We start from the raw sequence: 144,179 nt of genomic DNA on the forward strand, positions 1-144,179 counted from the left end.
AATCTTTTATTATATTATTTTCAAATTTCCATACGTAAAAGTTTGTTTTTTTAAATATTTTATTATGTTATTTTATTAATTTAAAAAATTGTTTATTTTAAATGTAAAATTTTATTAGATTAATTTAAAATATTTAATTATATTATTTATAAATGTTTAAATAGATAATTTTTATGAATATTTAAAATTTATGAAAAATATAAATTTTATTTAAAATTCATATAAAAAAATTATAAAAATTATTATGTAGTTTTAAGTATTATTATTTTTTTTGGTGTTTTTATTTTTAAGTTTATTAGATTATTTTTTTAATTTTATAATTTAATTATAAATGTTTAATTTATTCTATTAATTTTTAAGTTTGTTATATAATAAATTGTATAACTTTTTTTGATTTATTTAAAGAAATATGTGTGCCACAAATTTGTATTTGTACATTGAAAAAGTTGTTTTCAAAGGAATTTTTGACCATTTCTTTTTTTATTTTTTTAAATATTAAATAATTTTAAATGGGGTGATTTAGGAATTGTTTCAAATTTGGAGGTAGGATGAAGGGATTGGAGGTGGAGGGTGAAACTCCCTTCAAATGGGCTTATCGTGGCCAATTTTTTGGCCTATTGGAAAGCTTGAGTTTGTTCTTTCTACAAGTCAATACATTAGGCTAATTCTTGTCATCAGTATACTAGATGTTGTGATGATACCCTTTGATAATACAATTAGAATCATGCTTATTTTTTTATACAGGTAAATAGTTTAGACAAAATCTATAGAGTGGTGGTGCAATTTAAGCATACTGTTTTGATTTTTTTAAAATGTCTAATATTATATTTATGTAAATTGTTTTACAAATGTGTAATTTAAGCAACCCTATTTTTATTTTTTGCTTATATAAACTAGTTCTTTTCAAATAAAAAATACCAATTTAATTAGATTTAGAAAACGAGTCCAATCGAGTTTCGTGCCTCTAATCCTTGCACGTGAATTCCTTAACTATGCTACCTTGAACATATAAAAATACTGTATGTTTACAAATAAATTTTTAAAAAAAGGAGTGAACTACGTGAGATCTTTACTTTTGGAATACACAAATAAAATCCACTGTGAACCAAAATATTCCACTGTGAACCAAAATATTCACAAATGTTATATAAAGGAATGGATGATGATTGTAACATCCCAAAAATACAGCAAGAAGCTATATATTAGAATAATCACAATAATAATAATCCAGAATCAGTCTTACACTAGAGTCGAGCGTACGGTCATGACCGAACGACCTTACAAAAAAAGAGTTATAATATAATTACAAGAACAACCCAAGTCTGACCGAACGGTTTACAAAAGAAAATACCGAACGGTTAGATAAAAACCAAAAGAGGGGTGACCGAACGATCACCTCACGATAACACTAATCCTCTACTAGCCGAACGTTCCTACTGCTCGTTCTTCACTTCCACTTCTACCAAATTTTCTTCTTCCAGCGCCTCTTCCAGCCGCTCGTCTCCTTCTGCTCACATCCACACGGATGATCATTGCAATGACAAGGACGGACGTACAAAACCAGACACGACAGGAAACACAGGGTAAGCTTATATAATTTAATTCAGGCATAAACATACATTTCAATTAATCCAACACCAAATAAATTTCAACGTACGTATCATACAAAGCCTATCATTAGACTGACTGTCCGGACTGTATGAAATCTGCGTAGCTACAGGCGTTCGTGCACCCGGGTGATGTAGTAACTGGAATACTCTCATCAGCTACCACCCGAGGTTAGTCCTATTCATCCAAAGTACCCCTAAGGATGGGACCTCCTGCCGTTTCCACACATGACCTACCCTCCTCTACATGAGGACGAGTACCCACGAAACATCATGATGAACTGCCAGCACTAGCATAACCACAGTCATACTTTACAAATCTCAAATTCTCAAACCTGAGTCGTTCCTCCCTGGAACGCTCGTTCAAATCCACAACATTCCATTGATCTCATATTTTCTTTATCAATCATTATCAATCATCTCAAGTTTTCTTTCATTACCAATCATTTCAATTTCCTCTTTGTTCAAAGATTATTAAGGACATCAGGTACCGAACGTTAAATCCTCCTTCAGAACGAGGACGAACACTTGGAACGAGACAAAGAGGTCTCAAGTTCCAGAATAGAATAAGACCGAGAGTACTAAATATAGCAATGAACGGATGAACCGAACGTTCATTACAAAGTGATTCAATTATATAAACTGACTCTTGATAACTCTGGCCGAACGCTGAAAAGACCTCGCCAAAGGCTACGACTCTATGCTGGAACCAATCGATACAGACACTTCAAGATATTCCAATAAAAATACCTAGAAGAATTTTCATGAAGAAACCGAACGTTTATGAATATTTAACTTATTTGATCTTACATCAAGAAGTCTGAATGCCAGTAAATGACCGAGCACGGTAGATAAGAAAATTCTATTGAAGTTAGACGAACGCTATTTTTCATTAAGATAGATTATATAATGAAACGAGTACGAGCGCTTGGTGTAAGACCGAGCACTACTCAGTACGAGCGCTTGGTGTAAGACCGAGCACTACTAAACTTATAATAAAAAGGCTTGATAATTATACTTATATATATATATATATATATATATATATATATATATATTACTAGGATCGTGTTTTCGAATAACTACATATATAGATATTTAAATTTATAACAGGACAACAAATACACAGCTATACTTGGCCGAACGCTCAAGCATAGTGGTTTGAGATACAAACGCTCGTTCTCAAATAGGATTCTTTCCAAATGAAAGAATCCACCCCCGACCAACTTCACTAGAAAACCGAACGGTCGATGACCGTTCAGTACGAACGTACAATATCTTAGGGGAACTCATATCAGGATTATTTATATTTCCACTCATTTATTAACATATAGTTTCACCACTTATTACATTCATATCATGATCAACTTTCATACTTCATACATCCCATATCATATAAGTTTCATGTATTTCAAGCATCAGAACATGGCAACCATCATATATCATATAGTCAAATATCACAATAATCATACTTCATTTTAATTTAGTAACTCGACGAACGTTCATGCAATCCAATCACTTTAGTCATCATGCATCAAAATCATTCAATCAACTAAACGAACGTTCAAACATTTCAACAGCATACAAATTAAATTAAATAAGCTTCCCTTACCTCTGAGCGTGAACGTACGTTCCTCAGACTGGGACTCAGTTCTCTGAACTACGATCCTTTCTACCCTCAATGCTCAACGACTCTTCGATCCAAAATAAAACAACAGACCAAACTCGATCAGAATGAAACTAAGGGCTAATGCAACCAGAACTTGGTTTGCATGTTTACAAGAACGAACGGTTAAGACAAGAAAAACTTACCCGTTCAGAATTTGAAACCAATCGGATCAAACTAAAACTTGGGACGCCGGTAGTGATCCTACGGTGCCGGAATAGTGATCGAAGGAGAGAAAGTGAGTATTTTCTCAGAGAGAAGATGAAGAAGACGTAGAGAGAAGGAGGAGAGAATGGGATTTCTCAGAAATCTGGAAATGGGTGCATGCAGAGAGTGGGGTAGATCTTTCTGAAAATTCAAGTTTTGCTCCGCGCGTCAGAACGAACGTCCCCTCTTCAGTCGACACCTGTTTTCCACTAACTGACTTTCTGATCCTCTTCGCTTGACACCTGGCGTTCGTCATCTGAGTGTCGCGCCTCCCTCTTGACACGTGAATTCCACTAAGCGAGACGTGCTTGGATTTTACTGGTTCTGACAATGATCAATACAAAATGCATAAATTTAACAAATTTATAACTAGTGGTATCTTATCAAGGCTACTATTTATATTTTTATAAATATATTAAATTTTTAAACTTATAAAAAATTTATTTATAGTATGACTTTACTTAAAGGTTTAATATCCTATTTTGTCTTCAGTTTCGCTCGAAAATGTCAAATTAGTCCATCCTTTTAAAAGTGCGTCAATTAAGTTTTCACTTAATAAAATTTACGTCAATGAAATCCCTTCCGTTAAATCCATACAAACGACGTTAAATATTTTTCTCTCTCTTTTACTTTTTCTGTGCAACGCAGGTTTTAGCAGGTTTTTGTCAGATTTTTTCTATCTCTCTGTATATATTATAAATAAAGATTTATTTCACACTTCTACCCCACCTCCAGTTCCAAAGAAGCCTTACCCACAGTTTACCACTCTCCATTGCCAAAGAAGCCTTACCCACAGTTTACCAATCTCCATTGCCAAAGAAGCCTTACCCACAGTTTACCAGTCTTCATCGATGGTGTTGAAGTAGAGTTCTACTGGGACGTGTTGAGTTGGGTGGTTGATAGTGAAAACGACAATGGCTATGGTGTTTTTGTGTTTCAAGTAGGTGATGGTGGCGTAGTGTGGCCTGAAATGGTGGGGCCAGAGAAGAAGTTGATGAAGAAGAGGTTGGTGGGACCCACTATGGGGTCGTCAATAGCGACTCTATCGCCGTCAAACTCTGGCGTGTTGTAGTGGATGGAGGATAGCAGTGATGGAGGAAGGAGCTCGTCGTCTTCATCAACTGGGTCGTGTGGGAGCAGTAACGGTGGTTTCTCTTTGTTACTCTACCCTTGGAGGAGAGACTGAACTCTGAAATTTTGTAACAGGATTGCTTCATTGTTCTTTGGCAAATTCATGACTTCACTTATGAAAATCGATTTTTAACTTGTTTCAATTAATGAAACTACTGTTCTCATGAGATTTCAACTTTGAATATTTTCCTGGATTGTAGCACAGTCCTGTATCTCAGCTTTCTGTATATCTTGTACAGTTATTTTATGTCTTAGGAATTATTTATCTTAAGTTGTCTTCAAGTAGTATGAACAAAATAGCTCAATGGTTATCCGTTTCTAGTCCTTGTGTATCTATCCATATATATATATATATATATATATATATATATATATATATATATATATAAAGATTAAGGCAGAGCACAGTAGCACCTTGGATTCTCTGATTCAATAATACCATCTCATCATTAGACATCATATGGTAGGCAAAGTACATATAAAAAGGTAACTATATCTTTCTTTAAAATATCGGAGATTCTCTGCAACAGGACTTCTTTATTTACTACCACTTTCTAACATTAAATCTACCACTGGGCTTCAGAACTAGTGTGTAATGAATTTTGCATGCTAGAGAGGCCCAGAAGATTGACACACATTGAGCAGGCTGGCCACTGAAATAGTAAAGCCACATTGTTTGAGATTGCAACTCCAAATTCGTATGCTTCATCCTTTAAAAAGTGGGAGGAAAGAGTATTTAAAGTAGAAGAAAAGTAGAAGAGAAAAAAACTGACAAAAACCTGCAATGCACAGAAAACGAAAACGCTTCTTTAACACCAAAATTTTGACACAGTTTTGAAAACGCCACATGGCGGTTGTCTATTGGCTCAATTTGAAAAAAAAAATTAAATATTCAATTGATCAGGGGAGGGTATTATGGGAAGGGAAAAATACGAAATTTCTTTTCACGCTTTCCCTATTCTTCTTTCATTCGCGGTTTGACTCTCTCATCTCTCTCGTTCTCTCATCTCTTTCGTCTTTCTGTGGAACCCTAAAGCCTTGACCCACCTTTGTCTCCACCGTTCCTCTTGGCCGGTCTCTCACCTTTGTTATACTCTTTGTTTTTGGCGCGACCCAGCACCTTGTTATGCAGCATTGAAGCCGTCTTGGACGTCCCTATCCACCATTGGTATTGTGCCTTCTTAGTGTCATGTTGTTTTGTGGTTTTTGTGTGTTGCGTGAACCCTAACCATCTTCTCGAGCATTGGCGTTTTCGTGTTGGACGAACCCTAACCTTCGTGTCCACCATTTTTCCATTGTGCCTTTTTGCTGCAAGCCACCTAGGATTGAAGTTTTATCCAAGGTTGGTAGCATTATTGAGAGTGGATCCTGGACAACGAGAACATTAGAAGAATGGAAGCACTAGCGGAATATGGATTGTTATAGGATTAGTTTCATTTGTAGAGACTTTGTTTGTATTTAGACGAAGATAGATTTTTTGCTTTGTAACAAACAATGATATTTATGTACAAATTGTTATTGCAATAAAATTATAGCTTTCATGATTACTTAATGTGTAATGTCATTTCATTTACGTTGTGTGTGTTTTGATGACAAAGTAACGCCCAATATTAATAAGTTTTTTACATTAATGCAATGGTTTACAATTGATTTTGGTGTTTAGGTGTGAGTAGAGTTTGAGAAGTCATGTTTTGGAACTCCATCACGGAGGAAGGAAACAATGTTTGTTAGATTACCAACTTAGGTGAAGTTCTGAAACTTATGGAAGCCAAAAACACACTGGTAATCGATTACCACTGGCTCGTAAACGATTACACGTGGAAAATCTTGGTTTTGTACATAAACTTGTACAACAGGAGCCAACTGTGGTAATATGGGTGACCATGGTCAATATATATAAGTTTTTGACATAAATTCAATTTTTTTAACGTGATCTTGATGTTTAAGTGTGAGTAGAGGCTGAGAAGTGATATTTGGGCACTCCATCATGGAGGAAAGAAATAATGTCTGTGATATTACCAACTTAGGTGAAGACCTAAAAGTTGTGCAGCAAAAAACACACAGGTAATCAATTACAACGGGCTCGTAAACGATTACACGAGTAAATTATGGGTTGATAGTAATTTGAAAGCTCTTTGAGTCTATATTCGAACAAAACAAGAATCAACTCATTTGGAGTTCGGTGAAGAAAGTTATGAGCAAAACAACTAGCAAATGTCAGAGGTGGCAGGAATGTGTAAAACGTTAAATTTAAGGAATTAACTGCACCTACTCAGATGTCCAAAAATCACAAATTAGTAGTCCTTGGAAAGAGTTTTGAGTGTACTTTATAATAAAAAAAGAATCACATCATTTGGAGGTCTGTGGAAAAAATTTATGATTAAAATAGTGAGCAAAGGTCAAAGTTGACACCATGTTATCTCACTCAAATTGCTTGAGTCTTTCCTCCACCATGCGTTGCCCAAACCTCATCGTTCAAGCTCCTCTCACACTCAAACACTAAAAAGAAGTCTCATCCATTAAAAAAGCATGAAAAAATTACGTAAAATGTCTTTAGCTACTTATGTGCCCACAGCCGGCTCCTGCAGCACAACTTTTAGTACAAAACCAGATTTTTTTTTTCTTGTAATCGTTTACAGGGTCCTTGTCGATTACAATGGACAAAATGGACTACACTGGATTACCAAGGCATAACTTGGGCAAAAATGGTCATAGACTTCACCTACCTTGGTTCAAAAACATATACCGGGTTTGACGTTTGCTGACTATTTTAATCATAACTTTTCTCACAGACCTCCAAATGATGTGATTCTTTTTTTATTAGAAAATAGACTAAAAAATATTTCCAATGACTACTAATTTGTAATATTTGGACACTTGAGTAGGTACAGTTAATTCCTTAAAGTTAACGTTTTATATATTCCTACCACCTCTGACCTTTACTGGTTGTTTTGCTTTTAACTTTCTCCATGGAACTTCAAATGAGTTGATTCCTTTTTTATTAGAGAATAGACTCAAAAATCTTTCCAATGAATACTAATTTGTAATTTTCCCATCTAAAATAAGAAACATGAAACAATAACTTGAAAGTAGACTCGTTTAGGAAGCTTAGAAAAACGTTGTTTTTGGGAAATTAACTGCATCTACTACAGTGGTCTAAAATTTATGGGTTGGTAGTCATTTTAAAGATATTTGAGTCTAGATTCCAACAAAACACGAATCAACTCATTTGGAGTTCGATGAAGAAAGTTATGAGCAAAACAACTACAAAAGGTTAGGGGTGGCAGGAATGTGTAAAATGTTAACTTTAAGGAATTAACTGCACCTACTCAGATGTCCAAAAATCACAAATTAGTAGTCCTTAGAAAGAGTTTTGAGTCTATTTTCTAATAAAATAAGAATCACACCATTTGAAGGTTTGTAGGAAAAGTTATGATTAAAATAGTCAGCAAAGGTCAAAGTTGACAACATGTTATCTCACTCAAATTGCCTTTGGCTACTTATGTGCCCACAGTTGGCTCCTGCAGTACAAGCTTTTGTACAAAACCCACTTTTTACTCGCATAATCATTTACGAGCAAGTTGTAATCGATTACCAGTGTGTTTTTTGCCTGCACAACTTTTAGGACTTCACTTAAGTTGGTAATCTCACAAACATTGTTTCTTTCCTCCATGATGGAGTTCCCAAACATGATTTCCCAGCCTCTACTCACACGTTAACACTAAAATCAAGTGAAAAATATTGGAATTCTTTCAAAAAGTTATAAATATTGACTATGGTCACCCAGGTTACCACATTTGCCTCCTGAAGTACAAGTTTATGTACAAAATCAAGATTTTGTTCGTGTAATCGTTTACCAAGCAGTTGTAAGCGATTACAAGTGTGTTTTTTGGTTGACAAGTTTCAGGACTTCACCTAACTTGCTCATCTCATAAACATTGTTCCTTTACTTCATCATGAGGTGCCCAAACATGACTTCTCACACTCTACTCACACTTAAACAACAAAATCAAGTCAAAACCATTGGATTTATGCCAAAAAATGAGAAATTTTGACAATGGTCACCTAGGTTACCACAGTTGGCTCCTGCAGTACAAGTTTCTGTACAAAAACCATATTTTGTTCGTGTAATCGTTTACCAAGCAGTTGTAAACGATTACAAGTGTGTTTTTTGGTTGACAAGTTTCAGGACTTCACCTAACTTGCTCATCTCATAAACATTGTTCCTTTCCTTCATCATGGGGTGGTCAAACATGACTTTCCACACTCTACTCATAGTTAAACAACAAAATCAAGTCAAAACCATTGGATTTATGCCAAAAAATGAGAAATTTTGACAATGGTCACCTAGGTTACCACAGTTGGCTCCTACAGTACAAGTTTCTGTACAAAACCCAGATTTTGTTCGTGTAATCGTTTACCAAGCAGTTGTAAACGATTACAAGTGTGTTTTTTGGTTGACAAGTTTTAGGACTTCACCTAACTTGCTCATCTCATAAACATTGTTCCTTTCCTTCATCATGGGGTGCCCAAACATGACTTCCCACACTCTACTCACACTTAAACAACAAAATCAAGTCAAAACCATTGGATTTATGCCAAAAAATGAGAAATTTTGACAATGGTCACCTAGGTTACCATAGTTGGCTCCTACAGTACAAGTTTCTGTACAAAAACCATATTTTGTTCGTGTAATCGTTTACCAAGCAGTTGTAAACGATTACAAGTGTGTTTTTTGGTGCAGAAGTTTCAGGACTTCAACTATGTTGCTCAACTCGTAGAAGTTGTTCCTTTCCTCCATCATGGGGTGCCCAAACATGACTTCTCACACTCTACTCACACTTAAACAACAAAATCAAGTCAAAACCATTGGATTTATGCCAAAATATGAGAAATTTTGACTATGGTCACCTAGGTTACCACAGTTGGCTCCAGCAGTACATGTTTCTGTACAAAACCAAGATTTTGTTTGTGTAATCGTTTACCAAGCAGTTGCAAACGATTACCACTGTCTTTTTTGCAGCAGAACGTTCACCACTTATGCTAAGTTCATAATGTCACAAGCATTGTTTCATTCATCCATCACAAACATTACTACTCAATCAAAGTGGCCACTTTATTCATTAATATTCCAAACAAAACCTCATTTCACAATGACAATAACGAAGAGAATTCAATTAACATTAACAATATGTATCGCAAGCAAAGATGCATCTTTTATAACGTTGAACAAAAGAGGCTATATTACACACATTTGTTCATCTATGTACAATGTTGTATTACTTTCTTTTAACAAATCAATTCAAATATCACTTATATTTTATTCTAAGCAATCCATTGTACGGAGTCCTAAGCGCTCTGCTCTTGTAACGCCTTCGTGATTCGACCCTCATATACGTCTTCATAGGAGGTGGATTGGTGAACAAGCCTCCCGGGGAAACAAAGCCACTGTCCATGGAGGGTTCTACACGAGGCACACTTTGTCCACCATCATCTTTATTACTTCTTCTAGCTTTCTCTTCAGCCAACTCTGCCTCTAGGACAACAACCCTCCTTTTAACATTACCACTCAAATCTAAAAACCACCTAAATGGAGTCTCCACAATGAGTGACTAGTGCTCGTTTGTCAAACGTTCGTTCAAAGTACAAATATACTTTGTTGAAAAAGAGTTACGAATGATCAACTGCATCAACGAAAACAAAATAAGCAAAAGGGCAAATCCCAAAAACGAAAACAACAAAAATTTTAACACAACATGGAAAACCCAAAAGGCAAATCGAAAACGTAATGACGAAAATGGAGCAAGAACACATTTACCTTGCTCGAAGGACCATGACCACTGAAGCTTGCCATTTCGCACAATACCCTCAACGACAACGAAGAGGGAGAACGAGAACAAAGATGGAGAACGAGAATAAAGAGAGAGAACGTTGATTTCTAATGAAACAAGGCAAAGGAGTATATTTGGAATCCCAAATTTCTGAAACCCTCCTCCATTTTGACGTCACATTTTAACAATAAAAGCAAATTAAAAACGGACCAATGGGATGGTGACACCTAGCGGTGTCAGAACTGTGTTAAAATTTTGGTGTCAAAATATCGGGAACCCACAGAAAAATAGAAGAAAAGTAGAAGAGAGAGAAAAATAGTTAACGTCAGATTTAACAGAAGGGATTTCATTGACATAAATTTTATTAGGTGAGGACTTAATTGACGCACTTTTTAAAGGATGGATTAATTTGACATTTTCGAACGAAACTGGAGACAAAATAAGGTATTAAACCTTACTTTAACGATTGCATTTCACATATTTAACTGTTTGATTAAGTAAAACTAACTAAATAAGACCATATTAATTAAGTGAACTAATATATTACTAAGCTAAACCTAACTTATTGGATTTGTGAGTAAGAGGAATAATTCTCAAATCCTAACTTATTATATTTAAATAACATTTCACTACTAAAAAAAATGTGTTTTTTCTTCCAATGTTTTGTATTAGTATTATAGAAACGACAAAAGTATTCATTTAAATATTTATAGATAAAATATGATACAGATAACAAAGGATTAATTTAATACATTTATAAATAGGTAGATGTAGATATCACACTACTTGTACTCCCAAGATATTTATTAACTGTAAAAAAAATAAAAATAAAATTAATTTTATATTTTATTAGATTAAATTTAATTAAAATCAAAATATAATTTATGTTTTATTATAGCTTATTTAATTAAAATCAAAATTTAATTTACATTTAATTTATAATATATTTATATTTTTTATAATTTTATATATATATTATTTTAAAATTTTATATTTTTTAAATATTCGAGGGTATCATAAATATCCTATATTCTGAAAAATCACAAACAATTTTTAAAGAAGTATCTAATAAGAAATGGATAAATTTATTTAATTAATTATCATGTTTGTGTAATAAAATAATATTTCTTTATATAATAGAAAATATTTCGGTATTAAATGTCAAATGGTTGCTTGAGGTTTGCATGTGCATGTCATGGTTTGTATATCCAAGTCTATCTAACACTCATACAATCAAACAAATTCTACTTCTTTGATAATTATATATGAATAAATTGGTACGTAATTTCTTACTTATAAATTCATGTTCATATATAATTACATATAAATATATTAGTATATAATTATTTATAAATTTATTTTTATGTACATTGTATACTATCATTTTACATATAAATTTTTATGTATATATAATATATAGGTAATACTGCTTTATTTACGAATTTTTGACCTTGGATACGAATTTTATCAGTAAATAACAATAATTTTTCTTATAATAAAAGTAACAAATCAGATTTTATATTGTAAGTCTAATGATGAATACACCATGTCCGTGTCAATTCCACTCGTTACTATTCCTATATATGTATATACAATTTTAAATTCTTCCAACTAAAATCCTTTTATGTTGAATAACATCATACTCACGACAATGATAGCAATTATAATCTTCACACATTACACTTTATCTGTCTATTATATATTGTTATGTAGTAAGATATTTATTAGGTAAAATATCTTAGATATTTTAAGCGGTTAAGATATTTCTGAGTAACTAACCACATTTTTAGGTACACTTATTTTTATTTGGCTTATAAATACAATGACAAGAAAGGAGTTGAGGTACATTCTTTTTATGTTCAAGAGACCCTAAATAATATTTCAGAGCAGTATCATAATCACTCTTTTGAGAGCTGATGCTCCATAACTCACATCTGACTTGAGCGTCAGAGTATCTTTGCAGGTACCTCCCCTCCTTTGGCGAGTATGAACAACAACAATTGGAGAAGAGCAAGCGTTCTAGACAGCCAGGAGCAACAAAGACACACTGAAAAACATCTACACCGAAACATATATATATATATATATATATATATATATATATATATATATATATATATATATATATATATATATATATATATATAAAGTCAATACATCAATAAAATATGAATTAAAAAAATATCTAAGAAAGTATTTTAATCAGAAATATAGTTTTGTGGGTTGCATATGATAAGATCAATATATAATAAAATAAGACAATTTTAATTCTACATAATGGTTATCCCAAACTAAATTTAAAAAACGTGGTCTGTACATAATAAATAATAAAATGAGTCAAACATTTTAATATATTAAAAATAACATATGCACTTCGAAGTCAGATAAATTATGTTAAAAAATTTTAACCTAAAATAAAATACAATGATTTTAATTTATTCAAACAAAACTTAAGGCTTGAAATCTCCATTGTCTTTTTTTTTCTTCTCTTTTTTACTCTATTTTTGCAAGAAAACGTGAAGGAAGTTGGTGACTGGCAAGTTGGCTATACAGTCCTTGGTAAATGCAAGACATTCACAATTTAGATATTAAATTTTAGGGTTTCCTTCGTCCATTTTGGACTCAGCGATTGTAGTTCCGTTGCATATTAAAAAGCAAGTCTCCTATGGCTGCAAAATAATGCTTATTAAACAAAACAAAAATCCAATAATATAATATAGACACAGTCAAGTCAACCTTTTGGAAGTACTTATATATATATATATATATATATATATATATATATATATATATATATATATATATATATATATATATATATATATATATATATATATATATATATATATATATATATATATATATATATATATATATATATATATATATATACTAACTTATGTATTTATATTAGTTGACAAAAATATCTTTATATATTATAGATTAATTAAGAATATTTGAATAATTTTTTATTTTATTTATTTATTTATTTTAAATTAAAAATAAAAATTATTAAAATATTTTTGTATTTAAAGTATGTTTTTTTTTATGAATAAAATATTTTTTGTCAACTAAAATTTGATACACTTTAATAAGTTACATAAGTTAGTAAATCATATATATATATATATATATATATTAAATTGCTATTATTTTAAATTAATAAAAGATTTACAATATGTATAATATAAATATTATGAGTTCATGCTAAAAATATCAGGCCCGAGATAATTAGTTATATTTGACTCTTACTAAACTAATATAATGAAGTGATTTTTTAAAATTATATATTATATATTAATCTTTATATAATACAGTTATATTCATGTTAATTAACTATACAATAAAATTTTACAACAACTTAAGCATTTGTTTTGTCTTAAATAAATTTTTAAGTAATGTGTTTTGATTTTGGCCTTTATTATTAGCCAATCATCAGCCTTAATGTCAAATGTTTATATATAAAACTAACGCTCATTAGTATATACTATATAAATATAACAAAAAATAATAAAATTATTATTATTTTATGTATTCTGTAGGTATTTTTATTATAAATAGCTTTTATGTATTATGTAGGTAAGTTATTATACATAGTTATTTTAGTTTTAAAATGATTAAATTTAAAAAAAAAGTCACTTAAAATAGTAGAATTGGTAAGATGATTATTTTAATTTTAAAAAATGGCTTAAAAGTAAAGAGAAAATATGTACACAAAAATATAACACTAGTGCAGATATTGCATTTTAACTTGGCACAATAGGTTTCAGTTTAGAAAAAACTGAAACATATCAAAACATGGTGACATTTTTGTAGTTTCGACGAACTTATACGACTCAGTTCAAGGGGAACCGAGGCATAAACCTATATTACCTCAGTTAAATTAGGAATCGAGGCTTAAAACCCTGCAAATTTCCACGTGTCCCTTTGCTAAAGAGACTTTTCACTTGACATCTCTTTGAAAAGGTCATACTGTCTCGGTTATCTGACTAACATCGGTTCTATATGGAACCGAGGTAGTATGTCATGTCCAGCAGCTGACAGTTCTAATTTTTTAATGTTCCAATTCGTTTTGTCAACCCTTATGACTTCGGTTCTATTAGAGCCAATGTTAAAAGGGTTTTATGCCTCGGTTTAACCGCGAACTAAGGCGTATAGGTTGAAAATAATTTCAAAATTGCCATTTCATATTTTATTTTGATTTTTTTCTGACTAGTTTAGGCATCAATTACATTAATAACCGAGGCGGTAAGTGGTCTATTGCCTCGATTCTTTACTTAACCGAGGTAGTATCTCTTTCGATAGTTAACATTTCACAAATGCAAAAAATTATAACCTACTTTTCCTTCTTCTTCCTCGCGCTCCCTGTTTCATTCTTCTTCCTCGCACAACCATTCTCTCAAGCGAAGTTGTTGGTCTCCATCTTTTTTTTCATTGCCTCCATTGCTCTCTCGTGTGAAGTGCCTGGTGTGGTCTCCATCTTCGTTGCCTTCATTTCAGTCGTGCCAACATTGTTGCCTCCATTTCTCTCGTGCAAACTGAGCTATTCGTTGTTGCCACCGGTCGTTCGTCGGACCACCGACCATTTGTCGCCACCACCGGTCGTTTGGGCCACTAGTGGCCATTGCTCCTTACTACCTCAATTTCTTCCGTTTTTTTATCTTAAGGAAGGTGAACTAAATACAAGGCTTTACATTAGTTATTGGTTGTAGAGGATCAAAGAAAGAGGATTGAAATAGAAGGAAAAATGGATTTATTGTTTGATTTAATATAAAGTATGAAAACTGCATAATGGTACACAACAGATCATATTCATACATACCTTGTGTATTACAAAACATTCAAACATCACATTAGCATTTTGATTTCATTACATTTTATTATGTTAATGTGATGAATTTTATTTGATCTGCTATTATTAATCCAAGCATAGCCTTATCCAAAATTACTAATAGTTAAAAAGAGTTGTGGTGAAGTAGTGGCGTGGAAGTGGGAAACAATGCTTTCGAATATGCTAAACTTATTTGTCTGATTATAGATAAATAAAGAAAAAAGTTGATTTTGAATATACAATGATGATAGAAGGGTGGCGATTAAATTAAATGGAGGGTTCAGAAAGAGAAGATAAAATAAGAGCAATAAAATGGAGAATGATTAGAGGGTGAGATCACATGAAATGAGATGAAATGAAAGGAGAGACAGTTACACACATTGATGGATGCCATACAAGTGTACAAGGTTACAATAGTTGGAGTGTGTTCCATTCCATTCACACTTCAATAACAAACACTTGATTCCTGGTGTGCCTGCTTGCCACATGTTCTATTTCAATATAATAAGTTTGATATGAAATTTTATAATATTTAGAACTCTAAAATTTTCTGATACAAAATATGTAGTATAAGAGTTATTATATATATAGTTATATAAATTGTTTTGAATTAGAGATATAAAAATTAGGGGAATGGAAATTTGAATTGTTTGTATTAAACTGTTGATTTGCTGATGAAATAAACTTTAAGGTTAGGAATCATGAGACTAATTAATGTGTTGTTCGTTTTTGTCCAGATATTGTATTTTTGTGGTAAGGTTTTATAGCTTCTAAAATGCAGACATTCTCTATTGTTGACCGACTTTCACACTCCAAGTTTCTATTCTTAAAAAGTTTCTTTTAATATGAACATATAATTATTTGTTTGCTTGAATATATTTTATGTTGCATATGTAATTATTTGTTTGCTTGAATATATTGTTATTTTGAATTAGTCTCAGTTTCTCGTTTGAGATTTAATACAAAAATTATTTACTATCTCCAAATTTTTTTGAACAAATGTACTTTTTACAAATCAATACAGAGGAGATGGTAATAATAATTTACAAGTATTGAATCTTGAATTGTCCGGTTGGACAATTTAAGAAGAGTAATAACTTTTTCATAGTTTATTATTATATATAAATTTTAATATACATGTCTTAAATTTCGTGAAATCTGCAGTTGTGTTTTGTATTGATCTTCGATTTGATTGTTATTTATAATCACTTTCATTTCGTGTAACCTGAAGACCAATGCGAAATGCTGGTAAAATTTTGTGAAATTTTAGATATGTTGTTTAAAATTTATGTTTAATAAATTAAAAAAAAAAGTGAATCTTCTTGAATGGGATAGGGTCACACCTTGATTACAAAAGCGATCAAAGTGATCATTCAAGATTATTGAAATTGTGTAAACAATTTCAGTAAATATGCGTACAAATCGACATTGGATTATATCAGTGCTGAGTATGAGAGAGGCGTAGAAAAATTTATACAATTTGCGCAACATAATGAGGGTAGATTTGTAGTTTGCCAAAAAATGTTAGGTACATCATAACTCGATTGTGTTCATTTTTCTTATAAATTTGTAGTAAAGTCATTGATCCTGCAAAGTTAGATGAACTTCTAGGCGTGATTATAATCATCTTGTGTCAGCTAGAAATTGTTTTCCCTCCATCCTTTTTTGACATCATGTTACATTTACTTGTTCATTTGGTCAAAGAAATCAAGTTGTGTGGACCAGTATACTTAAGATGGATATATCCTATTGAGCGTTATGTGAAGATTTTGAAAGGGTACGTCAAAAATCAACATCGTCTAGAAGGTTCAATGATTGAAAAATATATTGCTAAAAAAAGTATCAAGTTTTTTCAGATTATATGATGAATGCAAATCCAATAGGAGTTCCTCGCACATCATGGTTGAATAGATATTCTACAAATAAAAGCATCCGAGGTGTGAATGTGGTGACGAAAGATCGTGAAGAATTATTGCAAGCACATTTGTACATATTAAACAACACATATGAGGTGATCCCGTTTTTATAAGCACATAAAGCCGTTGTGAATGATAAGAATCCAAGAAAATCAGAGAAATAACAGTTGATAGAGAATAACAGAAAATTCTTGTCCTGGTTCAAATATGAAGTTTTGAAAGAGTCACGATCTTTTGAGACTTTGTTGTGGCTAGCAAATGATTTAATGTTTGATGTTGTATGTCGTACAAGCTATGAAATTAATAATTGCACATTCTATACGAATACTTTGGATGATAAAAGCATAATACTAAATAGTAGCATTAGTTTAGAAGTTGAGTCACTACAATTTTCCACATCCAAAGATCAAAATCTTGTACTTGGATCAATGAGATATTATGGTAGAATAGAAGAGACATGAGAGGTTGATTATACTATGTTTAATGTTCCATTGTTCAAATATAAGTGGGTTGATAATAAGAGTAGTGTCAAAATAGATGAATCTGGTATGACACTAGTTGATTTTCGAAGGTTGGTTATTGAGACAAACGTTTATCAAGGCATATCAAGCAAGTTAGGTTTTTAATGTCAAAGATCTTACGTCTAACCATTGGTATGTCGTTCTTCAAGGAAAAAAAGAAATTGAAGTTAATGAAGAAAATCTAACTAATCTTCATATTACTAACAACCATCCATTTAAAACGACAATAAATTTGGATGACGACCCTCTAATTGACGATGTACATGCATTTAGGGAAGATCACAATGAGGGAATATACATATGACCAATCCATATCATTATGTGTGAATTTCATATTTGTGTAAAACTTTATGGCTTTTGTTAAATAATATAGGTTATTTTATAAGTTTTATATTAATGTGTCATGTTATTTATTGTGACAGGTATATGGCTAAGGCACCACATTTATCAGGGGATGAAGTTCCCACTTCTAGACCCACTAGAGGAGTGACCAGGTTAAGAAAACTTTTAGTTAGATAAAATGCAAGTGAGAGGACACTTGTCATTGTTGACGTGGTCACCAGTATAGCATTTTGTCCAAATGCAGATGTTTTTAGGTCTTACCTTATAGTATTGGCACATGATCGTATATTTATCCTTACTCCATCATTTGATTATGTATCTGAAGTTGATCGGAACCTAATATGACAAGATCTATTGCTAAGTTAATGAATATTGCTCAAAATTCTGGTTTGATTGTATTGATAATTTTTTATTGATATAAGGTTATTTTCTTTCTTGTAGATGACATTTGATATTCCAAATGTCGCGACCTTAACGAATAAGTGTTTATCTTCATTCGCCGAAAGATTTTGGGATTTTAAGACGAAATGGACGTCAATATATATCTTCGAAGCAAAAGGAAATGAAACTCCATCTTCAAAATATACGACAATTGACGAAGAGACTTGATGTCAATTTGTACAGATTCGTACATCATAATCATGACAGGTAAGTGTAGCTAGAATCATTCAATTTATCATTCACAATTTTATATCATAACAATTGATTCATTATGTCACATGAAACAAGGTCTAAAGCATAAAGTATATATGCTCAAAATAAAAATCCACACTTATTATCTCGTGGAGGGTACAAAAAGCTTGAAGAGAAAATAATCAAGCAAAAGTCAGACAATAGGCCCCCCACTTTCTGAGGGTCGTAGTCCCCATCCTCCTTCACCACCATCTCGGCATCAGAAGTGAAAGTTAACTCGTGTACGATCATCGAACTCCTACACTTCTAGTAGTGTTAGAGAAATATCAGAAAGAATTGTAAGATATCATCTCTTATTTTGACAAGATTTTCGTTATACATATTACATATATCTTTGAAAATAGTTTGAAGTTTTGTTATGATACATGACTCCTTGTTGAGTTGAGCTCCTAAGGTCAATTCACTCAGGAAGGTAATCAAGATATTTTTACTACTGCTATTGGACGACCTGAGCACCCAGGATGAGTGCGTGCTAATGGAACTAGCACAGGCATTAAAAAATTTTTTGGGAGTTCCTCACGTCACACTTCATACACACCAGTTAAGAGTATGAAGAAAGACTGACACTTGAGATCACAAAGAAGGTCAGGGCAGAGTTGTATAATGAAGTCGCTTCAGAAGTGACTAAAAGGGTTATTCGCTAGTTTCAGCAACAGTTTGAGAGTTATGGCATGCGTCCGCAACCATCTCTTATAGTGAAACATGTTGTGCTTCTCATAGATAAAATTAATAATAATTTTTGTTTAATAATTTACTTATTATATAAGCTAACATTTCATTTGACAAGTAGAAGCGGTAAAGGAAGTTGTTCAGCTCCAAGTGTCCCAAGGGACGACATGAATGACACTCGTCCATGTCAGCGATATGTTGTACATGGTACCGGGACCATACTAGTGGCTCGTGACACACTCTTTAAGGCAGCACTGTAGTTCATGGTATGAAGCTAGCAGAAAATGAAGTGAAGGTCATAGTCGATAAAATTGTCGTACCAGATGCGATAGTTCCTGTGGCAACAGATGAGATTGTTACTTTGCACAAACATTTCAGTATTTCCTTGCCTGACCTAGATATTTGGTTGGTTCTATTTCTGATTCCTCGGCATGGACACTTACTATATACTTCTCAACTTTAAACTTTACTTCTTATTGACGTCAAAACATAACTATTTTTTTATGTAACAGCAGACAGGTCGAGAGGAAAGTCCTACACCGAAGAAAATTCATTTATTTGAATATGACCCTCTTGGTGCATTACACGAGCTTTCTAACATCATTGTAGATGTGTCAATGATTGTTCCATGGGATTTTACTATATTTATAAGAGACTCTAAGATCTCATTGTACTTGCATGAGCAAGATATTCAGGAGCTTGCATCGGGGAAAGAAGAGTTTAATATTACCCTCGTTTAGTTGTGGATATGTAAGTCTGTAAGCACTTATTTATATAAATTTTATTTATCAAGTTACTTATATTAAATTATTTCTTGATTTCAGGTATATGTTTGGTGTAACTAAAAAGATGAAGTTCAATGATGTATATGGGTTCATTGACCTCCAAATGACTCACGAAGGAAATAAATTTGATGACATCCAAACATACATCACCAGTTGTTTTGCAATAGGGAAGAAACTATATTTTCTCCCTTATATAGTTGGGTAAGTGAAGTTTGTTAACTTTAAAGTTTCATTTGTGATTTTAATATATAACACTTAAGTTATTACATATTTCAGGTACCATTTACAGCTACTTGTGGTTTCCATACTAGAGAACACTGTTTTGTGGTTTTGCTCATTGCACAAGTCTCCTGCCAAACATCTCAAACAAGTAGTAGATTGATAAGAACCTCAATGTTTGACTTTCTTTGTTATATAAATGTACGCTAAAGCCATTTTTTTAATAGTTCTCTTGCAACACATATGATGTTGTCCAGAAGATCAACTGCTAAGACTAAAAAGCTTGCATGGTTGATCCTTAAGGTTTGGTGTTTTAGTCCAATACTTTCTTATAATAGTTTTATTCCAATGATGTTTTCTTAACATTTTATAATTGTGATGATATATTGTAGTGTCATAGACAAAACAGATCATATGAGTGTGGTTATTACATAATGTATTGGATGATGACCATTATTCGTGCATATGTTACAAGTGGATAGGAAACGATAATATTTAGTTTTATTGAATTTTTTTTCTATAACTTAGAATTCATATAAATTAATTCAAATAATTGTGTCTTGTGTAGAGATTCAATTCTATTGTTTCAATTCTAGAGAAGTCACTTAAATACATAAGGAAAACACTTGTAAAATATGTAATTCAACTCTCTAATAGTCTATAGATATTAGGATATATGTACATTGGATTGATTTATGATTCAAAGTTGATTTATGATTCAAAGTTGATTTATGGTTAGAATTTTATATACATTGAATTGATTTATAATTTATTATAATTTGCATTGAAAATAAGCTTCTGGATTGTATTTGGACAATTTCTGTATATGCAGGTTTGTTTCTGTATAAGGGTTGTTACAGAAACAAACCTGTCTTTTAAAAAAAATTCATAGAATAGACATCAGTTGTGACCACAACTGAGGCAATATGTCCTATATGGTATCGGTTCTAGCAACAACCGAGGTAACAAGTTTGACGAAAAAACAAAAAATACCATCTACTGTCTCGGTTCAACCTCCAACCTAGGTACAAGACCCCTATACTACTTCGGTTCCATTGAACTAAGGCAATAGACCTTGCAGTAAAAAACATTATATGGAATACTCTTTACCACTCGGTTGCATTTGAATCGAGACAAAAACCTACCTCTTTTTGCTTCGGTTCTAAACCAAGACAAAAAGTCAACTCTCTCACCTGTATATACCGTGGTTGGTAAACCGCTGCGTATAAATGAAAATAGCCGCTCATTTTCCTTTACTGCACTAGTATAATCTCCTTTATTTTATATATGATAATTATATATAGTATATATATATATATATATATATATATATATATATATATATTATTATCTGTTTTTTTTAATTTAAATCAAGTACGTTACATTTAGTTACCGTAAAATGAATTTTTGGAATCAATGGTTTGAAGTGATTATTTCTTTAAAAGAAAAATACAGAAAAAATCGTTTGCTTTTATATATATTGAAATCATTAATTTTAAGTTAATGAGAGACAAAATACCAACTTTTTTTTATAGAGATCAAAATAAAAAAAAAAACACGCTCATATTTTATTTTATATTGATTATTATTTTATCTCTAGGAACATACAAACGTATTGTTATATAAATAACATTATTCAGTTGTTTTGTGTATTTTACTTTGTAACTTTTGGTCGTTACCTAACACACTTATCTTTTGTTTCATGAGAACACCATGTTTGAACCTATAATAATAACTTCTTCTTTTTGTAGCCAACGGTTTCTGTTGATGTTGGTGGTTTGTCGTATTTGGGATAGACAGGAGGGGAAAATGGTTATCAAGAAGATAGTCAACATAAGTGTCGTGAAATTTATTGACTAAACAGTGTGTTTGAAAGATAAATTTATTTTCCTCTCTATAACAAAAGGCAAAGATTTTGTGCAAAATATTATATATTTTTTAAATGTTTTTATATTTAAAAGTCGAATATATAAGAGACCCTCGTTAAGATTATCACTCGATAAGACTATAAATTATTAAAAGATTTCGTAGACTTTTCTTTTTTAGTTAAAAGAGTGAGGAAAATAAAATAATTGTGTTTTTTCAATCCAGTTCGGCAAATTACCGCATTAAGAAATTTTTAGAAATCAGCTGCACTGCTAACACGTGGCGTATATCTTGTTTCTTTCTTCTATCTGTTTTTATGTCACAATTTTGTTTTTTAACATTTTTTTCATTCCGTTTTATATTTAATGACAGTCATAAGTCAAACTTTAGATAATATAAAATACTCACAAGTCATTCACCACATTCTTGAACTTGGGCACTTTTAAATTATAGGCTTTGTCGTGGTCAACATGAGAAAAAAACACAATTGATAAATATTTAATGGTAAGATGCTTAATTTAAAAAGGTTTAATACTTATTTTAGTCCCTCGGTTTATAGAGTGTGTTCAAAGTTGTCCTCCTTTTTTTTAAAAGTTCACTAATATCCTATATTTTGCAAAAACGGTTCACGTTAGTCCTTTTTACTTACGGCGTTGAAAATGTTAACGACATACTTGCTTCGCTGGCAAAAACTTGATGACGTGTACAATTATTATTGATATGGCACTATGAGATCATTTGATGCCAATGAAAAGATGTCACATGGCAGATCCCTTTTCACCCAAAATTAAGGTTTCACAATTGCAGCATCCATTTTCTTCCTCTCCAGCATTGACACCAATTTTTTCTGATTTTTTTTCCACCATCAACAACATTGTTGCTAAAGTTGTCTTGAGGTTTGTCATTTCATTCTGACAATCTTAGCATCCATTTTTTAATGCGACATTCATCTACCCCTTTCCTAAAATTCTGATCCCTTTCCTCCAAACTTCCCCTCTCAACAAATCCAGTAGATGAGAAAAGTTTGATGCAATCAAGAAGCGTTATAGGTAATAACACATAAATCATTAAATGAAATAAAGAAAATGGTGGGTATTGTTTCTGTAAAGAACAAAATTATAGTGGAGAAACCCTTCTACAACAACCAACCGCCAAGCTCCTACAAAGAACTATTGTCCCCACCTAAAATAAACATGTTTAATTTTCACCCAGAGGACTTTATACTCTGATTGCATTATCTAATAACACAAGACCCTCTTTCCTTGCTCTGTTAAAAAGTGTGAGCGAAATTAAACACAAAAATCCTGAAACAGAAACCCTAAATTGCATATTCTTCCTCGTGAGTTCATCGTTCTCGCGCAAAATAGAACTAGAAACTCGTTTACATTGCGAGGACCAAATCGTAGTGCCATGGCGTTCTCCTTCGCGCAACAATCGCGCCGCCATTGTGAATACCTGAATCGTGCTTCCACGACAATTCGTGGTATAACCTCCAGTTGCAGAGAAAGCCCTTGCCCATTCTACAATTGTGAAACCCTATATTTTGGTGGAAAGGGATCTGCCACGTACCATCTTCTCATTGGCCTCAAATGACCTCATAGTGCCACGTCAATAATAATTGTACATGTCATCAAGTTTTTGCCAGTAGAGCAAGTCTGCCGTTAGCCTTTTTAACGCTGTAAGCAAAAAGGATTAACGTGAACCGTTTTTGCAAAATATAGGATGTTAGTGAACTTTTGAAAAAAAGGAGGACAACTTTAAACACATCCTATAAACCGAGAGACCAAAATAGGTATTAAACCATTTAAAAATTTAAAACAATAAATGCATGCAACTAAAATTACACAATTTTATAGAAGACGACAAAAATTAACTAAATCATGTATCTCCATTAAATTTTTTCCACCTAGTGGGCTATTGAGCCCAACATGTAATGCATTCTAAAAGATAATTACCATAATATTTTTGTTAGGACATTTCTATTCCACCCGTTGTAGGACCATTATCGGACCACCCAATTTCTACTATCACGCTCGAGATGTTTATACCTCGGCGTGAAGGAGGTGTGTTGGAAGTCCTACATCAACTAGAGATAAGGCCAAATTATAATATATAAGTGAAGTGCAAACCTCACCTTACAAGCCCATTTTGTGGGATTGAGTTAGGCTTAAAACTTACTTTCTAATATTTTATTATTTTATGTTGCTCTTTTAACATTATAAAGATTTTATTTCATATCTATGTTTTTATTAAATTGGTTCTTTTTTGCCGTTTAAATTATACACTCTTTAAACTTGTTATTGATTTAATATTTAGTGTATTATAATTTCAGTTTTTTTAATTTAAGTTTTAATATATTTTATTTATTTATATTATTGGTATACTGTTTATTTTATATGCTTACTTTATATTTGTCGCTTACTGTCAGACCTCGTAATTATGCACCCTAAACCCACCTGTCTAATCTCATTAAAACGCACCCAAAACCCCTCTGAACGGACGCCAGGTGTCAACCAGCGAAGTTTCAAAAATCAGATAGTGGAAGGCAGGTGTCAGCGAGTAAGCGGACGTTCGTTTGAACGAGAGAAACAAAATCTAATTTTCTGAAATTCCCATTTCACTCACTCTGCATGCACCCTTCTTCCCCGAAACTCTGATATTTTCATCTTCTCCTACTTCTCTCTAGAAACTTCCCCTTCTCTCTACCAAAACTCACTCTTCTTCTTCTCCGATCATCATTCAGGCACCAGTTCTACACTCCCGGCGTAGAGGACGATCGTTGGAACCGATCAGTTTAAGATTATGGACTGGTAAGTTCATCCTTTCTCCATTCGTGCCTTTTTCCGTAACATGCAAACCCAGATTCTTGGTTGCATGAGTTGAATCTATCATTCTGAGTAATTTTCTAGTCTATGTTGGTTGTAGTTTGTAGAAAGCGTTGTAGAACGTTGAGACCTTGTTAGTAGGAGAACCCTAGCACATATCTGAGAACGTTCGACCACCTTTAAGAGGTAAGGGAAGCTTATCTAATTTAATTATATGTGGTTGTACGCTTGTTGAAAATGAATGCATGTTGCTGAATGGGTGAATGTATATATCAAGTATGAATACTGATGACATGATGGTTGATATGAATGGATTTCATGAACGTTCGTTTATTTAATGAGTGAAAATGAAATATGGTTGAGTTATGTATGATGTATGAGTTATATGAGATTTAGGTGATATGAATTGTTTGAAGTATGAAAGTTGAATCTGATAGGAATGTATAAAGTTATGAAAGTATATATATTAAGAAATGATTGTTGGAAAGAAATAATTCTGGTATGAAAGTCTCATATGAAAAAGTACGTTCCTCACTGAACGGTCATTGACCGTTCGGTTTTCCTGGTAAACATAGTAAAAATGGGATTCTTTCATTTGGAGAGAACCCTAGTTGAGGACGAGCGTCCTCATGTGGTAATACTACGTTTGAGCGTTCGGCCAAGCATAGTTGTATCCGAATATCCCTTGATAAAGTAATATATATATATATATATATATATATATATATATAATGGTATAATTTCGTCGTTCGTAAGTGCTCGGTCTTATACCAAGCGCTCGTATTAAGTAGTGCTCGGTCTTACATCAAGCGCTCGTATTCGTTTCTTATATAATCTATATTGATGAAAATTAGCGTTCGTCCAAATTCAGTAAATCCTTTTACCGTGTTCGGTCATTGACGGGCATTAGGTTTCTGTAATTGAATTATTCTAAATATGATTCTTTAATGTCTTGATGTGTCTACATTCATTTGGATCCAGCCTAGAGCCTACTTACTTACTCTATTCTTCGAGTGTGGGTCTGAACTCACGAGAGTCAGTTCATTCAACTGATTCGCGTGGTAAATAACGTTCGTCATATAGGTTATATTATTGTAATCGGTCTTATTCTATTCTGGAACGGGAGATTTATCGGTCTCGTTCCTACGTTCGTCCTCATCATGAAGAGGGCTGAACGTTCGGTATTTTATGTCCTTGGAATGGATGATGGAAATGATATTAAAGTAAAAGATTATAAAAGATGAATTTGAGAAAAGTGATAATGAAAGATGGAATTGAGAATGATTATGTATGAAATAAGAAGAGAATGTGATATGAATGAATTGATGTGAAGTTGAACGAGCGTTCCAGGGAGGAACGACTCTTGGATGAATATTGATATCGTAAAGTATGAATGTGGACAAAGCTTAGCTAGCGATTCATCCTGATGTTCCGTGAATACTCATCCTCAAGTAGAGGGGAGTAGATCATGTGTGGGAACGGCAGGAGGTCCTAGTCCTTAGGGGTACTTTGGACGGAACGGACTAACCTCGGGTGGCAACTGATGAGAATTCCAGTTACCACATCACCTGGGTGCACGAACGTCGTAGCTACACATAATTCATACAGTTCGGACAGTCGGTCTAGTATCAGGGTTTTGATTGAATTGTTTATTTGAAATGTATTTGAATGTGCTTGCATATGAAAATGTATGTTATTACTTGAATTAAATTATATAAGCTTACCCTGCGTTTTCCTTGTGTTGTCTTGTTGTACGTCCGTCTTGTCTTGCAATGATCATCCGTGTGGATGTGAGCAGATGGAAGCGCGCTACTTGAAGAGGCGCTGAAAGATGAGATTTTGGAAGATGCGAATCTTGTGGAGGTGGAAGTGAAGGCCGAACAGTAGGACGTTCGGTTGTAGTTAGTAGTATAGTATGAAGTGACCGTTCGGTGACTTCCTTCCCTTTTGTTATTTGACCGATCGGTAAATTTGACTTTTGTAAGCCGTTCAGTCATGTTTTCGCTTTTTGTTGTACAATTTACTTTTGGAATAGATATGTAAGGCCGTTCGGCCAGAACCGTGCTCTTGTTTAGTATAAGACTGAATTGGTTTATCATTAAATGTAATTAATTCTATTATATGGTGTTTACTGTATTTTTGGGATGTTACACTTACTTACATTTTTTTTGTGAGTTATCCAGTAATTTCTCCGTATATTTTTTTTTATTACATTTCCACTAAATTTCTAATGAAGTCATGTTGAATTAGAAAATAAAATTAAATAAATTTATCGTGACCAATTTTTATAAAATGATTGTTTTGATGTTGGTCTTCAACTTTTTTTTGACACTTTATTTTCTTGTCGGAATTTTAAGATGAAAAACATGTACAACTTAAAATATTTTATGATAAAATATGCGGAAAAGATACTTAGTAATAAAATTTATTTAGTTGTGAATAACATATATTATCAAAGGTATATTTTGTTGTCGATTAACAATTAATAATTAATTAAGTAAACTTTATGTATTAGTCACATCATGACGTATTATTTATTTTATGCGTGTTTATTCATGTCTCTCTCTTTAATAACCTTGTAATAAAGAATTTTACGAGATTATGTTTTTAAAATTCTTTTATTCATATTTGAATGTAAATACCATCTTTTAAGATAAAAACACTTTTTTTTATTGTCAAGGCTACGGCTTTGTTCTTTTGAGTGGATTTGAGGAGATTTGAGAAGATTTGATGATAAATTTTTTTGTCGTTTATTTGAGTGTGAATTTAGAGGTAAATGAGAGTGAATTTGGAAATAATTTTTTTTTAATTTTTCACGTCAATACAATTCTATACTAATTCTCACAAATTTTATTTCCAAATTCACTCTCATTTACCTCCAAATTCACTCAAATAAACGACAAAAAAATTTATCTTTAAATCCCCTCAAATCCACTCAAAAGAACAAAGCCTAAATTTTTAAATTTAGAGGTTATTTCTTATTATATCAACGTTCGTCATAAAGATATGTTATAAAATTCATCTTAAATTTAAACCCTTAATTATAAAATATGTACTAAAGATGGCTTATTTATATTTTTTATATGATGAACTTGATTGTTTAAAATAATATATTATGCTTTTTGATAGCTACTAGATTTAGAATATTGGTTAAAATTAAAAAATAATTGTATAAAATATATTTAAAAATCTTATATATATTTATTTGACTCAATAGATGTGCTAAGAAACACAGTCTAAATAAGTCACATATTCGCATATTAGCGATAATAGTAACTAATATTGTGAGTTTGATATTACTATTATTAGTTATGGTAAGATATCACATTGTTATTATTATATTTATTTTAGCAAAATGTTATTTTATTAGTATTATTTGATATTACATTAACGATTTCTATTATAGGCTCAAGGTCTATAAATACATATACTCACTCTTATACTCATTCTCTCTAACTTATAAAATTTCAACTTTTGAGTGTTTCTTCTTACACCTCACCTCTTTCTCCCTGCACCTCTCATTTTACATATTTTTCCTTCATTTATTAAAAGTCAAACGAAAATTAATGATTAGTTAATGATTTCTTAACCACCAGTAACCCTCCTAACCCCTAACAACCTAAATGCTTTAAACCCTAAATATCATTTCTTGCCCTACATGCATCCCCTTCATTGTTCTTTTTTTTCACTTCTTCACTGTTACATTGTTTTCTAAATTCAAAATTGTAGTGGTTGTGCCCGATGGTGTTGAAGAAAGCTGGTGGTGCTGAGGAAGAAGGCAACGAGACTTCTCAAGTTAGTGTATTGTTTGAAGTAAACACGTAAATCGCAGATGGAGATGCAGTTAATAATGGCACAGTTGGTACCCCAACTACACTTCGAATTGCGATTTAGGGGTGTCGTACTTCCAAGTGCGGTTTCAGTGTGCGGGACACTTTCTTTTAGCTGATCTGCACACGCTTATCATTTCATGTTTTTTAGTACATTTCCACGCTTATCATTTCACGCTTATCAAAAACTTCAAAGCCACTCTGATCATGCCACGTGTCCAAAGGTCCACCATGATCCGCTAAGAACATTTAGAACTAATCATAAGGCATGATAAAACTTTTCCTTAGCCTCACTCTTCCATTGTTACCAACCATCCAAAGTCAAGCCCAACTTTCTCACAAAATGGAATCTAACTCAGAAACGACTTAAGTATAAAATGCAAATGCTAATGCAGCAAAACGAAGAATAACACAAGTGCTATGATGCCGAGCTTGAAGCCCTACATGTACCTCCAAGAGCTTCCATAGAAGTTGAATGGCTTGGAGAATGGGAAATCACCTCCCGACATCGGTCTAACTCTCGGGGAGAAGGCTCGCGTAACTAACGAGCAGATCGCATATCGCCAACACAACAAGATTCGCGTGAAAGACGATACCCACCATGGAGGATTCCTTTGAAGCGTTGAGCATGTTCAGAGCTTGATTTACTGATCGCAAGACGGTACCTACCATGTCAGCATTTCATGAGAGGTTCATTACTGCAACGACCACGATCTCATACCTCACTTCATATGTCATTATACACTCATTCATTTGCGGTCTATAATCCATACCCTTATCAAACCCCCTATTTACCGAAAGACTGAACAACATGGATGATCTTAGGGAACAAGAGGCCAAATTCATGACCATTGACAACAAGTTAAAAAGGACAAAGAAGCCCAACGTCCTATCAAGAGGGAAAAGCAGGAAAAATAATGCCACTGATCGAACTACGACCTGATACAGCCAGTACACTCCCTTGAATGCTAGCAAGGACACCATACATGCAACTTAGAGCTAATCCATCTCTTCGAGCTTGGACAACCTTCCCCGAGGTCGATCCCACGAAAAAGTGATCCTACCACCAGAGTATAAGACACACCACCGAGGAATGCCATCTAAGGGATCTTATCAAAGAACTTATCTAATCCGGTGCTTTAGCCATTTCATTTAGCAGGGAAACGACAGTCGAGGCAGAGGACACGACAAATTCCTTGGTCGAGGATGGGGCAGAGGATGAGGCCATTTTGTAGGACGAGATTGAGGGCAACCAGGCCAAGCCAACATGGTCCTCTAAATCCCAGGGCTCGAGCCCATCCAAGGTTTACAATCCACTCTTGCATGACCAATCATTTGGAGCTAGATCATTTAACCCAACCCCGTGAGGCTGTTAGAATCGCTGCAGCGGAATTGTTAGCGTGGAATAACAAACCAAGAGGATTTTTAATACGGACGTGTGCCTTTTAATTTCTACTCAATTAAACTTACCAAACAAATAATAATGACAAATAAAGAGAGTAAGGTTGAGAGAAATTTGCACAGATGATTTTATCCTGGTTCGGATCTTACCAATCCTACGTCCAGTCGCTTATCTCAAACAAGATAAACCTTTTTCACTAACACAAAACAATTACAAATATTAATCACAAAGAAAAACAATTTGTAAGAGTTTAGAATTACCACCTCTCTTGAAACCACAAGATATGAACTTACACTTCCTTTGAATCTTCACAAAGGATGACCACCTCCTTCGAATGATTCACGAAGGATGATTCTCTTCCAGTCACTTCCTCGGACACACCAAGGATGAACAAGCTATTCCTCTGTCACCGCAGTAGCACTTCAGGACTTTGCAGACAAGAGTTTCCTTAGCTTCAATAGAGTTCTCAAAGAGTTCAGAGATCTTTAGCACAAGGGAAGAGTTATATTTGAGATAAAGAGTGAGCCATTTTATAGACTCAGCCAAATACCCTTCCATTCTTCGAAAACGGGCCATCTAACGCATTTAATCGATTAACATAAATATTAATCGATTAATAATGAGTACAACGGCTAGTTTTTCAAATCTGAAACCCCCAACGGCTAGTTTTTCAAATCTGAAACCCCTAACGACTAGCGTTAATTGATTATTCTCAGGAATAATCGATTAACTAATCGATTATTATTATCTTTAATCGATTATTACAGGGGCAATTGGGTTTTCAGTGTCAGCCTCGTTTTAATCGATTAAAACTGGGTTTAATCGATTAAAACAGCTTGTGGATGATTCTCAACAATAAATAAATCAAATATAAATTACAAGAATCAACCCTAATACATATAAGAGCACTATTACATCAACTTTGATTATTATAAAAGCTTTATAAACTACAGAGATCTTCAATCTGCCTTTATGGATCTTGACTTGTGCAAATCTGTTCATCATCAAAACTTCATATTTGATTTTTGCTAACATTCTCCCCCTTTTTGATGATGATCAAAAACTCCTTTGATTTAAAGCTTTTAGTAATAATCTGGATAAAACACAACTTATGGAAGAAAAAGTGCATTAGTGAATAAACACAAATAAGCAAATAAGCTTTAAACATTTTCTCCCCCTTTTTGATCATAATTAAAAAGTTGTGTTTGATGTTCTCCCCCTAAGATAATACTCCCCCTTAATAAAGGCATGTATGCATATGAGCTAAAAATATTTCAAATTTAAAGATTCATTCAAACATACACAATAGGATATTTAAAGCAAATAATTTTAGGATAAAGAACTTATAAAACATTGTTTAGATCTTCATCTTGAGGATTGTCATCATTCTTCGCTTCATTTGTTGTCTTCTACAAATCTTCATCATTGCCTGCATGTAATTCAACTGACTCAAGAGGTTTTGCCTCAAGGTCTACAATTTCATCAAAGACAACATGCACACATTCTTCTATTTCAAATGTTTTCCGATTGAAAACTATATATGCTTTGTATATTAGAAGATATCCAAAAAAAATAGTTTCATCGGCCTTGGAATAAAATTTTCTTAAATTTTGTTTTAAAGAAATTTTAAATATTAAACAATAGCTCCTTTGGGTTAGATTTAGAAAAAAGAAATCATTTTACAACCCAAACATATCTACCACTTGGAACACCATAATGCTTAATTTTACATTTATTTGAAGTATGACCATTTTTCATAAAATAAAAGCATGATACAAAGTTTGTGTTCGTATAAGTTGTTCCTTTTTCTACCCATGTTCTACGGGTTCTATTTTTATTTTTAATTTTAGGAACATACTTATTTTTAACAACCTTATTTTCATTATTTTTACTGCATTCTCCTAAGGTTGTGTGTTCTAGTAGTTTCTTAAAATTTTCACAAGAAGCACATTCATCACTACTAGTAAATTTACCCTTTTCAAAAAATAACACTTTATTTTTCAAATCTTTATTTTCTTCAAAAATATTTTCAAAATTTAATTTTAAATTTTTATTTTCTTCAAGAATATTTTCAAAGTCTGATTTCAAATTTTTATTTTCTTCAGAAATATTTTCAAAATTTAATTTTAAATTTTTGAAATCCTTTTTCAATTTCTTATGAGCTTTATCTAATTTTTCAGATTCTACTATTAAAGCAGCATAAGTTTCATGCAATTCATCTTCACTAATTTGACTATAATTATCAGAATCGCTAGATGTACTTACTTGGCTTCCAGCGTCGTCGTTCACCACTAAACAGATATTTGCTTCTTCATCAGATTCGCTCAAATCGGAAATTGTTTCGTTGTCATCGTCCCATGCGATGTAGGCTTTCTTTTTCTTGAAGTTTTTCTTTTCCTTTAATTCTTCATTCTTTTTTTGATTTGGGCAGTCCGCTTTTAGGTGCCCCCTTTCTCCGCAACCATAACATTTATAGTGTGAGGAAGATCCTTGATTTTCTTTCTTTTCGAATTTTAATCTTCCTTTGTCTTTTGATTTCATGAACCTGTTGAGCCTTTTTATCATGAGTCTCAAATTTTCTTCATCTTCTGAATCTTCATCTTCCATTTTGCTCTTGCTCTTTTCTACCTCAGATTTCAAGGCTAGACTCTTTTTCTTAGTTTTTGCTTTTGCTTCTTCTTCATCTAGTCTTCCGAGGTCAAGTTCATGCTCTCTCAACTTTCCAAATAATGCCGCCATAGTCATTGTGTTGAGATTTTGTGACTCTGAGATTGCAGTCACCTTTGGTTGCCACGACCTGTCTAAAGACTTCAAGATTTTAATGTTAAGTTCATCGGTATCAAATGACTTACCCAGTCCAATGAGATGATTGACAATGTTGGTGAAGCGTTTTTGAACGTCTGAAATTGTTTCTCCTTGCTTCATCCGGAACATTTCATACTCTTGGATTAAGGAGTTCTTTCTTGCCCTCTTTACATCATTTGTTCCTTCATGCGTCACTCTGAGTACGTCCCACATTTCTTGAGCAGTTTTGCAGACAGAGACCCTGTAGAACTCATCAACAGTCAATGCTGATGCAATGATATTCCGAGCTTTTACATCATTCTGAAATCTTTTCTTTTCTTCAATGGTCCATTGACCACGGGGCTTTGGTTCCTGTGTATTGTTAGTAGGAACAGAAGAGCCAAACGCAATAACATCCCAAATTTCACAATCAATAGATTCAATAAATATTTGCATTCTTACCTTCCAGAATGCATAGTTCTCACCTGTAAATAGTGGGGGTCTATTGATTGATGCACCCTCTGCAAAGGTTTGATGTGATCCTGCCATTTGAATGACTATCAAAGCAAGCTCTGATACCAATTGTTAGAATCGCTGCAGCGGAATTGTTAGCGTGGAATAACAAACCAAGAGGATTTTTAATACGGACGTGTGCCTTTTAATTTCTACTCAATTAAACTTACCAAACAAATAATAATGACAAATAAAGAGAGTAAGGTTGAGAGAAATTTGCACAGATGATTTTATCCTGGTTCGGATCTTACCAATCCTACGTCCAGTCGCTTATCTCAAACAAGATAAACCTTTTTCACTAACACAAAACAATTACAAATATTAATCACAAAGAAAAACAATTTGTAAGAGTTTAGAATTACCACCTCTCTTGAAACCACAAGAGATGAACTTACACTTCCTTTGAATCTTCACAAAGGATGACCACCTCCTTCGAATGATTCACGAAGGATGATTCTCTTCCAGTCACTTCCTCGGACACACCAAGGATGAACAAGCTATTCCTCTGTCACCGCAGTAGCACTTCAGGACTTTGCAGACAAGAGTTTCCTTAGCTTCAATAGAGTTCTCAAAGAGTTCAGAGATCTTTAGCACAAGGGAAGAGTTATATTTGAGATAAAGAGTGAGTCATTTTATAGACTCAGCCTAATACCCTTCTATTCTTCGAAAACGGGCCATCTAACGCATTTAATCGATTAACATAAATATTAATCGATTAATAATGAGTACAACGGCTAGTTTTTCAAATCTGAAACCCCCAACGGCTAGTTTTTCAAATCTGAAACCCCTAACGACTAGCGTTAATTGATTATTCTCAGGAATAATCGATTAACTAATCGATTATTATTAGCTTTAATCGATTATTACAGGGGAAATTGGGTTTTCAGTGTCAGCCTCGTTTTAATCGATTAAAACTGAGTTTAATCGATTAAAACAGCTTGTGGATGATTCTCAACAATAAATAAATCAAATATAAATTACAAGAATCAACCCTAATACATATAAGAGCACTATTACATCAACTTTGATTATTATAAAAGCTTTATAAACTACAGAGATCTTCAATCTGCCTTTATGGATCTTGACTTGTGCAGATCTGTTCATCATCAAAACTTCATCTTTGATTTTTGCTAACAGAGGCAAGGGGTAGCTTTTACACCATCATTGGAGGTTTCGTCGAGGGAAGAAGATCCTAGGCAACATATAAAAGATACCAAAGGAACATCAACTTGGTAAGTCAGTTCCCGCCACGACACTTACCTTTTATAACATTTCTCGACGAGGACTTCTGCCTGACCTGAATCAAGACGACCTAGTGGTTGTCATAAGAACCATCACCAATTGACGAGTCCATAAGATAGACAAAGGGAGCTCGACCGATGTCCTGTTCTGATACGTCTTCAAGAAGTTAAATATCCTCACTAGCCTCATTCAACTCTATCTAGAATCTCTGTTCGATTTTGCCAAAAAAATGGATCCAAAGGATACATCAATTTACTGATGACCTTCGAAATGCCTGAAGCCCATTGCACTGTGATGATATAATCCCTTATAATGGATAGAGGCACATCCTTTAATATCTAGGTTTGACCAAAAATGTTTTACAAGCTCGTGTCCACCCCGAACATGAAAGTTATAATGCATAAATATTATAATTTGCTCTTTATATATTGTTAAATATATGGATTGTATATTTATGCGTATATAAAGCAAGTTAAACATATTATATATTTTTTTCTTACTCTCATTATTTGGATTGTTTAAATTATTATCATTCAAAAATTATTGTTTAGAGTACATTTTCTCAATCTTTTAAGTTATAATCAAGTTCAGATGAAACAATTTTATTTGTGAATAGTCTATCTTTTAAAACTAAATTAATATAAGTCATTTTTTAAATAATTCAATGCTTGGTATACTTTAAATAAATTTAGTATTAATTCAATTCAATTCAAATACTATTTAATCTATTCGGTAAAATGAATTAAAAAGCATAAAGATAGTATTTTTAGCGTTAAATTTTCAATAAAGATTTTAAACATAAAATATATTATCTAGAAGGTATTGTCCCATAGGAAAAGATAAGACCTTCAATACAGAATGTAGAAACTGAAATGATTTCCAAAAAATTAAAAGGGTCATTGTAAAACTTACAAAAAAAGTTACTTAAAATTTTAAGGTCAGATTTATAATTAGAGTAAAAGTTAAATGAAATTTTAAAAGATGTTCTATCATGTGATATAGGACCTACAAAAAGAAGTATAATAACGCACGATCTCATTCATTAAAAATCTCAAATTCTCAACAAAAAAATTCAATATTAATTTTTACAGCGTAGATAAATTATTAATGCTTATTTAAAGTAGTTTCATTTTAAACAAATTAAAGCTGTTCAAAATTTCAGAGAATACATTAAACTTTTGAACAAATAATTTAATATTTATTAAGGACAAGATCAATTAATACATTTTTAAAAAAAAATTCCTTAGCGGATTGAACGCTAACCTATGAATCTGGACATACATAAAACATGGTGAAGGTTTGGTGTGTGGGTGAACTTATTTATACCAGTTCATTTAACCATCCCATTGAAAAACACTTTCTACTTGAACATTTTTTAACTATGGTATGGAAGAGTAAAAAATTATAACCCGAAAAGTAATTTTTGTGAAAATATATGTAGCAACAATAATTAATATGATGAATTGAAAGCGATATGGAAGTTTAATTATTAAAAAAAATGTTTGATTAAATTTGTTGGCGAAAGTGTGTGAGGATGAGAAATCTACTTTTCTTTAGTTTCTCCCTTTCTCTGGTGGTGTGCGCGTGTCCATCTATCAAAAGGCAACTACCTCCTTCCTACTTATCTACCCCCACACCCTTTCAATGCTAGCAGCCCTTCTTCTATTTATATACCCAACTCTTCTCTTCTTTTCTTTTCATTCTCAAACGCTATTCAATTCTCACTCACTGCCATGGCTCCTTCTTTCGACACAAACACTCAAACAGTTTGCGTCATGGACGCTTCCGGCCACCTAGGTTTCACCCTCGTCCAGCGACTCCTCCAACGAGGCTACACCGTCCATGCCTCTCTCCAAAAATATGGTAATCGATCATCTCTTTAACTCTTCATGCTACGCTTCCTTCCCTTCAATTTCGATCTCAATTTCAATTTCCGATCGTGTCTCAGGGGATGAAGACCTACTCAATGGGATTTCCGCAGACTCTAATAAGCTCAAGGTTTTTCGATCTGACCCATTCGATTACCATAGCATAATCGAGGCACTCCGAGGCTGCTCTGGTTTGTTCTACACGTTCGAACCTCCACATGACCAACCAAATTATGACGTAAGCACTTCTTTTTTTCTTCTTTCTTTATGAGATTTGTTATATTCCTCATCCTATCGCAATTAAAACAAAATAATGAAAATAGTTAAACCATGAGAGCCTTTTGTGGGCATTAATTTATTGGTGTATGCAGAATTTGCCTGAGATGCTTCATGGTGTGCTGGAATGACCCTACTCATGTGTGGGTTACTCGCCTCCATTATAGTCAAGTAAATGGTGAATTCGCCTTTATGCTAAATTAATTGTAATTAATAGAAACCAATCGTGGTAGTTTTGATTTGGTTATCCATCTCAATCACTTAATAATTCACTCATGTGTCGTAATCGTTTGTGCTGGTTAGTTTTCAGCCATGTGCTTATTTGCTTATCTCATCAAGTGTCTGATCTTATCGACATCTTATTCCTAAATTATTGCCAATCATGATGAAATATTGATACCGAAAGGTTTGCACTTCATGCGTGACGCTGATACAGAGGTTCACAACTTGATAATATAAATTTAAACTTTGCCATGTCTTAATTAGTTTAATTACTGAATTGCAATAATGAATGCACTTAGCACTGTCTATATATGTCATTTTGCTATCTTCTAAAACATATTTTATTACATATATTTGCTTTACCATATCAGAACCTTCCTGTCAGTAAATTATAAAACAAATCTGACTTTAAAAAAAAAACTTCAATTCCTAATTAATTGTCCGGTGCATTTAATTTATTGGCAAGCATTTTTCGGAAGGTCTGTTTGACTAAAGAAGTAGTTTGGCAGAAAACTTATTACGGTTCAACTGTTACCAGAGTTCATAAAACGCGTTGAAAGTTTATTTTTTTAGGAAAAATTAGGTGTTTCTTCATTTCTATCATTTGTTTATCATGAATAAAAAATTATACGAACGTTTTAAAACTGAACTCTGTCAAGTCAACGGTTTTAAATATACGTGGTCATCAAAAGAGCATTTAATTCAGTTTCTGAAAAGTAGTAAATTTAGTTTGAGATTTGTGCTGAGAGCAGAAGTGATATGTGTGGTATTTGAAAACGTACAGGAATACATGGCAGACGTGGAAGTAAGAGCTGCACACAACGTGTTGGAAGCCTGTGCCCAGACAGAGACAATGGATAAAGTGGTTTTTACTTCCTCAGCAACCGCAGTAGTTTGGAGAGAGGATCGCAAGACCATGGAACTGGATCTGGATGAGAGACATTGGAGTGATGTTAATTTCTGTCGCAAATTCAAGGTATATATAACGTCTCTTGGATGCAACACTAATATTCTTTTATTATTATTTTATAGTAAAAATAGAGTTAATTAGCCTAGTTTCATGTTTGGGTATGTTGCATAATTGATTGATAGATGATGATAATAAGCAACGTGCATGAATAAAATGTGGGAAACAAAATGAGTTGTAAGGGAAGATGGGATGCGAGGAAAATGACAAAACTGAATAATTGAATGTTTTGTACAGTTATGGCACGGTGTGTCGAAGACAATGGCTGAGAAAAGTGCTTGGGCCTTGGCAATGGATAGAGGAGTGAATATGGTGTCCATCAACGCTGGCTTATTGATGACTCATGATCTCACCATCCAACACCCTTACCTCAGAGGAGCTGCTGAGATGTACGAGGATGGTGTTTTCGTCACCGTTGATTTACCTTTCTTGGTGGATGCCCATATCTGCGTCTACGAAGAAGTCTCATCTTACGGTCGTTATTTGTGTTTTAATCACATCATCAACACCCAAGACGACGCCGTTCAGTTAGCTCAAAAGTTGACTTCCGCTGCTGGTTCTTCCTCGTCGTCTTCATCCTCTCCATCGCCGCAAAGGTCAGAGGACTTTTTTTGTTTATTTTGACTTTTTTTTCCTTTTAAATGTTAACTTCTGACATATTCAACTTTTTTATTTGTCTGCAGTGGTGACCTCGGTAAGGGTTTTATCGAACAGAAAATTAGCAACAAGAAGTTGAACAAATTGATGGTGAACTTTGAAGCTTGATTGAAGCAGTCACCTTGTATGTTGTTCTGCGGGAGAGTATTCGTGTGCAAAATGTAACAGAAATTTGTATCATTATACACATTAATGTATTTTCAATCAAATAATCATTTCTTTATTTGTTTTAATATTATATAATGTAAAATAGTTTTCCTGTTTTTAAATTCTCTTTGTCTAATGCACCATCCAATTTTTCACCGCGAGTCACAATAGTGTTTATGTCTATAAAACAATTTTATTGGACGAAGATCGAAAACATCATTCCGAAAATAAAAACAATTGAATAAAGAGAAACTAAATCGATTTGTTTTTTTTAAAAAAAAAGTTGCATTCTTTTTATTCTATTGAATTATATTTTAGTTTTAAAAACCAATATGTGATCCAAACCAAGTTTGTATACATTTCTAGTCATAGTTTTATAAAGAATGAACAATGTTTATTGTCGCAACCGGATCGCGATGGAACGGCGAGCCGAAAACAAACGGGTTTGAGAAAAAGATTCGTGGAGTCGCCACCATAATTTATTATGGAAAAACTATGGAAAACTAAAAAATAAGACATGGTCTGCGAAAAGTAGATTTTCAGGTTCGGGAATCGGTTACAAGGAAGGTATTAGCACCCTATCGCGCTTGTACAAAGGCAGTACCTTTAATTAAATGTAAAAGCTGACGTGGTTTTTTAAAATGTTTAAATCTCCCTAAAACAATAAATAAAATAAAAAAAGCTATTAAGAAACAAAAAAAATATTTTTTGTTTTATGAACCCGACAAGAATTGACCTTGGTCCTACGTACATCCATTTATAATGGACAATCAGGGATCACATAGTTCTTTATCTAGAAAAAGGTTTATGAGTTTGTGTAAAATTATTATAGATTGATTTAAATTCTTGAAAAGTGAACACGAAAAAAGATTTACTTTAACAAGATTGATATTTTTTATTTTAAAGATTTTATATTTTTTATTTTTAAGAACGGTGGGAAAGAGGAAAGAAACCGACCATAGCTTCACGCGTACTTATACTTCAAAAATCATGATTTTTAAAAGAACGTCATTTGTGTATATAAAAAAAATAAAACCCTTAGAAAAAAAACCTTCAAATTGCAACAACAAGATAAAAAAAAGGGTGTGAAGATGACGTACCTTTTCAACTTTCAATACTTCCTAATTCTTCCTTGGTAGTTTCTGTTGGCAGAGTTCCTCTAGCGTGATAATTTACTTTTCTCTATACTCTCTCATACATTTTCTATTTCCATTATTTCATAGTGTCTCCCCTCTTCTTTTTTTCGTCCGAGTGTGTATTTATACACACATTGTAATATTATGGGAATCTTGCCTTAATTGTGAATTAATTGACAATAAAACAAAATAGGGAAAGAATTGCTTTAATTGTGAATTAAATAAAACAAAATAGGGAAAAAAATGGTCATGATTGCCAGAAAACAAATAATATTCAAAAACATTGATTATCATTATGGTCAGAAAATCATATTTTCCTCTTTAAAAGCAGCTGATGCAACAAATCATATTAATATATCATTTTAATTATTGTTTTATAATTATTAGCATAATATTAATTCAAATTATTATCATATTAAACTAACATTTCAAAAATATTGTGTTTGATATTATTTTATCCCTTTTTACCCACCATTAATTATTGTTCTCTCATTATATTTTTTATTTTTTATTGATTTACTTACCCGGACGAAATTGGGTGTTGACATTTATATTTTCATTTTTTATATAATTACAAAATTATCATATAACTTATACTTATTTATGAAAAATATATTTATTCAAGATATTTCTCTACCAAGTATTCGAGTGAAGGTGTTTAAATATCAAGTGTAAATTTTTATGTGATATATCATATATTAAAAATGTACAAAAAGTTATATTATTATGTCTTGCATAAAACAATGTATGAAAAATATATTTATTAAAGGTGATTGCAATTTGCTTGCATAAAAAATGCCAAAATATTTCAAAATTTATATTATCGAGTTTCATCGCACCACATCATTTTTCAGATTATTTTTATTTTTGCAACTTTTAATATACATTTTACAAAATTTACACTATAACTAATACTTTATTTAATTATTGATAGAAATACTCATTTCTAAGATAGAAATATATTGTTTTTTTATGGTCCAAACTGTTATTAAGATCCAAAAAATTTAAATTTTACGCCATATTATTATATTTGAATGGAACTAAGTCTTAAATTTATGATTATGAATATGACTTTATATCATTTTTAATCAAAAGTGTCATTGAATCAATCTAATTTATAAAAATTGATTTATCACAAATTGAGTTAAAAATAAGTTTAACTCGATTATTATTTTTTAAAAATTAAAAATTTTATAACATTACAAGTTGTGAGACCCTAAATAATTATCTCTGTAATACTGTCAAATCTGTCATTATTGCACTGCTGAGTCACCTGGCTGCTTCCATAAATGCACCGCGCCACACGTTCAGTGCATTAAAAACGCACTAAACGCTGCATGCACGAGCGCCACTTGTCACGTTGGAAGCTTCTGAAGTCAGAGTGGGTGTGCAGGTGTCGGCTTGGGAGACGTTCGTCTGAACGAACGTGGAATTGAACAAAATGACTTTTTCGAAAAATTCTTCCACTCACCTGCACCACTCATCTTCTTCCTCAGAGCCTAACCCTTCATTTTTCTCCACCTTCTCTCTAGAACTCCCAACTTCTCTCTACTATAACTCACCAAGCTTTTCTCCGATCACGTTTCAGCACCGTAGGAACGTTCGCTGAACCGAGAGCTACACATTGGACCGAACAGTTTCAAGAACGGAAATTGGTAAGTTCTCCTTCAGTAGCTCGTCCTTAGGTTTTCTGGAAACCAGGTTATTGGCTGCATGCGTATGTGTAGTCTAAAGGATTCATTTTCTGTGGTTAGATTTGTTGTAAGAAGAGTCAAGAGACGTTGAGGGTAGGATACCGTTAGCTGGACGAACCAAAAGTCTTGTATTAGGACGTTTCCTTCATTGATCCGGGTAAGGGAAGCTTATATGTTTAATTTATACTTGCATGTTGTATGATTTGATTTGGATGTATGAAAAGTATGCTGTTTGAGTTGTTATGAACGATCGCTGATATTGTATATGTTTTCTGTTGGTTGAAATGTATGTTGATTTGGATACGTATGAAAGGAGTATGACTATTGTATGGTTGGATTTATTAAAATGATGAGATCTGTATAGTATGAGAATTAATCATGGATATGAAGTTACGAAATAAGAATCACATGAGAAAGGTTGAGTTAACTTAGTAAAAATCTGGATATGATAATTTCCTTATGATACATTACGCTCGTCATCGTACGGTCTTATACCGTTCGGTTTCCCTAAAAATTACTTAGAGTAGAATTCTTTCATTTGGGAAGAATTCGATTTGAGAACGAGCGGCCTTAGTTCGAATTACTATGTTTGAGCGTTCGGCTCTGCATAGAGTTGTCGTACTCCTTAAATTAAATGGTACTGAATTAAGTAACGTTCGGTCTTACACTGAGCGTTCGTCCTAAATAGCGCTCGGTCTTATACCAAGCGTTCGTCCTAAAGAGCGCTCGGTCTTGTACCAAGCGTTCGTCCTAAATAGCGCTCGGTCTTATACCAAGCGTTCGTCCTAAATAGCGCTCGGTCTTATACCAAGCGTTCGTCCTAAAGAGCGCTCGGTCTTGTACCAAGCGTTCGTCCTAAATAGCGCTCGGTCTTATACCAAGCGTTCGTCCTAAATAGCGCTCGGTCTTGTACCAAGCGTTCGTCATGATTGGTTTTCGGTCATCTACCTAGCGTTCGTTTTAATGTAGTGTTCGGTCTTAAACCGAACGCTCGTCCTTATCTTTGATTTCTTAACGCAAGTCAATAGCGTTCGTCCAAAATACTTAGTAAATGAATATTGGCGCGTTCGGTCATTGACTGGCAGTCGACCCATTTTTTTTAAACAAAAGATTCCCAATGTAGTTAAGTATTCTTATTGATGTATCTTCGTCCAAGTTGAGTCAACCTGACCTCTTGGTACTTAAATTATTATGAAAATGGTCTTATTACTCTGGAGTCTTCCTAATTGTTAATGAGTTCTTCTAAATCTGGCTTTTTACGTTCGTCCTCTTCCTTCAGAAAGTTGAACGTTCGTCCTTTTAAGAAAGTGGAACATAGAATGAAAATGTTATGAATATGAAATATTAAGACGTGTGAACACTATATTACATGATTATACGATTATGGAATTTGAACGAGCGTTCCAGGGAGAAACGTCTCATATATGTTGGATATTAATTTGGTAAAGTATGACTGTGGCTATTGCTAATGCTGGCTTGGTCCATCCTGATATTCCGTGATACTCATCTTCATGTAGAGGAGAGTAGTTCATGTGTGGGAATGGCAGGAGGTCCTTAGTCCATAAGTTAACATGGGCGACGTAAGAACGGACTAACCTCGAGTGGCAGCTGTTGAGTGTATCCCAGTTACTACACCACTCGGGTGCAAGGACGCCTGTAGCTACACGGTTCATACAGTCCGGACGGTCGTCATATATATATATATATATATATATATATATATATATATATATATATATATATATATATATATATATATATATAGATGCTACATGATGTTATATGTTAAACTATGTGTTTGTATGGAATGAAATATTGTATGTGTGGATGTATAACTTAAACTATATAAGCTTACCCTTTTGTTTTCCCTTGTGTTGTCGTCTTGTATATGTACGTTTGTCCTGTCATTGCAATGATCATGTGTGTGGATGTGAGCAGATGGAGGGGCGTCACTTGAAGAGGTGCTAGAAGAAGAAAATTTGGAGGACGTTAACCTGGTGGAAGTGGAAGTTAAAGCCGAGCCTTAGAGCGCTCGCATGTTTATTTTACTAGTTTTGTTAAGTTTAATTGTGAACGTTCGGTCATAGTTTTGTAAGACCGTTCGTCTCTGAACTTCTATCTTTATCGCGTTCGTTATTTTCTGTATGTTATACCGTTCGGCTTTTAACGCTCGTTCGGTTTTGTAAGACTGCACTGTTTTATTAGCTTAATGTAATTAATTCTGAGTATGGTAATTACTATATTTTGGGATGTTACACAAGTTAAAATGGTAGATAAAAATACCTTTTTTCTCTTTTGGGTACCATAAAATGGCTTTGTGAGCACACTATAGTTAGATAAGAAAATAGGTTGCCTCTAAACTATGTTCTCCCTTTATATTCAATTATGTTGGCCTCGACCCTTCTAACATGTCCTTTAAAATTGGAGATTATTGTTTGTTTACTTAAGTTTATTAGTAATTATAAACTTTTGTGTTGTAATATAATATATGTATTATTATATATATAATTATGTATGTACAACATAAAATTAATTACTAGCTAAAAAGTGTATTTGCTAATACAACTCTTATATAAATTTCTCTATAACATTCTGATCTTTTTAGTAAAATAAAGGTTTAATAGGTTCGGAGGTCTCTATATTTGTGGGTTCGTTTCAATTGGGTCCTCCAATTTTGAAAGTGATCAATTTGGTCCCTAATTTAACAAAATTGAGTCAATAATACCCTTTCCGTTAAATGCAATGGACCTCATTAACTTTTTAAACATGTGGTATGTTGAAGCATCCTTCAAATAAAACTGTGCCAAGGATGCTTCAACATACCACATGTTTAAAAAGTTAATGAGGTCCATTGCATTTAACGGAAAGGGTATTATTGACTCAATTTTGTTAAATTAAGGACCAAATTGATCACTTTCAAAATTGGAGGACCCAATTGAAACGAACCCATAAATATAAGGACCTCCGAATCTATTAAACCTAAAATAAATAAACAAAAGAATACATGAATTTAATATACTAAAACATATTTACTTAAATAAGTCGGGTTGTTAAATTTTAAAATACTTTTAATTATCCAACATATATATTTTTTAACTAAATATTTTTAGTAATGTTTAATCGGACTTATTTCCTAAAAGTGTAGAAAACTATTTGCTTTTTTAGTTTACTGTGATTGTTTAATGTTTAATAGAAAAATGCGTTTTAACAATTTTTTTTTACATCATACGTGTAACTTATGATTGGTTCAATTCAAATATTTTTTAAAAAATAAATTTAACAGGACCAATAAAATAATTACAGGTGATTATTATAAAAAATTTGTTATAAAAAAGTAGTTAACATATTAAGTTGCTGTTCAATAATATGTTTTCTCTTTCATCATCCCAAATTTACGTATGATGATTGGGTGGTAGAAACAAATCAACGGCAGTGATAGGTCTTCATGATATTTTGCTTTCAATAATTTAATTAATTCGTAAAACAAATCCAAATTTTATATTTTCATAAAGAAAGGCCATGTTTGGAATGATTCTCTTGCCTATTGTTTTTCCTCGGTTCTTCTCCCCCTAAACATAACCTGTCTGTACGTGGCTCGAATGATTTGAACGATTGGCTCATTTCCAATTTGGTTTCATGCAATTATATTAAGATTAGATTCATATAAGAAAATGACTAGACGAGGAAAACATATAAAGAATGATAATAAGAATAAGAAACTTTAAAAACTTGTATGAGCAATTTCTTTGGCTACCAAGAGTTTCCAGCCATAGGGTATCATAATTCAATATTTCAAGTCAAGAGTTGCAATGGCACAATTATGACTTCTACAATGAGTTGTTAATGCTTTATTACCACAATTCACAATTCAATAAATAGAATGAGTATAATATAAAATAAATGCTTCATGACTCTAATTAAGTGATATTACCATGATCATTAAATGAATGTTGATGTTACTTATACATAAGAAACAGGAGTTTTAGAACTTGTTAGCAAGTAATTGATGTAGAATGTTAATCATTTTCTATATTTGTTTGCGAGTAAAACTAATATAAAATGTTTTTTTAATATTATTTTGTGAAGGTGTTTTTTTGTCTTAAAAAAAATATGTTTTGGCACTTTCCCATTTATTAAAATTAAGATAAAGAAAAACATGCACAATTTATATCATAAAAAATAATAAGAACATATGCAATTATAATAAAACAAATTAAACTTTGGTTTTTAATTATTCACGACAAGAATCTCAATTTCTTTATTTCTTTTAATGTATAATCTCGATATGTGGATTCTCTCTCCATTAGTTACTACTATAATTGATATAATATGTTGTAACATCCCAAAAATACAATAAAACCATATAATAGAATTAATTACACTTAATGATAAACCAATTCAGTTTTATAATAAATAAGAGCAAGGTTTTTTTTTTTTGGCCGAACGGCCTTACATGGCTTAACAAAACTAAGCTGTACAAGATAAAAGGTAAAACATGACCGAACGGCTTACAAAAGCTGAATTACCGAACGGTCAAATAACAAAAAGGAAAAGGAAGTGACCGAACGGTCACTTCATACAAAATTCTAACTACAACCAAATGTACTATTGTTCGGCCTTCACTTCCACATCTACTAAGTTCGCGTCCTCCAAAACTTCTTCTTCCAGCGCCTCTTCAAGTAGCGCGCTCCCATCTACTCACATTCACATGGATGATCATTGCAAAACAAGACGGACGTACAAACGGACAACACAAGGAAACACAGGGTAAGCTTATGTAATTTAATTCAAGAAAATAACATACGATTCATACATCAATACGCATGTAAGGATAACAATATAATTAAAACAAAGCCTACTACTAGACCGACCGTCCGGACTGTATGAATCTGTGTAGCTACGACGTTCGTGCACCCGGGTGGTGTAGTAATTAGAATTCTCATCAGCTGCCACCCGAGGTTAGTCCTATCTGTCCAAAGTACCCCTGAGGACTAGGACCTCCTGTCGTTCCCACACATGACATACCCCCTCTACGTGAAGACGGGCATTCATGGAACATCAGGATGAATCGACAGCTTAGCATTGCCACAGTCATACTTTACCAAATTTCAATATTCATCCAAGAGTCGTTCCTCCCCGGAACGCTCGTTCAAATCAAAATCTCATATTCACCTTAAAAATTCTTCTTCAATTTTAACCTTTTACTTAGGTGCCATTTTCATCATTCTCTCAAAATATATAAAATAACGAACGTTCTGTTTTCTTGAGAACGAACGAGGGAAACGAGACCGATAAAACCCCTCGTTCCAGAATGGAATACGACTAGGAGAATTACTTTTAGATTTGAGAATATCTCAAGTACAGAATATACCAATTATAACGAACGTGATTTATGAAGGGAATCAGTTAAATGAACTGACTCTCGTGAATTCAATTCCATACTCACACAACAAGTTCAGTACAGGGTTTAAGGCCGAATCAAATAAAGGTAGACTCGTCAGAATACTAAATAACCATAGGCCGGATACGAATAAATATAGACACATCAAGACGTTAAAGAATCATATTTATAATAATTCAATTTCAGAAACCGAATGCCGGTTAATGACCGAACGCGGTAAAGAAAATGTTATTGTACTTGGACGAACGTTATTTCATCAATATAGATTATGTAAGAATCGAATACGAGCGCTTGGTGTAAGACCGAGCACTACTGGTACGAGCGCTAGGTGTAAGACCGAGCACTACTGGTACGAGCGCTAGGTGTAAGACCGAGCACTACGAACGACTAAGTTATACCAATATATATATATATATATATATATATATATATTACTTTATCAAGGGATATTCGGATACAACTATGTTTGGCCGAACGCTCAAACATGGTATTACCCCACAAGGGCGTTCGTCCTATACTAGGATTCTCTCTAAATGAAAGAATCCCGTTTAACTAGGTTTACTAGGAAAACCGAACGGTAAATGACCATTCGATGACGAACGTACTTTATCATAGAAAAATCTCATATGCGGAATCTTTTACATTCATACTCATTTTTCTTAACTTATAACTTCATAACTTCATAACTTTATAAAATTCCTATCATAATAAATTTTCATATCTCATACATCACATATCATATAAGTTTCATATAGTTCATACATTAAAACCTAATCCATTCATATTTCATTTCATCTCATCCAATAAACGAACGTTTATTCCATACAGTCATATCAACTATCATGCATTAAACTCATTCAATCAACTAAACGCACATTCATACAGTTCAACAACAACCAAATCAAATTAAATTAAATAAGCTTCCCTTACCTCTAGTGTAGACGGACGTCCTACTGACTGAAGTTGGTTTGCCAAAGAACTAAGGTTTCCTTCTACCCTTAACAGCTCAACTACTCTACGAACCAAAACAAATAACAAATCAACAATGATTCAGAATTAAACTAAGGACTCATGAAACCAGAACTTGGCTTGCATGCTGGCCAGAACAAACGGTTAAAAAAATAGAAGACTTACCAGTTTCAGATCACGGAAATGATCGGTTCAAACTGAAGCTTATATCGCCGGGAACACTTCTACGATTTCTGAAACGTGATCGGAGTCAGAGAAAGATGAGTGATGGTAGAGAGAAGGGACAGTTTGCTAGAGAGAAGAAGGAGAAACTAAAAGATCAGATTTTTGGAAAACTCAGGGTGCATGCAGAGAGAGGGGGAAGAAGGTTTCAGAAAAATCATTTTTCCTTCCCACGTAAGACGAGCGTCCGCTCTACTGCTGACACCTGCATTCCACTAACTGATTTTCGAAACTTCCATTCTCGACACCTGGCGTTAGTGCAGAGGGGTTTGGGTGCGTTTTAATTACTCTGATAGAGGGTTTTGGGTTTCAAAATATCGAGGTCTGACATTCCCCCTAACTACAAAAATTTTCGTCCGCGAAAATTAAAACTTACCCGCGAACAGATGGGGATACAAGTCCCTCATGGCATCCTCCACTTCCCACGTAGAGTCGCCCGTCTTCTTATCTCACACCACTTTCACCAAACGGATGGCCTTCCTCTTGTAGTATTTGGTGCGGCTGTCTTCAATGCGTACCGGCTGCATCTCCAGCGTTCGGTCTTGGCGAAGACGAACGTCTTCTAACTCCAGTATATGAGAGGGGTCGGCTATGTACTTCCGGAGTTGGGAAACGTGGAAGACTGGATGAAGGTTGGACAATTGAGGAGGTAGTGATAGTTCGTACGCCACTGGTCCGATCTTCCTTAAGATTTGGTAGGGTCCGACGAACTTGGGGGATAGTTTCTTTGGTCGCATGGCTCTGCCTACTCCCGTGGTCGGATTCAGCCTAAGGAAAACGTGGTCTCCTGCAGCGAACTCTAAAGGCCTTCTTCTCCTGTCAGGGTAGGATTTCTGCCTGCTTCGAGACGTCTTCAACCTTTCTTGTATTAACTTCACCTTATCGGTCGTCTGTTGGATAAGCTCAGGTCTGGTCAGCACTTTCTCTCCTTCTTGAAACCAACACAACGGCGTGCGACACTTCCTTCCGTAGAGGGCTTCAAAAGGAGTCATTCCAATGGTGGACTGGAAACTATTGTTGTAGGTGAACTCCACTAACGGCAAGACTTCATCCCAGACGCCCATGTGGTCTAGGACGCACGTCCTCAGTAAGTCTTCAAGCGTCTGGATAGTTCTCTCGGATTGACCGTCCGTCTGAGGGTGATACGCCGAACTCATTTGAAGTTTGCTGCCCAGCTCGCTTTGTAAAGATTGCCAAAACCGAGACGTGAATCTCGTGTCTCGGTCAGAGATGATACTGGACGACACTCCATGCAGACGAACGATCTCATTGATGTAGAGTTTGGCCAAATTTGTCATGGACATCTTCAAATTAACGGCTAAGAAGTGGGCGCTCTTCGTAAGCCGATCCACAATCACCCAAATAGAATCGTGGTTCTTTACCGTGCGAGGTAAGTGGGTCACGAAATCCAGGGAAATGTTGTCCCACTTCCATTCTGGAATCTCCAACTGTTGTAGTAGACCGCCCGGCCTCTAGTGTTCCGCCTTCGCTCATTGACAAGTTAAGCATGATGCCACAAATCGTGCGACATCATTCTTCATTCCCGACCACTAGAAGGATTTCCTGAGATCTTGATACATCTTAGTCATGCCAGGGTGCATGCTAAGACGACTCTGGTGCCCTTCCTCCAGGATAATCCTCTTCAGCTCTCCATCGTTTGGAACGCACGCCCGGTCCATGTAGCGTAAGAGGCCGTCCGTTCCCGTGTTGAAATGCTTGGCCTGATCCGTTCCAAGCGCGCTCAAAATCTTTACCAGCTCTTCATCCTCAGATTGCTTTTCCCTGATTCGGTCGAACACATAACTAGAGATTCTAAGGTTACAACATTTAATAACGTTCAGTCCTAAGTCAAGCTGCAACCTTAGGTCCCTAAAGCTTTCCACCAAACTCAGCTCTTTGACCATCATTGCCGAGACCCGAACTGCTTTTCTGCTTAAAGCGTCCGCAACCACATTAGCCTTCCCGGGATGATACAGTAGTTCAAACTCATAATCTTTCAAGAACTCAAGCCACCTCCTTTGCCTCATGTTCAACTCCTTTTGATCAAAGAGGTACTTGAGAATCTTGTGATCACTGAAGACTTGGAATGTAGATCCATACAGGTAATGCCTCCAAATCTTCAGTGCAAATACGACTGCTGCCAACTCCAAGTCGTGCGTTGGGTAATTCTTCTCGTGGACTTTCAGCTGCCTAGAAGCGTACGCCACCGCCTTCTTCTCTTGCATAAGTACGCAGCCCAAACCTTGATGAGATGCATCACAATACACTTCGAAAGGTTTGGTCGTGTCAGGAATGACCAACACTGGGGCGCTCGTTAACTTTCTCTTACATTCCTGGAAGCTCTCCTCACACCGATCGGTCCAGGCGAACGGGTGATCTTTTCTGGTCAGCTGAGTTAACGACGCTACTATCTTAGAAAATCCCTCGATGAAACGTCTATAGTATCCCGCGAGCCCCACAAAACTTCTAACCTCCGTGACTGAACGCGGACTCTCCCAATCCAGTACCGCTTGCACCTTGGCCGGATCTACTGAAATACCTCCAGCAGAGACGACGTGCCCCAAAAACTAGACTTCCTTCATCCAAAATTCACACTTTGACAGCTTGGCATACAATTCCTTTTCCCTCAACACGCTTAGTACTGCCCTCAAGTGTTCTTCATGCTCTGCATAGCTCTTGGAGTAGATGAGGATGTCGTCAATAAACACCACCACGAACTTGTCCAGATATGGCCGGAAAATGCGATTCATATAATCCATGAAGATCGCTGGTGCATTGGTGACACCGAACGACATCACTACATACTCGTAGTGTCCGTAACGAGACCGGAAAGCTATCTTCTGCACGTCCTCTTCCTTCACCCGTATTTGGTGGTATCCCGATCGCAAATCAATTTTCGAGAATACGGTAGCCCCATGCAGTTGGTCCAGTAAATCATCAATCCTCGGCAAGGGGTACTTAATCTTGATGGTCAGCTTGTTCAATTGTCTATAGTCAATGCAAAGACGAGAGCTGCCATCTTTCTTCTTCACCAAGAGAACAGGCGCTCCCCATGGTGATGCACTCGGTCGGATGAACTGTTTATCCATTAAATCTTCAATCTGCTTCTTGAGTTCAGTCAATTCTACCGGTGCCATTCTATACGGTGCAACCGAAATGGGCCCTGCGGTCGTCACTAGATCGATGGTGAACTCGACTTCGCGAGGAGGGGGAAGTCCAGGTATCTCATCCGGAAAAACGTCCGGGAATTCGTCCACAACCGATCGTCCTCCACTGAGCTCGCTACGGGACGATCGTTCACGTCTTAGTTCCCCAAACTCCTTGTCTTCGTGCGTCATTATCAGAAAAACGCTGACGCCTTCCATGATGTCTTCCTTCAGTTGACCGAGCGTCACCGTTAACTCTTCTTCTTCATCAGGAAAAACTAACTTCTTCTCACCACAGTCTATCAAAATGCGATTGGTGGCTAGCCAATCCATTCCTAAAATCACCTCCAAATCTTTCAGAGGCAGACATATGAGATTCACCTTATACCTACGCCCTTCAACCTCTATAGGACATCTGACGCACACTGTAGACGTCCTAACCTCACCAGCCGCTGGGGTTGACACCACCAGGTCAAACTGCATTTCACTCTCCGCTAACCCAGTTTATCAATGCACGCCTTCGATATGAAGGAGTGTGTTGCCCACGAATCAAACAACACACAACATTGCATTCTCTATAGTAGGCAGGTGCTGGTGATAAGTGTACCTGAACTGGCAGCTTCAGCGCCCGTTATTGCATATACTCGCCCTACTGCCTGTGCTCGGCCTCCCCTTCCTTGTTGAGTTCTTCCTGCATTGGGTGGTCTCATGGCCGCTCGTCCACCCATGTTACACTCGCTGTCTAAGTGTCCATGCCTTCTGCAGCGAGTGCAATATTTTACTCCCGCCATCTGAGGACATGACGAGCGGTAATGGGGTCCCCCACACTGGAAGCATTTCACTGGCCCCTGCTGTCCAGACTGTCCGACAACTAATGCAGATTGAGAACCCCCAGAATTTGACGTCTGAGCTGGTCAAGTGTACGGCGTTCTTCTCAGATTAATATTGTTCCTAGCCGACACTGGTCCCCTTACCACCTGTTGTTGCCTCTTCTGTTGTTCTACTTCAGCCACATTCTTCTCTAACACCTTGGCCCTCTCCACCATGGCAGGAAACGTTCTAATGCATAGGCTGGATATCAGCAACTTCAATTCACTCCTCAGCCCGTTCTCAAATTTCCTACACTGCCACTCTTCACTGGTCGCCATAGTATTGAAGCGAACCAAATGCTTGAACTTGTTGGTGTATTCCGAGACGGACATACTACCTTGCACCAACTGCAGAAATTCCACCTCCTTTGCGAAACGAACGCTGTCGGGGAAATATTCTTCATAGAACTTGTTTCGGAATACTTCCCATGAGATGGGACGTTGAGCGTCCGTTAGTATAGCCTTCATGCTCGTCCACTAGTGGCTGGCCTCACCAGTCAGCAAATACTCAGTGAATGCCAAGCGATTTTCGTCCGGGCACCTCTTGGCATCATAAATTCTCTCCATGTCTCTCAACCACTGGTCAGCCTCGTCCGGTAAACCTTTCCCATTAAACTTAGCTGGGTGGTACTGAAGGAAGCTCTCCAGGCTCCACTCGGCCTGGTGAGTAGCGTTTGAAGAGGACGCTCCCTACGTGTTCCTAGTGGTCGCTAGTATCTCCATTAGTTGTCTCTGGGTCGTTTCAGAGTTTGCGCGAGCGGCTTCCAAACTCTGTAAAGCGATCGAGTTCTGTTGCATCAGGGCAGCGTTCTGCTGCTGTAGTCTCTCTATTACTGACTCCAACAACCTAGTGTTGTCGGACCCATCACGTTCGGTGGGTTGAGGTGGAGGAGGAGGTCTGGGTGCCATTTGTTCTCTGGGAAAAACAGAGAAAAAACGGTCGTTAGTTAAGTTCAAAGAGTTTAGAATAACTCATCAAACGCAAATTTAGTACACAGCAAAAACATAGTGCACTCATAACCTACAATGTCCTTTAAAAGAACAAAAACTGCTCTGATACCACTAATGTAACATCCCAAAAATACAGTAAAATCATATAATAGAATTAATTACACTTAATGATAAACCAATTCAGTTTTATAATAAATAAGAGCAAGGTTTTTTTTTTTGGCCGAACGGCCTTACATGGCTTAACAAAAGTAAGATGTACAAGATAAAAGGTAAAACATGACCGAACGGCTTACAAAAGCTGAATTACCGAACGGTCAAATCACAAAAAGGAAAAGGAAGTGACCGAACGGTCACTTCATACAAAATTCTAACTACAACCGAACGTACTACTGTTCGACCTTCACTTCCACATCTACTAAGTTCGCGTCCTCCAAAACTTCTTCTTCCAGCGCCTCTTCAAGTAGCGCGCTCCCATCTGCTCACATCCACATGGATGATCATTGCAAAACAAGACGGACGTACAAACGGACAACACAAGGAAACACAGGGTAAGCTTATGTAATTTAATTCAAGAAAATAACATACGATTCATACATCAATATGCATGTAAGGATAACAATATAATTAAAACAAATCCTACTACTAGACCGACCGTCCGGACTGTATGAATTTGTGTAGCTATGACGTTCGTGCACCCGGGTGGTGTAGTAACTGGAATTCTCATCAGCTGCCACCCGAGGTTAGTCCTATCTGTCCAAAGTACCCCTGAGGACTAAGACCTCCTGTCGTTCCCACACATGACATACCCCCTCTACGTGAAGACGGGCATTCACGGAACATTAGGATGAATCAGCAGCTTAGCATTGCCACAGTCATACTTTACCAAATTTCAATATTCATCCAAGAGTCGTTCCTCCCCGGAACGCTCGTTCAAATCAAAATCTCATATTCACCTTAAAAATTCTTCTTCAATTTTAACCTTTTACTTAGGTGCCATTTTCATCATTCTCTCAAAATATATAAAATAACGAACGTTCTGTTTTCTTGAGAACGAACGAGGGAAACGAGACCGATAAAACCCCTCGTTCCAGAATGGAATACGACCAGGAGAATTACTTTTAGATTTGAGAATATCTCGAGTACAGAATATACCAATTATAACGAACGTGATTTATGAAGGGAATCAGTTAAATGAACTGACTCTCGTGAATTCAATTCCATACTCACACAACAAGTTCAGTACAGGGTTTAAGGCCGAATCAAATAAAGGTAGACTCGTCAGAATATTAAATAACCATAGGCTGGATACGAATGAATATAGACACATCAAGACGTTAAAGAATCATATTTATAATAATTCAATTTCAGAAACCGAATGCTGGTTAATGACCGAACGCGGTAAAGAAAATGTTATTGAACTTGGACGAACGCTATTTCATCAATATAGATTATGTAAGAATCGAATACGAGCGCTTGGTGTAACACCGAACACTATTGGTACGAGCGTTAGGTGTAAGACCGAGCACTACGAACGACTAAGTTATACCAATATATATATATATATATATATATATATATATATATATATATATATATATATATATATATATATATATATATATATATATATATATATATATTACTTTATCAAGGGATATTCAGATACAACTATGTTTGGCCGAACGCTCAAACATGGTATTACCCCACGAGGGCGTTCGTCCTATACTAGGATTCTCTCCAAATGAAAGAATCCCGTTTAACTAGGTTTACTAGGAAAACCGAACGGTAAATGACCATTCGATGACGAACGTACTTTATCATAGAAAAATCTCATATGCGGAATCTTTTACATTCATACTCATTTTTCTTAACTTATAACTTCATAACTTCATAACTTTATAAAATTCCTATCATAATAAATTTTCATATCTCATACATCACATATCATATAAGTTTCATATAGTTCATACATTAAAACCTAATCCATTCATATTTCATTTCATCTCATCCTATAAACGAACGTTCATTCCATACAGTCATATCAACCATCATGCATTAAACTCATTCAATCAACTAAACGCACATTCATACAGTTCAACAGCAACCAAATCAAATTAAATTAAATAAGCTTCCCTTACCTCTAGTGTAGACGGACGTCCTACTGACTGAAGTTGGTTTGCCAAAGAACTAAGGTTTCCTTCTACCCTTAACAGCTCAACTACTCTACGAAGCAAAACAAATAACAGATCAACAATGATTCAGAATTAAACTAAGGACTCATGAAACCAGAACTTGGCTTGCATGCTGACCAGAACGAACGGTTAAAAAAAGAGAAGACTTACCAGTTTCAGATCACGGAAATGATCGGTTCAAACTGAAGCTTATACCGCCGGGAACACTTCTACGGTTTCTGAAACGTGATCGGAGTTAGAGAAAGATGAGTCATGGTAGAGAGAAGGGACAGTTTGCTAGAGAGAAGAAGGAGAAACTGAAAGATCAGATTTTTTGAAAACTCAGGGTGCATGCAGAGAGAGGGGGAAGAAGGTTTCAGAAAAATCATTTTTCCTTCCCACGTAAGACGAGCGTCCGCTCTACTGCTGACACCTGCATTCCACTAACTGATTTTCGAAACTTCCATTCTCGACACCTGGCGTTAGTGCAGAGGGGTTTGGGTGCGTTTTAATTACTCTGACAGAGGGTTTTGGGTTTCAAAATATCGAGGTCCGACATATGTTCCCTTATATTTATTGAAATGTTAGTGTCTCTCTTTGGACAATGACTTTTTTTAAACTATATAATGTCGGCAATGTAATAAAATGTTTTTTCATTAGTGGATATTGGATGATAACACTTGCTCCTTCAGCATCCTTCCTAAAACTTGAGATTAAATTAAGATCTAATTACTAATGGAAAGTATAAAAATTTGGTAATAAATTTCACTAATTCACATAAATTTTCGTAAGAAGGAGTTTTTACATTGTTTATTTTCGACATTTTGCTTTGGTTGTAGGATCAATTTAGAAAGTAAAGAAGTTTTAATATGAATTGATATCTTATGTAAAAAGTGGATTTTAAGATTTGTGGTAGAATGTAATTAATGTAAAATATATTATTTTTTCATGTGTTACTTGAGAATGTAATTGATGTAAAATATGTAATTTTACTTTATATATTATTTAGAATTATAATTGATGTAATATATATATATATATATATATATATATATATATATATATATATAGGGTTTGTTAACTTACGTATGCATTTTTTCAGTTGGTACATTTTAGTAATGATTGGATTTTAGTAAACAAATATACCATCATATATTATGAATTCTAAGTTTTAAGGTCAATGGTATTTGAATAATTTTCATTCTCAAAACTAAAAAAAAAAAACAAGAAACTCCCAAACCCTTACTCACCTCCCTTATTCTTCTCAACCCTTTCTCTTTCATCTCTCTCACTCCAATCTTTTCTCTGTCATCCCTACTGTAGCTTCAATTGAAGAAAATCAGAAACACTTGTCTAACCCTAATTCACATTCCTCACTTATCAAATTTTCTCTATTCATAACTCTTTTCAATAATTTTTTCCTGTTAAATCATTTAGTACAATGTGCGCTCAGTCTTCATGAAACCACAAACTGGACGTGCGTTCGGTCTCGACATTGGTACTTCAGATCAATACCAGGTTTTGGAATAAAAGAAAAAAATACCATGTCTTTTATTTTGAGAACTTTAAGGTAACCATTAGAGGTTTACGAGGCAAAAAATTAAATGCCTCCACAAAAAAGAAATTATAAAATATTGAAGCGTTTACTTTATTTTGTTTAACACATACTTTTCTGAGTAAAAATATCCAGCACAAAAAAGTTCAATCCCTTACCTATTGATCAGTTGGACCACCATTCAACCTTATCAGGTTCTAATGGCCTCTCATTATAAAAATAAAATATTGAATATTTTATTTAACGCATATTTTTGTGACTAAAAATATCGGAAGGTTCAATCCCTTACCGCTTGGTCAGTTGGACCACCAATGTTCAACTTTGTCAGGTTCTAATTACTTCTTATTATAAAAATAAAATATTGAATATTTTATTTAACACATATCTTTGTGAGTAAAAATATCCTGCACAAGAAGCTTCAATCCCTTACTGCTTGGTTAGTTGGACCACCAAAGTTCAACCTTGTCAGGTTCTAATGGCTTCTCAATATCGAAATATAATATTGAATATGTTATTTAACACATATTTTTGTGAATAAAAATATCTTGCACATGAAGGTTCAGTCCCTTACCACTTGGTCAGTTGGACCACCAACGTTCAACTTTATCAGGTTCTATTGACTTCTTATTATAAAAATAAAATATTGTATATTTTATTTAACGCATATTTTTGTGAGTAAAAATATCCTGCACAGGAAGGTTCAGTCCCTTACCGCTTGGTCAGTTGGACCACCAACATTCAACCTTATCAGATTCTAACGGCTTCTCATTATAAAAATAAAATATTGAATATTTTATTTAACGCATATTTTTGTGAGTAAAAATATTCTGTATAGGAAGGTTCAATCCCTTACCGCTTGGTCAGTTAGACCATCAAAGTTCAACCTTGTCAGGTTCTAATGACTTCACATTATAAAAATAAATTATAAAATATTGAAGCGTTTACTTTATTTTGTTTAAGACATATTTTTGTGAATGAAAATATCTTGCACAGGAAAAATTTCCAAAAAGAACTCCTAGCGCCCACTGCTCAACCTAGGAAAAAGTTCTAAAGAGAACTCCGAGTGTTTCTAAAGAGAACGCCTCGAAAAAAGATCATGAAGCAATTTGATACCAACAAACGCTCCTCTCTGCCACACTGTGAGCACCTTGTTGCAGGGAAACAGTCTTCTTTCTATATCAAGCATATTGTGAGCTGTGGTATGTTGCACGAAAGAGAGCTCAACTCGTGTTTGCCTAGACTGAGAATGGGAAGAAGCACAAGTCTGCTATTCCTTAAAGGCTTAGTTGACTATTGTGTTTTTTTTTTAATTTTTTTGTTTTTGTTAACGTTTAACATAAAAATTAAAACAAAAGAAGATAAAAAAAAAACTAAACAACAAAAAGAAACTAACGTAAAAAAAAAAGAAGAAAATGAAATAACTCTAAATAATAAAAAGTAAAATAAAATAAAAATATAATAATAAAAAAAACTACTAAAATAAGATAAAATAAAATAAAGTAAAAAGATAAAATATATATTATTTAGTCATCCGAACGAAATTGAGTGTTAACAGGTAAGTTAGTATAAATAGGATAAAAATAGATTTTTGTAGAAATAGTGTTAATTTTCTCTTTTTAGTTAAATAAAATAGGTTTTTAAATAAATAGATATCTTTTTTTTTTCTTTTAGTAAAAATATTCAGAAAATTTAAATAAAATTTCATTTTTTTATCATAAGCTTTTATTTCCTCTCTTTGTTGTTTAACTCCTCATTTTTTTTTCTCTTTTTGCAGAACAACCCCTGGTTATTTGGGCTGGTATGAATTGGGCCAACCACATATGGGTCAACGGGTGTTGCTCCCTCCATCATCCCAAGTGCTTATGCACCTCTTCACTATTTTCTTTTAAGCTTAATACCTCTTTTTGTCCCTCTTTATAAGGGAAATGTTCAAGTTCGTCCTACCTTTTTTAAAAAGTTCAATGTGGTCCCAAGTTGTGAAAAAAGTGTCCAATTTAATCCTTTTTGGTCACGGCGTTAAATATTTAACGATGAAACTGCTCCTCTGGACTAAACTTGATGAGCTGTTCATTTTTTCTCTTACGTGGCATGGTGACGTGTCAATTTTGAATTTAAAAAAAAATTGCTTGACACATCATCTTCTTCTTCCACCTCTGCCACTCCCAATAATTGCAGTGGGTAGTGTTTTCAAATTCCCCAAACAGCCGTTCGAGAACATCTCATCCCAAAGCTTCCTCGCAGGACGCAGTAGATCCTCCTTACAACACGCTTCCATTATGTAATTATAAGACGAGACATTGGGTTGAAACCCTTTCTTCTTCATCTCCTGCAGAACAGTATAGCCTTCTCTCACTTTCCCAGCCCTGCACAAAAATGAAATCATTACATTGAAACCCTCCACATCTTTAAAGTAGTTTTGAGAATTCAAAACATGGAACGTCTCCAATAACTCATCAACCTTGCCATGCCTACACAGATTCCTACACAAATCATTAACAGTCAAAATAGTTGGGAACCTCTCTTTCTCAACCATGAAATTGAAAAACATTGTAGCCATATTCCTCATTGATCGGAACCCTGCGGCAACAACCCAATAAGCCATGAAATCGGGTTTCCAACCCCATCCACAAAGCCTCCGATACCTTAGAAGCTCGACACAACCCATGAACAGTCAAATTGCGATTTCGAAGCCCAATACCTTAGAAGCCCCAAATTGCGATTTCGAAACCCTAACTCAGAAATTTTAATCACTGCCCTAACTCAGAAATTTTAATCACTGCCACGTTCTCAGTTAATGAAAAATACTGTCACTGCCACGTTACGAAGGTAAACCGCCACGTTGCACACATCAGTCCACGCTGTCAGCTGGATCGTTAAATATTTAACGCCGTGACCAAAAAGGATTAAATTGGACACTTTTTTCACAACTTGGGACCACATTGAACTTTTTAAAAAAGGTAGGATGAAATTGAACATTTCCCTTATAAAGAGGGACAAAAAGAGGTATTAAGCCTTTCTTTTATTCCAAAAATACTCTACACCTCTTTACTATTTTCTTTTATTCCAAAAATACCCTACACCTCTCTACTATCCTCAATAATCTTTTTTTTTTCTCTCTCTGCATTAATGGAGCATTCATATGGCTTAGATTTAAACTTGTGATATATTGGAAAATATAAAATTCAGAGAAAACTTCAATATTAGTGCTTCTACCACTTCCATTTTATAAACTTAAAAGTTATATGCAAATACAAAATAATAAACATAATAATATTAATAGTAAATAATATATTATTATTATTATTATATACTAACTTTATAATGACGAAAGAACTAAATAAATTCCAAATATTTAACAAATAACTTTTCTTTTATATTTTAAGTATTTAATAATATTTTTATATTATTTATCTAATAAATTAAATATTTTATTTAAGTTATTTGAGTCAAACATGTCGATAAGTTAAAATATAATATAATGTTAAAAATTATAAATATTAAATGTAAAAAAAACACACATATATATATATATATATATATATATATATATATATATATATATATATATATATATATATAAACATTTTTCTAGAAATTTAGGACAAAATTTTATTATTTATTAAATAATTTAAAGAAATGTAATATATCACAAGTTTAAATCTGAGTCATGTGAATACTCCATTAATATAGAGAAAAAAAAAATGGTTAGATATAATAAAAAGATGTAAGATATTTTTGAAATAAAAAAAATAATAAAAAAATGTAAAATATTTTTAAAATAAAAAAAAATAGCGGAGAGGTGCATGAGCACTTGAACGGGAGAGGGAGCAACACCCTTGGTCAACATTGAATGAAAGAGCTGCAGCTTGGCTGATTGAGATGAAGTAGTCATTTGGGTTGCTGCTGTGGGGATGGGCTGCTCCGCTGGAAAGGGTTGAAGCCCTTTTGAAGAGATTAATGAAACGCAGCGTTGAAGGCAAAGCTAGAAGGGGTTCAAAATCGCGTATAATTCTAAGCAGAGAGGCTAAAAACAGAATTGGGGATTTTCTCCCAGATTTTCTCAACCCTCGACTTAGGGTTCATGAGCCAGCAAAAAGACGAAGCAGAGAAGCGTTCCAAGGTTCGATTGGGAGGATGATCAAAAGCGCTGCGACCCAAAAGGAAGACGGCCCAGAAGCTAATCGGACCAGAAGGATGATCGGAAGGATGACAGAGCTGATCCAAGTGCTGAGCTGGAAGCAAAGTAATTCAGAGTTAGTTGGAGAAGAAGAACCGAAAAGCTTCCGAGTTAGTTGGTGATTCCTCCCCTTTCCCCCATTTTCTTTCTTTTTCGGTTTTTGACTTTCCCTATATAAAGGAAAGTCTTGTAAAGTATAAACACGGGTAGTGGGTGACAGACCCTACCTATAGGTTCTCAGTTTCATGCTTTAGTTTAGACTCGTAAAAGTATATACGTTCTTGGCTTCACTGGATTTTTCTGGGGAGCTCATGAGGGTGATAGGCCGTGGGTTTCTTGGTGATTCCGATATCTTGTACTTTTGTTCTTGAATTTTAATTGAAATCTGATGTTTAATCTAATTTTTACAATTATGCTTTTTAATTGTTTCTTGCATTTGAGTTTACTTCCCTAACTTATCATTAAGCAATTTTACATTTCAGTTTTATATTCTGAGTTGTTTAGGATTTTTCAATTCTCTTTTATGATTCTAGCATTTGATTTGGGTATTGCATGATTAGAAATAACATTTTAGGGATCTGTTTCATTCTTTTTAGGTTTCTAGCATTGTTGATTAGCGAATCTGCATCTAGTATTGTTTTGAATTTGTTTCTTTACTTTTATGTCTTAGAGTTAGGTTCCCATTAAGTAGATATTGCTCATATTGTGCTACGGTGTTTAGATGTTTTAGTTTTAGTCAACTTCAGATTAATTACTTAATCCATTTGAGAATGTGAATGAGAATCTGCACTATTCAGCCTCTATATTAGAGTCTGCAAGACCCCAAAGTGGGCTTGTCTAACCAAAATGTCTTCTTGAGACAGATTGAGATTCACATGTATCAAATAGATCAAGTAATCAATTCTGGGTTGTTTTGTTTTGTTCTGAGCCTTTGATTTTAATTGCTTTTACTTAGTTTTACAGATTTCTACATCACATGCATATTAAATTTTGATTTCAGCCATTGCCCATTATTCCCTGGTTACTCCTCTTTTATTGTGTTATTGTGTTTTGATTGTTAGCATTGTATATACCAATTAGAGTTTGATTTTCTTCTCATTTTAATCGTTGCATTTTCAATTCATAGTCATGCATTTACTGGTTCTCATGCATTTATCTTTTAATTTCTTTGGTTTTCCATATTCAGGTTTTAGCTTATTAAGTTTTATACATCCTTCCTTCATTGCATATGCTTTCTAGGATTAGGCATTTGTTTTCTTTATTATTTTTTCATACATCATTTAGATAGGTTTAATCATGCATTTGCATTTAGTTTCTTTTATTTTTAATAATTCATTTTCTTTTCCCACCTAGTTTTAGTTTTAGTAAATAATTAAATAGGTTTTAGTTCTACAATTCTAAACTTAATAAGAACAAGTCCTTGGATTGATACCCTAGGTTGTCCCTATACTACATTAATAGGGAATTTAGGTTTGTTGACTTTTGTGCGACCAAAAGCCTTTCAACAATCTACTACTCAACTCAGGAAAAAGTTTCAAAGAGAACTCCTAGCGTCTACTGCTCAACATAGGAAAATGTTCCAAAGAGAACTCCTAACCCGTATTACTCAACTTAGGAAACCTTGTCACGTTCTAATAGCTCTTTATTATAAAAATAAATTATAAAATATTGAAGCGTTTAATTTATTTTTTTTTCACGCATAATTTTTTGAGTGAAAATATCTTGCACTGGAAAAAGTTCCAAAGAGAACTCCTAGTGTTTCTCGATCAAGCTAGGAAAAAATTACAAAGAGAACTCCTAGCGTTTCCCGCTCAACCTAGGGAAAACATTCCAAAGAGAACTCCTAGAGTCCGTCGCTCGGTGCATAGAGGAATGAAGACTTAAAGCGCCTCGAAAATAGACTCCCTAAACACAACCTGAGCGACCTCTCTTTAGCTCATAATAATCCCTGTGCACCTCTTTCAATAAAGAGCTTGCTTGGGCTTTGGGGACTTATGTACTATATGAAATATACCGATCAGAGTTAATGATCATTTATGGACAGTTAGCAGGTATATTAGCAGGTATTAATGGGTCAGATTGTCTTACACATATTAATAATTTATTATTGGGTTTGATTATATTAAAATATACTGCGTTATTGGTTAATAAATGTGTTTGGTTGTCACAAGCTCTTAAATATATGATTAATATTCAGGTAAAATAACCTTGATCTATCCTTATAAAATAGAGATTTCTTTAGAAAACATATATAAGATTAATATTCAGGTAAAATAACCTTGATCTATCCTTATAAAATAGAGATTTCTTTAGAAAACATATATAACTTGAGCGTCATAGTGTTTTTTGCAGGTCAACAATCCATCGGAGTGGATTGCGTTCTTGAAGAGGATTAGACGATCGGAGCATAGCAGAATGAGGAAGGACGATCGACCCTTTTCAACCGCAACATATATATATATATATATATATATATATATATATATATATATATATATATATATATATATATATATATATATATATATATATATATATATATATATATATATATATATATATATACACTCACCTAACCGATATTTGATATAAAGACAATTGCATATACAAATATACAAATTTACGAATGATAATATATAGACTAGATTTGATAGATTAACTTCAATTCAAAATATGCTAGTGAAATTTAAGTAATCTAAAACAAAGAAAAACATGTAAGATATTAAAAGTGTCCTAAATCCAATTAGAAACCTTAGAAAGGTTTTGCTTAGTAGATGTAAACCTACTTAACATAATTTTGTGAGAAGTTAATTTATAAACCTATTTTTATTTATTTTTGCAAAAATTTGATTTTATTTACATATTAATTTAAACATTAAAGAATATTTTTATTAATTTTGTTTCCTTCATATTTTCCTACTCTATTAAGAATTTTACTTTGATAGAATTTTAATAAACTGTTTTTATCTGGATTTTGAGCGATGTTGAGAGAATAAGATTCATCTATAAAAGGTTTTTCAATACTAAAGTTAGTAAAATAATCTATAAATAAGAGTGATTGTTATAAAGTAAGTATTTTCTAAAAAATATTAGTTGTATTTATATGATTAATATGGGTAGTAAGTCTATGTTTCTATTAAAATAATACTTATTTAGGAAGTATAGTAACAATATAATAAATGGTAACATAATGAAAACTAATAATACATATACCAAACTATCGAGATTTAGTTATAATATATAAATATAATCCAAATAAGTGTAGAATGAGTTCCTTTCACTAGTAAAATAAACAACTTTTTAACTTGCACATTACGCGAAACATATAAAAACGTGATGGCAATTTCATAGCTTTGGCGACACTATATGTCTCGTTTCAATGCGAATCAATGTCTAAAGGTGTATACTACCTCGGTTCTCTGACCAACTGAGACAAAAAAAACCCTGCTGACCCAATGCAAATCACACTTTTCACCTGATAGTTTTTTCGAAATAGACCTACTGCCTGGGTTCTCTGACCAACCGAGGAAAAAAATCCTGAAACTTTTTCGAAATAGGTTTACTACATTGGTTCTCTAAGCAACCGAGGCAAAAAACCCTGACAACTTTTTTGAAATAGGCTTACTGTCTCGGTTTACTAACCAAACCCTAACAACTTTTTTGAAATAGGCCTACTATTTCGGTTCTCTGACCAACCGAGGTAGTATGTCCTGTTAGAAACTGACAACCTTTGATTTTGAATGTTTTAAATCCATTTTGTCAATCTCTACTACCTTAGTTTAACCGCAAATCGAGGCCTATAATTAGTAGATATTTACAAAATTTCCATTTACAATTTTATTTTGAATTTTTTTCTAGAAGGTTTATGCATCGATTTTGTTTATAACTGAGGTAATAGCCTCTCTGATAGTTATATTCCAGAACCATAAAACAATAAGCACATTTTCACTTTTCTTCTTCTTCTTCTACCGGAGAGCGAATGCGAACTGCTTTCCATCTCACGCAAACACATTTTCCTTGTCGTTCCATCGCTTTTGCCTTTACCATTGGCTATTGCCGCTGCCACCACCACTAGTCGTCGTCATATGTAATTTTAACCTAACGTTCCTTCTTTTTTCTCGCACAATCATTCTCTCTCTCAGGCGAAGGTGTTGGTTTGTGGCCTCAATTTCTCTCGTGCGAAGTGCCTGGTGTGGTCTCCATCTCCGTTGGCTCCATTTCTGTCGAGTGAATGTTGTTGCCTCTATTTCTCTTGTGGAAACATTGTTCGTTGTCGCCACGTGCCGTTCGTCGCTGTCACAATTGTTCGTCGCTGCCTTCGGACGTTTGTCTCTACCTTCGATCGTTCATCGCCGCCTTCAGCCGTTCGTCGCCGCCTTTAGCCGTTCGTCGCCGCCTTCATCCGTTTTGTCACCACCTCCGTTGTTCCTTGTAGATAAAAAAAGAAAAAAATGATTTGTAATAAGCAAAAGACCCAATTTTTCGAAAAAACAAAATAAAAAAAGACATCTACCGCCTTAGTTCAAAGCTAACTAAGGGAAAAGACCCACACATACTACTTCGATTTAGAATCGATGACCTCTTTTTTTTCTCACCTGTATAGTTAATAAATCGTTGTATATAAACGAAAATAAGTTGTATCATTTCTCTTTAGTGTGTTTATAACAAAAAGGTTTATCATAACCATATTTTGATATATTTATTGTATCATGTAAAAACATTATTTAATCATAATAAATGTGTAAATATTTTTATTTATTCATTATTTAAGTTTTTAAAAACTTGTTAAAACGTGAGTCTAATTATCTTCTTGAATTATTAATGATTTAAGTAAAGAGTCATTTTTAACTTTAGCATGAAAGAAGCAATTAAATAATTCTATTTATGGTAATTTTATTCCAAGACACTTCCCGACATTAAATAATAAACACGTATGTATCTAAATATTTGTTTAAAGATATAAAGTTGTGATATTGAAAGAAAGTAACTCCTCAATTGCGTTGGATAGGAGTACAGTATCCGGGTTGGACATACTCCAACACTGCACCACTCCAAAAGGTTTTTTTCCGTCAACATCAAAATTATTATTAACGAAAAACTTCTGCTATCATATACTTAATAATCTTATATTATTTAACAATTGATAATTTAAATATATTATCTCTTTCAATTCTTTGAAATGCTTTTTATTTATTAATATAAGTGGTTTGGAGTTTTTAAAATTCTTTTATTAGAATAAAATTAGTATAAATTACTTAATAATGATATAACACATTGGTGCCCATATTTTCTTCTTTAAATGTAGAAAACAGGTCACGTGAATTGTTTCTATCGATCATGACCTTATTGATTGAAGCATGAAAGCATAACTTTGTGTGGATTTGAATTTTAAACAAAAAAAAAAAAGGCAATAAGAGTATGTTAGTTGAAAAGTATGAAAAGGACCTGCCAGAAGCAGGAAGGTCCACTACTCATCCAAAGATTGAATATTGAACACAATTAATGATAAAAAGTTGAAAAAACTAAATTACCTTTTTTACGGTGATTCAAGCCTTTGAACAAGCTAATTCAATAACAATGGGATTCAATTGGTTTTTTTAATCGATTGATTCTTTGTTTAAAATTCCAAGTTAAATATGGAATTTTTAATTTGTTGCTACTAGTGTTTTTAGGTTATGTACATGAATTAATTATAATTAGATATTATCTTAAAATAAGTTGAGATTTAGTCTTCTAACTTAAATCAACCAGAAAAAGTGAATTAGGAAGTGTATTTTGATTTGACCAATGCGCGTACACTTTTGATTTGGTTTTAGTTTTAAATACGGTGACAAGTTATAATAACCAACTATACGCAGTGTCCCTAAATTTTGTTTTATCAATTATTCTTATTTTTGCATAAGTAATTTTTTTTCTTTACCAAAGTCGTTATTTATATCTATATGATTAAAAATTCCGATTCTAAGAGTTGGTCCCCGTCTCTTTGTAATGTATATTATATTTTGAATATTTTAAATATTAAGATAATTAGGTCAAATATTTCTGGTTGGCAGTTGATCTATAAAGATATTTAATATATATATATATATATATATATATATATATATATATATATATATATATATATATATTGTAAGGATATGTAGTGGTATGCCTTCTCTATTTTTGATAAGATAGTTTAGTATTATCCTTTTGTTATTATTTTTAAGATTGTAAATAATTCTAACGGTCCATCTTTCACATTAACTAATTAATAATTATTTAGAATATAATATATTTTTTAGTATGAATATTTGCAAAAATATAAGAGAAAGAATACTCTCTGATTCACATAAATTTTTTACACTTATTTAATATTATCTTTCTTTATATTTTATTCTTTTTTTTAAATATATAAAAGTTTTTTTATAATAATTTTATTTTTATAATATATATAAATGAATGAAAATACGTGTTGTGAGGCCTTGGAAAATTAACTGTAAGTCATCTGTCCAATCCAATTTAATGCACTGATGAGTCACTTGTCAGCTCTCATTAATGCACCGCGACACACACTCAGTCTCATTAAAAACGCACTCACACACTCTGACGCACGCCTGCCAAGTGTCAGTTTAGAATCTTCTGAATTTGTAGTGGAAGACAGGTGTCCGTGTGTGAGAGAACGTCCGTTTGACTTGGGAAGAAAACCAATTTTCTGAAAAACCTTCTTTCCACTCTCTACATGCAATCGTCTTCTTCCTCAGAACTCAACTTTTCATCTTCTCCAACTTCTCTCTAGAATCCTTCAACTTCTCTCTGCTGCTACTCACTCATTTCTTCTCCGTTCAACATTTAGAACCGTAGGAACGTTCCCTACGCCGTGAGCTTCAATCTGAACCGAACACATCCAAGTTCTGTAACCGGTAAGTCGCTCGACTCTGGACGCTAATTTCTGGGTTACATGCAAACTAAGATTCAGTTGCATGCAAGGGTATAAGCTAAATTCTTCTACGTTTCTTTTGGTTAGATTTAGTGAAGAGCTTAAGAAAATCGTTGAGGGTAGAAAGCCATATTTGAACGAGACCAAGTCATACTATTAGGCGTACACTGCTATCCAAGTAAGGGAAGCTTAGTAATTTAATTAATACTTGTATGTTGTATGCAAGCATGATATGAACTGAATGTATGAAATGTATGCTGATTGAGTATGCATGAACGAACATTATTGTACTGGATGAATAGAGTATATGTTGGTTGAAATGTATGTTTATGGTTGATACGTATGAATATGAGATGAGTTATCACTTTGAGGTATGCATGATTTATGTGAATCATATAAAGTTTGGAAATTGATATTGATATGAAGTATAAAGTATGAACTGATATGTTGAAAATTGATAACTGAACTAGATGAAAATCTGAAATATGAAATCCTTGCTATGATAAAATACGTTCGTCATCGTACGGTCTTATACCATTCGATTTCTAATCAATTGATTAAAAAGGAATCCTTTCATTTGGAAAGAGTTCTGATCGAGAACGAGCGTTCCGTAAAATACTATGTTGAGCGTTCGGCTCAGCCTAGTGGTAATCGTATATTTTAAAATTGAGTCATAATGTATTATCCCCTTATACTTACAAATTAGAAGCGCTCGGTATTATACTGAGCGTTCGTCCTAATTAGTACTCGGTCTTATACCAAGCATTCGCCCTAATTAATTATTGGTCTTATATATATAGCGTTCGTCCTAAGAAGTGTTCGATCTTATACCGAACGCTCGTCCTTACCGTTGATTTCTAAATGAGCGTAAATAGCGTTCGTCCAAATTATTAGTAAATGTATATTATCGCGTTCGGTCATTGACTGGCAGTCGATCCCTTTAAACAAATTGTTCTCAGTATAATTAAATAATTGTCTTGTTGTATCTTTATCCATTTGGATTAGGCCTAGAGTCTTTGTACCTAAATTATTCTGAACATTGATTTTATATCTCTAATAGTCGGTTCATTCAACTGATTCGAGTAGCAGTCACGTTCTTCATATAAGTATGTGTGGACTTATTCTGTTTGACAACGAGTCTTCTAAATCTAGCCTTTAGCGTTCGTCTTCGTTCTTCAGAAGTATGAACGTTCGTTATTTTATACTTTTAAAACTGAAGCTAAAGATGACGATAAATTATAAGTTGTTGAAGTGTGAACACTATATTGAATGATTATACGATTATGGAATTTGAACGAGCGTTCCAGGGAGGAACGACTCTTGCATATATTGAATATTAAATTTGGTAAAGTATGACTGTGGATAAGTTAAGACTTGCTGTCCATCCTGATGTTTCGTGAGTATTCATCCTCATGTAGAGGGAGTATGTCATGTGTGGGAATGGCAGGAGGTCCTTAGTCCATAAGTTAACATGGGCGACGTAAGAACGGACTAACCTCGAGTGGCAGCTGTTGAGTGTATCCCAGTTACTACATCACTCGGGTGCAAGGATGCTTGTAACTACACAGATTCATACAGTCCGGACGGTCGGTCTATATATATATATATATATATATATATATATATATATATATATATATATATATATATATATATTTCGGATGATGTTATATGTTGAAGTATGTGTTTGTGTGAATTGAAATGTTATTGTATGTGTTGATGTATAAATTAAATTACATAAGCTTACCCTTTCGTTTTCCTTGTGTTGTCTGGGATCTATGTACGTTCGTCCTGTCATTGCAATGATCATCCGTGTGGATGTGAGCAGATGGAGGTGCGTCTCTTGAAGAAATGCTAGAAGAAGAAAATTTGGAAGACGCCAATCTGGTTGAAGTAGAAGTTAAAGTCGAGCCTTAGAGCGCTCGCTAGGTTTTTATTTATTAGTTTTTCAGTTTTATTTGTGAACGTTCGCTTAAGTTTTGTAAAACCGTTCGTCTCTGAACTTCTGTTACTGTTGTATTGTATTTAATTTTTGTACTTTAAGTCGTTCGGCTTTTTGAACCCGTATAGTAATGTAAAGACTGCACTGTTTTACTGTTAAATGTAATTAATTCTGATTATGGTAATTACTGTATTTTGGGATGTTACACGTGTCATAGTTACTTAAAAGATAAATATGTAAGGGGCATCTTAAATTGAGACAGGCGAACAAAATTTTCTTTTTTAATCACTATTTTTCTCTGTATTCTTTGTTAATTTTTTTGTAGACTCTGGCTTCTAATTGCAATTAGACCGGTGGTTCCACCACTCCCAGAAGAAAGAGATAAACACGTAGTGTAAATCACTTGATTCAAAATAGAAAGCAAGATAAACTTCTTACAAACTTAATGAATTTCTTAAGTCCGTTTTTTTTTTATAAACACTAGTAGAAAATAGGATTTTAACACGTCTTATATATGCTTTGTAGTTATTGTGAACTTATATGCTTTGGTTGAGGGAGAACCGAAAGCGTAAGAGAGTTATTGCCTCGGTTATAGGGAAACCGAGACATATAATCCTACAAAAATCTAGATCTCTTCTCTCTTCTGTAGGTCAGACTTTTCATCTGACAAACTTTTCGAAAATGGGTTATTACTTCGGTTATGCAGGGAAACCGAAGCATATAACTAACAATTTTCTTCTTCTTCTTTACGCGAACTCTCCTTCCTATCCACAAACACCCCCAAACAACACCTTCCTCTTCACGAACACCCCCAAACAACGCCTTCCTCTCCCCGAACACCCCTAAATAGCGCCTTCCTCTTCACGAACACCCCCAGACAACACCTTCCTCTCCACGAACACCCCCAGACAGCGCCTTCCAGCTCCGACAACCGTCAGCGAGGTTCCAAAACGGCGTCTTTCTGCTTTTAGGTCAAAGGAATTGGTGGAAGTGACAAAAATATGGAGAGATCTGAGGCACATGGCCGAAGATATTGGAGGTGGAGGTGGATCCGAAGGGAGGACCAAGAGTTCAAGAAGCGACGATGAAACTGTATGTCTCGAAGAGCGTGTTTGAGAAGGTTCACTTGTTGCAAGCGATTGAGGTGGCAATGAAGAGGTTCTTCTACGCGTACAAACAAGTTCTGACGGTGGTGATGGGAAGCTCGAAGGCTAACGACAATCGAGTTGGGCTGAGTTGCGACTCGGCTGACTCGTTGACTCAGATATTCCTTAAACGGACGTATTTTCCAAGCTTGGATGCTGCCAAGACTTTCCTTGGGTACCTCTGGGATAATAACGATTACAAGTGGCCTTAAACCCAAGATCATATCAACAACATACAATTTCATTTCATATTAACGTAATTCCCTTTAATGTAATTCCCTTTAGTTTGCTAGATTTACACTTCCAGCCAAATTCTTTTTTTCTATTTAAAAATAAAATAAAATTTTGTAATGGGCTTCGTGGGTGTTGGAAGGATGTTTCTGGGGATGGGGATTTTGGGACTGCTATGGATGATGTTGACAATGAGGTGATGGGGTTGGGGTTTGAGTATGAGACGGAGGAAGGGGAGGTGAATTACAATGGGAGTGCTCGGAAGAGGGAAGATGCGGCGGGAAAAGGCTGCGTAAAAGAAAAAAACACTCTATTGCCTCGGTTTAGGTCCCAACCGAGGCAGTAGACTCCACAATACTACCTCCGTTCACAACTGAGGCAAAAAGGGGTAGACTTTTTATCTCGCCTGTATATGCCTCGGTTCAGGAACCGCTGTCTATGAGCCAAAATAACCGATGCCGTTTCCCTTAATTGCACTAGTAAAACTAGCCAAATTTGCCTTAGATATTACGGAAGTAGGCAAAAAATTTTCGAAATACGAAAATAGACAAGTCGTGGGGGCCAAACGACTTCCAATGAAGAAGTTGTGGCCCCCTTGCACGACTTCACAATGTTCATTTGACCAGGGTTGAAGTCGTGCACCCCAAAAATGACTTCATGCCATTGTAATCGATTACCAAGCATTGTAATCGATTACAACGTGCTGAAGTCGTGTAGGGAAAGGGGGAAGCAAGCCGAATGGTAAGAGAAAGGGGGAAGCGAGCTGAACAGTGGAAGGCTGATAGGATATAAAGCAGGGGACACGAGTCGAACGATGAAGTACATAACGGTTTAAGGGAATGAGGGTGAAGGTCCGAAAGGTTAAGGAAGTGACGGTGAAGGACCAAACTGTTAAGTGTGTGGTGGATCAAAACCAAATGGTTAAGGGCGTTGGGGAAAGGAGTCGGTCGGTTGAACAAGGGAACTGTTGTGTCTTAGTTTGGTAAATCCCTTATCCGTTCGGCTCCTTCCCTCAACGCCCTTATCGTTCGGTCCTGCACCCCCGTACCCTTAACCGTTCGGTCCTTCACCCCCACTTAACTTTTCGGACCTTCAACCGCATTGTCTTAACCGTTCGGCTCGCGTCCTACTGCCTTATATCCTATCAACCTTCTGTCGTTCGGCCTGATTCCACCTGTCTCCTACCGTCCGGCTTGCTTCCCCCTGCCTCCTACCATTCAGATTTCTTCTCCATTCCCTTACACGACTTCAACAGGTAAACGATTACAATGTTTGGTAATCGATTACAACGACATAAAGTCGTTTTTGGGGTACACGACTTCAACCCTGGTCAGCGCTACAGAGTGAAGTCGTGCAGGGGGGCACAACTTCTTCATTGGAAGTCGTTTGGGCCCCCACGACTTGCCTTTTGAAATTTTTTTGCCTAGATCCATAATATCTAAGGCAAATTTGTCTAGTTTGCACTAGTGCAGAAAGGGCTTTAGAAGTTTTTTATTTTGGACTTTTAACGTCAGATCCCGATTCGACGTCTTTATGGGTGATGTTAATGGGATGTCAGACTCTATAAGTTTGACATCTTTATAGACGTCGGATTACACCAAACCGACGTCTAAGGGCTCTACAGACGTTAGACATGGCATTAACCGACGTTTACTGCAGGTCGTGTCTTTGGGTAGCGTAGTAACACCTTCTTTCTTTGCTAGTTTCATCATAAGAAAAGCTTGCGTCTTTTAGATCTCTTATGGCATTTCAACCGAAAACCGAATCTGGGTCCTTGCCTAGTTCCATTCCAACCGACAATGAAAACGAATACGGTGACATGAGAACTAGGCAAGGACCTAGGTTAACCAGAACCCGGAGCATAATATTGCGCGGTGGCATTTTTGAAATTATATCAACATTATAGGCCTCGGTTGCAACAGAACCGCGGCCGTATATACCTTTAGACCGTATATCCTAACATTCCCACCCAAGTCAGTCTGAAATAAATTTAAGTCAAACCGTCAAGGAATAAGCCTCAGTTATGGGGGGAACTGCGACCTATTGTCCTTGCAAAATTCTGACATTCCCACCTAAGTCAGTCTGAAATATATTTGAAGTCAGACCGTCAAGGAATAGGCCTCGGTTCTGGGGGGAACTGTGGTCTATTGTCCCTGCAAAATTCTGAAATTCCTGCCAAAGCATTCCTGAAATAAATTTGAAGTCAGACCGTTAGGGAATAGGTCTTACTTTCTGGGGGAACCGCGGTTTATTGTCCTTGCAAAATTCTGAAATTCCCGCCAAAGCAGTCCTGAAATAAATTTTGAAGTTAGACCGTTAAGGAATAAGCCTCGTTTCTAGGGGGAACCGCGGCATATTCCCTGATCTGAAATTTTTTTAAATATTTAAGAGAATAGGCCTCGGTTGGGCGGGGAACCGCATCATAAAGGTGGAAAACAAATTTCAAAATTACCATTTCAGAACAATTTTAAATTTTTTTTAAAGAGAATAGGTCTCGGTTATGTTGGGAACCGAGGCCGTATCCCCTCTATTACCACGGTTTTCTAATGAACCGCGGTAGTAACATTTGATTAGGTTAAAAAAAATATTACAGAGTGAACAATGTCATCTTCCTTGAACAGTTTCGAACGCGAAGAGTCTCCAGCCATTTTCTCTGCAACGACGTTCTTGCCGCCGCGATCTTTCTCCATTCTTTCTTCCGCCACCGTTGCGCCGCTGCCGTCACGTAGAAGGACTTCCTTCCTCATTTTTCATCACCTACATTTGTATCCGATCAAATTTGGCTTTGGTCGCCAGAGTTTTTTCGATTTTTTTTAGTTGTTGGGTTGGTTTGATACGTTTTTTTATTGATTCGGATTATCAAACTTACGTTTTGTTCTATTTTTTTGTAGGTATTGTGTTTTTTCTTTTAAATTTGTTCCGTTCCGACCACGGATTGTTCAGTCTTCTTCAATATTTTGTGGTTTTTCACGCTCCTAGGTTCCTATTATTCTGTTTATTAATTTTCATTTTGTGCATTTTTAATTTTTTGTAGGTTGAATATGAATAATATTGTATGATTGAATGTTTGAATTGATAATTTGAATGCTTATTAATTGTTTGATTGTATTATTCTATTTATTAATTTTCATTTTGTTAATTTTTAATTTTTTGTGTGTTGAATATGAATAATATTGTATGATTGAATGTTTGAATTGATAATTTGAATGTTTATTAATTGTTTGATTGTATGATTATATTATTCTGTTTATTAATTTTCATTTTGTTAATTTTTAATTTTTTGTGTGTTGAATATGAATAATTATGTATGATTGAATGTTTGAATTGATAAATTGAATGTTTATTAATTGTTTGATTGTATAATTGAATTGACTGTATAATTGAATTGATTGCAGATTGCAAGCGGGAAGAACATACTTTTTATTCCTTATATATCTGGGTAAGTGAACTTTGTTAACATAATAAAGTTCCATATGTGATTTTAATATATAATAATTAAGTTATTATGAATTCCAGGTGCCACTCGCAGCTCCTTGTTATTTCTGTACAGGAGAGCTATGCTTTGTGGTTCTGCTCATTGCACAAGTCTCCTCCCAAACATCTCAGACAAGCAGTTGATTGGTAAGAACCTCAATGTTTGGACTTTCTTTGTTATATAAATGAATGCTAAAACTTTTTTTTTTATATATTGTTCTATTTCAGCAAGTATGATGTTGGTTGGGAGATCAATTGCTAACAGTAGAAAACTTGAATGGATTGCTCTCAAGGTTTGACATATGCTAAAGCCATACTTTCTTATAGTTGTTTTGTTTTAATGATTTTCACTAAATATTTACAACTGTGATGATATATTGTAGTGTAACAAACATAATGGTTCATATGAGTATGGATACTATATATGTAATGTATTGGAAGACCCACATTATTCGGCCCATATCACAAGAGGCTGGGAAATGGTAATATTTAAATTTAATGAATTTTGATTTTCTCCAACATTTGGAATTCATATACACTAATTAATAACAATTGTCTTGTGCAGAGATTCAAGACTTCTACTTCAATTCCTAAGAAGTCACTTACATTTCTGAGGAAAGCAATTGCAAAACATTTAGTTAGATTATATAATAGTTCATAGTTATTAGATTTAAAATACATTAGAACATGTTGATTTATAGTTATTAGACTTTGTACATTATGTGATGTAAATATTGACTATTGTGTTGAATCTGTGTTGTTATGATATTGTTTTATATGCAGGTCTGTTTTTGTGATAGTGGATATCAGAAAAACAGACCTGCTATTAAAAAAAATTACAGGAGAATAGGCCGCGGTTGTGGCCAAAACCAAGGTAGAAAGGTTAGACGATTTTTTTTAAAAAAAAAAGGTTTTGGCCACGGTTTTAGCAGGAACCACTGTCATATCCCTACGTTATTACCGCAGTTGGAAAGAACCGTTGTCATATCCCCAGGTTATTGTGGCGGTTGTAACCGCGGCCTAAAGTCCCAGACTTTTTACCTCGCCCGTATATACCGCGGTTCTAAAACCGCGACGTATATTCAAAAACAACCGCGGTCGTTTCCCTTCGCTGCACTAGTGTTCCTTACGAGAAAACTAGCAAAAGGAGAAGGTGTTACTACGCGATCCAAAGACACAAGAAAAACTACACCAAAACACAACGAAAACACATTTTAATCGGTTCAAATTGAAGATAATTCATCAAAGACTAATTTAATCGGAGTAAAAGTAAGTTTAAACGGTTTAAAAGAGACAAAACGCACCTGGAAATGCAATGCCGCGGAGAGAAAAGGCGAGAAGGAAGACGATAAAGTGCGTGTAATCGCGGGTTCGATTTCTGATTTAACAGGAACCAAGACGTCGGGCACAGGGGGCACCGACGTCTATTCTCGACTAGACGTAGGGGATCTCACTAATATGACGTCCATTCGATTTAAAAATTAATATTCGCGATGTATATAGACGTCGACGTAAGGGGAGCCGACATCCAAAACAACTTTTCATCTACCTTGTCAGGCCATTTAGACGTTAGATAGCGGGATCAGACGTTTATATGGCGGAAAAAACAACTTTTCACCTACCTGTCAAGCATATAGACGTCTATGACATGGGGTCGACGTCGATAATTCTATATAGACGTCGGGGTGGCGGGATCAGACGTGTATATGGTGAAGAAAATGAATTTTCCATCTACTTGTCAGACATATAAACATCTGTTAGGAGGGGCATCGACGTCTATAATATTATAAACGTCGGAGACCCCCTAACCAACGTCTATATGCTCAACTTATTTACGAAAATATCACCGATCAATAATTTACGTTGATTATTTTGTAGTTCAACGTCTACGGAGTACCGTTAAAAGGTCAATTTTGTTGGTACAAAAGCCCTTAAGTCTAATATCCAAATAATAGTGATAACGTTTGAATGCTCACGCTCTAACTGTTAACTTAGAAAATTATAATGAGAAGTGAATAATTGATTATCCATTGATGCAACGAATTTTGAAATGAGCCATAAAGATAGTTATATATATACTCAGAATGGTAGAAAGGTTCACTGAATGAGATTTATCGTAGAAAGTGTTCGGACACAACCTGGTCCTCCTCATAAGGACCCGTTCAATGCGAACCACATCAACAATATCACCATCTTCTACTCCTAAAAATACTTCACTTTTAACTCCTTCATTCTCCACATTCCACGCGTAACTCTAACCATCTTATCTTCAAAAAAACACCCCCAACAAAAATAACTAAAACAGTATAAAAAAAATTAACCTTTACGTCCACTTCACCCCACTTTCACACATGCAAACAACCAACTATGTCTTCACCCAAATCAAAGCAGAGAACTACAAAGTGCCACCACCGCCACCACTTCCATCTCTGTCGCACATCACCCCGGCGACTTTGATATTCTCCACCATGGCAGTCGCCGCCTTCTGCTTCCTAGGTGTCGGCATCGTCTACTTCTGTAGGTGCTGTTTCAGGAACATCTCCACCACTAACACAATCGTCCGTCTCTCTCCTCGCGACTCTCCCCTCAGAGGCCTCGACCCTTCTCTGCTAAGGATGTTCCCCACGTTCCTCTACGCCACCGTGAAGGATCTCCGCACGGAGAAGAAGTACTCACTCGAATGCGCCATTTGCTTGTTGGAGTTCGACGAGGACTGCCTTCTGCGTCTCTTAACCCCCTGCTGCCACGTTTTCCACCAGGACTGCATCGACTCCTGGCTCCGCTCGCACAGGACTTGCCCCGTTTGCCGAACGGATCTCGATTCCCAGTCAAGTAACACCGACGCGCAGAGACCTCATGAGCAAAACGAGGAGAATATGGAACACGAGAGAAGCGATCACGTGAGCGTTGATGTTAAAGAAGGTGATGATGGAGATGATGGAGACGAGAGACACGATGATGGTGATGAAGGAGGTTCGATGAATGTGCGCATGCAGCGAGACAAGTTTGCAAGTGCACGTTCACACTCGACAGGGCATTCCATAGTTATGGTTAATGATGACGATGACGATGCTAAATACACTCTGAGATTGCCACAAGATGTGGCTTTGAAAATTGTAAGAGGGCACCATTACTCCAAGAGTTGTTCTACTTTCAAAGACATGGCAGGGCCTTCTTTTGCACCTTGTAGTAACTGTGGTTATGTTCAAACTGTACTTGATAGCTGCAGTAATGGTGTAAAGAATACTTAACCTCGTTATTTCGTTCCTTGTTCTCGTACTTGTTTTTCATGCACTAATCTTTTCATCTTTAAAATCGTATTTTTAAGGATTTCTAAAAAACACGTGAAAAATATATAAATTAATATTTACATAAATTAAAAACAGTTTATAAATACCTTAGTGTATAGAAAATCATCTCATAACTTTATTTTTAATATGTAAGTTAATATAAATTAAAAAATAATGTAAAAAATTAAAAAAATAATGTTAATTTCTAAAAAGTGGAAAGATTGTTACAAGATGGGTGATAACATCCATCAAATTCATTAACATTAACAACTACTTTTTTATCCTTTTATTCAAATATTCTATATTCAACAATTTGCATTATTACATACGAATTTTTACGAACAAAAATAAATTTATTGATACATTTAAATTTATAAACAAATTTTAGATTTTAAATTATCAACAAATATTTTTTTATTAATAATGAATTCGTTAATAAAATTCGTTCATTGTAATTCTTATTACTAATAAATATTTTTTTTTTGTAAATTTATAAGTAATTCAACAAAAAAAAATTTCATTATTTTTTATGACAATTTTTCCTTATGTTTTATAACATTTTTTTATATTAAGGAGAAAGAAATTTGAAATAGAAGAGAAGAAGAAAAGAAGGGAGAGAAAGAGGGAAAATTGGAACCAATGGATGTGTAGAAATGCAACGGTGGTGTTGGAGGAGGAAAATGATGAAATGAGTATTGTTTCTGTGTAGGTGTTGTCTGGTGTGTCTTTGTTGCTCCTGACTGTCTGGGACGCTTGCTCTTCTCCGATTGTTGTTGTTCATACTCGCCAAAGGAGGGGGAGGTACCTGCAAAGATACTTCGACCCTCAAGTCAGATGTGAGTTATGGAGCCTCAGCTCTCAAGAGAGTGATTATGATACTGCCCTGAAATATTATTTAGGGACTTTAGACATAGAGAGAACTTACCTGAACTTTTGCCCTGTCATTGTATTTATAAGCAAAATAAAAATAACCACCTTACCTAAAAATGTGGTTAGTGGCTTATAAATATCTTAACCGTTTAAGATATTTTATATAATAAATATAATATCTAAGATATTTTATGTAATAAATATCTTACTACATAACAAGTATAATGAACTAGAGGCCACAATAGTAGTCGGACACAACAACAACAAAAGTGGCAATAAAGGTGTAGTAATAAAAAGAGGAGAGAAGAGAGAAGAAGCAAAAAGAAGAAAAGGAAAAAGAAAAATAAGTATTAACAAAATTTATTAATAATTAAAAAAAATATTTAATAAATTTGTAATTGATGATAATTATTGACAGATTTCAGAATTCATTTGATAAAATTTACTAATAAATATTTTATCCACGATTTTATGATCTCGATAATACGTCGACAAATAAGTTATTAATTACTATATATAATATAAATATTATCAAAACATCATTATTTTGTTTAATTACTCTTTTAATTAACATTATTATTGAAAAAATATACACTTCATTTTGGAGGAAGGAGAGTGATAAATGCAACATGTTATATAATGAAAATTCGAGTAATACAAGAGAACGAGATGAAAGAAAAAACATAATGTTATAAATAATTTCAAATTGGAAAATATTTAATGTAAGTATATCCAGACTTTTTCCATTGGAAAGCCTTTGATATTCATGAAGAGTTTTAAATGGTTATCAGTACTGGATTTAGAATGACTTCAAAGGTGTCTATTTTGTTCGTTTGCCTCTTAAGAAATCCGGGCCAAAAGCCCAAAAGAGAACAAAGAGGTCAAAATTTATATTTGCACCTATATGAACCTCTCTACAAAGTCCCTCAAATCATATATCAGTTAATAATTTCCCTCTCCCTCTAAAGTTAAGCTGTTTATGGGCTCTGCAAATAGTTTCGTTATATCTAAATAAATTTCTTCAAAAACACTTACACGGAGTAGATAATTAAAAAAATTGTCTAAAAGTTAAAATTATGTTTTAACTAATAAAAGTTTCTTTCCTCACTATCTTAATTTATACCGTATTAATTTTAAATTTCAAGAAAGCTATATATATATATACACACACACATTTCTCTAACTGTTTTTAAAAAAGACTCATCAAAACATATTGTGAGTCTTTTCCTGTAAAACAGCATGCCATGAGTTTGAAATTAATTTATTATTTAATACTAAATTTAAATTTATTTTCTTTAATTAATTTATGTGCTGAAAATATGGATATACAAAACTTACACTTATTAGATGAAACAAAACTTCAACATTGAATGTGTAACTTACATTGACTCTCGAGTTTTCAACCTTTTAAGACCAAATTCTCAAATCACTGATATCATGCTTTGGAATTCTTTCGAAATCCTCACTTTATTCTGGAATTTTGCAAGTGATGACCTATCCCTAATAGGCATGTGTAGAATTACGACACGTTTTCCAAGCACTCTGAGAAATTCATTGAATATCATCAAACAGAAATAGCTTGGTATAGTGTGAATTTCAAGGTTATAGAGCATGACAATGATTTTTGATTTGATTTCATATAGGGCTTTTGTATGAACGGTGGACACAATTATTTTTAAGGGCCGATAATAATGGAGAGGGTTACGGTCCTTGATACCAATTCTGTCACTACTGATTTGATACCTTATCACTGTACTTCTGAATTCAGTGTCACACGCAGAGTTATGGTCTAGTAATTGGCTAACAGAAGCGGATATGAAAACGACAGACAATGTTTGCAAAATCATAAAGCACACATCAGTTTCACGTTAGTGGATAATCTTCACATCACTTTTTTCTATCCATAATCAAAATCAAATAGATTCAATTACTTAATATTTTTAGTTTATGAATTCTAGTTTTCTGAACAGTAAGGCCCTTGCAGATATTTACAACAGTTAAACAGTTTAAGAAAGTTAAAACTATATAACGCACTTTAGACTATTGGATGCATAATTAGTATCATCCTTTATACATTGCATGTAGGAAGCATTTATTCGATTGACATAAAGAATTGATGGATTGAAGTAACATTTAACTATTCCTGTTAGTGGAATAATTACATGGAAGTACTATTGGATAGAAAGTGTTTGATGCAGCGCTACACAAACCTTCAAGTTAATAACTCAAGGGAAACATAGCAGTTAATCTTTACTGAATTGCTAAAACACGAACCCAAAAAGATTTACATGAAAACAAAACAAGTGTTGATTTCAGCTACTATCACACGGATCAAAACGCCACATAAAGATTCAATTATACTTCACATTATAAGCTCGTCACTCAAAAATTTAATTAACCTCGTGATCTTCATCATCATAATAAAGAGGATAAGAAAAAAAAGTAAGGTAAAGTAAAAGAGATTAATGTATTGCTCAGACAGGGAGAACCCATTGCCTTCCTCTGCCATTTCTGCTAAGGGAGAATCTTCCACTAGAAAATGACCTCTTCATTGTAATTGGACTCAAAACATAATGCAAAACCCTTCTTCTATGGCTAGACTTGCTACTTTCACCTCTTGAACCCTTTGAAGGGCCAGCCCCATTGGAACATCCTTCACGCTCTTGGTTCAAATGGAGAACATCAGCCACAGAAAGACCATTTCCCCTTTGAAATGAATGATCCATAGAAACTGTCCTTCTGATGGAATCATACTCTTCATCTCTAATCTCTATTACACTATGCCTTCCTCTCAAATTTCCTAGATCACTCAAAGCACGCAATGCAGTCTTCGGAACCGCTTCACCGTGTGAGACACTGCATCCAGATCACTGTCCCTTGTAGTAACAGCAACATGTTCATCTGCATGTTGGTTTTCTGAAGTTCCACTGACCAATTCTATGACTGGGGTAGCCACATGAATTGCTGCAGCATTGAAGGTGAATATGCTAGCACGACATAGAGGGCAACTGGAGTGAGATTTGAGCCACATGTCAATGCAAGGGAGATGAAAAGCATGGCTGCATTTAGGCAAGAGTCTAACACTTTCATCGTCTTCAAACTCGCTGAGACAAACAGGGCAATCTGTCACCTCAACCAACCCATTGCCTTTCTTGTACTTGCAAACTGTTATGGACTTTATCAGAGCCTCGTCTAACCCAATGGTTGGAGCATGCCAAGGCTCGTGGAGCGAAGGGTTGTGATCATCTTCCAATTCAACGTTTTCTTCGTGATCTTCGCTTTGTGAAGATTCTCTGCTGCCACAGTACTTGGATATTAAGGTATAGTAACTCACAAGAAGAAAAGCACTGGCCAAGACCCCAATGACAGCGATTACTAGAGGAGAGAAATTTGGACTTGAATCATCAGCGGGAAATTCGAAGGGAGGAGGAGGAGGGTAGATTACATAACACCACTGTGGACAATACAAGCTGCAAAACCCTTGAGAACAGTCTTTGTTGTTCATGTATGGAACCAAACTTTTCGTGTTTCCAAGAGAAGTCATTGTTCAGAGAAGAGAACCTTGGAAGTTGGGAGTTAGGAGCAGTATATTATATGTACTGACACATAAGTAAATATTATAAACATGGTAAAAGATTGTTGTGGGATAAAAACTGGCTATGAATAATAGAGTATTACCACTGACAACAAAACAATTGAACCTTCAAACAAGGGTAGAAACAAGTGGAGAAGTTACAAAACCATAACTGGAGTATCTATCTACAGCCAGCAAACTTATATATGCATGAGATTAGCAGAATCTCTTTCTTACAAACAATGATCAGTAACATACAAGCAAGAAAGGGTAATGGTCTTACAGATTTATCCGGGCAAGAAGAAAGAGATGGTTGCTAGAATTTATCATAGGGGAAAGATAACGTGGAAAAGGGGCCAAAGGGCTTAGATGGAAAGAAGGGAAAAGACAAGGAAAATGGGGTGCTGATGAGCGTACTTTAACTTTTTTCCTTCACCTTCTTTTTCTTTTTTGTCCATTCTCCCTAGCTTTCTCTGCATTCTAGTTTCTTTTTCTTGGTTACAATGATTTGTAGACTAAGGTGGTGTTGAACTGGTGATGTTGGTTGAGAATGTATAAAAATTGAATGCTTTTCGCTTTTTAATTATTTTAAGCTGTTCACTATTCTTGTAGCAGGACGATTTAGTCCTTGTAAGGTGACATCCAATCCAAATTACCTCATGAACTTAATTAATGTGCCAACCTAAGTGTGGAGCCAATGTAGCCGTGAATTAGCTGTATCTAATACAAAGCAGTGGATAAGTTTGAAAATCAATGTTTCAGCTTTCAATGTATCAACTAAACCAGGCTAGTGTAAACCACTATGTTATTAGTAATTTACTACCTATTCTCCGTAAAAATTCATAAAACAACTATACCAATAACTTGTGTGAGCCATTTAGAAAGCTTAAGTGCTAATAGATTGCAAAATTTTCGGGTTTGAGAAAAAATAAATCTTAAAGCATAGCAGTGACTGACGTGTTGGGAACACTAAGACTTCTTACGTTATCAGTTGAATATTGTGCTTAATTGTCTCCCTCGTGAATCATATCTCCTTTCTGAGACTTCAACAATCTTCTACTTTGCATATATTCTCTCCATGATCCAACAGTAAATATCTCTCTTCCACAATTCATAGCCAACTGTGTTACTAACTTTGCAAATATAGCAGTGTATACATGTGACACAAGATGTCTTTTTTCAGATCAAAACCCTGATATTCATACGAATAAAAAACAGATAACAGTCAAAACATGGGTCTGACAATATACTAGATTTGAAAAACATTACAAAACCAAAGGAATGACTTAACAGTGACACAATCCAATAATTACACTTAACTCCATGATGCTAACTATAGTATTCTAAAAACTTTTGGTGATAAAAAATGAAATCCCAAGTGACACGACAACCATAATCTTTATTCACATGATAACCTAAATAAATAGTTAGTCAACTTGATTAGGAGAATATATTCTTCAGGGAATAAAGGTGCAGTAGAAAGACAGAGTATGCATTTAAAAGCAGGTTACAGTAATGTATATAGTTGTCACTTTTCACCCAACACCCAACCAACCATTTGCTCAAACCTTGTTCAATTATCTCTTCTCTTCCCAACTTACTTGCTGAACGTACGGGTTTCCTTCTTTATGAAGCCTCAAAATTTTGTTAGATACGTGCCTATCAACAAAGTTCCAAATTAAATGATACCCTGAGTTTGCACAATACAGAAGTAGAATTATTGAACTTGTGGGTCTACAAAAGAAAACGTGAGCTTATTTTATTTCTCTTCCCTTGTACTGCACTTCAATTTTCAACGATTCATTGATATATATTATACTTCAAGTGGTTAAGATCACATTGGACTTCTCCAAACACCCCAGAAGAAAGATGTTACCTTTTTTGATAAATGAGTATATATTCTGATTTAAGTGGAAGAACATTTATTAAGATAACAGAAATTAATATAATTGTTTGACACTCTTTAATACGTTTGCCTTAGTTAAGAGAACTAATCGAAGGAATATCAATGATTAGCAATGTTTGTTCTGTAAGTAAAACATTGGTTTGCTAAATTTATCAGTCAGTTCTGTGTCTTTTAAATGTTTGCATGTCCTCAAACTGCATTAGAGGATATGTTTATGATAGCATCAAGATTTTTACTTGACAGTAGTAAAAATTTCTTCTTCTCTTTCTCGGCTGACTGAAATTGGTGAGATTATGGAGTTGAATGATGTGCCGTCAATTTCATAATGCCCAAGACTCTCGAGCCATTTTTTCAATTTATGCGGAGACATAATGATATGCACAAAAACCAAGACAACCCTGATCCAATCTCTTTTGAGTCTTTTGACAACATCAAAACTAAAGAGGATCATCATTTTTAAACCTTCAAGTCGCTTTTTTTTTCTTTCTATGTCACTTGAGTATCTTTTTCCTTTTCATTTGTTTGGACCATTTTAATTTTTGGAAGTAAAAAGAAAACTAACCTGTTAAGCTTAATAAGGTGTAATATTGTTAAATTGCATCTGAATTTGCTTCTAGAAGTTTTGATGGTACATCATTATGAGAAAATTTATTTCTTTACTGTCATTTTTTAAATTTTAAGATAACATAATTAGTTTTCTAATTATATTTTTGTTTTCATCTTTATTATGCATTGAAAAAATTTAGAAAGAAAATTTTTAAAAGATAAAATAAAGAACTTATTTAAAATATGTTAAAAATAAAAAGGTAAATACTTTCTTTCATTTGATCGAAAAAACTTTAATCAACTACTACGTAGGAATACTTGTAAAGGCTTGGAAAAATCAAATAACACATAGAAGTGTAGTATCATTTAATTTGGGTCAAAAGCAGATTAAGCAATAATTACTTAGACATGCGAGACATACAATTGAACATAATAATAGTCAAATTATATGCCCTTTGTTACTGTTGGCGTCCACAAAGAATCAACTTTCCTTTTTTGGTTTCGCTTTTCAGGGATAGCAGATCATAAAATTTTTGCAAGGAATCTTATGCATTATTTGAAGTGTGAAATTTGTGCAGCTTCCACGAGTCCTACAAATACTTATGAGAATTCTATGGGTGTTTCATGAACTACCAAATGAAACTGTTTTTTCAATGTAAGAAAAGAAAATTAAATATATTTTTATCCTGAATTTTGATGCTAAATAAAATTTGTTTATATTTGAAACTAATACATTTTTGTCTTTAAAAAAACAAATAAATATAATTTTTTTAATCTAATTATACATATTAAATGTATTTCATACTAATATTTAAATTGTTTATCTCGTTTAACACATTTTTACTTCAATATAAATAAAAAATAACAAAGACAAAACGAGTTTGAAACTAATACACTTTTGTCTTTAAAAATACAAATAAATATAATTTTTTTAATCTAATTATACGTATTAAATGTATTTCATACTAATATTTGAATTGTTTATCACATTTAACACATTTTTACTTCAATATAAATAAAAAATAACAAAGACAAAACGAGTCAAACTTGATGGACCGATCCATCAACCCTCAAGAAAAAAGTAGGTTAAGTTAAGATATTAAACTTGTGAACTCGTATTAATTCTGCTTGTCTGTTGACATTGGGTTATAGGATAAGTTAGTCATGAAGTGACCCATAATTCGTTTTTCATTTTGCATAGGATTAGTCCATATGCCCTGTATTATTTTGCTAGAAAAATTAGAGGTAGCCTATTTAATCATTTTTCAAAGGCTTAATACGATTGTTGGTCCCAATTTTTGTCAGTTTTGTTTGAAATGGTCCTAACTTTTTTAAAATGTTCAATGTAGTCATAAAGATCGTAATATGTGTTCAATTTAGTCCTTTTTGCAAATGTCGTTTAAATCGTTAACGATCAAATGTCCACTTGTGCAATCAATGAATGACATGCCATTTAACTACTAACGTGAACAGTTTAAGGCGTAGTGAGGTGGATGTGGCCAATGAGGCCTTACCACGTGTCAGCTCCTTCCCCACCCAAAATTAGGGTTTTAGATTGGGGAACGGATCTCATGCGCCTCTTCTCTCTTCTTCCTTGCGGCGCAAATTAGGGATGTGAAGAAGCTTGGTGGTGTTTGGGTTGGTGAGATGGTGGAGAGGTTGATCACGGTGACCCTTTCGGCTGCACATGGTGTCGCAACATGGTTGAGATTGAATGGAGAAGATGTGCGATGATTGGAGGCGCGATGTTGATGCTTCTCGTGTGGTCGCAATTCTGTGTGCAAGTTTTGAACTAGTTTTACGAAGGAGATTGCGACTCTGCAATTTTAGGGTTTGCATGGTGGTGGCGGCAATAAGCTCTTGCGGTATTGATGGCGGCGGCGACTTGAGGCAGTGGTGGCAAGGTAGGAGTTGCTTGTGCTACAAAGAAGAAGTGGCTTGTCGTTGTTGCTGCTGGGTCGTGTTTCATGGTTCCTTTCGTGTAGGTGCGTGTTGAGGGGGTGAGGTAGTGTCGCGGCGGCGCTCACAATGAAGGGAGAGTCGTGGCGCATATGGGCTTCATGGTGATGGGTCGGGTTTGATGGTGGTGAGGTGTTGTCCACGTCAGTAGTTAAATGACATGTCATTCACTGATTGCACAACTGGACATTTGGTCGTTAACGATATAAACGACGTTTGCAAAAAGGACTAAATTGAACACAAATTACGATCTTTAGGACTACATTGAACATTTTAAAAAAATTAGGACCATTTCGAACAAAGCTAACAAAAATTGGTACCAATAGTGATATTAAGCTTTTCTCAAATAGTTCTTTCTTTCTCTCACACAAAACTCAAACGCAAAAACTTACACTACAAAGCTCGATTTTCAATTAAGAGCTTCTCCCTGCACCTCACCGATATCAGACTGTACCTCCAACTTTCATGAATTTTCCATCTTTGCCCTTGTCAGAATTTGCAAAAAGAATCTTTGACTGACTTGAGATTTTGTTCCCTCTTTAATACACCCCTTCCCAATGAAACCCTACACCACCCTTACACTTCCTCTCTTTCTCATTTGCCTTCATTTTCGTTTGTCGCATTTCATTCTCAGTTCACTTTCGCGCTCTCCTTTCTCGCATTTGTCCCTCCATTCTCGCACTTCACCCTCACGTTCTCCCTCGCGACAAAGCCTTCTTCATTGGGGTAGTTATTCTCCTTCAGTGCTTCGTCATGGTCGATCCAATGGTGCTGAGGGTCTTCCCTAGTGTGCACTGATGCTTCTTCGTCCTGTTTTTTTAGTCTTCATTTGGCTTCACGTCCAGGTTGGTGGTTCTTTCGTAACCTCAACGCATGCTTTTAGATTGTATGATGGGTTGAATGTATGAAAATGTATGAAATTGATGGTATGATTTTGTGCTTGGATGTATGATTATGTGGTAGAAGGGTTGAACCTATGATTCTGTACTTGGATTTGCAAAGATGAATTTGAGAGGTCTTAACTGCATTTGAGGTGCACTTAAGGTCTTGTCAGCGTTCGAACGACGGTAGAGAACTTGCCTCAATTCGAAATGTGGTGAGTATCAACTGATGTTCAAATGTCAATTCACACTCATTATATTTTAATTTGTGGTTTTATTATGTTTAATTATATTTTAATTTGATTTGTTTTACATTTTTAATTTGTATTTATGATCTTTTTATTTATTATTTATTTTTTAATTAAATACATTTTTATATTTATTTTTGCATATTAGAAGAATTTTATGATCTTTGTATTTATTATTTTTATGTTATATTTTATGGTTAAATATTATTTATGGTTTTTTTATACTGTTCTATTTAATTCTTAATATTTTTTAATTTGTAATATTTTTTATATTTGATATTTAATTTAATATTATTTATAATGTAATTATTTTTTTGTTATTTTTAACATTTTTATTATTATTTTATTTTATTTTTAATTTGTAAGGTTTTATTATATTTTTATTTATTTAAATATTACTTATTATTTAAATAAATTTCTTATTTTGAAATTTTTTTATTTGTTTGGTATTTTATTTTTAATTTTTAATTTTTATTGATATTTTATATTTATTTATATATTAATTATTATGTTATTATTTTTTGTTTATTTCAAAATTTATATTTGATTGTTATTTTTTTAATCTGTAATTATTTATTGATATATTTTATTTATTTCAATCTGAATTATTATTTAATTATTTGTTGTAGTTTTTGACGTTTTGAATCATTTGTTAATTTATTTTTAATTTGTTGTGTTTTTTTATAATTTATAATTCTTTATATATTATTTATTATGTAATTACTTTTGTTTAACTTTATTTTTGTATTTGTTCTGAATTTGGTTTGAATTTGTAATGTATTTGAAATTTTTTATTTATTTAAATAAAAATTATTATATATATATATATATATATATATATATATATATTTTTGAATTTTTAATTTGTTTCTTAATTTTTTTTTAAAATTTTAATGTTTTTCTTATAATTTGTAATTATTTAAGCATTATTTATTAAGTAATTTTTGTTGTATTTTTTTTGTATTTCTTTGATAGTTTATTATTAATCTATAATTTTATTATTATTTATATTTTGTTTAAATATTTATTATTATGTAATTATTTGTTGTTTTTGTTATTTGTTTGTTATTATATTTTTAATATAATTTATTTTGCATTTAATTGGTTAATAGACCTAGAATTAGAGGTGCATCATCTTTTCGTGGTGAGGCTTCATCTTCTTCACATGATGAAAGGAGATAGTCTACAAAATTTGTTCGTAGAAGTCACGTCGAAGAAAATTGTGTAGACATCATTCATGAGCATGAGCATGATGAGCACAACGAGTATATACAGTGGGGGTATCTTGAGGATGACTATGTTGAGCAGGAGGATGTTCAGCAGCAGGATGTTGGTAAGGAAGAAGATGAAGATGGTGGATTCCCAGGAGGTCTACAAGACACCTCCTTGCTTACCCATTATACCGAGCACCTTGCATTTGCCATATGATAAGGTCGGGTTAGTCATCAACCTAAATGTTAATTCTTCCTTAATTGGTTATTTATTTTTGTTATATGATTTTGTGTTGTTATGTAGGATCGAAGGGATGTCAAGGTGATCACCCATGGGAAAAAACTAAAACATTTTGGAATGTACCATGAGGCTATTGGGCCTTATATCTCCATGTCAGGGTTGAGTTCTTTAGTGAACCTATCATACGAGTATGTCAATCATGGATTGATCGTTGCCCTTGCAGAGAGGTGGCACCTGAAGACAAATACTTTCCACCTCCCGGTAGGTGATATGAGCGTCACATTAGATGACATCCATAATCTGCTCCACCTACCCATCATGGGTCAATTTTGTGAGGTCGAGGAGTTAGACTATGAGGAGGCTCGATCTCATATTATGGAGCTGCTTGGCGTGGACCGCGCCAAAGCTACAACTGAGATGAAACAGACATGCAGTCTAAAAATTAGGTTGGGCTGGCTCCATGAGGTCTACCAAGAGTGCATTGAGCAGAAGCTTTGAGAGTATGCTAATTGTGCCTACTTGTTGCATCTGCTTGGATGCACAATTCTTTGAGAGTCAAAAGAATATTTAAGGACTGTACTTGACTCTTAGTCATGTCAACAAGAATTGACAATTCAGCAGCATTTAACCTCCCCGCAAAAGAATGACCAACCAAAGTCTCTGCTAATTCATTGTGTTGATAGTCACATATAACCTTTAACACCCAACTCTGTCCTTTAAGTTTACCCCTCAACCTAAACGACCCCTCAACCTAAACGAACACTCACATTTTCTTGTGCCAAATACACTAGGTTGAACATCTGGCTTATACTTCCTATACTTTTCACTCCTTTTACAACCTAACAAAACAAATGTCTTTCTTCTTGCTTCACCAGTTGTTGTGTCAAACCTTATAATCATGACAACAAATCCAAGGTCAAATGCAATGTTTCAAACCCATTCAATTAAATCGTCGCATGAGGAAAATATTTGATTAGTGAAAAACTTATATGTATAATCACCCTCAACCACTTCATTTAGGAAAGAAAAAAATTCAGACAGAAAACCAGAATTTATTTGAAAATCGAGAAATAAATAGTTATTCATCTTATAATATAAATTACAACCTATAAGAAACAAAATTATCACTACACATTTCTCAATCAAATAATAACCATAATACAAATTTTAAATTAAATAATACATAAAAAAACAACATTACATATTAAAAAACATATTATAAATTAAATAAAAAATTAAAAACATTAACACATATTCAAAATTTAGTAATAAATAAAAACAAAATAACATATTAAAGATTATATAATAAATAAAAAAAATACAAATATTATAAATTAAATAAAAAATTATAAACATTAATAAATAAATTCAAAATTAAATAAAAACCACAAAACTTAAAATCAATTATATTACACTTAAAAAAATAACATATTCTAAAATAAATTAAATGCTAAAAACATTATTACATATATAAATAACAAATAACATAATATTTTAAAATTTAAATAATAATTACAAAATATAAACATATTAAAAATAAAATGAAAAGTTAAAAAGATCAAAACAGAAAAAAAAAACATAAACTAATAAAACAAAATTACAAAAAAATATTACAAACTAAATACTAAATAAAATAGGTTATTAATAATTAAATACAACCAAAACTCGTATAAAAATAAACTAATAAATACAAAATTAACTAATAAATAACTACTTAAAACTAAATAACAAATACATATATTAACAAATAAAAAGTTAAAAATTTTAAATTAACTAATATAAATCAACTAAAAATCGGGCGTTCAAAATGCGGTTAAGGGTTCGTCGGCGTTCGAATGCCGGTTAAGGTTGTGCCGTACTTTGAATTGTGGCGAGCTTTAATCGGCGTTCGAATGTCGACGTTCCCTTAACTGCATTTCGAATGCCAATTAAGAGTGTTTACGTGCTCAACTTCTAACCTTAAATGTGGACTTTACCACCTTTCTCCTCGATGAACCACACCACACAACACGACCACCACCAACGTCCGAACCACTGCCGGTAATATCCCAAAATATAGCATAATACTATATAAAATAGTTATTACACCAAAGATATGATAAAACAGTTAATGAACATAATATAAAGAAAAGTTTTATAGTCATCCCAAAATATACTATAAAATTTAAACTTTATATACAACCATCCTACACCAAAAATATTTACAAATACGGCTCAGAAAACATCTATTCTGTAGCATCACCTCCCTCCAGAGCATGCTCCAGGGACACCTCATCTCCCTCTGCTCACACCCACAGGGTGATCATTGCAAAGAAAGAAAACCAAAAAATATACAACACAAACACATATAGAAGGGTAAGCTAGAAGAAACAACAATGATATATGAACACAATTAAAATTTCAAGTAGATCACACAACCATATCCAAACAAGTTAACTCTATATTAAATCAACAATTGACTAGACCATCCGGATTAGTATGAATATGTAGTTATGGCAGTTCGTGAACTTGTTGTGGTGAAACAGCTGGCCCACCCAAGCTACCACACAAGGTTAGTTCGTTATCACTCACCTTAGGCCAAGGAAAAACCCCTAAGCTAGGACCTCCTACTATTCTCACGACATGCCTCACCCTTCTCTACTTGAGAATAGGTGACCATTAGAATGTCAGGATGAACTCCAAGACTGAGCTTCCCATATTCATACTTACAAACTTGACAATCACCACTGAGAAATTCTCCTTGAAATTCTCTTCCACACCATTTGAAATCATAAATCTTACTATCACACTTATATAATTCTCATACATGATCATACATTATCTATAAATAAATCAATTTCATTTCTACAACCCATAAAGAACAAAGAAGAGAAGAATGCATGACATCTTGGGACATTCGCTCAGCGCACACTCTCGCGAAGCGACCACTAACTTTACTTGCACAACGACCCAGCTCGTTGTAAGAATCCAGTAACAGTGAGCCAACCTCCAGAAACACTCGGACAACGACACAACTCACTGTGTGAATTAAACTACTAGTAGTATCAGACCTCAACCCCTTGCATAACGTCCTAATTCGCTATGCGACAGTCTAGACAGTGGCCCAGACTCCCCATATACTCGCTATGCACCTTATCTCGCTATTCGAATTAATTTAGCAGTGACCACAGACCACCTTTAGTTGCTCAACTAAATGATTCGTTGTGCAAATCGTCAAACAGAGAGAAAACCTCTCAAACCATTCGCACAACGCACCAATTCGTTGTGCGAATGCCCCTGACAGAGAGCATCTCGCCAAGGCAACTCGCTGTGCAAATCTATTCGCTCCGCGAGTCTGCATAATCCGCATAACGAAAATCTGCAGAATTATGCAACTTAGACCCCAATTACCAATTCTATCTATTTTTCCCAACTTCTAACACTCATAGATTATGTTATATACCTAATTGGACGTGACTAAGTGATTCTAAACCTTCCCAACTTCAATCTAAAGTGTTTATGGATCAATTCCTACTCTAGAAGATCAAAATTTTCAACTTAGGGACCCAAATCACAATCTACCACTTTGAACATGTTTTTGACCATTTTGATGACTCAAACAAGTCACATTTGTCTTATCCAAACTATCTCAAAAGACCAATTGAGCCCTCAACTCCAATTTCTCATTTTCACTACTTGACTTCCTCTAAATTTGCTTAAAACAAGATAACTCACTTAAATCTTTATCTAATCACTCTCATAACCGATTACTCACATCTAGTATGATCAATTACAGATTACATATCATTCAATTCAGTTCATAATCACCATTTCACAATGTCACAATCAAACAGTCAAATTTACATGCAACTCAATCCACCCAAAAACCTAAAGTTAATTAAATCAACACCACCACACAGAATTCATCACACTTGCATGTCAACTACTAATTAAAGCAAATAATCTAGTTTCCCTTACCTCTGATCAACAACACAGCTCACAGAAAACCCAATAGAAGCTTGCATATCAAGGAAACTCTACAAAAACCTACAACTCACCAATTGATGATAGGAAACAAACCTTAGAACCTAAATTGAACTAAGAATTAAGAAAGAGAGACCAAAATCTCATGCAAAGACAGATTTCTTTGCATGTTACAGATTCAAGAAAAACCTAGAAAAAGGAACGAATCTTACTGACTCAAAATGAGAAATTGATCGGTAGAGATTGTTGCCCTTGACGCAAGGATTGTCTAGGCACTCCCTGATCGTTGAACAGATAACACTATAGTGAGAAATGGTAAAGAGAAATAAGAGAATTCAAGGAGAATAGAGTTCTAGAGAGATAGAAGTGATTTAGATAATGAACCGGGCTTTAAAAATTTCTATTTATATTATAAGATTATTTTTAAATAAAAATGTTTGTCTCATTATTTTAATACACCTATCCACTCTAATACCCTATTTTCTAGGTTTTTATACTGTCAATATAAGGACCACCACTAGAACATTATACCACCATGGCCACAACTTCAGCAGCCAAGTTCACACAAACAAAGAACAACAACAATGAATGAACAAGAATAAATTATCAACGACAAGTTTTATAGAAACAACATTGGTCGTTGGAATTAAACCAACTTTATTAAACCATCATTAAACCATGAGTTTAATAAATTAAGGGGAAAAAATCCAATGAAAGGTGCAGATGATATTGGTGAAGTGGAGGAGAAAGACTCTTTTCAACTTCATGGTCCATTCAACAGTCAAATCCGTTACACTACATGACATAATCATTTATAGAAACATCCATCAACTAAGGTGTAGCTCGCACTGATTTTTCTTCTTCTTTTTATATGAATGAAACCCAACAGATGGCACAGCAATTATTCCCATTGTCTGTATTCATGTTTCAAAAACTGATGCAATGAAGTAATCCAGTCAATGGTTCAAGCGGGGATCTTAAATACTATATAACAAAAGTATAATAATGAATAAAATAAATGCAGGTAAAGTGCATTTTTCCAATTTGGATGCATAGTTAAAATAGGCTAAGTTAAATATTGCATCATTGCTAATTTTTTATTGTAATCTAAAGGTGCTGTCAATATTTTTAAATACATATGTAATGACAAATTTACTTTTAAATTAATAAATAGCAGACAAATACATTAAAACTCTAGATTGTAAGCTCAACACCTATGCAGGTTATTCCATTAGTTATTTCAAAACTTACCTTGCTTCTTGTAGATCGTGTTGCTTTATCAATAAAAGACAATAAGCAAAAAGAACACATGTCTTCCCTCTGACTCCTACAAAAGAATCCATTACTCCATAAACTGGCCCGAACAAAGTGCCTACCGTTCAAATCAAGTGCCTCAGTCAAGGACAATTAAGTTTTTAAAGTTTAACTAAAATAAAAAAAACAATTTTTTAAGTTTTAAAGTTTATCTAGAATTAAAAATAAGTGACGGATCTGACCCATTAGCCCATTAACCCATCACAAGATAAGACAAAATTGTATTTTCTAGCCCGTGTTGAATAGATGGACTAGTTAGTCCCAACCGTTTTTCAACAAATCATGCAAAAACAAATTAGACATCTAATCGAAAAACACGTTTGACACATAAAAAATTCTTAACATAATTAAATAAAAAAGATTATATCTATTCATTTAAAAATTAAAATGTATCCATCTTTTTAACAAAGACAAATTTCAATTGTATCAAACTTGAGAAACTAAAACATATTTAACTCCTTAAAAAATCTCTACATTGCAAAAAGAAGCATGACAAGGCAAGGACAAAAGTTTATTTATTAAAGCTATTGAATTGATCCTTATACTATAGTTACTATGCAAGAAATTTATAAGTTTTAGTCTGTATGTATACATGTTTACCAAAGATGTTGCCCCCGTATGTCGCTAACACCAAATAAGACCTTCTATTTGTTTGTATAAAACTGCTATAGTATTGTCACTAACATCAGATAAGACTTTCAACTTAAAACTGCTATAAAAAAATATTGGAAAAGACTACCCTCTAGTTTTCTTATATAAGAACGAAACTATAGGAAAAATGCAATGGGCACCAAATGTGAAAGGTTTATAAGAAAAAGGGTCCAAAGTAAGGAATCATAGAATACAAGATGCCAGGATGGAGGAGGTCTACGGTTCCAATATAATGAATTGAACTTAGTCTCATGATACATGGTTTGCAGACCCCTTAAAGTACCCTTAAAAATGGGAGTGAAAAAACTCAGAGCCTAGATTTATAAAAGTTTCTTAAGTTTTCACCCTCATTTTAGAGGAATAATAAACTCGATCTTGGTGAAAAATATTGTGAATGCAAAAGTTCATCCATCATAGTTCTTTTACACATAAGGTGTATTTTCAGCTCTTAGAATCCCATACCATGCCAAAGACTAGTAAATGAATATCCAAAATTTATGACTCTTCTGGTTGAGCATCAGAACTTTGGTCTTCATCTTCAATTCCAGCATCTTTAATTTGGTCTTCCTCTTTTCCACCTCCAGCTTCCTTATCCTTCTTTTCACTGAATGTTAGGCGAAGGGGTCGTCCCATTAACTCCTGCAAAGGACAGGCAAAAAGCAAATTATTTTTCTGCAGCAGTAATCATGCGAAAATGCAGTAATTTTGCCCATTTGATAAATACAGTTGAAGTTAATGACTTTAGAAACTCGGCCATGATAGTACTATGGACATAACCTGGATGTAAGGATCCAAAGATGGAACTATGGAGAAAGCTAAATAAAGCAACAAACAAATTAGTGATCTCATTCAGATAGAAACACCCAGATGCTCCTTCAAATTCAAGCACCTTCAAAGCTTTTATTTAATCTCTAGATCTTATAAACAGCATGAAAATTTTAACTTAATTAGTTACTAGTCCACACATATGTGTGCATTTTGTTTATTTTGTTTAAGATATCCAGTTTACTACAACTTCCAAAACGAGTTGTTATACATTGTCTCACTCAGTCATCTTATTCCCACTTCAATGTTTGTATTAATAAGCAGTTCTACATGCAAGTTTAAAACCAGTGACACCACTCTAGAATGGCACCTTATTTTCCAAAGTTGCTTTCACACTTCATATTGCTTGGTTTAAAACAAAAACGCCATGAGGAATCACAACCTAAATCCAACATTAGGGAACTATCATAATACTCTCTGCTCATTGTAAAACATTGCCACAGAATATGCTAGTAGATGCAACCGTAGCCAATTACTATAACCGATTTGGGCAACAACCCACTGTCCGGAATCAGACAAAAAAGGCAAATCATAAATCAGATAGTAAAGAAAGTTCGCAGGCAGCATCGTATGTCATTAAGATACAATTCGATTTTCATTAATTTCCGCCAAACTCAATCTTTGAGTAGCCAAAAACAACTATATGCTAGACATCCAAATAGTCTCCTTTAAGTAGTTTGTGGGTTTGTATCCGAGAAACCTATAGGATAGTTTTCTTAAACTTTAACATAAAACATGCACACCTAAAATGCTATGCAACATAATTTTGATTAAAATTATTTTCTACAAGCATAGGTATTCAAAGCCATACATACAATTTGCAAAAGATGAACACAAATAATTTATTTCATACACTAAATTGCAGAGCAAGTAGCCAATAGTAAGACAATAATTACCTTCCCGTCTACAGCAGAAATGGCAGCCTCTGCATCCTCCTTAGTAAGAAAAGAAACAAATCCGTACCCAGCTGATCGTTTAGAAGGGCTGTCAAAGACAACCCTGGCTGAAACTGGTGTTTTGAAATTTTCAGTGAAGATTTGCCTGAGATGGGTAGATCTTGCTTTCCATGTAAGGTTGGATACATAAAGTACATGTCGTGTCTCTCTAGGATTGCGACGACCTGAAGGAGGTGGTGGAGAAGGAGAAGGAGAAGGAGAAGGAGAAGGAGAAGGAGAAGGAGGAGGTTTATTCAATTGCTTTGCAAACTCTACCCTTATTATCCGTCCTGATAATTCCTGAATCACACATTCAAGTCGACAAAAGTGTTACCATAATGAAGTTGAATGCAATATTCAATGCAGTATTCTATATTCGCTTTTCATTTAGTTAAAATATGTACGACCCCTAAAGTTTACCTTCTTAGGATGTTTGAAGTACTTTGCCAGAGGTAAAACACACAGAATTTATTAGGAGATCCTACTATGTGCCACACTGCAAAATCCTTTTTATGTAAAGACGCCAAATTTTGTTCAATAAACTGTATGGCCATAAAAAAACATTTAATTACATCACAATTTCGTAATGCCACCGAAAGGTATGGAAAAGTAGTAGTTCTCATCATACTAATCAACAGCATTTAGAAATAACACGAAGAGTCCCAATTTCCAACAATAAGATAATCTTTTGCATGTCACGTTCAGTTAGACCTCAAATAACTGAACTTCAAAGTCTCTTGTAATGTGAGTATCAGAACATGCAACAAACAAATGTGGAAAATATGAGGTGGAGGTGGCTTAACAGGATTGAAAATAAAAGGAACTAGGAACTGCTGGTGTAAAAAGCGAGTAGTTAAGCATCTCATCTACATTTTATGGTACCTTATAAACTCTATGTTATCGAAATGATTCGAATCCCTGGTTTTCTGTACAAAAGAATTCTTTCATTCATTGCATATTATTGTCTAAATTAAGAAAATTCATTATTTTGGAGTCACCATTTGAGAGGATAATTATCTTAGCAATTCACCCGAAAACAGACAAATATTAAGACAGTGGAAGCAACTGCAACGAACACCCAATTTAGAAAAACACTATATCAATATGCATTGTGTGAATTGAACAAAATCGCAGTAACTTACATATGTATCAAATTTATCAAGGGCAGCCTGAGCCTCTTCCCCGGAATCCATAGTAACGAAGGCATATCCCATGTGCCTCCCTTTTTTGTTCCTTATTATCTACTACAATAAAAACCCATTTCTCCAAATTACACAATGATACATAAAAGCAAGCCAACATTACTCTACTAATAGAGAATATTCCAATACATAATCAAAAGGAAATATCAATACTGTATCATTATGCATACAAAATAAGCTTATAATACTACAAACATGACTATTGGGAATGTCCGAAAAGACCCATATAAAGGATTACAGCATAGTCCAAATGTGCAATCTGCAAATAAGTAAGTTCTTTCATTTACAACTACTCAACTAATCTCTGGGGTTTAGGGATATATCTAACAAGGATTGTTTATGTCAAGGTAATTGAACCCGTACCCGTACAAATACGAAACAGCAAAAGTCAAAATTAAAACACCATACCCAGTTCCCATTTTAACATTTCAAAATCATAACGGAAAAGCAAGTGCAAGAGGGAGAGTTATATGACAACCTCGACGTCAGTTACAGGTCCGCATTGGGCAAAAAGGTTCTTGATGTCGGCCGGCGACAGAGTCCAAGGCAAGTTAGCTACGTAGAGCTTGGTGAGATTGTCCGTTGGTTGGGTTGAGTCAGGTGTTTTCTCTGTTGTGGGTAGCTCTTGCAGAGCAGAGCATAGCTGGAAGCAGAGTCTTGCAGATTTGAAAGAGGCCTTGGAAGAGAAGAAAAGGGAAGTGGAAGTATGAAGTTTAATGGAGTGAGGTGGTTTTGCAGACGAACGATAATTATCCGAAAATCGTTGAGGTGCGAACAAGGTGAGGGCAGATTCTAAAGTAGCCATTTTCAAAGTTGGGTATAAACACAACACAGCGCAGTGTGGATAAAGAGATAAAGGAGCAGCCTTTCTGATTTTCTTTTTATTTTAGCTTTTACTTGAGATATTTCCGACCAATATGATATTGGAGTGGGCGAGTAATTCTTGCTGAGATGTAGAAAATTATCCATATGAGTTTTGTATTTTTTAATAAAATTGTCTCTCTCTGTTTGTGAAATTCTTTACAACAAGAAATAGCTAATTATTATATGGATGTTTGATATATGATTTAATTTACTATTTTAATTTAGTTAGTGAAAATACATGCACATATAATAACTTAAAATGAGAAAATAATAAAATAATTATTTTAATTTATAAAATAATTAAATTTAAATTATTAGTTATTTAAAAAATAAAAATAAAAATATAATTATTTTAATTTAAATCAATAGTTTCTTAAAAGGTAATTGAAAACAAAATTTATACGCAAAGAAAAAAGAATCATTTCTCTCTCTCTCTATATATATATAGATAATACCAAATTGTTAAATCCAAATCAAATTTAACTTAAATTCTATATAAGATTTTATTTTAGTTTTTATTGTCTTCTTAAAAAATATTAAAAAACAAAAGTATATTTTTTTAGGGTTAAATATGTTTTTAGTCCTTAAACTATTGGCCGTTTCTGGTTTTCGTCCCTCTTTCAAAGTAAGGTACGATTTGGTCCTCAATCTTTAAAAAACGTTCGTTTTAGTCCTCAAAATTTTGTTTTTAGTCCTCGTTTTAGTCCTCAAAACGTTCGTTTTTTCGACTAAAACGAACGTTTTTTAAAGATTGAGGACCAAATCGTATCTTACTTTGAAAGAGGGACGAAAACCAGAAACGGCCAATAGTTTAGGGACTAAAAACATATTTAACCCATTTTTTTATATTTAAAATATGTTTTAAAAGAAATCAAATATTAAAAATTTAAAATGATCGTTTTTATTTTTCTTATATATTTTCATGATTTATAACTCCTAGTTTGTTTTAATAGTTCTACAAAATAGTCGTATATTATTGTTGGACACAATTTATAAGTAATAGCAAAAATTTGTTAGTAAATTATTTGTATCATTTGTCAATAAAGTGATTATTGGTAAACTTTACTTATAAATTCTAGTCGTCAGTAACATACATTATTAAAATACGAGATTGGGTATTTTTCTTTCTATTCTTTTTCCTTTGTTTTCTCTTTTTTCTTCATCTTCTTTCTCCTCTCTTTCTAGCAAGGTCAATATCACTATTGCGCCACCACCAACACATTATCATTATCCTCCTCCTCTTTCTATTTCTTTTCATCTTCCTCTTTCTTTAACTCTAGTTATAATACCGTGTAAAATTATAATAACAAGGAAAAATAAATAAATGAGGTGATATAAATTATTTTAGAAAGATTTATTTACAAACTTGGTATAAGATATAGTGGTTTATTATTACTTTTATTTAAAAGATTTTTTTTTAACATATAGAAACACAAATGCGTGAAAAGATATAATGATATTTTGTAGTTATTGGAAATATCACAAAAAATCTCTTAAGTGTAAATGAGGTTCTAAAACCGAGAGTGAGACATATAAATATTCATATTAAACGAATGAGTGAATCTTATGCTTGATGAGAAAGAACATGACATAGGAATAAGCTTTGAAGGTTTACGTACTAAATCCAGTTAAAGGAAGCTAACATTTTTTTATTTGCTTATATGTGTTTCAAAGTTAAGAACAATAATACTTTGCAGTTTGATGGAAAATTTTGATTCATAGTTCAAGGTTAAAAAAATGAAATTTTATGAAATTCCATGGGTATGTGGGTTTAAAAGCTGGATTTTGTGAAAGTGAGAGTGTTTTGTTATTTGTGAATCTATGTTTGTGATTGGTTCCACCATAATCGAGGAAGTTGCCTTGTGAGGACGATGTGTTCCATTGATGACAAATTTATGAACACCGAAAAACGACGCCACAAACTTGTTTAACCCTCGGCAAGTGTGACCGAATCGTATCAAGTAATAAAACTAGGTAAGACCAAGTATCGTTTTCCCAAAGGACTCACGGCCTAGTTAGCTATATGATTTGTTGATTATTTAAGACTTGTAAACAATTGATTTTAGGTTTTTAATGCAAAAGACAGTAATTAAACATGTATGCATGAATTTGATCAATGGAAAAGAGGAATACAAACACTTTAATGAATTAGATGGATAAGTATGTTGTTGGGGTAATCAATTTCATCTTATCCACTCTCATATACTTTAGGAATTCATCATTCTTTTCATCAATTGCTAATGTCACTTTCTAAATCACCTTGCAAGAAGGCTTATCCTTAATTACGAGTTCATACAATTCCTAGCATTCCTAATAATTAATTCTGAAGTGCAGAAGCTTAACGGCATCCAACCCTCATATTCCTATGCCTAGGCAATATGCTATTGGGAGAAATTCCCCGGATCTAGATTTCCCCGTACGTTCCCATATCGACAAAATCAATAATCATGGCATTGAATGAGTTAAACAATGCAAGCTTTAAGCAAAGAGGAAAAACCCTAACTAATGATGAAAGAAAGCATGTATCTTAAAATAAGATGTTAAAACACAAATTCCATATATGAGAGTTTCAGAAGACTACATTGATTCCCCAACAACAATACAAGGTTTAGTTCACCATATTCATGGTGAATCTAGATGAACAATAATGAAAGAATGAAAGATAGAACCCTAGAACGAGGAGAATGTAGCCTAAGCATCCAAGATCTTCCTCCAAGGGGTGGAAAAATGTGTGTTTGCTTCGTCTCAGCCAAATATACAAACCCTAGGAACACCTAAAGCTTATATACTATTCGTAAAATTATAGAAAAGTGGGCCTAAGCCCAAAAGAGTGCCGCTCAGCGGTAAACTACTGCTCAGCGGTAAGTGCGTGAGTTGATTCTTCCCCTCAACAGCATTTTCACCCCTCAGCGGATCCAACGTGAGTTCCTGAGTGCCGCTCAGCGGTAAACTGCCATTGAGCGGTAGTTGCGACTTCTCCTTTTGCACTTTTTTTATGTCTTTTCTGATTCCATCTCTATCCTTCTTCACTTCTTTCACCAAATTCACCTTAAAACCTGCATAAAACACTGAAATCAAGCATAAACCTGTCCAACTCTCTTATTTCTAAAAATATGAACAAAAGCATGATTCCAAGCTAGTTTCTAAGTGTTAAAGGTTGCTTTTAGTATCAATTTTAAGCATGAAAATAACAGTTTTTCAACTGTTATCATCCATCATAATTAGGAGGTTTCCTTATGGATGAGGAGGTTGTTCTTTGAGGGGCTTTTGTTCTATCATAGCCAAAGAAGTTGTCAATTGGGATTATTGTTTCACTTTTGGTCCAAAGGATGTTCTTTAAGGACGTTTTTGTGCATATTTGTGTGAAAATGATTTTTTTTATTTTATTTCTTTGTTTTATTGATTTTTTTAAAGGAAATGATTATTGGAAAAAGTTTCATTTATTTTAAAAATGACCTTGAACTTTAATGAAACTGTGAGGTTTATCTTTTTTAAGAAAATATTTTGGTCATAGTATGTTAGCTTACCCTTCCATTTTTGTTTGTGTTTTTCTTTTACTTTTATTACTAAGATTGTGTAATTTAATATTATATTACAAAAACTAGGAAATGATCCATGTGAAGATGCACAATAATGAAAAATGAGAGTTAGGAAAGATCATGGAATAATAGGAAATTCTTAGATTTTTAATTTCACTATTAATTTTACCTAACTTATTAATAAAGAAGAACCTATGATTGCCTTTTCGAGAAATTTCCAAACGAACAATTTCAACGAAATCTTTCAATTTCTTATTTTACTATGTTCAACTCTATGTATTCCTCTATCCGTAGAGTACATTGAATGTACAGAAATGGCTATAACAGAGTTTCTCTTATTCATATTAACAACTACTCTAGGAGGAATGTTTTTATGCAGCGCTAACGATTTAATAACTATCTTTGTAGCTCTAGAATGTTTCAGTTTATGTTCCTATCACCAACTGCCCATCCTACCTCCTCTATGTTCTTGACAGCCCGTCTTTGTCTCAGTAGAGTCTTTCAATGGCATGTTTTGGTCCTCTTTCCCATTACTTAGAAAAAGTTAGACATTGTTTATTTTTATTTATTAGCTTTAATTAAGTGGTGACATTTTTCAAAAGTTCCTATTAAAGGTTTTTCATGTAGTTATAAAACTTAGAAAGGTTAAAAATTAAGGTGTTACATTAGCAACCACCGTTGTTCCTCTATGTCACCGTTGTTCCTCAAGTCACCGACACGCCTTCGTGTCAACGCATAGTTATCACTACATCACCATTGAGTCATCGATAACTTACCATAGAGCCTCCACATCCTCCTTTTCCTCCACCACCTTTTTCTACTTCTCCATCTTTTCTTCTTCTCTTTTTCTTCTCAACCATCTCTCCTTAGTATTTATGGAAAAATACTATCGACAATTGTAATGATAAGTTACCATAAAAAATATCCGTTAATAACACAAATTGTAAATTATTGACAAACCTGACCAACGAATTTTTCACTGGTAATTGTAATGATAAGTTATTGATGAAAATATTTGTTGATAAAAAAAATTGTAATTTATTGACGGATCTTTTAAACATATTTTACCAATAAATTTGTTATTGTTGAATATAGTAAAAACTATATATGAGATTAATCTCCCTTTTGATGAATATACACATATGATCCTCTATTTATAATAGAAGAAATATAGGTTAAGTCCAAAATAAAAATAAAAAATAATTTTAAACTAACTAAAGATAAAAGATAAATATAAAATAAAGATAATATATCTAACAGTTATCGACGATAATATCTTTTTTAAATAATCAAACTTATCACCTTTATATATATTTATAGATAACAATCTACTATTTTTATCTCTTTTCCTATCCAACCCAAGTCCCAATAATAATAATAATAATAATAATAATAATAATAATAATAATAATAATAATAATAATAATTATTATTATTATTATTATTATTATTATTATTATTATTATTATCATCGTATTATTATTATTATAGTTTATTTTAAATTATTTTTATGATTAAGGGTAAAATAGTAATAATATAATTTTATACATTCAAACATTTTTTAATCTATCATACACATAGCATCATACACAAACTTTTATCTCAAATATCTTCAAATTACACAATTTTTCCTTTAATCCAAAAAACTCATCCACTTCATTTTTTTTCAAATCCATCTTTAAATCCAAACACACCCTAATGTTTTGTTTGCTTGGTGGTAATTTACTGTTTAGGAGAATTCGAGTAGACAGATTCACGGTTAAACTCATGTTCGCTTTCAAGTATTTGGAAGTGACGTAAAACGATGATTTACAAGATCGATCATTTATTGCATCTTCATTGATCTATTGTGATTTGAAGAAATTTAGGCTAAAATGTCATTTTTGCCCTTATACAATTTGATTTGATTTGTGAGAATTGAAAACTACAATAACATCACCACGTGCTGTAATCGATTCCACCAAAAGAGAGAATTGATTTCATTATCTATAATTTTCAATAGGCAATGATGAAGTAAATGGAATAGATTCCACTAAAGTGTATTCGATTCCAAGAGCCACAAAACTCATTTCACGAGTGTAACCAATTCACTAGTACAAAATCTGTATTTTAAATCGCCCATTATTATGCTTTGATTTTTCGAAAACCGAAACGTATTAAAACGTGTGGCAAAACTGTAGTTTTTGAGACACTATATGCCTCGATTACGAGACAACCGATGTCTATGGAAATATACTACCTCGATTACTCTTAAGACCGAGGCGAAAAACAATACAGACCCACTATATTGCCTCGGTTCTTGAGAACCGAGTCAGAAAGTTAAACTGACAACTACAAAATCCTTCACCCACTCAAAGTTGGCGTACTTGATCACAACCCCTTTCAAAACCCTAACCACTCCCTCAAGTCCAATCTTGCGCCCAGATCCAACGCTGTTCTTCCATGCCAGATCCAACGCCGTTCTTCCACGGTCATCCGCCACCTCAAGATCTACGCCCAAATCTAGCAACACCTTCGCAACACCGGGCCGCACGTACCCCACCGCCATGTGCAGCGCAGTGATAATAGTTGAAAAACTGTTATTTTCATGCTTAAAATTGACACAAAAAGCAACCTTTACACTTAGAAACTAGCTTGAAATCATGCTTTTATCCATATTTTCAGAAATAAGAGAGCTGGACAGGTTTATGCTTGATTTCAGTGTTTTTGTGCAAGTTTTAAGGTGAATTTAGTGAAAGAAGTGAAGAAGGAGAGAGATGGAATCAGAAAAGTCAACCAAAAACCAGAAAAGTCAACCAGTCAACCAGAAAAGTCAACTAGTCAACCAAAAAGTCAACCAGTCAACCAGAATACGAAAAAAGTCAACCAGACGAGTTTTGGGCCAGTTTTATGCGATTTTATGATCTGTTTGGGTCTGGACCCGTTTTCTATTATTTTTATGTCCTATTTAAAGACCTAGATGTCTTAGGGTTGGTATCTTTGGCAGAAACAAAGCAAACACTCTCTCTTCCACCCCTTTGAAGGAGGATCTTGGATGCTCAGGCTACCTCTTCACCCTTCTAGGGTTTTATCTTTCATTATTGTTCATCTAAGGTTCACCATGAATATGGTGAACTAAACCTTGTATGTTTGTTGGGGAATCAATGTAATCTTTTGAAGCTCTCATATATGGAATTTGTGCTTGCATCTTAATCTAAGACTTATGGTTTCTTTCATCATTAGTTAGGGTTTTTCCTCTTTGCTTAATGCTTGCTTTGTTTAACTCATTCAATGCATGATTATTGATTTTGTCGATACGGGAACGTACGGGGAAGTCTAGATCCGGGGAATCTCTCCCAATATTATATTGGTTGTCGTTAAGCTCCTGCACTTGATGAACTAATTATTAGGAATGCTAGGAATTGTATGAACTCGTAATTAGGGAGAAGCCTTCTTGAAAGGTACTTTAGAGAGTGGCATTAACAATGATGATTTGAATGTTGAATTCCTAAAATATATGAGAGTGGATAAGATGAAATTGAACCCCAACAACATATTCATATATATTTCATTGAAAGTGCTTGTCTTTTGCTTTTGCCATTGATCAACCTCATGCATACATGTTTATTTTCGACTTTTGCATATTAAAATCCAATTATTTCGTTCTTAAGTCTTAGCTAATCAACAAATCACATAACTAAACTAGGCCGTGAGTCCTTTGGGAGAACGATACTTGGTCTTACCGAGTTTATTACTTGAAACGATTCGGTCATACTTGCCGATTGTTCAACAAGTTTGTGACATCACATTTTGGTGTTCATAAATTTGTCCATCAAGTTTTTGGCGCCGTTGCCAGGGACTCGTGGTTTAACTGGTTAATTTGTGTGATTATTGATTATCTTTGACTTTAATTTTGAATTTCTGTTTTTATTTTCTGTTTTTATTTTTTCGGTTTTTATTTTATCTTATTTGATTTTATTTGATTTTATTTTATTTGATTAGATTAGATTTTATTTTATTTGTTTTGATTTGATTAGATTTTATTTTATTTTATTTTATTTTATTTGATTAGATTAGATTTTATTTTATTTTATTTTCTTTTATTTGATTAGATTAGATTTTATTTTATTTTATTTGATTTGATTAGATTAGATTTTATTTTATTTTATTTTATCTTATTTGATTAGATTAGATTATATTTTATTTTATTTTATATTATTTTATCTTATCCTCTGAATCTTTTATCTTCTGAATCTATATCTTCTCCTATATCTTTTTGTGCTAACAAATCTTTTCTAGGGTTTTGTTTTCTTGTGCATGCAGGAAGCAATTAGAACAAGGAGCAAGAAAACAACAGAACCTCTGCTTGAAGGTCTAGACGACAGTAGACGGAGGAGAAGAATCCGAACATCTAGAGAACTTTTCCCTTCTCCAGAAACTCTCTTACAATCATCACCACAAGGTTCTGTTCAGAGCACAGAAAATATGGAGAACAACAATGTTAGAAGAACTCTTGCTGACTACACCAATATAGCTGGACCTCAGCACTTTAACAGTATAGCTACACCTAGAGTCAATGCAGCTAATATGGAGGTCAAACCAACACTGATTCAACTGGTGAAAAGCAACCAATTTAATGGGTTATCTCATGAAAGCCCATATAAGCACCTCACTACCTTCAATGAGATTTGCAACACAGTCAAGATTAATGGGGTGCTAGACGAAGCTATCAAACTTAGCTTGTTTCCTTTCTCATTGGGAGGCAATGCTAAGCTTTGGTTGAATTCTTTCCCAGAAGAAAGTTTCACAGAGTGGGAAGCAGTGGTCACAAAATTCTTAAACAAGTACTTCCCACAATCTAAGGTGACAAAACGCAAGCAAGAGATTTCTTCATTTAAGTAGGGCATGGAAGAATCACTGGGGCATGCATGGGACAGGTATAAAAGTTTGTTACGTAAAACTCCCACGCATGGTTTTGAAGATCAGGAAGTAGTCTTAACTTTCCTTGGAGGACTTGGTTCACAAACCAAGATGATGTTGGATGCCTCAGCAGGAGGCAATATTAAATGGAAAACTCCAAAGGAAGCAACAGAGATTATAGAAAACATGGCTACTAGTGATAATGAGCTACACAGTGAGAGAGGAGCTCCTATGCAAAAAGGAGTCCTCCAATTACAAACACATGATGCCCTGCTAGCTCAAAACAAAATTCTCACTCAATAGCTGGAGACTCTGACCAAAACTCTAGCTCAATTACCCAAAGAGTTGAAAACTGCTGCACAGGTACAATCCCAGTTGTGCGAATTGTGTGGAGGCGACCATATCAATGGTCAATGTGCCTTTCCAGTCGAAGTCGTAGAGGATGTAAACTACATGACCAATCAGTATCGTCAAGGGAGCTACAATCAGGGGTGGAAACCACACCCAAGTATTGGTCAAGGGCAAACTGGGCAAGCTGGTCAATATAATAAGCAGCAGCAGCAACCCACCTTATGGCAACACTTATCTATGCTTAATGAAAGGTCCATGAGGATGGAGGAAACTCTCAACAATTTCATACAGAAAATTGAGTCTACCCAAAAGAGCACTGAAGCTGCTATCAAAAATTTGGAGACTCAGATGGGGCAGATCACCAAACAGGTGGAAGAAAGGCCACATAGAAATTTTGGGGCTAATACTGAGGTTAACCCCAGAGAAGAGTGTGAAGTGCTAGTGAGTGTAAATGTTGAAAAAGTTGAGTTGGAAAAAGAAGAGAGAAAAGAGAGAGAAGAGAAAATTTGTGTAAAGATTGAGAAAGTGAGTAGAAAAAGAAAAGAAAAAAAGAAAGTGAGAGAAAAGAAAAAGAGGACGAGAGAAAAAAAGAAAGAATCATATGAAAAACCTCTTCCTCATCCAAAGAAGTATCATAGGAAGAAGGAATTTGAGCGCTTTATGGAAATCTTCAAGAAATTGGAGATTAAAGTTCCTATGATTGAGACACTGCAACAGGTTCCCGGTTTGATCAAATTTCTGAAGAAGTTCAATAGAAAGAAGAAAAAGAAGATGGAACATGAGCTTTATTGGGTCAAGCTAATGACGTTAAAAGAGCGCTTGCTGGGAGGCAACCCAGTGATTTAAAAACTTTTGATTTTGATTTTGGTTTTGTAACTTTTAATCTGTGGACATTATTTTTTTAAATATTTGTTGGATATAGCATCTACTGAAGGATGCTAGGTGGTTAAGTATCTATTGAAGGATACTCAGTTTGTAACACCTACTGATGGGTATTGGTAAGAAAATTTTGCACCTACTGATGGGTGTTGGTAAGTTTGTTACACCTACTGATGGGTGTTGGTGGATTTTGGGTCAGGCTCGTGACGTTAAACAAGCGCTACCTGGGAGGCAACCCAGTTGATTGAATGTTTCTGTTTGTTTCATTTTAGTTGCATAATAGGGTTTGCATAAGTATTATGAACATTGAATTGCAGGGAACTAGTGAGGGGCATGTCTAGGAGGCACGTAGGTTAAGAAAAGAAGGAGAAGGGCACATCACGAAAGTGCCGCTGAGCGGCAACTTACCGTTGAGCGGCAACTTACCGCTGAGCGGTACTCTCGCAGATTGGGCTTTGGTTGCCCCTTAGCGGGACCCAAGCCCATTAGGGTATTTTTATACCCTAAGCTGCACATAAGCTTCTATTTTCAGGCTCTTCTCTGCACACACACTCCTACATACCTTTTCCAAGGTTCTCCACATCTTTTCCCTCTTCCCTCTTGAGAAAATCTCCCTTCCACTCACGTTCTCACTAGTTTTCCATCTAAGTTTGGGGTTGGGAGAGAGCATCATTGAAGGGGTTGATTTCTTCATTGTGGTTTACTAATGCTTAACAATGTATCTTTTGGTTTTGTGAATTAAGTTTGATGCAGGGATGGCCTCCTCATCATGCTAAAAGAATCAAGACTATAAGATCCAAGAAGAAGGAGAGGAAGAAGATACAGATGACAGCTCAGATTGATGAGGAGCTGAGATAGCATTTACTGATGAATGCTATCATGAACTTATGCTTTTGTTGGTTTAAGTGTTCTAAACTTATTTATTTTTGTTTTAGATTAGGTTTGATGTACTCTATTGGACACCTGGTTTGTTATGATGGTTTGCTATTAACTGTGATTGTGTGATAAGTAATGCTTGATGATGATTAGTGATTGATTGATGTTGAGATAGATGTGCACATAAAATGCTTATACAGGTGATTCACAAGCTTTGTGAACAAATGCAGGATATCATGATTGTGATTGTGAAATTAAGCAGGATGTGTATGTCAAATGTGAATGAGCTTATATGTGAGGTTTTGAGCTCCAGAGTTTTTGGTATGATTGAATGCTATTACTTTGAAAGCATGAATGACTTTGCCCAGGTTTTCTATGATTGAATCAATTGCTTGTTTTGCATCATGTGATCAAGGCCGTTTGTTGGAACCCTTTTTATTGGCCAAATTCATAAAGTTAGCCCACTAAAAGAGAACACTTTGTGTTCTATCCTTTGAACCCTTAGCCTTGAACATACACTGAAAACCCTTGATTGAAAATCTTTACCTTGAGTTAAGTAGAAGATCTTGTGTGGTATTGTTAAATGTTCAAGTTTGGGGTTGTTGGGAAAACATGAAAAAGGAAAAGCATTGAGCTAAGAGCTAAAAAAGTAAGAATATGCAAAGAAAAAGAAAAAAGAAAAGGAAAAAAAAAAAGAAGCAAAGCTCAATGCAAATGCAAAGGCAAGTTGGGAAGAATAAGAATAATTGTGTTGTTATGACTCTCTTAACTCAAGGATTTTGTGATCCAGAAAAACCAATTTTCTTGTTAGCCAAGCCACATTATAAGCCATTGAAAAGTCCTTGTGATGATGCATGCTTGTGAATGTTTTTGATTGTGGTAAAATGAAAGGCAAAGTTGATTCATGTAACATTGTGATAGTGGAGTGAATGAGTGAAACACTTTACCTCTTATACACTTGTGTGTTGAGTGAAACACTTTACCTAGTGAGGAAATATTCCATAAGCACATGAACATCCATGCTTAATTGATTGATCATTCATGAAAAAGCATTTGTTGGAATTTAAATGACTTTGTGAACACTAAAGCATGTGCACATCTTGATTGAACTCTTGGTCATAAGTTTGAGTGAAGTTGTTACTTATCTTGAAAAAGAAGATTTTTGAATGAGTGAACCATCATATGAATTGGTTGAAGATTGAGTTACATCTTGTTTGCTTGAGGACAAGCAAAGTTCTAAGTTTGGGGTTGTGATAACAGTTGAAAAACTGTTATTTTCATGCTTAAAATTGACACAAAAAGCAACCTTTACACTTAGAAACTAGCTTGAAATCATGCTTTTATCCATATTTTCAGAAATAAGAGAGCTGGACAGGTTTATGCTTGATTTCAGTGTTTTTGTGCAAGTTTTAAGGTGAATTTAGTGAAAGAAGTGAAGAAGGAGAGAGATGGAATCAGAAAAGTCAACCAAAAACCAGAAAAGTCAACCAGTCAACCAGAAAAGTCAACCAGTCAACCAAAAAGTCAACCAGTCAACCAGAATACGAAAAAAGTCAACCAGACGAGTTTTGGGCCAGTTTTATGCGATTTTATGATCTGTTTGGGCCTGGACCCGTTTTCTATTATTTTTATGTCCTATTTAAAGACCTAGATGTCTTAGGGTTGGTATCTTTGGCAAAAACAAAGCAAACACTCTCTCTTCCACCCCTTTGAAGGAGGATCTTGGATGCTCAGGCTACCTCTTCACCCTTCTAGGGTTTTATCTTTCATTATTGTTCATCTAAGGTCATTCAATGCATGATTATTGATTTTGTCGATACGGGAACATACAAGGAAGTCTAGATCCGGGGAATCTCTCCCAATATTATATTGGTTGTCGTTAAGCTCCTGCACTTGATGAACTAATTATTAGGAATGCTAGGAATTGTATGAACTCGTAATTAGGGAGAAGCCTTCTTGAAAGGTACTTTAGAGAGTGGCATTAACAATGATGATTTGAATGTTGAATTCCTAAAATATATGAGAGTGGATGATGAGTTAATATTTTCTCAATTTCACTTAGTTTACTGTACCAAATTTAATCAGGGAATTGTACTAAAATGTCCGGTATTATTCCGTTTTTGTTAATTATGCGTAATTTGGTCAGAAATTCTTATCTTAATTAATTTGAATTATCTGAGCTTATTATTTTAATTAATGATTGCAGGAAAATTTTGAGTTACATTCTTGGACATTTGGAAGAGCATTCTTTTGTAGACGATGCTAATTAATTGGGAGAAGCTAGTTCCATTGATTTACTTCCGTGTGTTGAAGTGGAAAAAAATGAAAATGTTTGGCTCATGAAGGAAGTTTCGGTTTGTTGTTTTTGGATGCAAAGTAGTCCACGACATTGTGCTTACCATAGCTGGAATACCACACTTACGTGCCACTCTTTTATTCCTTTTGCCTAAAGTGATTACAAAGAAATACATTCTGAAAAGAAGCAAAAACACACGGCCCCAAGACAGCCCTATTGACAATTCATTTTGTCAAGTTCATTTTGTCAAGTTCATTTTGTCAAGCACATCAACACATGCCACATAAGTCACGACCCACATAATAGAAAAGAGGTGCAGATTTTAATTCTCGGTGCTTTCCATTCTACACATAAACTTTTGTCTTTTCAATTGGAGAAGACAAGCAACTCTCGGTGTGTGCTTATTGGAGAGGTCCCTCATGGCTTTGCTATGTAACATTAGTTATTAAATTGGGAGCCATCACTTGGATGAAAGCCAATGGTCCATTCACTTTGTCTAAGATCTGCATATTTCTATCTCCATGCCTTTCTACTACACACACAAAACATCACGTATGCTAGAACCAAAAGGGCCATCACTCAACATTATTATTCTCCACTAAGGTTTTGTGTTGGCATGTAGTGATACTTTAGGAGAAATGCACGTACACTTGGGAAGAGCTCCATGCAGGCTTCTGATTTCTCTGCTTTGTCCACTCCACACATAAGCTTTTATCCTTCCATTGGTAAAAGAATTCACAGACCCAAGTAAATCCCAGCTGGAAGAAGTGGTTCAAATGAGGATACAACCCTTTCATTGTAGAAGTCACGGTGCAGCAAAGATAAAAAAAACATACGGCCCTTGGACAACTAAGCATCAGCAAAATATATGAAGGGATAAAGAGAGGGAGCAGCTACTGGAAAGAATATTGTGCTCACTGAAAAGCTTGGCAGAGTACATGAACAAGGAGTGTCATCTTTGCTGTATTTTTGGCACCTATTGGAAAAGGTTTGGAGGCTGAAAAAAAAGGTGGGAGACACACGGACTTAAAGGGGAACGCTACTCTGGGGGGCTGCTATTCGGAGGTTCTGGACACTACTCTTAGTTACAGAACTCACGGCTACACACACTCTAGGTTTTTGGTTTTGAAACTTTTGGCTGTGAACGTCTTTGTTGGAGGGCTGCTACTTGGAGTCTGGAGACTACTCTGGGGGGCTGGAGTTCTCTGAAGAAAAACAATTTGGTTGGAGAGCAAGAGAGGAGAAATGCGTTAGCTGCCACCAAGCAAGAACTTCTGGTTTAGTTTCTCTGTCAGCACAATGGAATTGAGCTTAACTTCAATAGGTTTTGTTTGTATCTTTAATGCTTGAACCAAGAATCATTTTATTATTATTCTACTCATTGGAAAGCATTAACCGAAGTAGCCTTGTTTGAGTTTTGTTGTGTTTGTGATAATGTCGTTTTTGTATGTTGTGTTGATTTATGTGGTTTGAATTTTTTTTGTGCTATTGTTTCATGATTATAGGGTGTCGTGAGTTAGTGCATGACTAGAGGAAATCCTGGATTCATACCACCCTTTGATCCTGAGATTGATAGGACGTTTCATAGGTCAATTAGGCATTCTAGGAATTTGTCTGTAGAATCTGTTTTTGAACTTGTTCCATTAGATATTGTGCATCCCACTGCTGAGTACTTGTTGCATACTGCATCTGTTGCATCTGTACTTGATTCTGATTCTGATTCTGTTGTTTTCCACACTGAGAACAATATGGCACAACCTCCACCTCGTGAGAGGACTTTTAGGGAGATGGCTGCACCTGATTTCGATATTGAAAGCTTGTGCATCCAATATCCTGATGAGGATGTTCCGTATGTTCTCAAGACTGGACTGATCCATTTGTTGCCCAAGTTTCACGGTCTTGCAGGTGCGAGTCCACATAAGCATTTGAAGGAATTCTTGGTTGTCTGTTCCAGTATGAAACCTCATGATGTTCCTGAAGAGCACATCTTCTTGAAAGCATTCCCTTATTCATTGGAAAATGTTGCTAAGGATTGGTTGTATAGTTTAGCACCGAGATCCATTGCTAGCTGGGATGATCTGAAGAGGCTGTTCTTGGAGAAATTTTTCCCAGCATCCCGGACCACAGCTATCAGGAAAGACATAACTGGGATTAGACAGCTTAGTGGAGAGAACCTGTACGAATATTGGGAGAGATTCAAGACACTTTGTGCTAGCTGCCCCCACCATCAGATACCTGAACAACTCCTTATTCAGTATTTCTATGAGGGTTTGAACAACATGGATCGGGGTATGATCGATGCTGCCTGTGGTGGAGCTCTTGGAGACATCACACCTGCTGAGGCCAGACCATTGATTGAGAAGATGGCCTCTAACTCCCAGCAGTTTAGCAACAGGAATGATGCCATTGTGGTGAAGGGTGTACAAGATGTTGCCCAGTCTTTATCAGCTATTGAAAGCAAGTTAGAAGGCCAGATTAACTCTCTTGCGAAGATGGTGACACAGTTGACTGCCAACCAGAGATCGACATCTCCATCTGCATCTGTTGCACGACTATGTGCTATTTGTCCTTCCAGTGACCACTATACAGATGCATGTCCTTCTTTGCAACATCCTGCTGCCTCTGATGTGCCTCAGGCTTATACTACAAACATCTACAACAACAGGCAGCCACAACAGCAAAATCATGACTTGTCCAGCAACAGGTACAACCCAGGGTGGAGGAATCACCCCAATCTTAGATGGAACAATGCGCCACAGCATCAGCAGCAGGCGCCACCTTTCCAGAATACTGGAGCTCCTAACAGATATGTGCCTCCACCTATGCAGCAACACCAAAGACAACAACAACAACAAGAGGCACCTGCCCAACCAGCTGCTCAACCAGCTGCCCAACCTTTCACTTCATCTGAACCTTCATTGGAAGAGTTAGTGAGACAAATGACTATGCAAAACATACAGATGGTGACTCAGATAAACCAGATGGGAGTTTCCATACAGAGTCTCAGTAACCAGATGGGTCAGATGGCGACTCAGATAAACCAGGCGCAGTCTCAGAATTCTGATAAATTACCATCCCAGACTGTGCAGAATCCAAGGATTGTGAGTGCCATAACCCTCAGATCAGGGAAGCAGATTGTTGTACCTTCAGAGCCCGCTTCTACACCGACACCAGTGCCTGCTACTTTGCACAGAAAGGAGGATCAAGCTGGTCCAAGCAGGACATTTGAGGCAGGTGAATCTTCTTCTCCAGCCGGTGATTCTTCTTCAGGAAGATCTACTCCCACCACTACCGCTGCCACACCATCTCCATTGATTGACCGTCCTATCCCTCTTCCATTCCCTTCACGAGCACTTCCGAGCAAAAAGATGGAAGAGGTGGATAGGGAAATTCTAGAGACCTTCAGGAAGGTAGAGGTGAACATACCTTTACTCGATGCCATAAAGCAGATACCGAAGTATGCTAAATTCTTGAAGGAGTTATGCACACACAAGAGGAAGATGAAGGGCAATGAGAGGATTAGCATGGGAAGGAATGTATCTGCGCTTATTGGTAAGTCGATTCCGCATATTCCTGAAAAGTGCAAGGATCCAGGTATGTTTTGCATTCCTTGTGTGATTGGAAATAGTAAATTCGAAAATGCCATGCTTGATTTGGGTGCTTCTATTAATGTCATGCCTTTGTCCATATATAAATCTTTGTCTCTAGGTCCTTTGCAAACCACGGGTGTGGTCATTCAGTTGGCCAATAGGAGTGTTACCCACCCAACAGGTTTCACGGAGGATGTCTTGGTTAGGGTTGGTGAATTGATTTTTCCTGCTGACTTTTATGTTTTGGAAATGGAGGAGGGATTCTCTCATGGATCCGCTCCCATTATTTTAGGCAGGCCATTCTTGAAAACTGCCCGAACTAAGATTGATGTGTATGCTGGAACTTTGTCTATGGAATTTGCTGATATTGTTGTTCATTTTAATATCCTTGATGCAATGAAATTTCCAGCTGAGGATCATTCTCTATTTAGGATCGATGGATTGGATGACATAATTGATGAATTTGTTGTTGACGACTTTCATTATGTGCATGAGAAGAAGCATTCTTTTCTATCTTCTTTGCATTCATGCATTGAATCTGGATTCGAATCAGGATTTGATAATGATGTTGATAATGCTGTGGATTTTGATGAGGATTGTGATGTCCAGGATATTGATGCTATGCATGATATTGATGATGTTGATGACCTATCTGATATGGACATTGATTTGGATTGTGATGAGATGAGTGTTCTGCCTTTACCTGTGAATTCCTTAGAGTCAGAATGCATTAACCACGTTGCAGGAAGTACACTTGAATCTGACTTGCAGGAACCTACTCCTGAGCTGAAACAACTCCCAGATAACCTCAAGTACGTGTACTTGGAGGATGATGAGAAGAAACCGGTGATCATTTCTACCTCCCTTGATTCTGTTCAAGAGGAGAAGTTGCTTGGTGTATTGAGAAAGCACAAGAAGGCCATTGGTTGGAGTTTGGCTGACATACCTGGTATTAGCCCATCCACATGCATGCATAGAATTCTTTTGGAAGATGGGGCAAAGCCAGTGAGACAGCCTCAAAGAAGGCAAAACCCAGTGATCATGGATGTCATCAAGAAGGAGGTGACCAAGCTCTTGCAAGCTGGGATTATCTACCCTATTTCAGACAGTCAGTGGGTGAGCCCCATCCATGTTGTGCCCAAGAAAACTAGCATCACTGTTGTGAAGAATGAGAGGGATGAGCTTATCCCAACTAGAGTGCAGAACAGCTGGAGAGTCTGCATTGACTATCGGAGGCTTAACCAAGCAACTAGGAAGGATCATTTTCCCCTGCCATTCATTGATCAGATGCTAGAACGCCTGGCAGGTAAATCTCATTATTGTTTTCTTGACGGTTTTTCTGGCTATTTTCAGATCAATATTGCTCCTGAGGATCAAGAGAAAACCACATTCACCTGTCCCTTTGGCACTTTTGCCTATAGGAGGATGCCCTTTGGTCTATGCAATGCCCCTGGTACCTTCCAACGGTGCATGCTTAGCATTTTTAGCGACTTTCTCGAGAGTTGCATAGAGGTGTTTATGGATGATTTTACTGTGTATGGATCCTCTTTTGATGAATGTTTAGACAGTCTGGAACAAGTTTTGAAAAGATGCATAGAAACAAACCTTGTTCTCAATTTTGAGAAATGTCACTTCATGGTTGAACAAGGTTTGGTTCTAGGGCATATCATTTCTGAAAAGGGAATAGAAGTAGACCCTGCTAAGATATCTGTGATTTCGCAGTTGGCTTACCCCTCTTGCGTGCGAGAGGTGCGATCTTTCCTTGGACATGTAGGTTTCTACAGGCGCTTCATCAAAGATTTCAGCAAGAAGGCGCTCCCCTTGTCTAGACTGCTGCAGAAGGATATTGACTTTGCTTTTGATGATAGATGCAAGCAGGCGTTTGATTGCTTGAAGGAAGCTTTGACCATTGCCCCTATCATTCAGGCACCGGATTGGACAGCCCCATTTGAGCTCATGTGTGATGTGTCTAACTATGCATTGGGTGCTGTCTTGACGCAGAAAATTGACAAGCTGCCGAGAGTGATCTACTATGCTTCACGCACTTTGGATGCTGCCCAAGCAAATTATACCACCACTGAAAAAGAGTTGTTGGCAATTGTTTTTGCCCTTGACAAGTTTAGGTCATATTTGCTTGGATCACCTGTTATTGTGTATACTGACCATGCAGCTCTAAAGTTTCTGTTGAAAAAGGCTGAGTCAAAGCCTAGACTGATCAGGTGGATGCTACTACTCCAGGAGTTTGACTTGCAGATTAAAGACCGGAGTGGAGCACAGAATTTGGTTGCAGACCACCTCAGTCGGATTGAGAGAGCTGGGGATGAAGTTGGTGTGTTGCCCATCCAGGATGACTTTCCTGATGAGAGTTTGTTGATGATTTCTTCTTCTCATCCCACTCCTTGGTTTGCACATATTGTAAATTATTTGGTTGCTTCTGTTTTTCCTCCCTTAGCATCACATGCTCAGATTGCTAAAATTAAGAGTGATGCTAAATATTATGTTTGGGATGACCCATATCTATGGAAGTTGTGCAGTGACCAGGTTACGAGGAGATGTATTCCAGACCATGAGATAGACTCGGTCTTGCAGTTTTGTCATGCCTCTTCACCTGGTGGTCATCTGGGGATACAGAGAACAGCTCGTAGGGTGCTTGACTGTGGTTTCTATTGGCCTTCCATCTTCAAAGATGCAGAGAGGATTTGCAGCACCTGTGAGCCTTGTCAGAAAGTAAGAGGACAAATTTCACAGAGACAAGAGATGCCTCAACAGCCTATGTTGTTCTGTGAGGTGTTTGATGTCTGGGGTATAGATTTCATGGGTCCTTTTCCTGTTTCTTTTGGTTTCTCTTATATTCTCCTTGCTGTGGATTATGTTTCAAAATGGGTGGAAGCTAAAGCCACCAGAACTAATGATTCTCGGGTTGTTGTAGATTTTGTCAGATCTCACCTCTTTTGCAGGTTTGGAGTGCCTAGAGCAATTGTCAGTGATCAGGGAACCCATTTTTGCAACAGATCCATGCAAGCTTTGCTCAAGAAATATGGGGTGACGCATAAAGTTTCTACACCTTACCACCCCCAAACAAATGGGCAGGCTGAGATCTCCAACAGGGAGATTAAGAAGATTTTGGAAAAGATTGTCCAGCCTAACAGGAAAGATTGGAGTAACAGATTGGACGATGCTCTTTGGGCCCACATGACTGCTTACAAAGCGCCCATTGGGATGTCTCCCTATCGGGTTGTCTTTGGAAAGATGTGTCATTTACCAGTTGAGATCGAGCATCGGGCATATTGGGCTGTGAAGACTTGCAACTTCTCCATGGACAAAGCTGGAGAGGAAAGGAAGTTGCAACTGAACGAATTGGATGAGCTCCGATTGGAAGCCTATGAGAACTCGAAGTTCTACAAGGAAAGGACAAAAAGGTTTCATGATAGCTCCATTGTTAGAAAGGACTTCGAGGTTGGCCAACAGGTTTTGTTGTATAACTCTAGACTCGGCCTCATGGGTGGTAAGTTGAGATCAAAGTGGACCGGACCTTTTGTTGTGACTAATGTTTTTCCTTATGGTGCAGTAGAAATCCAAGGTCCATCTGCAGCAAAAAGCTTCAAGGTGAACGGGCATAGACTGAAGCCTTTCCTCAGCAACCCTATTCTGTTGAATGCAGTGGTGGAGGAGACGTCTTTGGACCACCCCACCTACCCTCCCAACTGACCAGGGAGTTTCTTTTTCCTTCCCGCCTCACTTTTCTGTCTAATTGTTTGATCTGCTGATTGTGACACACTGAGGACATTGTGTTGTTTAAGTGTGGTCTATTAGGGGAGGTTGTTTCTTTGTGAGTTTGTTTCTTGTTCATGTTTCGGTTTTTATGTAGTTTGTTGCGTCTTGTGTACAGTTTAGCATGCTTTTTGTGAAGTCTGGATTGTGATTAGGTTGTCAGTTTTCCTTCACTTCATTAATACTCTGATTTGTTGAATCCTTGCTTTTCTTTACTTGGAAGATGATCATGATGTTTGAGAGTTGAATTGATGGTGACCAAACACCCTATGCAAGATTTGAGCCATTTAAATGATTTTTCTTGTGTGTGATATGACTCTCGATTGCTTGCACATATGACTTGGCTTGACTGTTTTTGATGATTCTTGATCGATACGCATGTTTGAAAGTAATAAAGGCACTTTGTTCTTAAGCCTCTTTAGCCAAATGAGCCTACCCTGTTTTAATCCCTTGATAACCCATTTTGAGCCTATACTTTTCTCATTTCTTTGTTTTGAAGCTCGTACACTAGCCTAAGTGAAAAACCATGATTACCTTAACCTTAGGGAATTCTGGAGTTTTGAAATTGTTTTGGGAATAAGTGTGGTCTCCTGGGAGTTTCAGATGAATTGGCTAAAGTGAGCCTTCTCTTTGTCGTGCTTTTGTAAATATGTGGTGTATCTTGTCTCTTGAAGATGTGTGCTAAATAGAGTAAAGAAAAGAGACAGTCTGAAAAAAAAAAAACAGTGAAAAATGAAAATTGTGAATAATGGAGTCAGGATGGAATTAGAGGTTGTGGGTGTGTTTGAATGTATTACACTTGTTCCCCATTGCTCCTCTGTTCCTTATGGTTCGTAGCTTCTTACCCGGATATATCCTCCCTTGTCCTTGACCCCATTACAACCATTAAAAGACCTTTTGATTTGAACATGCGTATGTGTTTGAGTGTTGATATTAGAGGCTTGTCAAGTCTATTTGTGTTCTCTTTCTTGAGTTCATTGAGTGACATTGATTTACCTTAAACACTTGAGAGAAACACTGATTGTGTGCATCTGTGAGGCTCTGTTGCTTTCGATTCATCTCTTGAACTGACTGACTGTTTTCCCTGTACTGAATTGTTTGGATGATTCTTTGAGTATTTGCTTTCATTGACTCTCTGTGGGATTCTGTCTATACCTTTTACTGTCCAGATTTTGTGAGAATTGTGAAACTGTGTTTCTTTCCTTATTGGTCTTTATTTTCTGAGTGCTGAACTTTAGTGTCGAACACCTGATGCCCTTTGAACTATTCCCTGTTTTGCGTCTTGATTTTGCCCAGGAGTGCAAAAGACTAAGTGTGGTCTATTTTGATGAGTTAATATTTTCTCAATTTCACTTAGTTTACTGTACCAAATTTAATCAGGGAATTGTACTAAAATGTCCGATATTATTCCGTTTGTGTTAATTATGCGTAATTTGGTCGGAAATTCTTATCTTAATTAATTTGAATTATCTGAGCTTATTATTTTAATTAATGATTGCAGGAAAATTTTGAATTACATTCTTGGACATTTGGAAGAGCATTCTTTTGTAGACGATGCTAATTAATTGGGAGAAGCTAGTTCCATTGATTTACTTCCGTGTGTTGAAGTGGAAAAAAATGAAAATGTTTGGCTCATGAAGGAAGTTTCGGTTTGTTGTTTTTGGATGCAAAGTAGTCCACGGCATTGTGCTTACCATAGCTGGAATACCACACTTACGTGCCACTCTTTTATTCCTTTTGCCTAAAGTGATTGCAAAGAAATACATTCTGAAAAGAAGCAAAAACACACGGCCCCAAGATAGCCCTATTGACAATTCATTTTGTCAAGTTCATTTTGTCAAGTTCATTTTGTCAAGCACATCAACACATGCCACATAAGTCACGACCCACATAATAGAAAAGAGGTGCAGATTTTAATTCTCGGTGCTTTCCATTCTACACATAAACTTTTGACTTTTCAATTGGAGAAGACAAGCAACTCTCGGTGTGTGCTTATTGGAGAGGTCCCTCATGGCTTTGCTACGTAACATTAGTTATTAAATTGGGAGCCATCACTTGGATGAAAGCCAATGGTCCATTCACTTTGTCTAAGATCTGCATATTTCTATCTCCATGCCTTTCTACTACACACACAAAACATCACGTATGCTAGAACCAAAAGGGCCATCACTCAACAGTATTATTCTCCACTAAGGTTTTGTGTTGGCATGTAGTGATACTTTAGGAGAAATGCACGTACACTTGGGAAGAGCTCCATGCAGGCTTCTGATTTCTCTGCTTTGTCCACTCCACACATAAGCTTTTATCCTTCCATTGGTAAAAGAATTCACAGACCCAAGTAAATCCCAGCTGGAAGAAGTGGTTCAAATAAGGATACAACCCTTTCATTGTAGAAGTCACGGTGCAGCAAAGATAAAAAAAACATACGGCCCTTGGACAACTAAGCATCAGCAAAATATATGAAGGGATAAAAAGAGGGAGCAGCTACTGGAAAGAATATTGTGCTCACTGAAAAGCTTGGCAGAGTACATGAACAAGGAGTGTCATCTTTGCTGTATTTTTGGCACCTATTGGAAAAGGTTTGGAGGCTGAAAAAAAAGGTGGGAGACACACGGACTTAAAGGGGAACGCTACTCTGGGGGGCTGCTATTCGGAGGTTCTGGACACTACTCTTAGTTACAGAACTCACGGCTACACACACTCTGGGTTTTTGGTTTTGAAACTTTTGGCTGTGAACGTCTTTGTTGGAGGGCTGCTACTTGGAGTCTGGAGACTACTCTGGGGGGCTGGAGTTCTCTGAAGAAAAACAATTTGGTTGGAGAGCAAGAGAGGAGAAATGCGTTAGCTGCCACCAAGCAAGAACTTCTGGTTTAGTTTCTCTGTCAGCACAATGGAATGGAGCTTAACTTCAATAGGTTTTGTTTGTATCTTTAATGCTTGAACCAAGAATCATTTTATTATTATTCTACTCATTAGAAAGCATTAACCGAAGTAGCCTTGTTCATTTGCTGTTAACGCTTTCAACTAATGCCATTTCTATTTTGAATTGCATTTAATGTTTTGTTTGTTTCTTGTATCTTTGTTTTATTCCATGAGCTTTGTCACTTCTACACGGTTGAACTAAATAATTGCTGGAGTGGAAAGAGTATAATATTTGTTCAATTGCTTCAAGGGAAGAATAAGTCTTTGGTTTTGCTAGAATAAAGTATAATATGTGTAGGAAGTGGTCACGGCATTTTGCAATCAAAAGCACATATCAATCTTTAAAAATCAGAAAAGCATTGTCTAGAAGCATGGCATATGAGGTGATGAATAAAAAAATGAAGATGGAAACTAGGAAGCACTAGGTGTCACGGTTTTGGAAAGGAAAAGGAAGTGGGGTCTTGGCTTTGAATATTGTATGGTTTCTATTCCCCTTCTTAGAGTAATCCACGGTTTTGGGGAGAGAAAAGAACTGTATTTTAATCATTTGAGAAGCTCATGGTGCAGCACGTTAATAGGTAAGGTTCCATTTGTTTATTCTATTTCTTTCTCTGGATGTAAAGCTTGTTGATTAGATGTGGTATGTGTACGGTGGTAAGCTTGAGAAAGGGAATTTTTATTCAATTGCCTTGGAGTAGAAGGAAGCATTGGACGAGACTAACAAGGTGTGCACGGAAGTGGAGCCCTTTTTATTTTCTTTGCTGCACCAAGGAAGAATACATCCCAATTGAAACGTGATTGACTTTTGGTGCATTCCAGTGCGTATGAGTTGGCGCCTATTTGCGTTTATGGAATTCTCAGTTTGATACCTTTCGGTTTGTTGCATGTTTAATTTGTTCTAAGATTTTCATTTTAATATTTTTAGTTATATTAGGTTATGTTTGATTTTAAATTTTAATTTTCCGTACCAAAAACAAAACATTTTAAACCCCCCCACTACGTGTTTGATTCGAGACTTGAACCGCAATTTGGTCCTTGAGAGACGACCTAGGAGTCACATCCTAGCTATACTGCATTCTTTCTATGCAATCAAATTTGTATGCGGTACGACCCGTATCAGTGGATAAGATGAAATTGAACCCCAACAACATATTCATATATATTTCATTGAAAGTGCTTGTCTTTTGCTTTTGCCATTGATCAACCTCATGCATACATGTTTATTTTCGTCTTTTGCATATTAAAATCCAATTATTTCGTTTTTAAGTCTTAGCTAATCAACAAATCACATAACTAAACTAGGCCGTGAGTCCTTTGGGAGAATGATACTTGGTCTTATCGAGTTTATTACTTGAAACTATTCGGTCATACTTGCCGATTGTTCAACAAGTTTGTGACATCACATTTTGATGTTCATAAATTTGTCCATCACGCAGCGAGACGACCGTTGTAGTCGCGGTGATCCAGGTTTGCTCTAGTTTTCGCCAGCAGCTTCACGCACGATTTCGAGCCAAGTCCGACTACAAAGAGGAGCGCGATACGACCTTGGCGTCAACCGCGTCGACATCACGGTTGTCGCCGGATTCGATGGGTTCCTCAGCGGGCTCATAGGCCTTCTTCGCAGCGGTCCACCACGGGGTTTCGTACTCAGCGACAACGTCTTTGGCGGATGATGAGAAGAAAGTGCTTGTTGTTGGTTTTGGAGTGCGGCGGTGACGAGGCGGAAGCGCGTGGGTTTTGGTAGATAGGGAGAAATGATTATTGTTTAAGGAAGTGTTTGGGGTTTGAAGAGAATTTAGTTTTGAAGTCAGAATGAGAAGCTGGTTTGGGGACGAAAATAGCTTCCATTAATAATCTGGTGTAATGGTTTTGATATGGTGTGTTTGGGGTTGAAGATGAACATGTGGCAGTGGGAGTGAGAATGACTTGATTATTTTTTAGGTGGGCATCCATCTAGCTATAAAAGCACCGACAGTGGCTTGATTATTTTGTAGGTGGGCATCTATCAAACAGTAAAAACACCAATGCAGTTTTAGCTCAGGTATATATATATATATATATATATATATATATATATATATATATATATATATATATATATATATATATATATATATTTATATTTACTAGATTTGTTTTGTTCACGTAGAATCACTGATTCATACTTTAATTGAACCCACTGAATATGATAAATGATAAATCTCCCAAAACCTTATGCTCCTTTCGGTGAGTGATATATATTCATGTCTGTTATCATTTCTGGTCATAATTTTGGGGACTATATTTTGTGGAATACTCTTAGCAAGTGTCCAAATGTGGCCACCGACAGATGTCTAAAGGATGTGGAATACTCTGGAATGGTGTTTTTTTCTTTGCCGAATATTGTGGAGACAATATGTTATTGAATCTTTCTCGCCAGTAGCCATTTAGAAAGTAATAAATGTTTTTGGAGTTGTAATTAGGATGGGATTAGTTGACAAGAAGTTTTGGTCTCTGAACGATATACTATTATCAACATTTTATGAAAAGTAAATTTTACCAATCTAACTTGATGAAAGTTTTAATATAATGGTTAGTTTATATTTTTCATAGAATTAAATTAATTGGTATGTTTGTGCTTCACATTATTTTTATAAACAATTTACTATTTATTATATAAGAAAAAACCATTATTATAATTATATCACATACATGAACTTTTAAATTATTTAATTTTTTTAATATGATATATATTATTTTATTCAATAAAATGATTAAGTTGATAAAAGTTGTCATTTATATAATTTAGGAGACATATTCTTGCTGGGTTATAAGAAAGGAAAATAAAAAAATTGAGGGAAACAAGGAAAACAGAAGAGAGATAGAATTGAATGAAAAATATCACTTAATTTATAAGAAAATTAAAATTATTTTACTTTTTTCGAAAAGAAGATACTGCCTCGGTTCAAAGAGAACTGAGGCAAAAAGTCCTTTTAAAAAAAATGAAAATCCTATTGCTTCGGTTATTTTTGAACCGAGACAAAAAGTCTACTTTTTTGTTTCGGTCCACAACCGAGGTAAAAAGGAGTAAACTTTTTGTCTCGCCTATATATTCCTCGGTTCCGGAACCGATGCCTATGTGCAAAAATAACCGATGTCGTTTTTCTTGATTGCACTAGTGATTCCAGGGAATGGTGTAACCGATTCCAACATGTTTGTAATCTATTCAATGAGCTTGGAATTGATTCCCTACACCTCGTAACCCATTCCACCATGACTTGTAATGGATTCCATGACAAAAAAAAAAATCATTATCCTAAAAATATATAGGGTTAAATATGTTTTTAGTCCCTCAATTATCAAGCGTTTTTATTTTTAGTTCCTCTCTCAAACTTTGGTATACTTTGATCTTGTTCTTAAGGAAACCGTAATTTTCCGTCCTCCATAGTAACACTTTAAATTGCCACGTGGAAGGCAAATTTAAATTTTGGTTCTAACTCTAATTAAAATTAAAAAAAAAATATTAAATTGTAGGATAAAAACTGGAATCTTTTTTTTCTTCGTTTAAGGGTTTTGCGGTCACTATTTTCTTCTCCATCTTCAACAATTTTACCTAAATATATTATAATATATTTTATTTAAACATTTTTTTCTTGACAATTAACATCTATGTGGTAGCTTGTGATTGGTCCGTTTCAAATATACAAACCAATCAAACACTAACATATAATCAATTGTCAAAAACTTGTTAAGAAAAATTGTTAACATGTCATAGTTATTTTTCATCAACCGTTTTCTAAAAGACAAGCAAAACCTATTAAAATTTCTCCTAACCAAGATGCCAAATTAGCCACAATGTGTCAAGAGAAAGGCATTTCCTTCATCCAATGATGTATCAAATCTTTTAAAATACAAAGACACAGTAGAAGTGATTCGAAAGAGGAAGAAGAAGAATGTGAACATAAGTGAAAGTCTTTATGATACGTGAGAAAAGTCAACACGGATGCAGAGAAAAGCCGGAGAAGTCATGATAAACAGATTCTTTTGTTGATGCTGTCTATGACCTACACTCTACAATAGATTGCAGATTGCTGGCAACCACTTTCTTGTTTCCCTCTTTTTTTTTTTTTTTACCTTTTTTTTTGTCTCCATCTGTACTGTTTACAAGGCATCACTTTTCAAAAAGTTATGCTCCCAGTCTCAGGGATTCCCCACACTTCTAAAACATATTATCTCACCATTATGTAACTTAGCTTTTGTTCTAATAATGTATCCAAGGTTCCTCCAACCCTCCTTCACTCACTCCAGTTCGTTTTTCATCATCTTCTAGTTATTCGTGAAACAAACAAAACCCGGAAACATTTCTCCTACCAAGATGGCAGCGAGCAACAATGTGATTGTATGCATAAACCTCGTGGCCGTGATCCTTTCAATCCCAATCATCGGTGCCGGAATCTGGCTATCAAACGGCCAAGCAGATTCCTGCGTCCAGTTTCTGCAATGGCCCGTCATCATCCTCGGAGTTCTCGTCTTGGTGGTGGCTCTCGCAGGTTGCATTGGAGCCTTTTTCAGAATCACGTGGCTCCTCATAGTGTACCTCGTTGTCATGCTCGTGCTGTTGATACTGCTAGTGTGTTTGGTGGGCTTTGTTTACATGGTCACGCTTCGAGGTCATGGCAACATTGAAGCTGGCCGGGATTACTTGCAATATCATATGAACGACTTTTCTGGGTTCCTTCGTCGAAGGGTTAGAAGCTCCTTCAAGTGGGATCGCATCAGAAGCTGCATTAGCCAAACCAACGTGTGTGCTCAGCTCAGCCAGAGTTACAGAATGGCCGACGACTTCTTCGACGCACATCTAACGCCCATGCAGGTAAATGCTTCTGATGAAAATTAGGTGAAAGTTCAATGCTTTTATTATGTCTCAACCAAACTAACCTTATACCTTTATTCCAACATGTTTAAAAACAACATGGCTTTGGTTTGAAGCATTTGTTCTTGAACTTTTTTCAAGTTACCTTAATTTTACATTTTTGTTGGTTGGATCATTTGCAGTCAGGGTGCTGCAGGCCACCAACACAATGTGGGTATACTTTTGTGAACCCAACCTATTGGATTAGAGCGTTCAACCTTGCAGCAGATATGGATTGCCTGCAATGGAGCAACGATCAAACACAACTTTGCTACAACTGTGACTCGTGCAAGGGTGGTTTATTGGCTAATCTTAGGAAGGAGTGGAAAAGGGCCAATGTGATATTAATCATCACAGTCATTGTTCTAATTGTGGTGTATTTGGTAGGGTGCTGTGCTTTTAGGAATGCCAAAACTGAGGACCTCTTCCGCAAATACAAACAGGGGTATACTTGAGAAGGATCAATGTGTTTTAGTTGAAGTTAGTGGTAAAGTTTCTTCTTGGCTACTTAGTTTAAATCAACTATTTGAGTCCGTGTTTTGAAAGACATGCTTGTATGAATTTGTCTCTTGCACTTATTTTAGCAGAAAAAAGATGGTTGGTTTTATATGGGATGGGTTAAAGGTTGAAACTTGATCATATAAGGTGTTAAGAGGTGAGCGTGATTTGTGGAGGAGAGCACCGAAAGCTGAATACTCGACTACCGAGGCACCAATTAAATTGGCCTGGAATCATTTTAAAATGTATACTACCACCTTCGAGGCATTTTGGCGCTCCAAAAGTGCACCTTTTCAAATTCAAATCAACTTACTTTAATTAATTCAAGTTCCCAATCATTTTCAGAAAGGATTTATATTTTAGCGGAATTTGTATTTTTAGATGAAACAATGGACATTATAGTCTGTATTTTTAGATAAACATTGGACATTTGCATTTGAGGATTGATAGTCATGATCCTTTAATTTTAAGAAAAGGAGTTTTACATTCATTTTCGTGAAAGTATATGATTACTGCAATCATATATTCAAAGCAGTATACCATCATAGTCTCAAGACACCTGAAATGAACATGAAATAATATAAAATTGTAACGACACTAATTCTTTCTATTGATATTTATCTTACATTTTCTTCTTAATATTAAAGGATCATGAATATGTGTTTGTTAGTCTAACTTTTAACGTTATCAAGAAGGCAAATACTATTCGATAAAATATGCCTTTGTTCAAGAAGAAATCTAGATGAGAGGAAAGAGGTTATCTTTAATCTACTGGAGGAAGAACATATTGTTTTTCCTATAACGGAGAATGTCAGAGAGTTATGACAAAAGAGGCTCGGCCTCATTATCAAGGATTATTATTGCTTCAAACAAAAATATTAGTGAAGAGTCTACCTAATTTAGAAGTTCATCTTCCCCATTGCCAAGCTTGTCAATTTGAAAAGCAACACAATTTTTTATTCCCAAAAGTAAGCAACACAGAAGCTTCAATTGGTTGATTTTGATTTATGTAGACCACAAAGAACGCCATCTTTCAAAGGTAGTATTTACTACATAGTGTTAATTGGTGTTTTTACTAGATTTTGCTGAATTTTCTTTTAAAATTCAAGTCAGAAATGGCTGGAGTGTTTTGAAAGTTCAAAAATACGATTCTCGAATGGGCTATAACATTCAAGCTCTATGGTCAGACAACGAAAAAGAATATGCCGTAGGAGAATTTAATTGGTTCTGTGAGGATGGTGACATAAAACACCAATTAAATGCTCTTTAGATTCCACAATAAAATGAAGTTAGTTAGAGAAGCAACAGATACATTCTGGAAATGGCAAGATGCATGCTACATAAGAAAAATTTACCAAAACAATTTTGGACTGAGACAACAAATATTATTGTTTTCCTTCATATCAGATTTTCGACAAAGACAATGAATAATCTAACACTATTTGAAGCTTGACATGGATATAAACTATCTCTAAAATTTTTAAAAGTGTATGGTTGTTTGTTCTTCACCTATATTCTATAGGTTAAGTGTGAAACTAGAGAAGAAGGCAATACAATAAATCTTCGTACGCCATTTGTAACATCCCAAAATATAGTAATAATCATAAATTAGAATTAATTACATTTAACAGTACAACAATGCAGTCTTACACTAAAATTAGAGTTCATAAACCAAAAGGCTTTAAATACAGAATTCCATATAGTAATTCAGAAATAATAGAAGTTCTGTACGCACGGTTTTACATCTAAAAAAACCGAACGTTCAAAAACTAAAAAAAATCTAACATCTAAAAATAAACGAACACTCTAGGGCTCGACTTTGACTTCCACTAGGACCTCCTGTCGTTCCCACACATGACCTACCCCCTCTACGTGAGGACGAGTACTCACGGAACATCAGGATGAACAGCCAGCATTAGCATAACCACAGTCATTCTTACTTTACCAATTCCAATATTCAATACATGAGTCGTTCCTCCCCGGAACGCTCGTTCAAATTCCATAATCGTATATTCATTCCATATAAGGTTCACCCTTTAAAAATCCTTTACTTTATTATTATTTTCCTCATTAGTTACATGGACATAAAATAACGAACGTCCAGCCCTCTGAAGGACGAGGACGAACAATAAGAATGATACCAACGATTTTCCTGTTCAGAATAGAATAAGACTAAGAGAAGTACTTGTAGATAAAAAGACCAAATAAACTAAGGAAATCTGTGACGAACGTTAATTTCCACGTGAGTCAGTTAAATGAACTAACTCGTTTGAGCTCACACTGTTACTTAAAGAATGATTCCATTAAGGAGACTTTAGACAGGATCCAATGTAAGGAGAAGAACCAAGAATGTTGAGAACTATCTTTGGAGTAATTCACATACGGAAGTCCGATGCCAGTAAAATGACCGAACGTGGGTAAAAGGGAAATATTATTATAGTTGAACGAACGTTATTTTATCAAGGTTGATTATACGATAGTACGAGCGCTTGGTATAAGACCGAGCACTAATTTGGGCGAACGCTAGGTGTAGGACCGAGCGCTACTTATTACGAACGCTAGGTATAAGACCGAGCGCTACTTATTTTTCTTTTAAAGTACGAGGGTATAAATATATTATTATTTTATTTCAGACATACGGATACCGCTAGGCTGAGCCGATCGTTCAAACCTAGTATTTTACAAGAGGACGCTTGTTCTCGACCAGAGTTCTTTCCAAATGAAAGAATTCCATTTTTAACAGTTTACTAGAAAACCGAACGGTAAATGACCATTCGATAACGAACGTACATTATCATAGTGGGAAATTACATATTTCAGATTTTCGTCTATTTATAATTCAAGATTCAACATATCAGTTCATACTTTATAAATTCATATCAAATATCAATTTACATACTTTAGAATTCACATTATTCATTCATACTTCAAGGTGATAAATCATATTCACATTCATAAATACCAAACATTATCATACAGGTCAACCAACATACACCATATTCATTCAATCAAACAGCGATCGTTCACACAAAACACAAAATATGAATTAAATCAAATAAGCTTCCCTTACCTGGATTCGTGAGCAAATTGTCCTAAACGCAAGATTTTGTGGCTCGTCCAACTAACGTTTTCTACCCTCAACGACCACTTAATTCTTTTAAACTATAACAAATTTACAGAACCAAGATTTGATTCAGACAAAGTGAATGCACGGAACCAAGCTTGGTTTGCATGTTCATACGAACAACAACTAGGGACGAGCGACTTACCAGTTACAGATTCTGAAGTTGTTCGGTTCAGAATGAAGCTTACGACGCCGGGACTTCTTCTACGGTTTCTGAAATGGGATCGGAGAAAGGAGGGATGAGTTACAGTAGAGAGAAGGAAAGGTTTTTCTAGAGAGAAGGAGGAGAAAAATGAAAAGTCAGGTTTCAGGAGGAAGAAGGGTGCATGCAGAGAGTGGGAAGAAGTGTTTCAGAAAAATCATTTTCTTTCCCAGGCAAAACGAACGCGCACTCTCATACGGACACCTGTCTTCCACTACTGATTTTCGAACGTTCCATTCTTGACACCTGGCGTCAGTGTGCAGAATTTGGGAGTGCGTTTTAAATGGTCTGAGCAGGGTTTTGGTGCATTAATTTTGATTTGACAGGTGGGTTACGGTGTTCATTTTCCAAGGCCTTACACCATTGCACAATATCCAAGACTTACAAAGTATTTTAGCCACAAAAAGGTAATATTGTCATAAGCAGGGATGTGAACTTTGTGGAGAATGAAAATGGAATCGGGAGCAAAGAGATAAATCCTTAAAACAACCAAATTTTCCTATTGCTTCAACAACTAAAGAACACAGAGAAGAAGATTGAGAAAATGAGATGGTGGATGACATTCCAGTCAAAGGCACGAGATTACTTTGATATTTATCAATCTTGGAATATTGCATTTTTTGAACCAGTAAGTTTTCAAGAAGGAAAGAATGATCAAAATTGATGACTGAAATGGAGGAGAAACTTCACATGATCGAAAAGAAACAATACATGACAACTTGTAAACAAACCTCAAGATAGAAAAGACATTGAGGTAAAATGGGTGTTTCAAACCAATCTAAACGCAGAGCATAAGGCAAAACTTGTGATTAAAGATTATGCTTTAAGTTTTTAAAGTGGACTATTCAAAAAATTTTGCACCGTTGCTAGGCTAGGTATCATCAGTCTTTAACTAGTTATTGCAATATAAATGGGCTGGAAAGTTATTGATTGGATCTTAAATCAACATTTTTGAATGATTTCTTGCATGAAGAAGTTTATGTTGAGTAACCTAAAGGATTTGATAAAACAAGGAGAAAAGGGCAAGGTCAATCTCCTGGTTCTGTTCGTTTCAATGGATGATACTGTTTAGATGTTATAGGATATTATTAGTAGTCAACCGAACGGTAATGTAGGAAGAGGCCGAGCGATGAGGGAGATGAAGAAGGGAACCGAACGGTTGAAGGCGGTGAGGTTACCGAGCGAGACCGAGCAGTGAAAAAGAAGGAGGGCACCGAATGGCTGAAGGCCAACCGAACGGTGGAAAGCAGGAAGAGACTGAGCGATGAGGGAGAAGAAGGGAACTGAACGGCTGAAAGCGGTGAAGCTACTGAGCGAGGCCGAGTAGTGAAGAAAGAAGGAGGACACCGAACGACTGAAGATAGTGCTACCGAACGGTAGAAGCACGAGGGCAGATCGGTTAAAGAGTTATAGAACATTATTTAATACCCAGATAATTCTGTTAGTTACAGAATTAACTAAACTCTGTAATCTTTTGCTATAAAAAAAAATTGTATTCTGTAAATTCAGGACAACGAATGAATAACATCAGAATTCTCCTATTCTTTCAAATCTATTCACTTGTGTTCGAATTCCTTTCTCTGATCTGGATTCCCTACGTCCTGGGTTCTTGTTTGAGACATCCGTCTTCCTAGAAGAACCGTATCAATTGGTATCAGACAGTGACCTTCCAACCACGTCATTCCAATGACTGCCAACACCTGTTCTGTATGTGAAGATTTTGATCACTTCAAAGATTCAATGGAGGCTCGCTTCTTGGAGCAGGGAACGTCGCTAGAGGCTCGCTTCATGGAAATTGGTGCATCTTTGAAGAGAAATCTTGCATAAATAATTGGTAATCGTGAAACACATTCTGTCGCCAATAATGGTAACCATTCTCGACCTTATTCTTGTAGTACAAGATTGACTAGGTTAGATTTTCCTCGTTTCAATGGAGATGGGGTGAAACAATGGTTAATTCAATGTGAAAATTTCTTCTCCGTGGATGGCACACCAAATGATTACAAGGTCCGCTTAGCAGTCGTCCATTTTGAAGGAAAAGCTTTGCAATGACACATCACATATGTCAAGAATATAGGGTTATTTAATCTTCCTTCTTGGGAGTCTTATACTAAGATCTTGATTGATTGATTCAGGGAGGTTTGCGAAGATCCTATGGCTGATTTGATGAGGTTGCGTCAAGAGAGTTCTGTCCAAGATTACCATGACGCCTTTGATCGAATAGTGTCGCAAGTTGAACTCTCTGAGGCTAATCAATTATATTGTTTTCTGGACGGGTTGAAGCAGGATGTCCAGATGATGGTTCATATGTTTCAGCCTACTTCCGTAAGGAAAGCTTTCTCACTAGCCAAAATGTATGAATCTGCTAACAACACCACTTCACAAGGGAAGCCATTCCACAGGCAACTCAAACTGCCTTTGTTGCCTAACCCCACCCAGAGCGCGGAAGATCCTCGACCAAAACCATTCTCCAAGAATCTAACCCCTACTTATATGAATGAAAGAAGGGCTAAAGGGCTATGCTATTTCTATGATGAACCGTTCACACCAACCCATAGCCTAACCCATAAGAAACTCCAGATTCATGTCCTGGAATTGGAAGACGACACCATTTCAGATGAAGACACCACACCTCCAGTTGCAACAGAGGAAAACAAGAGGAAGACCCATTGATTTCGGTTAACGCGTTGACAGGAGTTGCTAGTTTCTGCACTATGCGAGTTATAGGTCTTTGCAGAAAAAACCCTCTACATACCCTTATTGATAGTGGAAGTACGCATAATTTCTTGGACGTTCACATAGCCAAGAAACTGGGATGCAAAATTGGGACCATGGATCCTTTGAGTGTCACAGTGGCAAGCGGTGCTAAGGTCAAGATTAACAACAAGGTTAAAAAATTTTCTTGGATATTACATAATGATCCCTTCAAATCAGATATGCTGTTGTTACCATTAGGATGTTGTGACATGGTTCTTGGTGTAGAATGGTTGATTACCTTAGGGGATATCAAGTGGAACTTTGAAAATTTAATTATGGAATTTACGGTGCATGGAAGGAAACTTGTTTTGAGGGGAACAAAAAGTGCAGGCCCCAAAACCGTTAGGAAACAAAGCCTACATAATACACTTTCTTTAGGAGTCCACATTTCAATGATACAAATGTGTGATAAGGGCGAAGGTACCTTATTACACTCCTTATTAAAACATGCAGAATCCAACAATATTCCTAATAGCATTAAGAGGTTGTTGCTGGAAGGGAAAGCTAAGGTGGAACTGGCTGACAGAAGTCTGAAAAAACAAGAGGAGATCCTTAAGTTAGCTAAGTTTCATACGAAGAGAGCACGAGAAAGGATGAAACAGTTGACCGATAAACATAGATCCGAAAGAGAATCCCAACTTCAGTCCTTGAGGACAAGGACTTTTTCAGGAGGAGGGGATTGTTATAGGATATTATTAGTAGTCAACCGAACGGTGGAATGTAGGAAGAGGCCGAGCGATGAGGGAGATGAAGAAGGGAACCAAACAGTTGAAGGCGGTGAGGTTACCGAGCGAGGTCGAGAAGTGAAAAAGAAGGAGGGCACCGAATGGCTGAAGGCCAACCGAACGGTGGAATGCAGGAAGAGGCCGAGCGGTGAGGGAGAAGGAGGGAACTAAACGGCTGAAAGAGGTGAAGCTACTGAGCGAGGCCGAGCAGTGAAGAAGAAGGAGGACACCGAACGACTGAAGACAGTGCTACAGAACGGTAGAAGCACGGGAGCAGTCGGTTGAAGAGTTATAGAACATTATTTAATAGCCAAATAATTTTGTTAGTTATAGAATTAACTAAACTCTGTAATCTTTTGCTATAAAAACAATTGTATTCTGTAAATTCTGGACAACGAATGAATAACATCAGAATTCTCCTATTCTTCCAAATCTATTCACTTGTGTTCGGATTCCTTTCTCTTATCTGGATTCCCTACGTCCTGGGTTCTTGTTCGAGACATCCGTCTTCCTAGAAGAACCGTATCATTAGACCAATTGTCGTGGACGAAAATGCGAGATAGAGTGTGTTCGAATTTAAAGGAAGAATGGAGGAGCTGATTTTGGGGATCTCCTATCTCATGGATCTCACTGAATGTGAGAGGATTTATGGGTAATTCAAGTATGTTTACTATATTGTCCCTGCTTAGGGTTAAGCTTAAGCTTGTACTTTGCACGTGTTCAAGTTGAGGGTGCGCACTTTTTGGAGAATCACTTAATTCTCAATGCTGGAAATGTGGTATTCATTATTTGACTAATAATAATTAACTAATAATAATAATAATAATCTTAAAAAAATATTTTGTTTTAATTATTTATTATTTTTCTAAAATTCTAATATTTTAAAATAATGTTTATAAAAAAATATCTTATTTACAAATATCATTTTACATTACTATTACCATTAAGGACAATTTGGTAATCTTTATTTTTATTTATTAAATTATTTTTATGTATCACATTGATCAAATTTTACGCAAATTTTTACAAACTTTACTTCTAAATTCACTCTCAATCCAAATTCCTTAAAAAACAAAACATACTTTACTCTCAAATTCGTTCACCCACTCTCTCTCAAATCATTTCACTTAAGTGAACACATCCTAAAGAAAACACTTTATGGATTGAAGCAAGCTCAACGAGCTTAGTACAACATAATAGACAACCATTTACTAAATATAGGCTTTGTATAAAGCTTATATAAATCCACTCTTTACAATAACACTATAAAGTTGATATTGTCATTATTTCTCTTTATGTTGATGATATTTTAGTGACCGAAAATAATACAATCTTATTTGATGAATTTAAGATGGAAATGATGAAAGTTTTTTAAATGAATGATCTTGGATTGAAGTCTTATTTCCTTAGAATCGGGGTTAAGCAAAGTTAAGATGAAGTTTTCGTTTGTTAAAAAAAGTATTTCAAGTCAATTCACAAGATGTTTCATATGGAAGAATTTAAATATGTGAGCATTGCTATGAATATAAAGGAAAAGTTTAGTAAGGAAGTTATAATTAGTAGATAAGGCATATTTCACAAGTTTGATTAGATGTCTAATGTACCTTACAACAAGACCGAACATCTTGTTATAAGTATTTTAAACCCAGTTCATATGGTGCAAGTGAAACACCCTTGAAGACAAAGTACTTATATAATCAAAGGTATAACCAATTTCGGCATGAAGTTTAAGAGAATCAAAAATTTCAAGTTGTTAGGGTTCTAAGAAAGTGATTGGGCAGGGTGCATTGATGACACGAAAAATGCTTTAAGATATTGCTTTAATCTTGGATCTAGAGTTTTTTCATGGAGTTCAAATAAGCAAGAAACAATGGCTAAATCTATTGTTAAAGCATAGTTTTATTGCTATAACTACTATTGTTAATCAAGCCTTCTAGCTTAGGAAGATATTTAGTGATCTTAATCTTGAGCAAAAGGAAGACAATAAGATTTTTGTTGATAATCAAGATGTAATAGCTATTTTCCATAATCCTGTATTTCATGAGAATTCTAAACACTTTAATATCAAGTTATTTTTATTGAGAGAAGTATAAAGGGATGGTATTATAACTCTTGTCTACTGCAAGACCGAATAACATATAGTTGATATATTTACTAAGTCTCTATTAACAAATAAGTTCGAAATCTTAGAGAAACTTAAAGGAATGAGGAGTGTATTAGTTATTTAGGAGTGAATTTATTTTATTATTATTTATTTATTTTTTGATTTGGTAAAAGTTAGCTTCCTTGGCAAGTTATTTTATTGGTTATATATGTTTTGTTTTGATTATTCGTAAAGAAATTTTGGCTCTCCTCTATATATCTTTATTTATCTATTGCAATCTCATGATACTATTGGTTATCCTCAACCAAAGTTAGTGAACGACTAAGGACTTCAAGAATATCATTAATCGCAATTCAGTGGTATTCTTTTCCAATTCAAAATATGATAGCAAATACGATACCCCCAATCCCTTAGGAGATGTGCAACAAAAATTATAGCTTAATCTTTGCTATTGTCTTATTCCCAACTATCTTTGGTACATATGCAATCCTTTTATGGGCTTCTGATAATGGTTGATTTCACCGTTATTTTGGATTCAATTTTGATAATAAATGAACCCTTTTTGACTTAGAAACTTGCTTGTTCTCTTGTTTTTAGCTTATTTTTGTGAATAAGAGAGTTGAGGTTATACTTGAGGATTTTTTCACTAAATTCCCTTAATTTTGTAGGAAATTCAGATAAATTGGAAGAGGAGTTAAAATATCAAGAAGTTGGAACCCAGAAAGGACAGAAAGAGAATCAAAAGATAAGGCTACAGAAGGTCGCACATAAGGACTTGCACGTCCTAGAGGGGGTATCTTTTGACAGAAGGGACGCAAATTCAGATTCTTTCAGCTCTCTAGAGGTAGAATTGGATGCGGAAGCTCTCCTTTTCGGTTTTTAGAGTTTATCTTTCATTCTCATTCCATTGTACATCTAGTTTCTCCATGACAAGGGGGAACTAAATTCATTTGTTGTTGGGGAAGATGTAACCTCTAAACTCTCATGTATTTGAATTGATTCCGATTTATATATTCTTCTTTCATTAATTGTTAGGGTTATTCTCCTTTTCTCTATGCTTGTTATGTTTAACTCATTCATGGCATGATTTTTGGTTTTCTTTGTTATTGACAAATACCTAGAAACCTAGAACTGGGGAATTTCTCCCAAGGAAACTATTGCCTAATTTTTGGTTTTCTTTGTTATTGACAAATACCTAGAAACCTAGAACTGGGGAATTTCTCCCAAGGAAACTATTGCCTAGACATAGGGATAAAATGCTTGGTTGTCTTAAGCTTCCGTTCATAATGCAAAATTAATTATTAGGGATGCAAGACATTATGGTCTAGTAATTAAGGATATGCTTCTTTCGCCGAGACATCGGGTTCTAAGTAATTTAGAAAGTGACATTGAATATTAATAAAGAAGAAGAATTCTTATATGCATGAAAGTGATTAGGTGAAATCTAAACCCCAACAACATCTTCATCTCATAATATCAACATCATCATTCACTTTTGCGTTTCTCTTGAATTGATCAAAAATTGTATTCATATTTACTTTCTTTTTTTTAACTTTTAAAAACCCTAAATATTTCTTCAAAGTCTTAATTAGTTAAGTAATTACATGACTATTTAGTGTCGTGAGTCTTTTGGGAAACGATACTTGGTCTTACCATTTATTATTACTTGATACGATTCGGTACACTTGTCGAGGTCTTAACAGCTTCCATGCTTCCAAATAATACTAATACCAACTACCACTATTAGTTCTACAGCACAGTAAGATACGCACTTAATTAAATATACAAAAAAGCCAAGATTTGATTGATCGAGAAGACTTACTTTTGGCCTATAAATTTGCTAATAGGTCGAAATCTGTATATCAATACATCTAACAACATCATCTTAGCCTGGGCAATTTTGATATATATCTGCAATAAAGAATTATAAAATAACAATGAACCAAGAGCTCCCTCAAATCTCCCTCAATTACATATATAATCAAATTATAATATGTAAATAAGGTGTTCATTTTTGTAAAACTGAATTAAAATTAAAGTATGTTTTAAGATAATATCAAAAACTTTCTTAATAAAGTGTGGTGTCAAGTGTTATGAGGCCAACTACCAATATTTGGTCATAGTGTGGCTAGCAGTATAGTGGGCGTTGCTCCCTCCATCACCACAGTATGCTTCCTACACCTCCCCAATTTTCTTTAATTCCAATTCTATCCTTAGGTTAAAATTTTTTACTTTTACCATATTTTAATTTATTTGAAACCTTGGTTCTCCTACTTTACTCTCCGCAGTTGCACCCCAATCTCTCTTTCCATTTCCGTTTCACGTTTCCTGCACCCCCAATCTCACGAATCTCTCTTCTTTCACTACAAAAAAAATCTTATTTAGAGGGGGTTATTTTGGAGAGGGTATAAAAAACCCCCTCAAATTAACACAACTTAAGATGTTTAATTTAAATTATTTAACTGACAATGTTTGTGGGAGTTTTAATTCCTTTTAAGAGAGGTTTATAACCTCCTCAAATAATAATATATATGATATAGTTCTTGACTACACATGTGTGAATTTTATTTCTGAAAACAGATTGGTTATTTGAAAATATTCGAAGGTTTCAGACTATCAGTAATATTTAGAAAGTTAAATCTGACAATTGTGAAGTTAATTGTACATGACATAAACCAGTTAATTGTACTCAACAAGTGCATCATACTCCTCACTGAAGAGGTCTTGTTTTGGAGGGCTTGTTTTCGTTGCTTTTAGTTCTTCTGTTATTTTGTAGTTAGGAGGACTTCTTATGGTCTTCTGGACCTTGTCAATTACTATATTTCCTGCAACTGAAATATGTATTTATACTAATGCAGATTAATGCACAGTTATATTTTTCATTTCGATTACGTACCCGTCCTACCTTTTGACAATATATATATATATACTTATTATTATTGTTTATGTAAAAGGAATTAGTATGTAATTGGCGTTTTACTAATAGTTAAAGGAAAAAATGTGTATTAACTTTTACATTCATAATCTATATATATATATATATATATATATATATATATATATATATATATATATATATATATATATATATATATTATGCTACAGGTCATTGTCTTCTGGAACTTGTTAGAAGGCATTGTACCACTGCTCTCAAGTAACTTCTACATTTGTAACATTTTCTTTGATATTAGTGTTTACTAAGTTATGCCTTCTTTCTCTTCCTTCCGTCCTAGATTAGTAAAATATTAATTTGAGGATTATTTTTATTGTAAAATTAAGTTTAGTAGAAAAAAAACTTAAGTAGTAACATCTGTAATGAGAGGACACTATGTCATCCAAAATGGAAAAGAGAAGCATGTTAGAGAACAAAAAGATGTGAGAAAAAAAAATTGAATGTGCTCAATTCTTATGCATACATGTGAGGGTGTCCCTTGTGATGGTGTGTAAAGGCTCGAAACCAATATTTATTGACTGTTTCTTGGGGACCAGAATAGATTTATTTAATTTAATTTTTGAAGTGATATAGGTACCTATTGGTATGGGGATTTTACTATTTATTTGGTGTATTATATTGCAGGTGGAGACCATTTTGGACAGGGATAACTTTACTTTGGATGAACTTCTTGATGAGGACGAAATTATTCAGGAATGCAAAGCTCTCAATAGTCGCCTTATAAATTTGTAATCCTCTTCTTTTCTTCTATTACAAATATCTTTCATATGTGAAATTATTGTAGTTTATTATTTAGTGCATTATAATAAACTAAAATGTTTTGCATCCTATTATTCTATTCTAGATGGTCTTTTTCCATCCAATTAATTGGGAGTTTTGTTTTGGAATCCGGTTTTTTAAATCTTTTGTTGAATTTTTACTCTATACTTGTATTCCTATATTTGTTTAGGAAGTTATAATCTGAAATAAAAATACTTTATATGAGCGGCTGGTTATTCCTTCAGCTAGTTTTAGGTTGGAACTTATCCTTAGTATAAGAGATGAGTTGAACACTTTTCCAAGGGATCATCATCCTCATCTTCTGTGTTTATGATTTCATATATATATATATATATATATATATATATACATATATATATATACATATATATATATATATATATACATATATATATATATATATACATATATATATGTATATACATATATATATGTATATACATATATATATATATACATATATATATATATGTATATATATATATATATATCTAGATATATATGTATATATATGTATATGTATGTATGTATGTAGGTGAACCTAGTGCAAGTAGTGTTGAAATTGTGATTCTTGTATCCCACATAAAATCCAAAGCTCAGTTGTTAATTAAGCAATGAAAAACCTATAGAAACTGTTACTCTTTATCCTTTGCCAACTGCACTTACAGTGGAGATATTAACAATGATTCCTATGTTTGTTCATTTTTTATTTGTTTGGTTCTTATTATTGAGGCTTGCATACTTGATTGATATATACTGACATCTAAACTCTAGACCATATTGAGATTGCAGGCTTGTTTAGTTCATAAGTTCACAGTTTAAACTGTGATGTATCTTGTAATGAGATAATGTTTTATTTTAAATATTCAGACCTAAAAAACTAATACTTTCATCACAATTCACATATGACTATGGTTTAAAAACTAATGACTCTCAACTTTATTCAGACCTATTTTTCACTGAACCACTTGCTAGATCTTTTTGTTGAAGCACACTAGGTCATCATTTATTGAAGTCTAGCTTTGTAGTCTGTTAACTGTGGCTCTAGGTAGAACCAAAAATCCTTTAGCATAAGATATAACGAGTCTGTTAACTGCGTCCTTTATAAAATGTTTTGCATAAAAGATAAAAATATCTCACTCTAGAAGTATATTTAGCATCCAAAAATAGGTTCCAAACATTCACCCAGTTGCTTTCCGTTTTCTGTTTTTTTTTCAGAAACTATGATTCACAAGTGAATTATAATTTATCAGTATCATAAAAGCTGATTTATGAACAAGTACTTTTTGGATTAATATTATTGTTTACAGGTGAGGATGGGATCAAGTGACGTGCTTGAATCCACTAAAGCGAGCCTCTCACTCTGTTTTTTAACAATTTGGACTTGTGCAATTAATTAAATTAGGAAACAAAATATTGCTTTGATATTCCATTTTATCATTAAAATTGAGGACAAATAAACAGCATTAAAATGTGGGCATTTCCATGTCACATTGATGCTAGCAAATGGATGTGATAATTATTTGAACACTAAGCAACAAAATTACATTAAACTATCTTTCTCTTCCAACTCACATTTCCTTCCTTCTTTCCTCAACAATCATTTTCCTTTTTCATAATTGATGTTGCAGGTTTTTCTTTAAGCATTGCAATCTCACCGCTTCAAGGTTAGTAGAAACAAGTATTTCATTTTTTCTAATTCATTATTTATTTGTATTTTCCATGAATATTGTATTCTTTTTCATGTGTTAGTGTATTTTATTTTGTTTAGGAATATTTTTGAATGGATAAATCTTGGATAACTAAGCCCCGAAATACAGTTGAATACTTAATTGGTTTGCAAAAATTCTTAGATTTTGCTTTTGAGAATGGGGCCTCTAGAGACACAATTCGATGTCCATGCCCCAAATGTGGGTTTGTTAAATGGCAAGCTAGAGGCATAGTTGAGGAGCACTTGATTTTAAAACAATTTCCCATAAATTATGTTATTTGGAATCTTCATGGTGAGAGGCAAAGACAAGATATTTCTAGAAATGAAGATGAGTCACAAGAGACATTTCATTTTGAAAATCCAATGGAAACAATGATAAATGAAGCATTTGGACATTATAGGCAAGAAGGTACTAATATAGGCAGATCACAACCATTGGGTGAAGATGATGTTATTAATGAAAGGCCAAGGGAGAATCATAATGAATTTAATGAGTTTCTCAATGACGGAAATCAAATATTGTGTGACGGGAGCAAGTACACAAAATTAGAGTTTGTAATCAAATTATATCATATCAAGGTTTTGTGTGGATTAAGTGACAAGGCAATGACTATGATCCTAGATTTGCTAAGAGATGCATTTAGTGAAGCAAAGTTGCCTCTTTCTTTTCCGATAACTTTTTCTTACTTGGATTACTTATGGTTTATATGGGGTGTAATTGATAGTGACAATGAAAAGTGTTAGTGGACATGAACCATATTGTACTTTGTTTATATATTCCGAAAAATCCTTTCAACATGAAACATGTACGAATATTAAGCCCCTAATGCAAACTTTGCTGGTCCGAAAGAATGTCTGTCTTGTGCAACGTGTGGTATATTTATATTCTCATTCTACTCAGCAAAAACAATCAACTTGCTGATATGAAGGGTTAGGTTTTCGTATGACTAGTAAGATAGTAGCAATTAATTTTCACACACTTGTTTCTAGTGCAGAATTACATCCCTTCTGTTTTAGTGATTTTGAAACAGTCTTGTTGTTAGGTTGGTGAAGGGAAGGGATTAAACAGAGGTTTGGTTGATGGTCAAACCGTGAGGTAAGCTGGTGGTGGTGTGTCTAAGCATCTGAGTAGGTTTCTAGTTTGGAAAACATATAACGCCAATTATGAATATGGCAGTCGAACTTTGATCATCAGTTGTTTATATACTTGGTAGCAGTTTAGACTTGTTATGTGGAGGCCTGCCTTTTAGCTATTGAACTATACGTCTGACTTGGTAGGTTGTTAGAATTGATAAGAGTGAATTTGATTATTTTTTTATATATTATTTACAAAATTTGAGTACATGTAATTGAGTTTATTTTATTAATTTTTTTTTATATTATTTCAGCAAGCTCCTGATGCAAATGAGCCAGAGTCTCCTTTGGGTGCAAGACAATCATCTGATGGAAGTAACATTTAGGAAGTTTATGATATTGTTTTAGGATAAAACTATACCTAGTTTATTATGAATTGAGTAACATTTCTTTCATTGTAACTACTTTTGTAATGAGATTACATTGACTTTTAGTCTATCTTGATGTGACTATAAAATTGTTTCTCAATTTATTTTTCTAAATTTCTTTCTATTCAGGGGCTTTTGTTGTATGATATCTTTTTTTAATCAAATGAATCATATTTGTTTGGTATTTAATAATTTTAGAAAAAAATTAAATTTATTTAATTTTGAAATTGAAAAAAAAAATTAATGGAAATAGATAGTTATTATATATTTTAATAATCATCAAACAAAAAACGATATTATATATTTTAAT

The 144,179-nt window shown here is 34.6% G+C and overlaps 7 protein-coding genes, 1 long non-coding RNA gene and 1 pseudogene across 8 annotated transcripts in view; 6 read left to right on the forward strand and 3 right to left on the reverse strand.

Moving 5' to 3' along the window:
- The window catches only part of LOC108319191 (transposon Tf2-1 polyprotein), an 11,931-nt gene extending 7,379 nt beyond the window's left edge, over window positions 1-4,552 (forward strand). Inside the window, exons 6-7 of the mRNA XM_052869983.1 lie at window positions 4,129-4,138; window positions 4,216-4,552. Of these exons, the coding sequence (XP_052725943.1) occupies window positions 4,129-4,138; window positions 4,216-4,552 (347 nt within the window). The remainder of the gene's footprint in view (window positions 1-4,128; window positions 4,139-4,215) is intronic.
- Window positions 4,553-36,446: 31,894 nt separating this feature from the next.
- Window positions 36,447-39,103, forward strand: LOC108319188 (cinnamoyl-CoA reductase-like SNL6). Its single transcript, XM_017550229.2, has 5 exons — window positions 36,447-36,743; window positions 36,829-36,986; window positions 38,031-38,222; window positions 38,451-38,809; window positions 38,897-39,103. The coding sequence occupies exons 1-5, from the start codon at window positions 36,614-36,616 to the stop codon at window positions 38,976-38,978; spliced, it is 921 nt and encodes a 306-aa protein (XP_017405718.1). The 5' UTR covers window positions 36,447-36,613; the 3' UTR covers window positions 38,979-39,103.
- A 20,162-nt stretch (window positions 39,104-59,265) lies between these two features.
- Window positions 59,266-59,796, reverse strand: LOC128194396 (pentatricopeptide repeat-containing protein At5g14080-like). The gene has a single exon (XM_052869984.1). It carries the CDS (start codon window positions 59,794-59,796, stop codon window positions 59,266-59,268), a length of 531 nt encoding a protein of 176 aa, XP_052725944.1.
- Window positions 59,797-68,321: 8,525 nt separating this feature from the next.
- Window positions 68,322-75,476, forward strand: LOC128194341 (uncharacterized). Its single transcript, XR_008245767.1, has 5 exons — window positions 68,322-68,405; window positions 74,941-74,984; window positions 75,062-75,166; window positions 75,248-75,312; window positions 75,403-75,476. It is a non-coding gene; the product is annotated as an uncharacterized LOC128194341 (long non-coding RNA).
- Window positions 75,477-77,487: 2,011 nt separating this feature from the next.
- On the forward strand, window positions 77,488-78,270 carry LOC108319192 (RING-H2 finger protein ATL29). The gene has a single exon (XM_017550233.2). It carries the CDS (start codon window positions 77,488-77,490, stop codon window positions 78,268-78,270), a length of 783 nt encoding a protein of 260 aa, XP_017405722.2.
- Window positions 78,271-81,300: 3,030 nt separating this feature from the next.
- LOC108319196 (E3 ubiquitin-protein ligase Os04g0590900-like) lies at window positions 81,301-83,215 on the reverse strand (annotated as a pseudogene).
- A 12,664-nt stretch (window positions 83,216-95,879) lies between these two features.
- LOC108319194 (RNA-binding protein CP31B, chloroplastic) lies at window positions 95,880-99,507 on the reverse strand. Its single transcript, XM_017550235.1, has 4 exons — window positions 99,114-99,507; window positions 98,576-98,674; window positions 97,395-97,733; window positions 95,880-96,312 (listed from the first exon to the last, which is right to left on the reverse strand). The coding sequence occupies exons 1-4, from the start codon at window positions 99,438-99,440 to the stop codon at window positions 96,169-96,171; spliced, it is 909 nt and encodes a 302-aa protein (XP_017405724.1). The 5' UTR covers window positions 99,441-99,507; the 3' UTR covers window positions 95,880-96,168.
- A 14,355-nt stretch (window positions 99,508-113,862) lies between these two features.
- LOC128194397 (uncharacterized) lies at window positions 113,863-119,637 on the forward strand. The gene is made up of 3 exons (XM_052869985.1): window positions 113,863-115,891; window positions 116,921-118,498; window positions 119,006-119,637. The coding sequence occupies exons 1-3, from the start codon at window positions 113,863-113,865 to the stop codon at window positions 119,635-119,637; spliced, it is 4,239 nt and encodes a 1,412-aa protein (XP_052725945.1).
- A 7,148-nt stretch (window positions 119,638-126,785) lies between these two features.
- Window positions 126,786-128,122, forward strand: LOC108319197 (protein TORNADO 2). Its single transcript, XM_017550244.2, has 2 exons — window positions 126,786-127,474; window positions 127,657-128,122. The coding sequence occupies exons 1-2, from the start codon at window positions 126,977-126,979 to the stop codon at window positions 127,966-127,968; spliced, it is 810 nt and encodes a 269-aa protein (XP_017405733.1). The 5' UTR covers window positions 126,786-126,976; the 3' UTR covers window positions 127,969-128,122.
- Window positions 128,123-144,179: the final 16,057 nt, after the last annotated feature.

This window comes from Vigna angularis, chromosome 10 (assembly GCF_016808095.1).
Source record: "Vigna angularis cultivar LongXiaoDou No.4 chromosome 10, ASM1680809v1, whole genome shotgun sequence".
NCBI classification, from domain to species: Eukaryota; Viridiplantae; Streptophyta; class Magnoliopsida; order Fabales; family Fabaceae; genus Vigna; species Vigna angularis.

Coding starts and splice junctions, on each gene's coding strand:
- LOC108319194 (XM_017550235.1), bottom strand. CDS start 99,440: ATGGCTACTTTAGAATCTGCCCTCACCTTGTTCGCACCTCAACGATTT. Junction 98,675..99,113: donor GACCTGTAACTGACGTCGAG/GTTGTCATATAA, acceptor TTATTGTAGTAG/ATAATAAGGAACAAAAAAGG. Junction 97,734..98,575: donor TTGATAAATTTGATACATAT/GTAAGTTACTGC, acceptor TGTGTGATTCAG/GAATTATCAGGACGGATAAT.
- LOC108319197 (XM_017550244.2), top strand. CDS start 126,977: ATGGCAGCGAGCAACAATGTGATTGTATGCATAAACCTCGTGGCCGTG. Junction 127,475..127,656: donor CACATCTAACGCCCATGCAG/GTAAATGCTTCT, acceptor GATCATTTGCAG/TCAGGGTGCTGCAGGCCACC.
- LOC108319192 (XM_017550233.2), top strand. CDS start 77,488: ATGGCAGTCGCCGCCTTCTGCTTCCTAGGTGTCGGCATCGTCTACTTC.
- LOC128194397 (XM_052869985.1), top strand. CDS start 113,863: ATGACTAGAGGAAATCCTGGATTCATACCACCCTTTGATCCTGAGATT. Junction 115,892..116,920: donor GAATGTATCTGCGCTTATTG/GTAAGTCGATTC, acceptor TTCTTTTGGAAG/ATGGGGCAAAGCCAGTGAGA. Junction 118,499..119,005: donor GAGATGTATTCCAGACCATG/AGATAGACTCGG, acceptor CTTACCACCCCC/AAACAAATGGGCAGGCTGAG.
- LOC128194396 (XM_052869984.1), bottom strand. CDS start 59,796: ATGGGTTGTGTCGAGCTTCTAAGGTATCGGAGGCTTTGTGGATGGGGT.
- LOC108319188 (XM_017550229.2), top strand. CDS start 36,614: ATGGCTCCTTCTTTCGACACAAACACTCAAACAGTTTGCGTCATGGAC. Junction 36,744..36,828: donor TGCCTCTCTCCAAAAATATG/GTAATCGATCAT, acceptor ATCGTGTCTCAG/GGGATGAAGACCTACTCAAT. Junction 36,987..38,030: donor ATGACCAACCAAATTATGAC/GTAAGCACTTCT, acceptor GAAAACGTACAG/GAATACATGGCAGACGTGGA.